We start from the raw sequence: 144179 nt of genomic DNA on the forward strand, positions 1-144179 counted from the left end.
AATATGATTTTTTTTTTTATTTCTGGGTGATGTGGTTTGGTCATATTTCTGAAATAAACATCCCTTCTAAATCTTTATTTATTTTTTAAAATGTTCCCTTACTGTTAACTCAATGAACAATAAATATAAAAAATTACATGTTATTAATATGCAAAATAGCAATATAAACTGCAAAACGAAATGTAAAATCTTAGTGATATACAGATAATTTTTTGTCAAATATTCTGAAATATGTTATTCTCCTACTTAGATTCTCAAAAATACTGCACATTCTCTGCACTGGCTACATGATATGCTGGCCAACCAGTCAGATGGGAATGGAGAGAGAGAGCGACTCTGAGAAAGAGAGCAGTAACTTCAGCTGCCTTGTTTTTATTGGCCGCTTTCAACCACACACGCTGCCCCAGATGAACAGGGGAATCAAAGTGATGCCCACAGAGTTTGTTACTCGATATGCTATGGATGGAAAGTTTACCTTTGTGGACCAGCGGTAAGGCATTCAAAGACCTTGTTTTTCTTTTCTTTTTTTATGAAGGTTGTCGACTACTCCAAAATAATTAATTCGATTTATTTAACTAGATTTAATTAACTAGATTTCATGATATTTTATTGTCCTATCTTCCTTAATGGGGCACGTGAAGTATTCAGATTTCCTAGAATATTTTGGATACATTTGTTTTTCAATTTATCAATGAAAATGAACAGAATATTTTGGATTTCAGTTGGTAATAAGAGCTGAAAGGTCAGCCTTTTCTGCTTTTCTTCTGTATAAAATTTTGAACTGCTTAATCTCTTCATTTGTACATTCAACCTTAATAAACATTTAAGGCAGATAGTTTGTCAGTGTACTTAATTTTATTAAAGTGTGTCTCATGAGTAGCTGCTTATATATCCCAAGTTTTTTGTATTGCCAGAAAAAGAAAGATGTTGAAGTCTTGAAGACTTTATCATATTTTAAGGCATTAATTGGGTTATATTGGTGGCTGGAAATTACCATTTAAGTATTGCTGTGATCACTTAAACTGTTCCAGAGAATTAAGAATGAGATTATCCTGTGCCACAAGGTGGCTTGCAGACAATGGGTTCACATATTCCATCAATACATTCAGCCGTTTTGAGTTTACTGTCGCTAGATAAATACTTAATTGTCATTCAATGACATAACTTTCAAGCAACATATCTTTTTTGTCGTTAGCCTTAATAAAAATAAAAAAAATCCAATATATGTTTTCTTAATAAAAGTTTTAATAAAATGTACTGACAGACATTTACTGTACTGTAGCTTTGGATTTACCACAGCTTCTAGATGACACACCTTAAGCAATCATCTCTAATTTGAGCAAAATAAATACACACATTTAACCTGTATCTTATTTTTTTTAAATTTGTCAACAATGTATTTTACAGGGTATTTCAAGTGAAGTAGGTTCATACACAAATTTTCAAACGTGTGTGTATCCTAGCAGCTCTGGAAAAGGTAGGCTGTACTTGCAGCTGGCACTTGTCGAGTTGTTACTTGGTTCAGCAAGGAAGTAAAGTAAGTGTGTGTGTGTGTGTGTGTGTGTCATTTGAAGGGATGTTGGTTAGAAATTGTTCTTAGTGGTTTTCTAGAATGTGTGATAATTACTCAATTTTAAAGTAATTCTGTAAAATTTGAAAATTCAGACCTTCCTACAGTAATTTATTAAATTAACCACTAAGGAAAAGGATACCCTTCCCTCTTGGACAAGTGTCTGTTTTTTTGTTTTTATTTTGTTTTATCAGCTGTCACCGCTCCCCCCCCCCCCCCCCCCCCACCAACACCAAAGAATATACTGGTATGGTTTCTACTGAAAATCCAGACATCCAACTAATGGATACATTGATTTGGAGGGCTATAATATATATGTTACAAGTCTTTGTTTTGATTTTTCTAAAGGGAATTCTGTTTTGCAGTGTTGCATTAGTAGTCACTGCAGAGTGACCAGAATCATTTTTTCTCACGGCAATGTATATATTTATATTGTCTCCTTTAATTGTACTCACAAATTCTTGTTTTCTTTTTTATTCTTTTCTTTTCTCCAAAACAGAGCAATCACTGTTCTAGGCTATCTGGCCCAAGAGCTACTCGGAGCTTCTTGTTATGAGTACTTCCATCAAGATGACCTTCTACATTTATCTAATAGACATAGGAAAGGTACAGCATACCCTATTGCTGGAACACCTACATATAGAATATATAAAGAGATTGTTAAAAGAATATAACAATGTTGCCGTATCTCGGTGTGTATCAGCAACTCCCTGTTTTTGCCACCTACAAAGTATGCTCACTTCATCATTCTGGACACTGTCTTGGTGATGTCTGATATAGAAGGTGAATACATCTTTGGAACACATGTAAGCAGTTCATTATGATGTCGCTTTAAGACTTACTTTAGCTGTCATCTGGTTGCAGTAGTGCGCACCTCAGAATTGACGAGTGTCCTCCAATAATGGTACATCATCATCACCTATGAACTCCCAATGGTTTCATTGGTCAGCAGTGCTTCACATAACGCTCAAGTGCTTTTGAGTTTTAGTAACTTCCAATGATTAGAAATGTAAAGAACATTTAACTTGTCTGCATTAACTGCTTGGAAGTGTTTTGTACATTAATTCTTTGTCCTGTCCATATTGTCCTAAGTTATAAATGGTAAAACTTTCTAAATTCCTGCAATATGTTGCACTGCATTTTCATAATATGCACAGTATATGACAATGTAGCAATGTGACAGGTTGGTTGGGGAACGCCATCCCTACATTTATATCTTGTTACTACGGGTGCATGCTTTTAGCTGAGGTTTTCACTGAATGCTTCACCTTTCTCTCTTTTTCTCCCTAGTTCTACAAAGTAAAGAGAAGATTGAGACAAATTGCTACAAATTTAAAACAAAATATGGCTCCTTTGTCACCTTGCGAAGTCAGTGGTTTAGTTTTATAAATCCCTGGACCAAAGAAGTAGAATATATAGTGTCTACAAATACAGTGATGCCGTAAGTATCTGTCAGACGCTGATATGTAAAGGTTCTTGGTCCCCGACACGTGTTTTTAATGTGCCCCTTGCCATTCTGTTCAATGGCATTCAGATAAACGGTAAAACAAGTGCAGGCACACCACTAACAGTCTGCAGCAAGCTACTGCAGGAAGAGTATACTTGAGTTGTGTGTGACAAACTCCAATGTTTTTGGGGGGGTTGGGGCTGGAGGTATTAAAGAGTTAGTAGCAAGGTTCTGAAAAAAAAATATAGCGTAATAAGTCGCCACGTGTTGCTACGACTGTTTATGTAATGTACAGACCTGTCAACTCTCCCGTGTTCACCAGGAGTCCTCTGTATTTAGGACCCTTCTTGCGGACATCTCCCAGGGCATATTTTCTCATGTATTCTACTGTTAAACCCCCCTTACGTCAGCAGACCGTTAATGTCTACAAAATTCATGGCCGATGTACGATTACTGTAATCCCTGTCTGTACTTGGCAGGGTTTAGGACCCAGGGGAGTCCTGTGGCAGGCATGCATTCAGTGCGCAAGGCAAGTTCACATACTTAGCCATGCACCTGCACACTCCGCTGCCCGCTCTCGATTTTGTTGACAGGTATGATATTTTATTTTACAAAAGCTCCCGTATTTTGAAAACTCAATGTTGACGGGTATGTAATGTCTCTAGAATTATTCTTTTCATTGTTAATATCCTGACAACTTTTTACACTTAACTTTAAAGTCTGTTTCAAAGCTCTTTTGAAAATGGCCGCTCTAATGCACTGGGGTTTGAGTTCTGTCTTCAAAATCACTGCAGGAAGAGCCATTTAAAAAAAAAAAAAAAAAAAAAAAAAAAAAAAAAACACGTAAGTGCACTAGAGCAGCCACTTTCAAAAGAGCTTTGAAACAGACTTTAAAGATATGTGTAAAACGTTGTCAGGACATTGAAAATTAATTTTTACATTGAAAATTAAAGTCGGAGGTACATTTTTTAAACAGTTGTATCAACACACATGCAACACTATTTTTCCGAACCCCGTTGTTTACTCGAAGATCCATCCATAAGATCTTTCAAACTTATATCTATTACTAGTGGATATTTCATGGTCTCATGAGGAAGAGTGGCAATTGTTGTGGTGAACAAAAGCCTTCTAACAATAAAGGCCATTGCACACTAGATCCAATCATTCATCCGATTTTAACATACATCTAAGAACAAAACGTTCACGTGCATTCCCTATTACACCTGGCACACTGAGTCCGTAATTGTCATATGACGGTGATGCGTCAATTTTGGAATAGAAACTAGTTTGATTTGATCCGGTTTGACGTGCGTTAAAAAAATACATTGACCAATGAAAAAAGATGAAACGTGACTTCTTGCAGTTCTCTGAGCAAAATGGAAAAACTAATTGTTGTCGCCAAACAAAAATTACTTTATGGTAAATCCAACAAAGATTACAAGGACTTTGGGAAGAAAAAGGAAAACATGGAAAGACATTTTCGTTGACTTGGGTGTGAAAGATATGTATCATAAAACACGAAATTATGAACTGATAGCATACATAAACACGTGGTTTTTGTGCAGTATAGGTTATTACAAGCATATACTTTTTATTTCAATTGTAGTCGAGGAAGTAAAGAAACAATGGCCTAACCTAGGAGGCACGTACATATCCGAGAAAGAAGCGTGACAGGGCAAGAGCGGCCAGGGCTTAACAGTCAGAAAAGAGGGGCCGTACAAGAGTGATGGAATTTCTAGCTTCATACACAGAGTGAAGGGCATTATGGTAAAGATTTTCGGTAGCTCATTGCTACCTTCCCAACTTTTAGATGTATTTAACACAGGTGCCAGTGCTTGAAATAAACTATTGGTAGTATGGTTTCTGATGCTATGACAATTGTATGCAGTTATCATTTTTTGTTATGTATTGTATAACAACATTATTGTAGATCTAGTAGAAACATAATAATTAGCAAATGTTTAACTTTCTTCGTGCACTAAAGAATAAAGTGGTTTATAATCAGTGTTCGCTGACCATTACGCTTATACTACATTTAACATCTTTTTGTGTTCAAAGTTATGCAAGAATTAAACAAATTGTATTTTTTTTTTTATTAAAATACTGAAACTAGGTGTATTTACTACAAAGCCTCCACTGCACACCAGTACTCTGAAGTACAATATTAGCGCATCTAGTGTGCGATGGACTGACACACAACTTTTTCGGATGACGGATGATGGCAGAACGGATCCAGTGAGCAAAGCCCTTAACCCTCCTGTTTTTTGTGTGTGTGTTTTTTTTTTTATTCTAAAGCAGTGGATATGGTAGTACCAGGGACTCGGCTGAAAGTTCATCACAGCAGAGTGATATTAAGTCATCTGAAGGTATGCCCGTGCTTAAAAAAACAAAACAAAAAAGAATATTAACAAGCTCTTTGCCGAGCTCTCTTTTCACTTACAAACATGTCTGTCATATATGCCTTGCCAAGTTAACAAATATAAATTAAACAAATGCTATATAGTTGTCTGCATTTGTTCCTCATTATTTTCCACGCCATTTTAGGCTCCAGTGGTACAGTGATTGGTGCTGGAAGTATAGGATCTCAGATTGCTAATGAACTGCTAGATTTCAATAGGTCAGTATATGGATGTGTATAAGGAAGTATAAGAAGACTGGGTCTGTATCACTCTTTACAGTATTTAAACAAAGAAGACCGGGTCTGTATCACTCTTTACAGTATTTAAACATTAAATGAAGATTTCAACATCAAAACGTGAATTTGTCTGTAATGACTTAATGATGGACTACTCCAGTATACAGTAAATCATTACACAATAATAAACATAATTGTAGCTTTCATATACAAGACAGAGACCTATGAAATTTGATACATGTTTAAAGTAATGTAAAAAAGAAAAGGTTGACTAATATCCTGCAGGTCTCTGTCTGCTTCAGTTAGCAATTTGATTTTGGAATAAGGTGAGATCTACATTTACTATTGCGCAGATGGAAACGAAACATTTGGAATACATATGACTGAATGTAGTCTTCTGTATTTTCATGCAGGATGTTAACAAGCCTTTATTTTGCAAACAACAGATCCCAGAAGGTAACTATTTTCAGGTATGCAGCTGGTTTTCTTTTTTCTTTCTAATATTTACTCTAGGTTGAACTCCTCTCCGTGTAGCACTGTTGGCTCCTTCACTCCTTTTCAAGTGAAATCCCATCTCACTTTAGCTCAAAGCAGTATTAACGTGAGTATTTTACCTTAATAGCGCACATCTCTACATTTTTAACAAAAATTGTCTTGCACTCCTAGAGACCAGACTGCAGTTTCTCACAGAGATAAACATCTGAATGTATCAGTCAACCTCTGGGGGTGCAATAGGGACTTGTTTGTCATTTCTGTTCCCTTTTTCATGTGCTGAACCTTTTATGTACAAATATGCTGTCTTTAGGTGCCAAATAGAGACGCTGCTGCCCCAGTACTCACTACAAAGCTCAGCCAAGAAAGTCAGGGAGCTTCGTTTCCAGTCAGTGAAGAACTGATGAGTAAGAGTTTTAAAACAGGAATTATTTTTTATTATTATTATTATTAATATTAATAATAATAATAATAATAATAATAATAATAATAATAATAATAATAATAATAAATAATAATAATAGTTTGTCATTTTAAAACTGTTGTCGAAGAATAAATTGGAAATTGGACAGTTGATTTAGAGGTGTGCAAGCAGTGCTAACAATTGGGGTACAAAAGCTTTGAGAATCTGTCCCTATGTATTTATCATGGTTTTTCAATGCCAGACTATTTCTATTACAGATGCCCATTCCCAGCTGGATCTCGACATGCTTGTGGGACCTAGCTTTGGTAACCTTGGCAACGATGAAGCTGCCATGGCTGTCATTATGAGCCTGTAGACAGAAGGTGAGCTGGGTGTAAGAGAGGGATTCAATGAAGCGCACTGGTCTCAATAATCCTTATTTTTCAAAGTTGATTTTAATCATTATCATTGTTACTTTCTATTTAGGTAGCATAAAGGGTTTAAATATGCAGCAGTGTGCTTCATAAGCAGAAAAGTCTTCATAAACTGTTTACATCTGTGCAGTGTGGGTGTGTCATGAAAAGAAACAATAGAGCACCCTTTTCCGAAATTGTTTATTTGAAGATAAAATATTGAAATAAAGCTGAGAATTCCACTTCTAAATATGTCTCACAAATATTAAAATAATTTTGTCAAAATCTAGGGTGTTTGTTAGGCCCATTTGGTAATTGTAATTTGACAGAGATGCTAAAGGGTTAAATAATTAGAGCAAACCACTTATATTTTTACTATTAACGGGTCAATTTTTTTTTTTTTTTTTTTACTATTTGCCCAACATGTTTGGATGTTTAGGGGATAAGTGATCCAACTGTGTGTTTTGTGTTCCAATGCCATATGACATCTTACTAAAGTTTAACAACACCTGTATTTACCTGTCTGTTTTCTTTAGCCAACAGTGATTTTAAGTTATCCGATCTAGAAAAAAAAAAAAAACATACATCTGATCACTATCCACTGACTAAAATCAATTTAAAGTTGTAACCAGTCAGGTTTAAAAGTGACACGCTATATAATTTGTAATCATAGCGCTGTATAATTATGCTGTGGAGTATGGAAGATGGTCCTGAGTGCAATTGATTTGAGTTTAATTCTTGACTTTTTTATTGGATAAGTATAATGTTCTTAATGAAAATAAATGATCTTCTAGTCCAAGCATTAGCCTGGCATAAGAATTGTTGTTATGTAGGTCTTCTGTAAGTCCTTAAATGAATCTGTCTCAGCATGCGCTATTGTAATCAAACTTCAATCATAATTTCTGATTTACACACACACACACACACACACACACACACACACACACAGTGCTTAACTGATCAGTTGATTCATTTTCTGTGTTTATCTTGTAAAATGTATTGGGTGAGGCCAATGTTCATTTGCACTGGGGTCAACAGGTTACTTTATGTGAGATTAACACAGCTCCTCTGTACTTCATTGGTTATTTTGTTCATAATGCAAAAGCATTTATGTTTACCCCGTGTACTGAAATCTTGTTGCTGCTACTGTGAGCACACTGACTTTGTGAATGAGGTGTTACATCTCCAAAGGCTACTCCTGTGTAAATATTTGAAATAAACATAGTTTCCTGTACACATGCAGTATCTTCGGGTGTCTCCATCAATACTGGCCATGATATTGCAAAGTTGACTTGGTTAGTGCCGAATTGAGGGGATTACTGATGAGCTATTTGTGAACATGTGAAGGATTAAAGGAATAAGTCTTCTATTCCCAATGTGTATGATGAGTGGATTGTATTATCCTACTGACTTGTAGAAGTTACCGTTGTACATTTCTTTATTTATTGGATTGGCAGAGGGTGTTGTGACACTTTTAGTCATGCGTGCAATAATAATGTTTGTGCTGGAATAATATATCCTGTCTAATCCCAGTCACTGTTGGGTGTGACCAATATACTTACTGGACCTTTTAAACTGTGGAGATTGAAATAGTATTTTAAAAACCCATCTGAAGCTGCCAGCTTATGCAACATCATGCCTCGTAGTATTATTGCTCATGTGATTGCATTTCCTTACCCTTACACAAAGCATTGCCCTGTTTGATGGCAACATCTTGAGCAATGTTTTACAGCTTAGCACTGTAAGGGGTCAACTACTATGTCTTTGCATAGGATGATCCTGGGATTTTAACTCCTTAATACCTTCTGCTTTTACAACTTTACAAGGTGAGTTAAGGGGAGGTGGCTCCTTTAAAGACTTGGAACAGTAATTGAAACTGCAATATCACTTTAGCCCACAAGGTGGAGATAGCAGTCTGTTGCTTTAAAGTACTTTATCATTAGTTAACTTTCATATATATATTTCTTCCGATATCTGTTTGAGATCATCAGTGCATTCTATTTGCAGATATGTAGGTAAGCAGTGGTGCTTGTTTCTCAGATATCAGTGCTTCTGGGGATAGTATCGGAGAACACTTCCATGGCTTCAAGACTGTTTGTTTGTTTGGGTCTGTATTAACATCTTGAACTGTATTAACCAGAAATGTGACAACAGCAACAGACTTCCTCATCACCGACTTGAATATTCGCTTAACTTGAAAGCCATGCAAAAGGGTTTTTTTGTACTGACTGATCTTGAGCACTACAGCCATCAATTTGCACATAAAACAAACAAAAACAAGTTTTTAGCTGTTCCCAGCAGCTGTTCGGTTGTATTTGCAACACTAACTAGATGCAAAAAAAAAAAGTCAGTATAACATAATCTGTCATCTTAACTGTAAGTGTACCCGACTAAATATATTATGTGTTCTGTCTGTTTGTTATATGTGATTAGGTTAATGCTCAGTGGTATATGTATAGTGTAAGTGATATATTTCTTGATTGTTTACTGGACAAGTCATGTGTAATGTCACCCCTTCCACATTCTGTATCTGTTCAATAAATGGAAATCTCCGTCTTGGCAATTTGCACGTGTTTTGCGCATTTACCTTGAAACTACAGTAGTAGATATGGGAATCTAGAGCAGAACCTGATCACTGATTCCATGTTGGGTTACCTGTCCAACTTTTTGTAATCTTGCATAACTCCTTCCTTCTGTAAACCAAATGGCTTTAACATTTTGACTGGTGTTATACAGAATTCCAGTACTTTAACTTCGTTTGAATTTTAATACTACATTGGCAAAACCTGTTTGCTCCTTGCCGTGTTTGTTTTACCTCTAAGCTCATTGATACAGGTGTCTGGTGTACTTCCTGTACCTTTGAGTTGATGCAAGATCCAAACAAGTGCATTCTGCGCACAGACAAATTTTCTGGTCCTTAATTTCATAATCATAATAGGACTCAAACAAGTTACTTATTTGTCACATAATTTTGTTACTTAAAACCTCATTTTTGTAATATGTTCATGTTAACTTGGCAAATGGTTGGGTCCATCTTTAAAAAAAGTTTAGACTAATGACTCGCAGTTAGAAGGAAGTTGCATCTTATGCTCAAACATCAGCATGATAACCAGTAAGTCACTCAATTCCAGCTTTCTGCATTTCCCAGGAGGCATATATATATATATATATATATGTATATATATATATATATATATATATATATATATATAGTGACGAGTCACTTACATTGTGGGGAAATAAACAAATTACTATACTTCACTCGCTAGTGAATCCAGAGCCACACTTCATCTGTACCCATTTAAAGGTAAGAATACTTAACCACTGAATATGAATCATGAGAGCATAAAGTGCAGATATAGACATTGCTTTCCTTGATGTCGTTGTATTAACCTTCTTATCCTTGAAAGTTAAAGTGAAATTATAGCTCTTAACGGAGACTGAATTTGCACTTGCTCATCTGTCAAACAATCCACTGCTTTTTCTCTTCTTTTTTTTTTTTTCAAAATAAACATTTGTAGAGCTCCTAATATAATCACAAGATGGAATGCTTCAGCTTTCCGTGTGGTACAAAAAGTCATTTTTATTACTCCCACTCCCGCTTACTCCAGCCAGGCACTAATTATTCTCTGGGGGCCCTTTCATGCACTTTGAGAGAGGTCAACACTGGTGCAAGTTGTATCCGTAGCCCATTGTCTCTGCAATCAGGAGAAGGCATTCCTCCACACTGACAAGCATGAGTGCAGCTCCTGTGACTCACATGCACAGCATGGTGCTACAGCAGCACAGTCCAACAGCACCTCAGCAACATACAAACAGACTAAAGTTTTACGGGTAGTATTTTTTTTTTTTTCCCCAGAAGGTGGCAGTGTATATTTTACTTGTACATAACCTTTTAAGATATTTTATTATTTGGTTGTTTTGAAATCTAGTTATTTAATTATTTACCTTCCTAGGCCAGAGGAATTTCAGTTTCAACTGTAGTTCATGGGAAGTTTTGAATTTTATCATAAACAAACAAGTCGGGATGCTGTTATTTGATTGTTAAACCACCTGTTCTGTTCCCAGAAAGGAGTGGGAGAAACTCTGGAGTGGAGCTCTTAACCACATGCATGAGAACATTGACATATGATAAGAAGAGGTGTGAGCTATCTGACCATAATGCTTCTTGTTGTTTGTTACCATTAGTTTGTACAGAATGACTAATCGTGTGGACTAACAATGTACAGTAGTCTGTAATTCATCCTTAAATAAAGTTCTGGTATGTTAGGCTTCTCCCAATGTTGTATGTTCTTTATCTCAAATATTATTTAATCTTGGGGAGCCAGGTGGAAAGCTGTCATTTTTTGTCACATGTCTAAAGACTTAAGAGGGATCTGACTCATTGGTGGTGGCTAGGTTTTTCTAGTGTGTTTGTATTTTTAAACAGTAAAAGCATTGGGCTGTTGTATTACAATGTATCACTGTTGTTGTGCCCATAATCGCCGTGAGTTGGACTTCAACTGAACCTATATGGCTTGGTGACAGGACAGCAGTTAAAGGTGTTTTGTATAATAAACAGAGTCTAGTTACATAAATGAAGTAGCTTGGGCATTACAGGGTTAAGATTTTAATTTGAGGGGTATTACATGTGTGGCAGGGTGAAAGCCGAATTGACGTGGGGAGGTGATGGCGATGTACTGTGTGCTATGTGTTGTTTGTGAGTTTTTGTAGAACTTTTAGCTTTGGTCCTTGTGCCGTTTTCTTAAATGTGTTTTGTTTAGTGTTTCTATCCTTGCATTTGTAAAATAAAAGTGCACTTTGCACTAAACTGCAGCTTCCTTGTTTGTGTTCTGAGTCTCTCTCCCTGCAAATGTTATCCGGACGGTGACGTTACCCTGTCACACATATCTCTTATGAAGTTATGCACAAGGATTCTTTTTTGTTTGGAATATATCAGATGCAACTCAATGTTTAATATAGAGTTACACTTTCCCTGAACCTGATTGTTTGTTTCAATGTTCTTCTGTGAATGTGAATAGACCTCTGTTTGCTCAAAGCTTTACAAGAATATGTACAAATCAATTCAGTGATATCAGAGTTCAGGCATGTTTCCTATGTGGTTTGAAAATAAGTGGGGGCAACAGCTGTAAACATTCATACTATCTTGTGACTAGTAATGGTAAATGTTTTTAAGACACTGACGGAAAGATGAGTTCTGGTGATGAATCTTCCTCCCGACGTGTGAGGGCTCTAAAGAACGAGAGGAGAAGTATCTGGAAGGGCTGGCCTGACAGTTCGTTTCCGGGTCAGGGAAGTGGGTCAGCCTGGAAAGAAGCGCGACTCTGTTGTAGACCATATTGATTTGAAAGGCTGCAACCGTTTACCTAGATATCAAGTGGGATTACATATAGGGGCCAGGGTAACGCTGATCTTTTCCTTCGTTTGGGAACGTGAGGAGAGAAGGACTGAGAGAGGAGCTCTCAGAGTGTATTACGTGTTGTGTGTTGTCTTTGTTTGTTTATAATCGTCTGTCTTTTTCGCACCACTAGACAGTTAACGCACACCTCCGGAGCTGTCGCCACGTAAAGCACTATCCGGAGCACCACTGCACAGAGCACCTGCACGTTTGAATATCACCCAGGACTGGTGACCGTGCCTTTGTTTGTGTGTGAGACTGTACTGTGTTCGCCATCCCCGCGCTTTACACATTGTTGTGTACGGCCGGGGATTTATTATTTGACGGTCGCCAGACCTGGAAACAGCACAAATAAACATTTGTTCACTGAATCACTGTTGTCTGTTCATCACTCCTGCATCGCATCACCGCTACACCTGTTCCCCTTACCAACCACTTTGCCACAGACACTCAACCCTTTTTAAAATAAAATATTCATTGTACACACCTTAGTGTTTTGAAATAGTACCATTACATTTTGTGTTAAAAGCAAGGGCTCCCAAGTGGCACATCCAATAAAGGCACTCTGCGTGGAGTGCAGGATGCACCCCATAGCCTGGAGGTCAGCCAGGGTGTCCTCGGCTCACCGCGCACCAGCAACCCCTTAGGGCCGGGCACCTGCGGGCTTGCCTGTAAGCTGCCCAGAGCTTCGTTGTCCTCCATCGTAATTTAACACATCTGCCGATGAATGATTTTTTTTATTGTACACAACACCTCATATTGGTTATACCAATGCTGATACTGGAAGCTTTTATTCATCAAACTGGACTTTGAGATCTCTAAATAAGGTAAATAAACTTGGTATCAGTGGGCACTTTTTAGACTGTTCTTGCATGTTTGTCCTGTGAAAATTGACTGCAGGGAGTAAAAGGTGCTTGGAATTATTCAAAGGTCAGGCACTTAGGTAGTTTGCTGTAACATCCTCACTATTTTTTTTTTTTTTTTTACATGTAGGAAGTCCTCATTATGAGTACTGAAGTCTTCCTTAGAGTACTGCATGTTTTAAAAGCCCTTTTTTAAACTTCACAATGAATCAAGTAAATAAGTGGTGGTGTTTATCTGTGGTGTGTGAAGACAGATTCCATTGACAACTTGGCTCTGGCTAAACCAACTTATGTGGGAAAAAATAACAGATTTTACCATAAAACATTATTTCTTTTAACAAATACGTAAGCGTAGTTTGAGTGCACTTCCGAAAAATAATTATGACCATATTGTATGGATTTGCATCAAACTTTAGACATAATACACTTTAATGGGAGAAACCAGGAAAGTCTATAAATGTATAAAATAAAATACATTTGCGTTATTTCTTAGAAAACATAATTAATGAAGCCGCAGGTCACTTGTTCAAAACAAGGCAAAAAGCAAGGCAGTTTTATATGACACTCATTTATGTTGCAGAATCCATTTAATAAATTAAAGATATTTTTCTTGTAATAATCTGTTATAGGAAGTGAAATTCCTATCTCCATTTATCAATGTCCAGTCTTGTGCTTTGCACAAACACCAGTGATAGTACAACTTGGTATCCAAGCACCTAGTGTAATTTGGAAAGGTCATGACAGGCTCTCCTGTATCACACAACTCATTTCTGTATTAAAGCAAATGATCAAAGCAACTCTAGATCAAAAAAGTGTCAATATACAGTATATCTGAATATCGCTTTACAGAAGTACACTATGATACCAAAAGCAAAACAATTGAAAAAACAGCGACCACAATTTCATGGGGAAAACTACAGGAAACACTACGATTATGTTCCCCTAACTAATAATATTATTTAGGTGATTTCCAAACACACCATCTTTCCACAAATGTAATTTTTCATGCTTGGACAAGTGTGACCAGCAAAATCCAAAAATGATTGTTTATATATATGCAAAGGTTGATGGCTGTTTTTTGGTAGTCTGGCTGAATCACCTTTTCAATTTGTAAATACAGATCACCAGGGTTCAGTGTTAGGCAGGGAGTTCACTGTAACCGATTTAAAATAAAAGGTTAGTTAGGAGTTAGTGGGGTTTTTTTTCCTTCATGCATCCGTCAGTATAAATAATTATTGTGATTTTGAAATCCGTTGTAGATTGCAACAAAAATGTTTTATTCAGTTCAGTACAGCAGTTGGGTATTCCATTTTCCCTCAGCACAGGTCATAATAGAATCAACCAGACAATACAATGTTGGTATTTAATGTAGCTTCTCTTAGATATCATGCCTTATTTCTTAACCTATCAGGACAGACCACGTGGTCCACTTTCTTCTTATTACCTGAAGTGATTGTAACATCAAAGTCTGTTTGGTGTGCCACTCATGAAACCCTGATGTTATAAAGATGAAGAAGGAAGGATATTGTTTAAACTTTTAAAGGTTTTAGCCCCCAAAGTGTTATCTCTGACAAAGCACACGGTCCCCTTTTAAATTGCCTTTTGGTGCACTTTAAAGCTTTCCCCTAACCATCTGTCTTTCTGCGCCAGTAATTAATATTAAACCCAAATTGTCTTTTAACCAACTAACTAAATGAAACCCAAATACTAACAATCAAAAACTAAAGAGTTAATCTTTTGAACTATAATTTCTTAAAGTGTAGGTTTCTCCAACAGTAACCTCACCTAATTCTTTACAGTCAGCACTTGGATAGGCATTACCCAGCTACACGTCAGTCGTGTTTTACCTCCCTTGTATTAAAAATAAATCCCTATTATTTATCTGTAAGGTATAGACCACGATGGGCGGTGTGGTTTCCAAGATAGATACCATGCCTGGAGTGGTGATAAGGCCCGAGGCGTCAGACTTTCAGGCACCGATTGTGTCGTAAGTGCGAGGACTGCCTGTACATTCTTTTTCGGAGACTAAAGAATGTGAAGTTATTAATTTCTGCTCATATATAGGATTTCAGACTATTGTAGGATACCAGCTGAGAAATCACTCTCTCTCAAAATAAAATATATAAAAATCCAAGATGACTTGTGTCTCGTGTGTGTGCGAGTATGTCTGTTTGTATTGACAGAAATTACCCTGGAAACAGAACCTGTTGGAAAACATGGATCGAGAATTGATTAGCAGTTTGCTACACATGTGGACTGGCAGAGCTATACTGGTGTTCTTTTCTGAAAAGAGACTAATATTGCAGATAGCAGACTGTTTGGTTCAAATTGCATGTACTGCTAACCATTGATAGAGACATTGCTTCTACAAGCTCTTTCCCAACATTGACTGCAAGCTAACGAGATAACAATGCTGTGGACTAGAAGGGAACAGGCTCTAAAGACTTCAGAGATCGAAAGAGATAATGCCACTAGGATCAAAGGGGGTCCCAAGAAGATAACAAAAGGCAGATGTATGGACCTTTTGTCTCCAGGAGTGTGAAGAATGCACTGAGTTCAGAGGTTGTCACACTAGACACACACACACAATAAATTAAATTACCTTTGCAGTTGGTTAAGTGTCAGAGAAAGGGGAGGTGGACCGTCTATACAGAAGGGTATTTAATGTCATGCAAACATTGTAATGTTGAGTTCTGTATGTCCTGTACCTGGGACCAGACTCCCTGCATATTTCAATAAACCTGGCAACTGATTGAAGAAAAGGACTCTGTGCATTTTCTTGAATCTACTTACCCATCATCTATTTTTTAAGTACTTCAGAACCCAAGAGCTAGGTTTTGATTTTTTGGAGTGCTCAGATAAGATCTAATACTTGATTAAGCTCATATTTTTGTGTGAGAGAAATATACTGGCAGCATGCAGTATTATGATTTCAACAAAAGGCGACTAGCCTAAAATAATTGTTATGGAAAATTGCATCAATGTAAAGGCAATAAAACTAAATATACAGCATTCAGGAACCCTGTGTACCGTGTGAACCCGTCAGCTAGTCTGGCAAGAAATCAATACTTTAATATACTGCATCCCCAGTCCAGAGCCAGAAGAGTGTTACTGTATATGTATATTATAACACAAATGGAGTGAACTGTATTGAATCACTTTAATACTTAGTACTGGCTTAATAGTATGCAGTGATAAAATGTATTGATAAGAATATATATTTTTTAAATGTGGCCTGTGTGTCTAATGCTCTTTTAGGACATCTACCATATATATTTTGATATCTGCAATATCTAGTCCCTGACTATACTGGAAATAACTGAACATGGGATAATAGGAATCAACTTGTATGGAAACCTTAAGCAAAATTTTAAAAATGTATGTTTTGCAGATAAAACAAAACAAAACAAAAAAAAAACAGAATGCTTAAATTCAAAACTGGTTTTAATGTATACATTCATTTGCAAGTTATATCTCATCATTGTATCCAACATTTTGAAAAAAAAAAAAAAAAAAAAAAGAGTTTAATACATCAACAGCATGAATTGTTAGAGAAATTACAGCTACTTCAACCTAAATTACAGGACAGCATTTGCCTTCAGTGCTATTATGCCATTAAAAAACAAACAAACAAAAAGACGTTTTTAATAGAACTGCAAGTAAAAAAAGGGACACATGTATTCAGCACAACTAGTATATCCTGGATGATGAACTTCAAAGTAAAATATAAGTCTTGATCTGGTCATCTAATGCCTGGTCAAACCTAAGGCTTTTTTTTCTCATTTTGCTATAATTACATTGTAAATTTTTCACATGCAAATTGGCATGCAGTAATTTAGTTTTAGTGCTTTTCTTATCATTACAAAAAAGTAAACATTGTATCAAAGAAATTTAGCGTGTAATAAATCTAGCCACCTCACATGATTCTAAGTGAAATACATAAACCCTTTCAAAACCAAAAGACACCTACCCAAAGCAATATGGTACACCTCACATCCAAAATAATGAGCCATTCTTCATTTGATTTCTCACAACAGCCTTATTTTCTATGCATAGATGTTATTAAAAAAAATAAACAAATAATTCTAATTTTCAACTACAGAAACTATCAAAACAGCAATTAAAAACATGAAAATTTAATTATTTATAAAAGGGTATTAAATGGCCAATACTTAAGGTGCAACTAATTTACTTTTTTTTCATTTTGAATTCATAGTATACATAAAAAATAGCCCAGTAATACTTGTATAGGCCTTCTCTAGCATTTCTCAATGTCCACAGTGGACTATTGTAATTGTGTTTTATTAGCATTTTTGTTTGGTACAAGAATTAGGTCAATTCAAGGAAAAGTAAACTTGAGCATTACAGGATTAAATTGCTATACACATTTAAAAGGTGTCATTTTAGAAGTGGGTGTATGTGTTGCTTTTCTAATTTCTAAATTTACTAAATGAAGCAAGAACACCTGTTACTACACTCATATGGCACCCCCAAGCTTCTTTTTCATTCCATTTCGTGTAATCTGGGAGACTGAAGTGAGCATGTGCATCATCCCAAACATGTAGTCTTGGAGACTGAAGTAAGCATGCTTATTGGCATGACCACAACACATTTAAAACATTGTTTAGGATCACAGTGAAGAGCCATTTTCATTTAAAGTGAGGAAGTGAAGGGGGAAGAAGTCTGACATCTCCCTGTCTAGAAACAGCAGCCACGTCATCATACCTGTACACATGTTGTGGACAACAAAAGCCTCGATCTTCATTCTACATGTATTTGGTTTTCTCATTGTCTAATGCCTTTTGGTTTATCCAATTATGTAAAACCAAGTGTGGCAAGGTACCCCTCCCCTATGTGTATTTTTGTGTTTTATGCTTTATGTTGTGTGTATGTATTGGTGCACAAAGAATGGTTTATGTAGCACAAGAGATTTAAAATGTATTTTTGTATTTAGGCACAGGGATTGCACAATCACTTCACAAGCAGATTAAAATGGGTATTTGTATGGGGGCACGGGAAGTGCAATTACTGAAGTGATTAGCAATCGAGTCTCAGCACGGCTGCATAAAAGAGTGAGTGCTTCACGCACACATGGTTGGGTGTTCTGTGAGTGAAGAACAGGAAAGTGAGAGGAGAAATAACAAAATAAAAAGATAACAATTGCTACTCGTAGTGGAAGTACGGTACTTGTTTCCTGTCTGTTTTGTTTGTCTATTTATTTTGGCCAACGTGCTGTTTTGTTTTGTGTCTTGTAAAAGTCTTTTGTAAAATCTTTTTGTTTAACAAAAGCTGAGTGCTGTAGTTTTTCAGTTTCACCCGCAGTTGCCTTGTGTATTTTGCATTTCCTGGCCTGAAGTCATCACCAGACATCCTGGTCACACCAAGGTAACTTTTTTTATTTGATTTATTTATTTGTATTTTTCCAAACACATCTGATCATTTGCTATTAGCAAACCTATATTATTTTGAATTTTAATTAAGCAATGCAGGTTTAATAAAATCAGAGCTGTTGGAAATTGCTTGCTGTATACAGCTATGGTCAAAAGTTCACCCTTTAGAATGAACTAAGTTTTTTTTTCTGAAAATAATGATTTGTTGAAGATGTGCTGCTTGCCGTGGGACGGATGGTTGGTTTTGAAAAGATCAAATCCGCCTCACGGATGAACAAAGCTATAGTTGTTTTCCTTAACCAAGAAAATCTGGTTAACAAAATTGTGGAAGAGGGATTTATGTTGAATGATTCTTTGGTAACCATAACACCATTATCTACTCTTACCAAAGTAATATTGTCAAATATTCCCTCTTTTATTAATAATTCATTGTTTGAAAGAGAGCTTTCAAGATATGGTAAAATAATGTCACTGATCAAAATGATTCCCCTTGGATGTAAAAACCCTGAAATTAAGCAAGTCATGTCTTTTGGGAGACAAGTATTTTTACTGCTTGATAACTCGGATAAAACTTTAAATGTAGCTTGGCGTTTTAATATGGAGGGCAGGGATTCTGTTTTTGCCAGCATGGAGGTTTTTAAATGTTTTTCTTGCAGGGAACAGGGGCACCGTAAAACGGACCTGCCCCAAGCTACAAACTGAAGCAGGGACAAGTAGTAGTGGCGGTGACGAGGAGGCGGCTGGGGTGGTTCACAGAGCGGAGGTGGAGGACCGCCGAGACCTGAGCCGCAGCTCCAGAGGAAGAGAACGGAGGAGCCGGATACCAGCGCGGCTGCAGCCGAACTGGGGGATGCAGCGCCGGCCAACGCAGACAAGGACGGTGTGTACACTGCAGTTGTAAAAAAAAAAAAAAAAAAAAAAAAAAACCACGAACATCTCCTGCTGCTGCCGATCCAGCGGCAGGCGAGGAGGAGTCTGTGTGGGGGCCCTTTATGGTCTTCATGACAGCGGTGTAGGGTATCAGGAGAAAGGTGGGCCTCAACCAGTGGTTCTCGTGTCTGAGGACCCAGTGCTGGAAGGGAGCGGTTTTGGGGGGATAGCCTCAGGGCTCAGGTAGGCTCTGTTGGCGTTTCCCCCCCAGTCCCCCCCCGTTAATATTAAGGAAATCGTCTATGAATGACTGACCAGAAAGAAAGGTTCAGACTTAAATATGTCAGCTCAGTTCGGAAAACGTTAGTCACATCTAAACATTTTAATGCTTTTTTTTTTTTTTTTTTTTTTTTTTTTTTTTTTTTAAGAAAACTTATTTTAACTTGTTTATTTTTTAATAATCTACTTTTATCTATGGAGAATTATTTTAGGCTCTTTTAACGTGAACGGGTGCAGGGATTTTAATAAAAAGAGCACAATTATTAGATTTTTTAAACAGCAAGCGTTCAAATGTGATTTTATTGCAGGATACACACTCAGACAGCAGTAATCAGTTTCACTGGCAGTCTGAGTGGAAGGGCAGTATAAGCAACGGTTTTAATTTTAGTGCTGGGGTTGCTGTTATATTTTCTCCAGGATTTGGGGCTGAGATTTTATCTATTGAGGAGATTGTTCAAGGTTGACTTTTAAAAGTACAGATAAAACACGCTGGGATTTTTACTGATTTTATTAATATTTATGCACCAAATGTTGGGGAGGAGAAGATTTTGTTTTTTTAAAAAGCTCAGTCAGGTACTCGGGTTGCAGTACGGCCAATTTCCTCATAGTGGGGAGAGATTTTAATTGTATTATTGATTTTAATAAAGATAGAAACCACGGGGAACCCCATCCACAATCTGTCAGGGAGCTGGCCACTGTATTAAATACTTTTGACCTGGTTGACATTTGGAGGATTTTTCATCCTATAAGTAGACAATATACAGGATCAAATGTAATCAATCAGCTGTCAGGGGCGCACCTGGATAGGTTCTATACTCCACAACAGCATATTAACAAATTCACTAAAAGTAGTACAGCACCCAGTAACTTTTCTGATCATCGTTTTGTTTCCATCATTGGTTTCACAACCAACCAAATCACATTCAAAATTATATTGGCACTTTAACAACAATCTGCTACAGGACAAAAACATCACTAATTTTAAATTATTTTGGAAAAATTGGCAAAATGAAAAAAAAACTAATTTTAGTAGTCTAAGACAGTGGTGGGATATAGGGAAAATTCAAATAAAACTTTTCTGTCAACAATACACACAAAATGTCACTAGGTCAGTGGATGCAGTGGTCAGTGAGCTGGAGAGAGATTGTTGAGTTTGAGAGCCAGCTGGCCAGTGAAAGCGATGAGGGGGCGTATCGGGGCCTGCAGGAGGAGGCAGATCCTGGGTAGCCTGCTGGAGAAGAAGGTGAAGGGCTTTCTGCTCAGAGCCCGCTTTACTGAACTTAAAGATATGGATGCCCCCACAGCCGCCTTCTTCGGCCTGGAGAGAAAGACAGCGGAGTGCAAGACAATGTGCTGTCTGAGGCTGCCTGGGGGGAGAGAGGTCTCCAGCCCTGCGGAGCTCAGGCGTGTTGCAGTGAGCTTCTACACTGATCTCTACAAGGCTGAGGGCTGTGACCCGGGAGAGATGGAGCTGCTTCTCCAGGGTCTCCCCAGCCTGGACAAGGAGGACAGCAGTGGATTGGACACTCCGCTGGCATTCCCAGAGCTCACTGCGGCTGTGGCACAGCTCTCCAAAGGGAAGGCTCCCGGACTGGATGGACGGCCTGCAGAATTCTATAAAAAGTTCTGGAGCTGTACCAGGTCCTGCAGGATTGTGTTCAGGATGGAGAGCTGACGCAGGACAGTGATAACACTGCTACCCAAGAAAGGAGACCTCTGTGACATCAAGAACTGGCGCCCTGTCTCCTTGCTGTGCTCTGATTACAAACTGCTTTACAAGGCTCTCGCTAATCTCCTAAAGCCCAACAATGGATCAGTGGTGCACACAGACCAGTCGTACTGTGTGCCCGAGAGATCGAATTTTGATAATTTGTTTTTATTAAGAGATCTTTTTAATGTATCCAAAGTTTATAATGTTGATTTTGGTTTAATTTCGCTTGGCAGTACCAGCTGTGCCCAGTGCAACCCCTATCAAGCTCTCCGCATATGCTGATGATCTCAGCGTGTTTGTCACAACTGACCGAGACATCGCTGTGCTGGAGTCATGCATTAGAATGTATGAAAAGGCAACCTCAGCACGAGTAAACTGGGCAAAAAGTGAAGCTTTTCTTGTTGGCAGCTGGGAGGGTTTAGGCTGCAGGCTGCCCAGAAGCTGTTGTACATCCCACAGCTGAGCTGGAGAGATCTGGCATTTTGTTTATTGCAGAAGGCAGAGAAGCTGAGTTTTGATATATTATATATATATAAAAATATATATATATATATATATATATATATATATATATATATACATATCTCCTGATTGTTTTAGTGATGCAGGGTTGGAGGGTTTTTATAAGAATCTGTTAAATGCTTGGAGACTTTTAAAGATCACAAGGTCAGAAGAATGACAGAGCATACAGAGGGTTTTTGAAGAGCCTCTGTTTTTAACCCCATTTTCAAACGTGAGGTTTTTAGCTCTGCTTTTTTATCCACTTTGTTTCTTAAAGCCGGCTTTACTAAACTGGGGCATTTGATTGATTTTAAGCTTTTTAGTTGGAAAGCCAGCAGGGTTTTACCCTCTGCACTGAATATTAGATCAGAGCTTTTCCTGGAGAAGGTGCTGAGTGATCTCCAGGCATCCCTCTGTCTGGCACTTTCCTAGTTTCTGAGCAGGTTTCTGGAGGAGCACGTGGCCCCAGAGCAGGAACCCCTTTCCCCGCAGTGCTGGTTTCCCCTTCAGTGACAGAGGAGGTGGAGGAGGAAGAGCAGGTTGGAAAACTGCTGTCACTTAGGAAGGTCACAGAGGTGGCTTTCCACACAATTGAGAAAAAGACTATGAAATCTGTGTGAAAACCAGACATTTTAATAAGTTGAAAGACTTGGTGGACACTAAGCGGAGGGCTCACCTTTGTGGCCCTGTTGATGAAGTTCCCTTCTGGAGGGTGCTGTATAAGCTTCCCATGCCCAAGCGCTCGAGACGTGCAGTGGAGAATGCTGCATGGCATTATAGCCACAAATAGATATCCGAGTGGAGCGGGGGTCAGTGTCCAGTGCCCTGTCTATCCATTGGAGGAGACCGTTTTCCACCCGTTTGTGGATTGCCCTCGGCTGCAGCCCTTTTTGTTTTTAGAGAACCTGCTGGCTTCCCTGGGGGTTATTTTTACTAAAGTTTTTTGTTTTTAGTGTAAAGTATAATTTTGCACAGAGAGATGGGTGCTTATTGGTTAACACTGTCCTTGGTCAGGTGGAATTAGCTATTTTAAAATCCCAAAAAATTAAAGTTTTAGCCACTGGTTTTATCAGTCCTATTAGTATTTTTAGGATCCTGATGGTCTCCAGGTTCAAGATGGTGCACGACCTAGACAGTTTTGAGAGACGTTGGTGAATTGGGGAGGGGCAGCTTGACCTGCTCATGTGAGAAACACTCTGAAAGACTGAGATCCCACTGAACTGGATTTTATTTTTTATTTATTTATTTATTTTAAATGGAACGAGAAATGTTGGATCGTTTTGTGTTTTGACCAGTGTATTTTTTTTTTTTGTTTTGGTTTCTTTTTTAAAGTGTGACATTATTTAGTTTTTATTTTGTATTCTATTTTATAGAAAAAAGGGATTTTAAAAGTCAAAGTCTCTCTCTCTCTGTCTCTCTCTCTAAATGGGATTATTCCTCGAACGCTCCCAACAAAATCAAATGGCTTAGGTCCAGAACCAAACTCCATCAACACAGACAAATCTTGTTTTGGGACAGCGAGTATAAATCAATTAAATGCAGTCCTGTTAACCTCTGTAATTAGTGTTGATTAAAAGTCCATCTGTTCATGGTTCTCTGCAGTCGTCTTTTATTAATCCGTCTTTGACTGAGTGGCTCGCATTGTTTTGTTGTTGATAAAAACGCCCTTCTTATACCCAGCCTTCAAGAAAATGAGAGAAGAACATTGTCTTACATTATAATTTAACCTAGGCGTTTAAGTAATTATGACCCAGGTTAGAATAGCTCTTTAGACTTGTTAATGTAATTTATAGCTCCTCAGAATCCAAAAAAGTTTATAATATATATATATATATATATATATATATATATATATATATATATATATTACACACACACACATATTTTGTTGTTTCTAGAACCTTAGGCTTTGCAAGTTTATACAATTATATCTCACTCAGCATTTTTATATTAACATTTTAACCAAGGCCTTACTTTTTTGTAGGCACTATGTAGCTCATTGTGTTTCCACATTGTGTGAAGGAGAATGGATGCAGATTGTCCAGCTTTTGTTGGTACATCACTGAAAAGAGAGTATTTGTAGTTGAATGTAAAAAACACAACATACCCTTCTCACCATCCTCTGCTTTCCTCAAGGTCAATGGATGCACAATATAATATGATGTATGAGACAACCCCTACATACGTCTGTATTATATGGAGCCCTCACTGAGTCTAACACAGTAAAAATATAATGAATAAACAGAAGAAATCCTATTTAAAATGTCATCTTGCACTTTTTAGGCACAGAAGTCAGGAAGCCATTCCAGAATTTTAACTAAACTCAAAACTCCAGAAAACCAGTCAACATAGGCAGGTACTATAGTTACATTACGAGTTTGGAAAATATAATCCCTGTAGTGTTCAAATAACTACCTGTCTATTTGGTCACTGTTAATTAACCTGTTAAACCCCCAGACTCCCACAGGCAATTTCCGCCTGGAGGGCTATGGCCTTAAATAAATCAGATTATCTTCCAAAGTATAGACAGCACAGGCATGGTTCAGGGCTTGAATTCAAGGTAACCACCTGACCATTAGGATTAAAACCTCAGATTTGATATAAGTCTTACTCAGTACCACACTGGAAGGAGAGATCCAGAAAAAAAAAAAAACAAGAAACGCTTTTCATTTGTTTATATTCTATTTTCATTTTTTCACCTTGTAGCACATGAAAAGAGCCAGATTTTTTTCTAACACTTCCCCAACATGTCTACTACATTGGATAAAAAATTGAAACTGATTGAATAAAGGGATCAAATTCTACATGAGTTTTTACAAAGCTAGGCCCAAGGGTCCCCAAACCTCTCCAAAAATAATTAGTGTAAATCTTTATGGCCAGTAATACACTAGTTTCTTGAGCAAGTTCTAAAAGGGAGGTTACCTTCTGGCACCTCACATGCTATACATTGCCACATGAATTAGATTTTGTAATCCTCTTTTTTACTTATTTATCCATATTTCATTCAAAAGGCGGCCTTTTTGGAGAGCTTTGGGGTGCCCGAAAAGTATCCATGTCAAATACTCTCAATTCATATGCCACAACTATCAGGCACATTGCTCTCACATAACTGTGTATGTGCAGGAGAATGTTGCTACTGAGATTTTTTTGTAGCTCTGAATTTTCAGTACCTGACTATTTTCGTTACTCACTTGCTTGAAAGTATGTAAATGTCAAGAAGCAAAATAATGAGATTATTATTATTTTTTTTTTCAAAATAAAGTGGTTACACTCATTCAAGCACTGCTGACAGGTGAACATATGTTAGTTATTGGCTGAAGGCGTCTGTTAAATGTCTGCAATAATAATAATAAAACGAAGAAGATTGCAGACACCTTTGCTGCTCTAAATCAGGCTGCCAGACTGAAAACACCTCAGTTCCTTTCATCTTTACTTTGATTGACATGTGGCAGACAAAGGAACTGAGTAAGTGATTGTTGGAGCAGGCAGACAGCTTATCTTGAAAGGCTAAGGAACCTACACTACCTAGGTGACGAACCTAGGTGAGTAAAATCACTCCTTGTAATCAAGGAAATATAAAAAAGAAGTTTGCTAAACACTCCCATGCAATAATTTAAATCAATGAACATCAATGAGAAAATAATAAAGACGGCCAGGAAGCAACAATTACGTCTTCCCAGCAACAGCGAGTGGAAGCGACAGCGAGTGGGAGAAGTACAGGTGTGGAAAAGTACAGAGCAGTTTAGAAGCAGTAAGGAGAAATTGCATCTTGAATTGCTTTAATCAGAAAACAGAGGACATTGGGGAAACACAGCAGCAGCTCAAAGTCAAACAGCCGCGTGTGTTTTTCTGATAACAAACAAGCTGAAACTCGGAGCAGCTGATTCAAATTCAGCGCCGTTCTGAGACACGGGCGAGGGGAGGAGCCAACAGCACAGCAGAACAACGCAGTTAAACGAGGCAGTCTTCCCAGCGACAGCGAGTGGGAGAAGTACAGGCGTGGAAAAGTACAGAGCAGTTTAGAAGCAGTTTGAAAGCAGGTTGACGGCTGCAGAAGAAACTAAACTTAAAAAAAAAAAACCCCTCAACATGGTCTTCAAGCCAGTAATCTGTGACACCTGCTTGATGTGGGAAATCCGAGAAAACCCAGAGGAGCTAAACCAAGTGTGCGTAAAGTGCCGCGCGATCCAGGATTTGCATAAACTAGTAAGTATGCTAGAAATGGAGCTGGAAGAAGTGAGTCAGTAACAGGATCTTGAGGAACTGGCACACCCACAATTCATGGAAGTCTGCATCACCCCTAACAGACTGAAAGCCACCAAGGAGATAGAAGGTCAGAACAGCTGGGTTCAGGTAGGAAGAAGCAGGGAAAAAAAGAAACTTCGTCAAACACAACCACCAGAAATCAAAACAACCAACAAATTTGAGTCACTTCAGAATTTTGATGAGCAGAACCAACAACAAGAGAATGAAAGGAACAACATCCAGGACCCCATTGACAGTGGTGACCAGACAGCAAAAAGAAGGGAGGTCATGATTGTTGGGGACTCCATATTGAGAAACACAGCAAGTTCAATTCGCAGTTTGGACCCCCTTACTACAACAGTGTGCTGCCTTCCGGGAGCCTCGGTCAAGCACATCACTGAGAACGTGGACAGGCTCCTAGAACGAACAGGAGACGACCCGGTAGTAGTCGTCCACATCGGTACAAACAACATTGGAAGAGACAGACCAAAATCCCTGCAAAACAAATTCAGAGAGCTAGGAAGGAAATTAAAAGAGAAAACCAAAACTGTGGTATTTTCTGGTATACTACCGGCACCTTGCAAAGGACCATATGGACAGCTGGAAATAATTAATCAAAACGCATGGCTGAAGATGTGGTGCACACAGGAAGGCTTCACCTATCTTGATCATTGGACCACATTCTACAACGAGGACTATCTGTATAGACGGGATGGACTGCACTTAAATAACAAGGGAACCAGTCTACTTGGAGAAAAGATCCTCGAGCAGGTTCAGAAGCATTTAAACTAGAAAGGAAGGGGGGAGAAATCAACAAAAAAAACAGAAGGGAGACCGCATCAAAACAAGAACAACAACTCAGGTAAGACAACCATTAAATGTATTTATCTAAATGCTAGAAGTATCAGAAACAAAATTCTAGAACTTGAAGCTACTGCACTAACAAGTAACTATGATGTGATAGGTGTTACTGAAACTTGGTTGTCTGAGAGTGATGGGGACGAATATAATATTTGTGGGTATACACTGTATAGGAAAGACAGGCAGGACAGAAGAGGAGGAGGGGTAGCGCTATACATAAGAAACAGTCTTGAAGCCCAGGTGTTAAACCTGGACAAAGAAAATAAAACCGAATCAATATGGGTCAGAATAACGGACAAAAATTCAAAGGGCATAATAATAGGAGCATGCTATAGACCGCCAGATTCAGACGGTGAGCACAATAATCTGTTATACAATGACATTAGAAATGCGTGTAGCAAAGGAGAAGCCATACTAATGGGGGATTTCAACTTCCCCCAAATAAAATGGGAAAACCCGGTGGGTAGCACGAAGGATGAAATAGAAATGGTGGAAATGACAAATGACTGCTTCCTAACACAATTTGTCAAGGCACCGACTAGAGGGGAGGCATGCCTTGATTTAGTCTTTTCAAATAACGAAGATAGAATAACTAAAACAGAGGTCAGAGAACCACTGGCAAACTCAGACCACAACATGGTCTCATTTGAAGTGTTTTTTAAAACCCCAAAAGTAATGACTAAAGCTAAGGTTTACAATTTTAGAAAAGCAAACTATGAAGGTATGAAACAGAGACTAACAGAAGTAGATTGGAGTAAAATAGAGAAAACACCCACAGAAGAAGGATGGTTGTTCTTCAAAAATGTAGTACTAGAGGCGCAAAACAATTACATTCCTAAAGTAGACAAATCTAAATGTAAAACTAAATTGCCAAAATGGTTTAATAGATCAATTAAAAAAAATATTCAGCGAAAAAAGGCACTTTACAGAGCATTAAAAAAGGACCAAAAAGAAAGTACGCAAAAAGAGTACACGGAACTGCAAACGCAAGTCAAAAAGGAAGTTAGAAAGGCCAAGAGAGAAATAGAAATGAACATTGCTAAGGGAGCTAAAACCAATTCCAAAATGTTTTTTCCAATATTACAACAGCAAGAGAACATTCAAAGAGGAGATTAAATGTTTAAGAGATACAAATGGCAAAATCATAGATGAAGAAAAAAAAATAGCAAATATATTAAATGATTACTTTTCACAAGTTTTTACAAAGGAAGATACTGACAACATGCCCCACATGTCATCCAGTTCCTATCCAGTTTTAAATAACTTTAGCATAACTGAGGCAGAAGTGTTAAAGGGACTAGGAGCTCTTAAAATAAACAAATCCCCTGGGCCGGATGAGATCCTCCCAGTAGTACTCAAAGAAATGAAAGAAGTAATTTACAAACCGCTAACCAAGATCATGCAGCAGTCTACCGACAAACTGGAAAATTGCAAACGTAATACCGATCCACAAAAAGGGAAACAAAACTGAACCAGGTAACTACAGACCAGTAAGCCTGACTTCTATTATATGCAAACTTATGGAAACTATAATAAGATCCAAAATGGAAAATTACCTATATGGTAACAGGGTCCTGGGAGACAGTCAACATGGTTTTAGGAAAGGGAGATCGTGTCTAACTAACTTGCTTGATTTTTTTGAGGATGCAACATAGATAATGGATAATTGCAAAGCATATGACATGGTTTATTTAGATTTCCAGAAAGCTTTTGACAAAGTCCCGCACAAAAGATTAATTCTCAAACTGAACGCAGTTGGGATTCAAGGAAACACATGTACATGGATTAGGGAGTGGTTAACATGTAGAAAACAGAAAGTACTGATTAGAGGAAAAACCTCAGAATGGAGTGTGGTAACCAGTGGTGTACCACAGGGATCAGTATTAGGTCCTCTGCTATTCCTAATCTACATTAATGATTTAGATTCTGGTATAGTAAGCAAACTTGTTAAATTTGCAGACGACACAAAAGTAGGAGGAGTGGCAAACACTGTTGCAGCAGCAAAGGTCATTCAAAATGATCTAGACAAGATTCAGAACTGGGCAGACACATGGCAAATGACATTTAATAGAGAAAAGTGTAAGGTACTGCACGCAGGAAATAAAAATGTACATTATAAATATCATACGGGAGATACTGAAATTGGAGAAGGAATCTATGAAAAAGACCTAGGGGTTTTTGTTGACTCAGAAATGTGTTCATCTAGACAATGTGGGGAAGCTATAAAAAAGGCTAACAAGATGCTCGGATACATTGTGAAAAGTGTTGAATTTAAATCAAGGGAAGTAATGTTAAAACTGTACAATGCACTAGTAAGACCTCATCTTGAATATTGTGTTCAGTTCTGGTCACCTCGCTATAAAAAAAAATATTGCTGCTCTAGAAAGAGTGCAAAGAAGAGCGACCAGAATTATTCCGGGCTTAAAAGGCATGTCATATGCAGACAGGCTAAAAGAATTGAATCTGTTCAGTCTTGAACAAAGAAGACTACGTGGCGACCTAATTCAAGCATTAAAAATTCTAAAAGGTATTGACAGTGTCGACCCAAGGGACTTTTTCAGCCTGAAAAAAGAAACAAGGACCAGGGGTCACAAATGGAGATTAGACAAAGGGGCATTCAGAACAGAATAGGAGGCACTTTTTACACAGAGAATTGTGAGGGTCTGGAATCAACTCCCCAGTAATGTTGTTGAAGCTGACACCCTGGGATCCTTCAAGAAGCTGCTTGATTAGATTTTGGGATCAATAAGCTACTAACAACCAAACGAGCAAGATGGGCCGAATGGCCTCCTCTCGTTTGTAAACTTTCTTATGTTCTTATGTTCTTGCAACTTGTATTGCATCGTAAAGATCAGGGACCATATACAGCAGCACAGCACAGATGAGACATGGTGTTGCTCTTTACTATGCAATAAAAATTGTTACAAAAAATATTATTTCTGTGTCCCTTGAGAGTCAAATGGTTGCATTTTCTAATAACACTTACAGTATTATCCATCTCCAACTTTCACTATAATCCATCTCCTCCAAAACTTAAAGACTGAATCGACTTCTTTTGGGATGCTTTGGAACACTGCTCACCATTTCGTTCGATTTTATAAATTTTACAAATTGAAAAATGATCAGAAAACAGTAAGAAACCTTGATCCTAAGTGTGTAATACTGCGCTCTCGCTTGCAAATATGTGTCTTGTTTACATACGCACATCTATTACTCTTCAATGGATTAGGCTACAAAGTCAAGGTATGATTGGACAGCTTGTGACCTCCCCTACAACATGATCATGCAGATTTCACCATCAACAGATACATGTAAGGCCACAGTAGCGAAACACACAGCTAGTCGATGTGAGTTGTTTTTGAACCGTGAGGTAGTAGACACATTGCGAAGGGAATATCTCAGCGGTAAAATGACGAATTCAAATAATTCCTTCACTGTTTGACAGTAGGAAAACAACATTTTTGATAGAGTCATTTTGTTTGCTGTTTTGCTTTTGTAATAATATTACAGATGATTTTTTAAATATAATGTGTAATTGCAGTACCATGTTCTGCCTGCGGAACAGGGGGGCGTAAGAGGTTAAATTAAAACGGATCCTCAGAAATGAAAGGCTGTGCACTATAACCATGTTGAGCAAGTTTAGTTGAGTTCAGAGGGCCTCACCTGTCACTGGTGCTGATGTTGATGATTTTTCTCAGCCCCTCATTATTTAGAATGGTGCGGGCATTCTTGGCGTCACTCTGTACCAAGTTGTTGAGAACATAACACACAGAAACAGTCATCTCTGCAAGTACTTGGGGATCTCTGGCAGAATCTGGGAGGACTGAAACCAGATCAGGCAGTACTTGGTTGGCTTATTAAAAAAAAAAAAAAAAAAACAAAAAAAAAAAGGATTAGTGTTCTGTTTAACCCAAAGCCCTTTAATGCATTCCTAGCAGCAAGAGAAAAACACTTTTCTAAATACCTATTTGTATAGATCCCCTTTCACACTGGCATGATCTACCCGGGTCAGAACATACCCGGGCAGGTCCCATTCAGGAGTCGGCTAAGCAATTTCCCACTGCTTTTGATAAAGCAGGGTTGGTCTGGGTGACAGACCCAAGTACACAATACGCGTATCAATGCCCCGGAAGCAGCTTGTTACTGACGCTTCCATCCAAGCTTCTCTGAATTGAACCATCAGCCCCAATGTTCATTAGAGCAAATGTTTCTTCAGCTTTGCTGCAGTTTGGCTCATGGTGACAGGGCTGGCGTCGGGTTGGATGCAAGGGATTCAACAGCACCACGGCCCAACCCTGAGTCCATTTCTTTTTTTTTTTTTCTGAACCCACTTTAATGACTAGAGGTTAAACAAATATATAGGTGTCATCTACTCCACTGTAAGGTAGTATTGATGGACTGTCAATCAAAACACAAATTCGCAAATCACAGCTGACGTATTGTCTATCTGGAGGCGGGACACAGAGCGAGCGTGCTGGCAATAGGTCAGTGTTAAGGTCATGTGATTGCTCTGCTGGGAGTCGAAGATATGGTACTAAAGGTGTAATTCTGAGAGCCCGAACAGAACTGGACAATCTGATTTGGCAAAACGATTCCACCTTCCTGCCGTGGAACGAGCTGTGCTTGTTCAGTCTGCTCGAGGAGTTCCAGGTGCAGCTCCAGCCAAAAGTTTTGCACCACCTCCATTTTTTATTTTTGGATTGAGACAAAAAAAAAATAGATCATCATCATATAGATGTTTTATTTAACATCATATAAATCAAAGAAACTACAGAACGATATTGCAAAAGTCTACTGGAAGCCATAATAATAGTACAGTATTTCATGTTGGACTTTGGAATGTTACATTTAACTGTTGTCAGTTTTTCATTAAACATGGAAAACTACAAAGTGGTATGTAATTCAATATGTTAATGTAACATTATTCAGCAGGCTTCATTGATGAAGCAAAATGATTTAAGTTATATAGGGAGATGCAAAACTTTTGGCCATAGCTGTACTGCTTGTATATATGACCCATAATATTAATGTTATAGTTTACTACATATTGTATAAATAAATACTGATTGGAACTTAGTCTGAAAAAAAAAAAAAAAAAAAAAAAAAAATCAAAAAATCACCACAATGCACAAATAGCATCCCCAAATCGCTGTCAGCCATAGAACCAAAATGGAAAAAAACACATTCGCGACAAGGCTAAAACCTGTTCCACTAACACTGAACAAGCTGAACGTGTCTGAGTCGGTTCGCCTCACGCTATTCCGCCTTAAACTGTTGGTAAAAATGTAGTACTTTGTGTCTGAGCTATTTTTGACTTTTTTTTTTTTTTTTTTACTGTTAGATTTGTGGCTATAACTCTTTAATATAAAGGTTATACGTACATGTTACACATAAAATTTATGCGCACCACCAGGCTTCCATAAAAAAGTGAAATAGTCTGAAACTAACCCTGTAAAATACAGATAACAAATCACAGAAAAAGATGCTTTATAGAAAAAATAAAAAAATTGGATAATAAAATAAAGTTATGGCCATATATACAGTGGCTCTCAAAAGGATTCACCCCCCTTGGATATTTCCACATTTTATTGTGTTTTAACATGGAATCAAAATGGATTTAATTTTTTAAAATTTAAAGTTTTTGCCACTGATCAACACAAAAAAGACCATAATGTCAAAGTGAAAAATAAAATTTACAAATTATTCTAAATTACAAATATAAAACAGAAAATAATTGATTGCATAAGTATTCACCCCCTTTGCTATGACACACCTAAATAAGCTCTGGTGCAACCAATTGAGAAGAGCACTAGTCAGGGAGGCCACCTAAAGGCCCACGGCAACTCTACAGGAGTTACAGTCTTCCACGGCTGACCTGGGAGACACTGCATACGGCAACAATAACCCAGGTGCTTCATAAGATAGGCCTTTATGGGAGAGTGGCAAAAAGAAAGCCATTGTTGAAAAAAACTCACATCAAATCTTGGCTAGAGTTTGCCAGAAGGCATGTGGGAGACTCTGAGACAAAGTGTAAGAAGATTCTATGGTCTGATGAGACCAAACTAGAGCTTTTTGGCCTCAATGCTAAGCGCTATGTTTGATACAAGCCTAACACCGCACATCATCTTGAGAACACCATCCCTACCGTGAAGCATGGTGGTGGCAGCATCATGCTATGGGGATGCTTCTCTGCATCTGGACCTGGAAAGCTCATGAAGATAGAGGGCAAATGGAGCAAAGTACAGAGAAATCCTGGAGGAAAACCTGAAGTCTGCAAGAGACCTGGGACTTGGGAGAAGATTAATCTTTCAGACGGACAATGACCCTTGTGGAAAAGTCCAAAGGGGGGGGGGGGGGGGGGGGGGGGGGGTAATACTTTTGAGAGCCACTGTACAAAAGAGACCAAAAAAAAAAGAGACTAATTGAAAATGTGCAAAAAAAAATATAAAAGCACATTCAAATTATTTGTCCCAGGCACCCTGATCATGTGCCACAAGATGGGCTGTTCACTGTGGCTTGAATGGCCAGCAAGGTGGCGACCATGGCAACACAAACATAAACAGCTCTGGTCTCATGCATCTAATCCACAAACATGAAAAACAAATACATATTTAATTGGAAAATAGGTCCTTGTGCCTTCGATATCGCCATTTCCAAAGCAGGGCTGTCTCTCACAGTGCCAGAGTAAAAACAGTTAAAGGGCCAGGTCACTGGCAGGATATTTCACAATGAGCGGACCTTAAAGTGTTAAAACAATTACATGCGTTTTGGGATATTAATTTGTTAAGTGCGTTTATCAAATTATGTTTTTGCTTATGAGTTGTAACAAATGCATTTGTACTGTGGCCTAAGTTTTGAGATGCAGACAAAACATGCAGGTGTTCTTTATAGAAACACTTTCATACAAACTTTTGTACTTGATAACATGCATTTAAAAATCCAATTGATGCCTATGATTTAATCAATTTCATTAATCTTGTTACAGGATTGATTTATTAAAATGTTTCTGACCAATTTTGCTGCTGATGTAGGGGAGGCAATAAACCCCAGCACCAGCACTGCATGCTGTGTCTCAAGCAAAAAAATATGGCTAAATAGAATAAACAGAAATGTCCTTGAGAATGTGAAACCTTCATGCAGGTGTGGTGACTTCCTCCTCCAGTGGTCCTGCTTGCAGAGGAAAGGCTGACAATGGGGTGGCATGCTACGGCAGTGGAAATGGTGCTAAGTGGCAACGCTGGCAGCGGCAATGCTAACAGTGGTAAGGCTGACTCCTCCAGCATAGGCTGTCCTGGCAGCGGCAATGCTGCCAATAGCAATACTAACAGCGGCCATGCCTGGTCTCATGCAGTGGTGTGGCATATTTTGCAGAGGCCATAGCAAATTCCTGGGGGGCAGCAGCAAACAACCCCCAGGAGGTGACAAACAGGCATCCCGGGGTGATGGCAAGGGTGGTGGTGCTGGCAGTGGCAAGGCTTCCCTCATTGCGGGACACTCCAGCAGTCCAACTATTGCGGGTGTAGGTGGTCTCATCATCTCTCCCCCCTTCTCTATAGCAGACAGCTCCCTTCTCTTGAGCTACGGCCCCAGAATTTCCGGAAGCTGGATTCAACAAAGCCCCGGGTGCTAACTTGAAAGTATCTCCGTGGCGGTGACGTGCAGCCATCCCCAGGTGATGCCAAGCGGGCCTCTGAAGGTGACACCGCATGGGCCTCCCTGGGTGTTGCAGGCTCGGCAGCCCTAGGCGATGCAGGCTTTGCAGGAGTTGATCATTTAGAAGCGATGATGGGAGCTGATCATCAAGAGGTAGCTTCAGCTCCTCTGGTGGTGGTGGTGGGAGCAACAAAGTAGTCACCCCCCTGGCGGTGGAGACAGCAGTTGCAGGTGATCTCCCTCTAGCGGTGGAGGAGGGAGCAGCAGATACTCCCTCTAGCGGTAGAGGCGCCAGCAGCAGGTAGTCTCCCTCTAGAGGTGGAGGCGGGAGCAGCAGGAAGTCTATCTCTGGAGTGAGATCTGGTGCGGCTCTCCCTCGGTCACTGGAGACCGGTGCAGTTCTCCCTCAGTCACTGCAGAGTGGTGCGGCTCTGCCTCGGTCACTGGAGACTTGGGCTTCCCTTTTTTGGGCTCTGGACACACGGGCTTCCCCCTTCTGGGCGCTGGATGCTCGGGCTCCCCCCTTCTGGGTTGGCCACGGGAATGGACGCTCGTGTTCTTAATTCCCAGAGGTGGGATAGCTTGCTCCCCCTTCTGACAGTAGAGGGGACAGCATGCAGCTAGATGCCCAAGCATTCCTCAGTCCTGGCACCATGCTTGAGCATCCATCAACATGGAGAGGACCTCCAGGTTGCCATTCCAGTTCTCCAGGTTGTTCTCTAGGTTCGGCTGATCCTCATGGGTGTACCAGTCGATCACCAGGCAGCTCTCTTCCTGCTGTGCTGGAGACAGTGGGGCTTCTCCCAGTGTTTCTTTCTCCTCCTCCTGTAGGAGGTGGCTGTTGGCCACAAAGTGCCTACCCCCGTAGATGTGGCACAACTGCGGTGGTTCTGGAGCTGGCACTGGCTTCCTGAATTGACTTCAGGAATAGCTGCTCCCCCCCTTCTTCCTTCTTTGGGTTGGTCCCTGTGACTTCAGGTAGAGCCACTCCTCTGTTGTCTCCATCTCATCCCAATTGAAGGCCTTCATGAAGCAGGGGTCTTCCCAGGCGCATGCATCCAGGAGGTGTCCATGCTGCAAGCATGCAAGGCACCACAGAGCCCCTTAGGCTTCCAACTGCCACTGATGCTCACACCACCGCCCCATGTACTCTCCCCTCTTTCATTTTCAAAGACACAAAATCCAGAAAAAGAAAAAAAATGTGTACCCACAGTACCATCTCTCTACTGGCCTGTAACTGTAGTGCTGTATCCCTGGTCTGAGTCTCTGTGGAGGTGCTGCTTATCCAATGCAGGACAGCATATATGACGGGTAGCTTTATGGATGACATTAGACCAGGAAATTAATGAAAATCAACAGCAGACTGGGGTATGAATGCACTGTTTGCCCGTTCTAATTGTAAATAAAAAGATTTAACAAAATAGAAACACTTTACAAAACAAAGCGGCATGTGGGCCAAAACAAAAACAGGCAAAACACAAAATAAAACATGCATGAGTAGCAATTGCTTATATTTGTTTCTATTTCTTACTGTCTCACTTTCTCATTCTACCTCTGAACACTCTACCCTTGACCATCCAAAGCTGCAGGTTTATATAAATCAATCAATCTGGAGATGGTCACATGCTGCAAAAACAAAACAATAATACACAAATTAAACAATAAGTTTTAAATACAACGATTGCAGAATAATACAAAACATAATATGCACAGGGGCGGGGAGTACCCCATCACACTCCTGTACTACTGGACCAGCAGAAGATGACAGCAGTTTGTGGTTGAGTGGTGGAACTCCATTTGCTTCTTTCTCACATCTTGCTAGTAGGATACCTTCTTTAAAGAAAGGTGGAAGGGTAAACCAGAAGACACCAGTAATTGCAAAAGATTAAAAGATAGAATATACATTTATAGTGTTAAGACAATAATTACAGTACACTACAGTATTAATATCATTAACCGGACTGCACCGGTTGTCTGTGCTTTGAAATGTGCCATAGTAGAAACATCTGCTTTCAAAATGGTAACTTTTAGATACTTGGGTTCACTTGATGCAATACTTTTCTAACAAGGTTTTCCACCCTCTCAGTATGTCACAACGTTAGGTCAGGAGAAAATACAGAGAACTAGGTTAGCCACATCAGTAAGGTTGCAATGTGTTAGTTAAATTTCTGTAGTTGTTTTGTATATAAAAGCTTTGGTGCTCAGTATTAAGTATCCAACCTGGGTTAGATCAGATAGAGTCTTTGTTAGAAGTAAGAGCTTGCTCCATAAAAACCAGGTATATAGGATCAAGCTTCTTTTTGTATAGTTGGCAATAGAAACCATGGCAAATGTTACCACAATCACCCATAAACTGTCAACATAAGAATTAAAATATGAAAGCATATAAGGAAGCGATGAAACCCATGACTGCAATAAACTAGCCTAGCTAATGATTAATCACATACAAGTAGAAAACACACACTGTACTGTAAATTCTCCTGCATTTCCCGTACCAATATTTGCTTTAATAATAGTCTGAATTGGATGAAGTGGTTGTACCACTTTGTCTAGGGGGTAGGGCAGTAAAGGATTCCAGATTTTTTTTTTAAATATACTGTATATCATCTGAACAAGGTCAACTAGCATTTCATGTTTTGTTCATAAAGTTGAAAGCATTGTAATAACTTACCCATCTCCTTATGCAGCTCAGGATAGCGTGACATGTTCCTCAGCAGAGAACTGGCTGTCTTCTTCACTCCAGGTTCATTCAAATGAAGCATCCTTCTAATGTGCTGGAGACCATTTTCCCTTTGTACAATGGTCTGTGCAATCGAGAATGATATCTGCATAAAATAAATGATACACCACAAATGATACACTGCAGAAAATCAGATGACTGACGTTTATCCTATGTTGGACCAGGCCTGACATTACGATTTCCCGTTTTTAGGTATGATTAGAACTGCGGCGGTACTGGTGTTAATCTATGTGTGTGTTCAGATTGAGGTAATCCAAAGTCTTTAATATGACCTCCCATCTTTCAACACACTGAGGACTCTCGCTACTGAGTGAGTTTAGACTGGCTTCCAAAAACTGACAGTATAAACAAATATAGCTTTTATACTGCAGCTATGGAAAATGTATTACGCTAGGCAACATTTCAGAAGCAACCTTTAAAGTTTGAGTGTATGCTTGGAACTAATTTACTTACCACCCCATTTCCAGCAGTGAGGTTCTGGAGAGCTCCCATTGATGCCTCCTGGGTGTAACTTCTGGTGCTCTTAGCTATTAGAGAGAGGTACATTCTCACAGTGATTGGGCTCCACAGCCACTCCACACTGTGCGGGTTACTCTTTTCTTCTGGAAAAGAGACCCTGTGGTCATCTTTCTAAATACAAAACAAATAAAAATCATTGTTCAAAATCAAAGTTTTAGGTTGCTAATCTGTAATTTGATATTATTTTAGATGGCTCATTTAACGTCACTTGATAAGCAGGTTTGAGTGTAATTTAGAAAAGTCCTGTATTAACCAACCTGTTTGATATTCCTGCTTTGAGTGGTAAAACAGCCTGGTGTTTTGCCTTGTGGGGAGGCGTCCCGCCTTGTGCCAGCAAGATCCTTGAAGTATCTTCCAGGCAGCTCAGATTCCAGCTGGTAGGAAACATTGTGAAGGATACACACACAGTTCTCTGTAGCCTGAAAAAAGAATATTATGACGACAATGAAACAGAAAGCTGCTGTTTATTAATTTGTTTTTGCATTCCTATCAAGAGTTCTTGGTTGTACATGCACAGGTGTATGTCTTGAACCTTAACTCTTTGCGGTCCAATGTCGGACCGGGTCCGACATTACAATTTTCCCTTTCCAGTCCAATGTCGATCCCATCAAAAAAGACATAAAGCACAGGTCTCTAGTCATTTTTTCTCCGGAAAAAGCAGAGAAAATCTTTCAATGGCCATGTGAGACCGATAGGAGCCAAATGAAACCGAAAAAAAGGGCGTATCTCATAGCTCCATGCACTACAGAAATAAAACAGACATAAAACAAAGGAGGTAGCTGCTTCTGCATCCAGGGCTCAAAGAATATCACAGACATTTGCAGAGCTTTTTGAGATGTTATAGTAATACAATAATCACTTTGATCACATTATTGAGGAGTTTGGTGATAAAACAAGTGATCAGGAGAGAATTTACCAGTATGCACATCTATAAAGAGCTATGTGAAAAATACAGCGAACAAGGGATTGGGCTTGGCTGTAGATACAATACTGAGTGTCCTTTTGCAATTCAAATCCTTTTAAACCTGTTTTACTCTGAAATTTTTTTTTTAAACAGTGCAATTGGCAAGCGCTGAATAAATGGACTGCAAAGGGTTAAGGTTTAAAAAAAATGTATAGTGTGTAGAATAAACATGTATTTTAATCCTTGTAATGATGTTGCAACTATATAAAAAATTGCAAATCTATCTGCGATGCATTTGGTTTCACATCATTAAGGGCAAAATAAACAAATAGCTGTTTATTCTCAACTATCCCATTGAAGCTGGTCTATATATTGTAAAATAAAACTTAATTAATAATGAAACCATGTACTACATTTCAAATAACTTTGCTTCACTGATGTAAATTAAACAATACTCTAGCCAAAAATGCTTTTAAATGAAACTGAAATATGTTACCTTATCATCTGCTTTATAGTCAGCAATGGTACCCCGAACATAATGCACAAGTGAGTCAATCAACAATTCACATTCCCTCATAGCTTTTCGTCCCTCTAAGCCAGCTGAACTCAAGTTTCTGGAGGTGAAAAAAATTTTAAGTTTCACCAGATAGTAAAATACAATTTCAGCACAACCATTTAAGATTTATCATATGCAAAATAGAATATAAAAAAGTGACCATGCCATTTTAGGCACTTAAAGGTAACAGAATTGATTAAATCTCTAGGAGTGAGGAATAAGATCAAGGCAAAATCTTAAACCACAACTGTGCAAAACACTTGTTAATTCAAGGAGAAATTAATTACCTATCCAGTTTCGCTAAAATAAAACCTATTTTTAAATAGTTACACATCAGGAAAAAGTCTATAACTTAAAATAAATGCATAGATGAATAAACAAATACATAAATAAATGTATGACTCGTAATCTTGGTTCCAAGAACTGACTGGGGGCTAAAATAAAACCTGTTCATTAAACATTTGTGACATTTATTCCATTTCGCATGTTTAGCAACCACACCTGCAGATAAAGCTTTGTGTGATAATTGGGCTTTCTGACAAGTTGTCCTATAGACAAACAGTTCAGAAAAGATCAAACAGAGCCACCTTTCTTTTAGAGAAAGGGCCAAAGGTAAATTTGAGAACATAAAATATGGTTAAGAGACTCTTAAATCTCAGAAAATGTTGAATGCATTACACATCAAACTACATTACACATCAAACTACATTGTTTTTAGACAGTAATATAGTATTATATTTGGAATATATGATATAAGTGTATATGTTGCTGGTGCTATGCAATGACTCGCCAGTATTTTACAGCAATGCCCTTTTGAGATGTTATCCGAGTCTGTTTCCTGTATATACAAAAACAGCTACATAACTACAGTAAAAAATATTTTTATGGTATAAAAAACTTTGTCAGGATATGTATTACCAATCAGTGAAATTAAGAACATTAAAGCTGAGAAGTGCTTTTTACAAGTAGTAAGATGTGTGATTTCACCCCAAGCAAACACATTATTCAGCCTAATAGAGAGCCTCAGGCATCTAAAAAAGAGCTACAGCCTCTTAAGTTTTTGCAGAACTGAACTTGTTACAATAAGCTGAATAAAAGCTGTATAAAGTTCAGTGAGCTATAATTTACATCACTTATCACGATTTGTCTTTTTTAAATCATAACCATTGTGCCAAGAAGTAAAGATCTCCATTATTTCCCTGTTTCTACCAATTATTCAAGCTTGGGAGTTTTTTAAATTTGACAAGTACATTCCTGTTTCTTGCATCGATAATGCTTTCAAGCGGTGACTTAAATGCATATGTATTATTGTGACAGAAATACTATGATTCTTGGTTGTAAATCTCCCTCCCGACCTGTGAGGACACTAAGCAGCGAGAAGAGAGTTGCTTGGACGGGCTGTTCTGACGGTTCTTTCCCAGGGTTCAAGGGAATTCCGCCAGCCTGGAAGGGGGAAAGACTCAGTTGCAATAACGCGTTGACCCGGAATGGAAACGACATGGCAGCCGCAGACTGGAGAGGCAGTTGCACTCGTTTACCATGGGATCATGTGTGACAGCATAAAAGGGGATAGAGAATCGTAATCTGTTCCTTCGCTTTGGTTTGGTTTAATGTGAGTAGAACCGAGAAGGACAGTAAAAGTAAACGCAGAAAGTAAATTGTGAGTGGTGGGTTTTGTTTGTTTGTAATTGACTTGCACTAATTGTCACAAATATAAACTTATATCACCCACCGCAAGAACTACTGCACGCACCCAGGACTGGAACCGTGATTGTATTTTTGTGGGGCGGATATTGTTTATTATTTGGGACCGTCTGCTCTTGTTAAACACCCCGTCCTGTACACATTGCTGTGTATTGCCAGGGAATTGTTTGGTCGCCAGACCTGAAATCTCCAAAATTAAACATTTCCAAACCAGATTACAATTATCGGTCTGCTTTTTTCACGCACTGTATCACCCCTGCACCTGCTCCCACTCAGCCACTTTGTCACAATTATGCATTGATGGGTTTAATTAATACCCCCATAATTCAGAATTTAAAGAGTCACTTTAGGAAATAAGCACTACGCTACATAAAAAGCACACAATTTTATATTTTTCTTCTTGTTTTGGACTAGTCATATTCTAACAATTTCATTTTCACATACAGTATTACACGATTACAACTTGTTGGGAGTGTTAATTAAAAGTTGTATACTGATCACTGCATTTTAACACAATACACCATTTAATATTTGAGTTGTTCTTTAGTGGAATGTGACTAATTGAGTGATTCTACCAACTGCCACTGAAATGTTGCTACTGGAACTACAGGAACTTACCGCAGACAGCCGGTAGCGTTGTAGAAGAGATCTGGATCCGATAGCAGATCTGCCTTTGGATAGTCTCCATCTGACCAACCAGAGCAGGGAACAACGACAGTGTCTGTGACCGGATGGAGAGCCTCCCTGATGAGTATATCTTTTAGACTGTCAATAGAGGACAGGTTCCAGAGCAAACCTGAGAAAAATCCAAACAAGCCAGATGAGTGACACACACTTAAAATGTCCAAATACCTCAAACCCATGGGCTTACTAAAATATCTCTTAGTTTTACCGATTTATTTATGAAGGATGCTTTTGTAAAAAAAGTTTTAGGTCATTGCCATTATTTTTTTTTTCAACACCTTATGAATTACACATGTTTTAGGATAAAATCTGGCTACAAAAAAGTGGCAGAACAAGTGACCGAACAGTTACTGATAAGTATCCAAACTACAGTAGAACTGCTTGTGATGGACAACATATACAGTAGTACTTAAGCGTTATATGCTTTAACTTCGCAAGTAACTTTTTTTTTTTTTTTTAATTAAAAACTATTTTAGAGCTGTAAGGCCAATTAAAAAAGGGTTATTTTTGGTTGAAGAAAATTGAGGTTCACAACAGGCTAGTACTAATAGCATTGAAAAAAGACCAAAAACATGGTTAGTATGCAATGGTGCAAACCTGCCACTGGGCAAACGGCAAGTACGAGTTTCTGAGAGTATGACAACTGGGGATATATGGAGGAAGCTGTTTTTCTGTCCATTTGTTACACTTTTAGTATACCACGAGAATTGCTTATCCAATTGTAATTAAGCTTGGTAAGGACATTTTTGGCACAGGTTATTCACCGCAATAAAATGGCAATACAAGAGGGTCTGTTTGTCCATATACCATTTTTATTTTTACATAACATGGATGCACATCATGCTTTTTAATGATACAGTAATAACAGCCAGAGATATGTGTTAGTCACATACTTCAACGATAAACTCCTATTTTACATTCCAGACCATCTGGGAAATACCTACAGTAACACAACAATGGAAATAAACACGTTTCCAAATAAATCTAGTAGAATACCAACTGAATAAAGTTGTTTTGCTCACAATCTGGTAACCTTGATAATGCATGAGGCAAGGAGGTGAAAGGGGGGAGTCGGGGGCTTTTTGCTGAAGCTGCTATGTGTGGTGTAGGACATTTCGGATAAATTTCATTATCAACTATCTTTAAATAGAGGATTACTCAGTTCAATAGTGCAGTGTTATCATTCCTGTGAAGAACAGTTCACTCCTACCGCTACATTCCTGTGTCAATGGGAAAAGTTGCAGACCCCCTGGTTACTCCTGGAAACAAATCTGTCTTTTAATGGCCCCAAAGGGATCCAAGGAAATAAATTATTTTGAGGCAAAGCCCTGTATCTTCAAATCCTTTGTGTGTATAAATTGTCAGCAGTCTTACGTGTATTACTGAGCTGTTGACAGTTAAACAGTGAGAAGTTGGTGAATTAGAGGTTGAAATACAAGAGACAGGGACACATTTTTGTATTACACTTTTCCTGGTATTACACCAATTCCTGCACCCCTAAATATTATTCCTAATTATTTGGACACACTGTTATATGAGGAGGAGGTTATATGTCAGCAAAACTTGCAAAGAAAATGTACAAAATGAAATTTACTGGTTGCAGAAGTATTCAGCCCCTTAAGTCAGTCCTTGGTAGAAGCACCTTTTGCAGCAATTACTGCTATGAGTCTTTTTGGATAGGTCTCTACTAGCTTTGCACATTAGGATGGTGAAATTTTTGCCCATTCTTGACGGAACAATTGCTCCAATTCTGATTTGTTGGGGATTGCCATAAATTTTCGATTGGATTCAAGTCAGGACTTTGACTGGGCCAATCAATAACATGAATCCTCTTCTTGTTCAACCACTCCAGTGTGGCTTTAGCTTTGTGCTTTGGGTCATTGTCCTGCTGAAATGTGAATTTCCTCCCCAGTTTCAGAGTCTTGATTGACTCAAACAGGTTTTCCTCAAGGATTCGTCTGTACTTTGCACCATCCATTCTCCCATCTATCCTGACAAGCTTCCCGTCCCTGCTGAAGAGAAGCATCCCCATAACATGATTCTGCCACCACCATGCTTGACAGTTGAGATGGTGTTGACCGGGTGACGTGCAGTGTTGGGCTTGTGCCAGACTTAGCACTTGGAATTTAGACTGAAAAATTAAATTTTTGTCTCGTCTTACCACAAAACCTTTTTCCCACATGTCTGTAGTATCATCTACATGCTTTTTCGAAAACTCCACACATGCTTTAAGATGAGGCTTTGAGTAATGGCTTCTTTATTGCCCCTCGTCCATACAGGCCAGCTTTGTGTAGGGGCACGTGTATTGTTGATGTGTGAACACTGACTCCCATCTCAAACACAGAACTTTACAGATCTCTCAAGGTCATTGCTGGCTTTAGTTCGAATTAGTTTCCTGCTTGCCCAGCTGCTCAGTTTGAGATGGGTAGTGTCTGGGTGGTATGATGCATCTTCCACTTCTTAATGATGGACTTCACTGTGCTGAGAGGGATAATCAGCGTATTTGAAATTTCCTTGTACTCTTCTCCTGCTCTGTGCCTCTCTACCACTTTATCCCTCACTTGTTTCAAAAGCTCCTTGGTCTTCATGGTTGCTTTGTTGGATCACTATGTGAGCTGCTGCTTGAAAGTCTTTATATTCCTGAGGGAAATTATCTACAAACCACTAGTTTTGTGACCTTTCAAACAAATAATTTGCACCCGAGCTGATGCAACTGAGACTAATTTATTTTTCCTCTGTAAATCTTACTTAGTTCTATTCTATATGCATTTTTTTGTTTGTGTAGATTCTACATGAAAAGTCTAATTTGAAAGCGTCGTGGAGTACACTCAGCTGCCAACAAAATGTGAAAACTTTGCAGGGGGGTGAATACTTCTGCAAACATGCATGCTTGCATGTATATACACACACACACACACACACACACACACACACACACACACACACACACATGGTGGTTTGCAGAAGTATTCACCCCCCCTGAAAAGTGAGAAAAACACACACATATCATTAATGAAAACTGCACAAGTCAAAGTTCATGGCTTGACATGACATCTGACCTCAGACAGAGGCACCTAAGCAGGAAGGAATTTAAGTTTAGGAAAATACATGCATTACTACCAGTAAATGCTTTCTCGATTTGAAAAACTGCTTATCTAGTCTTACCATGTCACCAGGGATGCATTTAAACAATCCAGTACACAGCAGCTTCGACTCACACATACAATCCATGTGAGAATAACTTAAAAAATATTTCTGCTAGTGCCTTCTTCAGTGTAGGAGAGAACTAAATACAACACTAGATTAAACATATATCTGCTTTAAATAAACCCATTTCTCTCAAGTATTTTTAATAAATCAGAAAACGGCAATGTTTTTTTCTGCAATCAAAGGAAACCCTCGATTCTCACGTCTGTATGTTGTTAGAATCATATTAAATCAGACAGATTGCATCACTTACCAGTGAGCTGTTTTTTGGTCTCCACGTCCCGGGTTTTTTTGAGGAGTCTCAGCACAACAGGAATGCCATTCTGCTCCTTCACCTCCATCTTGTTGTCGCTGTCCTCGAAGACAATGTTGCGAAGAGCTCCGCTGGCTGCACGCTGAAGCTCGACACTGTCACTCTCCAGAGCCTTGATCAGTTTGGGAATCCCATGCATGAAGTACACCTAGAAAAAGAAAGGTACCGATATGAACAGGAGGCTGAGTAGAAACCAGTGACTACACACACTGTACAACAAAATAGCCAGGCTCCTAGGTTACATCTGCAAGGCGGCCCTCTTACTCAGAGTGGAGGTTTCTAAACTTACAATTGTACTAGAGTGTGCTCGCCCTTTGCAACGCTATAGGTCAGGAGTCATAGTTAAGAGAACGTGCCATTTGTGTTCCACCTTATAACAAGACTACTAGCGTTTGTGTAATGGCATTATGGGGCAAATGGGAGCCATGACCGTACCGCCTTATAACCTGTTCTGCATATGAAGGACCGTCTTATAAAGGGGGAGCACTGTATTAGGTTAATGCAACTATACCTAATATCTTACCAATATTTTTTTAAAACTTGTAATTCAATCTGGAAGGTTAAAAATGGAACGTGATCCAGAAGGCAAACACTGAAGGTAAACAAGTTTGGGGTTAAATGTTTTTTAAGGAGGTTGGTTATCTTTCCTCTAATAGCTAATTTGAACACTTACCCTGTGCTGTGCATTAATATATATCCATCACAGTCCCTAAATTATTTAATTGAACCAAATAAACTTACTATCTAAACCAGGTCTTTAGCAGTTCATTTGGAATGGAAAGGCCCTTGAGGATTAGTGCTGTGCTCTTTCAGTCTATGGGACAGAAACTTGAAGTTAGAAATAGATAAGCCCAACTTGGGAGATTAAGATGAGACCAATCATAACAACTTATTTAAATTGCAAGCCCCCTAAAAAAAAAAGTAAGTCGTGACATTTCTGTGAAGTGCCACGGAAGCAGCTTGCGGTTGCTAAAGAAATAGAACTTCCTCTTTCTAGCTAGTAGTCAGTAACTTTTCATTCCTTATAAGGGCCACCTGTCCTTCAGAAAGAAAGAGGAAGTGTGTTCACAAACAGCTACCAATAATACATTATTATTATATTATAACTAAGTCTTATAAACCTGAACATGGAAACCCTAAACAGTCATAGAGTAGCAACATTAAAGTGGCCTATCAAATTATACAATAACAACACATCAGATAACAAATATCATAACTACTTATATTTAACTTATTTCTTTAGCAAGAAGTTTTGTTCCTCCTGGCACCATGACAATCTCTGTTTTGTCACGTAGGCTTCTTGCAGTTACTTCAGAGCATGACTATATATGGACATTTCCGGTCTACCTTATACCCCCTTTACTTAGCAATAACAGGATGCAGGTGAAGGTTAAAAAGGGAAGAGAAATGTCTAGACTTATATTGAACAATTCTTAAACTTAAAAAGATATAAGCTTCAAACTCATTATTATATTGATATAATCCCTTTTTAACTCACACAGGCTAAACACATGAACAAACAGCTCAGAGGTTAGTACATAAATTGCATGGGATGTAATTTTCCCACCACAAGTTCAAATGATTGTTCACCGCAGTTATTTGATATTTTCTTGTACAGTTAGAGTTCATTTCATCAAAATAGAACAGTTTAAAGTGAAACATATTCAAAGCAATTTAAAGTGAAAGGGCATTAGCTACAGGAAAGAGAGAGAAACAATACAATTGTTTGGCTTACCATTCTCTTTGAGTCTACGTTTACAAAGCACTGATGTTGAATGAAGGCTGCAGCAGTGACCTGCCATTCGGAGTTGCTGGTAGTCAGGTAGGAAATAGCCTTGTCTAGAGTCATCTCAATTGTCTCCCCCCTAGCTGCTCTGTAAGAGAAAGTGCACTAAAAAATTAAACCATAGCTGTCATGCCTTTGTGTGGAGTTCTGTGCAATACATCACTATAAGGCAGGGATGGGAGTGTTGTTGCAGGTCAGTGCAACATAGAATCTGGAATTTAACTAATATTTTTTTTTTTTTTGTATTGTAGAATTGTTTTACTGTATAATTTAATGAATGTCTAAAGTCTAAATGCATCAGATACACCAGAGCGTACCCATTAACCTGTCCCCAAGCAAACATCCTTAGTGATTATCTAGTAATGATTTAACTAGATTAATACTTTGTGTGCATTACAAATAATAATAACAAAGGCAAACAAACCAAAAAAATACAAACAAAACGTAAACCTACTCAATTTGTGCTCCAGAAAAACTTGCTTGTGTCTGACGTTCAATAGCTCCTGCATTTGACAATACAGCTACAGTCGTACCCCCCTTTGACTGCCTGACGTTGCCATCTATTTGCATGCTGCACAAAGGAGGCTGGGAGGCACGTGCCGCATTCCTTTGAAACATTTCTTCCCTCTGAACTCTACCCATGCTTAAATTGCGGTTCTGCGTCTGGACTGGAGTCCGAACTTGAGTCTGCCCCATGGCTGCTGCTGACTTTCTTGCATCCAGGACGTTGATCAAGCTTCGGCTTGTTCCAAGCCGCTGGAATTGTATGGTGTTTGGGCTGGAGCAGAGGTTATCCAAAAAGACAGCATCATCTGCTCGGCCTTGGTTCCAGACTTGCTGACGTCTGTTGCTGTAACAACGGCCCCGTCCAGATGTGTTATACCTATTGAAATTTAAGATTTCCGAACGGGTGTATCTAGTAGGCATACTAGTAGATTTTGTGCTTAATCCCTGGATAATGGGAGTTTGGACCGCAGGCAGGGTGTGCAGTCCCTTGTGAAACATTTCATAATTGTAGCTTGTTTGGGCTCGGGATCGAGGCATCTCTGGGCTCGACACTGGTGAAATCTCGACCCGCATTGATGGGCGCTTCATACTGTCATTCCTCACATACGTTCCAGAGAAAGACTTCCCCAGGGTGCCATACTCATTCTCATAGCTCAAAGTATTATAAAACTGAAAATAAAATATATTTAAGAAAAAAAAGGATTACAATAGGATAGGGATGAAAGCTATAGAATCTAAGCTCAACTGTATGCACAGTTGTATTTGACAGTGTTATACTTTGCTTCCAAAAGCAATTTATATAAAGCTGCTTATATAATTAAGTTTGATAGTTACTGCATCTGACTGCTATGGCAACCTTGGCTACCCTACCAGACACATTCATTATTTCACAGCTTGCAACATCCTTTCTTAAAGATTAAAAAAGAGCCCAGGGAAATTGAATCAAATCAATGTAACAACTGAGCGAAACATGTGGCACCTACTTTGTCAAATACAATGCCTGTGTTGGTAATTTAAAAGATGCAAAATGCTTTGCACCAAAGGACAGGGTGATCTCGAGCGCGGTTCTAAATTAGATCGCATCAGGTAGTGCAGTTTGTCAGAAATGTGGACGTGGGCATGGGCTCCATACTTGCAAGGTTGCAAACACAGTGCATGGTGGGATACTATTGTATTAAGTACCACAGTTCATTGGGCTGCTAGGAACTGTAACCAAACTATTTTAATAGTATGTATGCATCAAGCCTGGCTAAACATGAAACAGTTCTTTAGTTTGAGCGCTTTGAGCTGGATTAATTAATTTTTGAGTAAGGTTCTCAAGACCAGTTATGTAGTGCAGACATGGCCTTTGTCTAAAGTACCCCAGTTCTCGTTGTCCTTTAATATGAATGTGGAGCTAGAATTTATTTTTAGCCAACCATACTGAGGGCTCATTCAAAGTCACTTTATTGTGTTTATTTATTTATTTATTTAATTTATTTATTTACTATTACATTTGTTTGTAGTAGTAATTGTGGAAACATTAACATTTTATAATATTAAGCAACTCGCTTGGCAAAGTTCATAAAGTATCGGATGATAAACAAACTAGACAAATTGGGTTAGATAAAAAACAGCATATTACTCTCAGACAGTGGTAGAAGTCTGCACCTTAATTACTAAAACTGTTCTCAAACACGGTAATGATTAATGTTTAAAAATAAGTCACTGAGTACACAACTCTTGATCTATCTATCGCCCACAGGCAGCCTAGCAGTTGTTCTACACCAACATTCAAATCAAACATTCTATTCACCCCTCTCTAACCATGAGACATAAGATCACTTTGTAAATGCATTACACAGTTATAATGCAAGATTTAATCTAGGTTCTAGCACCTATAAACATAATAAATTCACTCTTTTGATAAACAGTCTGTTCAGAAATGTCCCCTCTACCCCATTTCATAACTCATTAAAATATTGTATTGCAAGACAAAGCACGTTTCATTATACATTGACAGGGGATTTTTTTTTTTTTTTTTTTTTTAAATTGCCTGCCCCCCCAAAATAAATAAATAAATAAATAAATACATACATACATACATACATACATACATACATGAATAAATATTTGTTTTTTAGCCAAATCGGTCACACCATTGCATGCCTGCTATTATGGAAAACATCTGTGATGATGTGCAACATTTTTACAGTACATGCCCAGATAAAACTCTGAAGGAGGCAGAAAGTGGATTCTGAGTGTTCACGTTCTATTCTAACATATTCGAAATGACTGTAATGCCATTCTGAAGAGGGGGGTTAGAAAAAGCCTATTTTAAACCTTACAAGCTAGGCTATTAACATTAGTAGACCATATGGGCTGCATAATAAATGCATTATTTATAAGAGAGTAACCGGCTATACTTTGATATCAAAAAGAAATGTAAAAGTACCATAGCCTTCATATTACACAAGTTAAAAATCCATTGGATTATCAAAGTGGTTAATTACTTAGTGCCATTTGTTTTTTTGAAACTGCATGCAACTTCTTCCCTCACCTTGCTTGCACTGTAGGGTTCCTGATGTGCTGTGCTCATAGAGTCATATCTCTGAACTTGCTCTGGGATGCTGTTGGACAGGTGCAAACTACCTGAAAAAAAAAAAAAAAAAAAAAACACACACACATATTATCACATACATATTTAATATATTATGTACATGAAAACAAACCAAAAGAAAAACTATTTTTCGTCAGAACTGCTTGACGAACTTAATTTTGTACATATATTAAATATATATTATATTTATGTATAATATTGATCTAATAATATAACAATAAAATATTGATAATATCATACATACACACACACACACACACAGATATATAATATATATATATATATATATATATATATATATATATATATATATATATATTACCCTATATAATATATATATATACATATATATATATATATATATATATATATATATATATATATTATATATATATATATATATAGATATATATATATATATAATATTTTTTTGTGGAAAAAGAGTATTATGTTAACATATTCTCATTTTGTTGATCATTAATGAACATTTCTGTACTGCGGGTGTTGTCAAGGGATTGAAAACAAGACATTTTGTGATTGAACTGAACGTGGTGGTCTCAAGGAGTTGAATGGGTCAAAGTTAAAGTATATTTCTCTAGAGGAATATCACTTTTTGATGCCACTACTGTGGTATTATGCCTTTTTTTTTCTTTTTACGAATGGTTTAGGGTGCAAATATAGCCTTCATCCATGTATTTTTTATATATAATATACACTATATATATATATATATATATATATATATATATATATATATATATATATATATATATATATATTATATATATATATATATCTATATATATTATATACACACACACATATATATATATACATACACACACACACACACACATTATATATATACACACAACACACACACACACACACACACATTATATATACCAGTCTTTCACATTGATGTTGGGTGACTTTATGCCACTCCTGGCGCAAAAATTCAAGTAGCTTGGCTTTGTTTGATGGCTTGTGACCATCCATCTTCCTCTTGATCACATTCCAGAGGTTTTCAATGGGGTTCAGGTCTGGAGATTGGGCTGGCCATGACAGGGTCTTGATCTGGTGGTCCTCCATCCACACCTTGATTGACCTGGCTGTGTGGCATGGAGCATTGTCCTGCTGGAAAAACCAATCCTCAGAGTTGGGGAACATTGTCAGAGCAGAAGGAAGCAAGTTTTCTTCCAGGACAACCTTGTACTTGGCTTGATTCATGCGTCCTTCACAAAGACAAATCTGCCCGATTCCAGCCTTGCTGAAGCACCCCCAGATCATCACCGATCCTCCACCACATTTCACAGTGGGTGCAAGACACTGTGGCTTGTAGGCCTCTCCAGGTCTCCATCTAACCATTAGACGACCAGGTGTTGGGCAAAGCTGAAAATTGGACTCATCAGAGAAGATGACCTTACTCCAGTCCTCTACGGTCCAATCCTTATGGTCTTTTGCAAACCTCAGCCTGGCTCTTCTTTGCTTCTCATTGATGAAGGGCTTTTTTCTAGCTTTGCACGACTTCAGCCCTGCCTCTAGGAGCTTGTTTCGAACCGTCCTCGCCGTGCACTTCACCCCAGCTGCCGTTTGCCATTCTTTCTGTAGGTCACTTGATGTCATCCTACGGTTGCTGAGTGACATTCGAATGAGTTGGCGGTCATCCCGGTCAGTGGAGAGTCGTTTTCGCCCTCTGCCGGTCTGTAGCTTTGTTGTCCCCAATGTGTGCTGCTTGACCTTGTTCTTATGAACTGCCATCTTTGAAATTTTAAGGATGGAAGCAACCCGACGCTCACTGTATCCCTCTGCCAGTAAAGCCAGAATTGAACCCTTCTTTTCCTCACTCAAAACTTTCCTTTTCAACTCTTTGGGCATGGTCAATAGTTATTTTTTGATTCCAATTACTTTTGAGGTACTACTAGCACTGTTTTGCCATCCAGCTGGTCCTATTGCAAGAGGATAGTGATGACCACAGGAGTGGTTTTTATACTTTTCCTCGTTAAATAAGATTTGGTTCAGGTGATCCCCTAATCAGTACCTCATTCAGTAGAATGAGGTGTGCCTGTGTTGGAATTCAACAGACACTGGAATGGAATGGCTGCCATACATGTAGAGATGCTGATTTAAGAAAAATTTGCAGTGGTCTCTTAATTTTTTCCAGAGCTGTGTGTGTGTGTGTGTGTGTGTGTGTAATTATATATATATATAATATATATATATATATTATATATATATATAATATATATTATACACCACACATACAAAATATATATATGACACACACACTCAATAAATAAACAACAAACATTCTATGGGTAAAAGCCTTGCTCTGTTCCTGTGGAAATTGGATTCAGGTATTATTATTATTATTATTAGAATATTATGTAGGGAGAAATGTGGGCGAGCAGGGTAGCCTGCTGTAGTTTGAAAATAGTGTACGAAACATTTTGACTGGAAAATTTTTATATAATTAAGCTTCGCTCCATTTGTAGCCAGCCATATGGATCAGAATTGCTGAAGCTACATTCTGTCAGAAACTTGTTTTAGCAAATAATACGTGGATAGTACACAGCAGTTTCAGAATGTTGGTATTTTTTAATACATTTTTTTTCTATTTGTATTTGTGTAATGCTATGTCTGGGTTTCTGTTTTCTTTCCCTTGCTTTTTTATTGTATTTTTTTTTTTTTTTTTGGTGCCAAATGGGGCAGGCTGCACTTGCAGTGATTCAAACCAAACGAAAAACTTTGTAGAAACTCAGTTGAAGATAGTTGCACGATATCAGTAGTCATGCAAAGCCAAATTGGAACATTTCAATATACCCGCCTGTATTTTAATATAAATTAGGTTGTTTGCATTTGAAAAACTACATGGAAACCAAAATGACCTGAAAAGGTACTACCAAAATATCATGAGAAAAAGGAGAAACTTAGTTTTACATGGAAACCCCACCAATGTTAACAATTATACATATGATGTCTGACTTACTGTATGGGACACTCTATAATGTAAAGAGTAAAATTAAATTAAATTAAATAAAACACACATGAAAGCACTTGTGCTGAACAGCAAATTAAATATTAAAGTTGAGGGTGATGAACAGCAAGCCACACATGCATAAACAAGATAAGATTTACTGATCTCTCTATTTTTGGAACTTACTGTATACAAAATATCAACTGGAAGAAAACAAAAGGTTGTATTTTATAAACAAAAAAACACATTATAACAAAAGATAACATACATTTTTAAATCGGGGAGAGAACATCAGTACTGATAAAGCATTTTTACCTTTAGTTGCCAGTGCAGCAGAACTAGAATATCTATTTTATTGCTTTGAAGACCAATCCAGAATCTATGCTGACTTACCTTCCAAATTACTGACAACCAGACTCTGAAACAGACACTCAAATGTCAACAACAAATCATTAACTGTTGGGTTAGGGTTAGGCGCAGAGGTTTTTTTTTTTTAACTTTAGGGAAGTACTTCTTGTTAAATTATTATATGGTTTGCTAAATTCATACGACTGCATACTGTAATTGCTATGCATTTGTGCAGATTGGTCAGAGCAGTTGTTTACAAATAAACAGGTTAACTAGGCTAAATGTTGTCTTGACAGTGTCACATTGTCCCTAATGGTAAAGCCAAGTTGACAAACAAACATTTAAAACTGCTGAAAGAGGAATTTGCAGTGGGCTTTCCAACGCCAAACATTCAAAATAATGTGTTGGCTAAGCAGTGCTTTTATTTTGGGAAGCGCCAGACAAGGACATTTGATATCTCCGCACAAGGAAATGATTTTAGCAGGCACAAGAGACTGAAAAAATGAAATAGTCATAAAACAATTCTGAAAACACTGCTGTAATCGTCGATATTAAGTTTACCAAGGTTCACAGACATTCCATAAGTTGAACCACCGAGCTTAAACAAAAACTACCCCTCAAAAAGGCAGACCACTATCACAATCTAAGAAAGATTAAGCTACACAATACGGCAGGCTGCTAAATCAGGTACTCAGGTTGCTAAACCAATATTCATTTTTAACAACAACAAATACATAGATTAAACACAAAAAAAAACACAACACACGCATGAAGCACAAAGATTATTTTGGGGATTTTTTATGAAAGAGCACCCCAGTCCTGTTTAAAACAATATAAAAGCACCTGCAGTTTATTATAGCATTGTTTGAACCTTGTTAATTTAAAATAACTACATACTTGACAGTTTATTCTATTCTCATAAAGAGTTTTGTGTGTATACTATATCCCAGATGTATTTCATATCTGGATCTATATCCTATCTATACATATTTTTCAATTTTGTACCACATTTGCAAGAATTTATCCTCTTTCCTTGAGATGTGATGTTCACTGGAAGGTTTTAAATGTTCTCTGCTTAACTACATTTAAAAAGGTGGGTACAAGTACAGTGCAAATTAAAAGAATTATAGCAAGCCCTGAAATTCCCATGAGTGCTGTTCCACTCAATTCAGTTTTCAGAGGGCAAAAAACCCCCCAAAAAACACTAAGATTTAAGCCATTATGCTAAGGTTGTATTTCTGTAGTTACTCTACTTTGTGTTTTAAAACTGACATCAAATTAAAGGATGAAATGACTGGCAAAAATCCAACTTCATAACTTTGAGTTATGCAAAGTTCTACCTCTGAAATCTCAACTAAAACAAGGCCAATGAATACAATGAAAAGCATGGCCTGTATAGGTCAACAGACATGCACTCAGCCGCTTCCATGATAAACAACGTGTCTTCTAAACAGAACACTGTGCCCTGAAGCTAAACTCAACTGACACAGATCCTGTCTTGAAAATCACCATGTCTATAACTATTCCCACATGTTTAGCAACTGTCTGAAACACTACCAAACTAGCCATTTGCAAACCTGGCTGCTAGACAATTCACTAGGAAGAAACAAATAGCCATAGCTTTGTACATTTTCAATTGGAATTGAATTTCAAGTTTGTGCCTGCACGTTAGTTATCAGGTCACAATGGTCTTATTAATATCTTTTGTGGGTTAATTACAACAATTTACGAATTGCTTAATACAATTTATATTGTGTAATTGCCAAAACTTGTACATAATAGTTTGTCAACATGATAATAGTTTTAGATATTGTATGTATTTTATGTTTCACTCACAGTGCAATCCATTATACACACAATTCTTAAACTACAGAATGCTTCTATAATTAAAGTAACAAAGGAAGGGTGTGGCTGCACTGGAAAGAGCCACCATGTGTCCAAGGAGCAGAGGACTCAAAAATGCCAGGTTTTCCCACACTTATGTCTCTGGTTGCAGAAGAGTGAGTGTACCTGGATTACGGTGTTGAAATCAATTTGAAAAAGCTACACAATACATAAATGAGATGCATTTACTGGGGATTCTGTGAAATTTTGTATGTGTAATACAAAGACACTTAATTCATTATTGGTCTTCTACTGAACATAATCTTCAGTTTAGGGACTATATCTAGGTGAGTGTAGTAGAAATTACTTAATTAGAGAGAACACCAGTTTACCTCAATTAACTGCAGCTACCTTATCTGGAGTGTCACCAACAGTTAATTATACATGTGGAAACTGTTTTTAAATCATTAGTTTTAAATCGCCCTATAAATGGTAAAAAAAAAAAATATATATAAGGTTTAATTAATTGTGTACAACTAATGTAATGTATATGATAATCTGCCTGTGTGGGAAATTCTACATTGGTGACACTGAACATAGCTTAAAAAAGCAAAACAAAGAAGATCAGAGGAGCACAGACTGTGTCTGAATTATTATTATTATTATTATTTTATTTATTTATTTATTTTTTTTACAGCAGGGCATGTCATATCTCCACTTCTAGATATATGGGGACCCCTAAACATTAAATTTGACCCAGAGGGAGAGGGAGTGTGTGGCAAAGTGTTTGAAAGTGTGCAGGTACAGGTGATTAAAACAGACAGACAATCGTAATCCAGGTGAAAAAGGTTTGTTTTATTATTATTTATTTTTTTTTTTTTATTTTTTTTTAAGTCCAGTGCCTGACAACAAAACAAACAGTAAATAATATAATGGAAATAATTAATACAGTGGTGTGTATTACTTACTTTATAATCCCTGTATTGCCCCACAAATAATAATCCTGTTTTTATTATACACCCACACAAAACACATACAAGTCCGTTAGTGCGTGAATTAATGCTAGCGGTGCAAATACAGTTTTATTTGTGACATAAGGTACAGTGTTGTCCAGTTTCGCGCTGGCCACTGGCTGTGTTAACTTTCAGGTAACGTACAAGACAAGACGAGAATTACAAACAAACAAAAACACAACACTCACGATTTCTGGCAACAATACACTTTTTACAGTGTATTTTACTCACTAGAAACTAAATGCGAAAGAACAGACTACGATTCTCCGTCACCCTGATATGCTGTCACACATGACCCCTTGGTAAACAAATGCAGCTGCCTTCACAATCTGTGGCTGCTACATTCTTTCCTTTCCAGGTAAATATGTTCTTGCAACAGAGTCTAGCCTTTTTTCAGTCTAACCGACTTCCCGACTGGGGAAAGAACTGTCAAGCCAGCCCGCCTAAAAAAAATAAATAAATAAAAACCTCTGCCCTCGCTTAGTACCCTCACAGGTCAGGAGGGAAATTTACAACCAAGGTTCACTGTATTTCTGTCACGGGGTGGTATTAATTGGAATGGGCAACTTCGCAAACTTTTTTGGATTCACAATGGTCAAAGCTTAAAACCAAAAGGTTTAAATGAAGACTTTAGCCTGCAGGGTTTTTTTTTTTTTTGTGATAACCATGTTACTCTCTCTAATACAACTGAATGTTCTGTAATGACTGACTGGCTAATCTATCTTTAACAGTTTATCTTTGGACTGGCTGATTGCTTGTTTGCTCGTTGTGGAAATGGAAACAGGTTTGACTGTGTTTTGACTGCTTGTGCATTGGTGAAGGCAGTGCTGGGCCAAAGCGCGTAAGATTTTTAACGTGCTTAACCAATAAATCATTTTTTCATACAAGAGTTGAGGGGTTTCCTTCCCTTTTTTTTGATGTTACTTTTGAGCCCTAGACATCAGTTTTTTGCAGTATTGTACCAGTTCAGAACGAACAGGAGACGACCCGGTAGTAGTCGTCCACATCGGTCCAAACAACATTGGAAGAGACAGACCAAAATCCCTGCAAAACAAATTCAGAGAGCTAGGAAGGAAATTAAAAGAGAAAACCAAAACTGTGGTATTTTCTGGTATACTACCGGCATCTTGCAAAGGATCATATGGACAGCTGGGAATAATTAATCAAAACGCATGGCTGAAGACGTGGTGCACACGGGAAGGCTTCACCTATCTTGATCATTGGACCACATTCTACAACGAGGACTATCTGTATAGACGGGACGGACTGCACTTTAATAACAAGGGAACCAGTCTACTTGGATAAAAGATCCTCGAGCAAGTTCAGAAGCATTTAAACTAGAAAGGAAGGGGGGAGAAATCAACAAAAAAAACAGAAGGGAGACCGCATCAAAACAAGAACAACAACTCAGGTAAGACAACCATTAAATGTATTTATCTAAATGCTAGAAGTATCAGAAACAAAATTCTAGAACTTGAAGCTACTGCACTAACAAGTAACTATGATGTGACAGGTGTTACTGAAACGTGGTTGTCTGAGAGGGATGGGGACGAATATAATATTTGTGGGTATACACTGTATAGGAAAGACAGGCAGGACAGAAGAGGAGGAGGGGTAGCGCTATACATAAGAAACAGTCTTGAAGCCCAGGTGTTAAACCTGGACAAAGAAAATAAAACCGAATCAATATGGGTCAGAATAACGGACAAAAATTCAAAGGGCATAACAATAGGAGCATGCTATAGACCGCCAGATTCAGACGGTGAGCACAATAATCTGTTATACAATGACATTAGAAATGCGTGTAGCAAAGGAGAAGCCATACTAATGGGGGATTTCAACTTCCCCCAAATAAAATGGGAAAACCCGGTGGGTAGCACGAAGGATGAAATAGAAATGGTGGAAATGACAAATGACTGCTTCCTAACACAATTTGTCAAGGCACCGACTAGAGGGGAGGCATGCCTTGATTTAGTCTTTTCAAATAACGAAGATAGAATAACTAAAACAGAGGTCAGAGAACCACTGGCAAACTCAGACCACAACATGGTCTCATTTGAAGTGTTTTTTAAAACCCCAAAAGTAATGACTAATGCTAAGGTTTACAATTTTAGAAAAGCAAACTATGAAGGTATGAAACAGAGACTAACAGAAATAGATTGGAGTAAAATAGAGAAAACACCCACAGAAGAAGGATGGTTGTTCTTCAAAAATGTAGTACTAGAGGCGCAAAACAATTACATCCCTAAAGTAGACAAATCTAAATGTAAAACTAAATTGCCAAAATGGTTTAATAGATCAATTAAAAAAAATATTCAGCGAAAAAAGGCACTTTACAGAGCATTAAAAAAGGACCAAAAAGAAAGTACGCAGAAAGAGTACACGGAACTGCAAACGCAAGTCAAAAAGGAAGTTAGAAAGGCCAAGAGAGAAATAGAAATGAACATTGCTAAGGGAGCTAAAACCAATTCCAAAATGTTTTTTCCAATATTACAACAGCAAGAGAACATTCAAAGAGGAGATTAAATGTTTAAGAGATACAAATGGCAAAATCATAGATGAAGAAAAAAATAGCAAATATATTAAATGATTACTTTTCACAAGTTTTTACAAAGGAAGATACTGACAACATGCCCCACATGTCATCCAGTTCCTATCCAGTTTTAAATAACTTTAGCATAACTGAGGCAGAAGTGTTAAAGGGACTAGGAGCTCTTAAAATAAACAAATCCCCTGGGCCGGATGAGATCCTCCCAGTAGTACTCAAAGAAATGAAAGAAGTAATTTACAAACCGCTAACCAAGATCATGCAGCAGTCTACCGACAAACTGGAAAATTGCAAACGTAATAACGATCCACAAAAAGGGAAACAAAACTGAACCAGGTAACTACAGACCAGTAAGCCTGACTTCTATTATATGCAAACTTATGGAAACTATAATAAGATCCAAAATGGAAAATTACCTATATGGTAACAGGGTCCTGGGAGACAGTCAACATGGTTTTAGGAAAGGGAGATCGTGTCTAACTAACTTGCTTGATTTTTTTGAGGATGCAACATCGATAATGGATAATTGCAAAGCATATGACATGGTTTATTTAGATTTCCAGAAAGCTTTTGACAAAGTCCCGCACAAAAGATTAATTCTCAAACTGAACGCAGTTGGGATTCAAGGAAACACATGTACATGGATTAGGGAGTGGTTAACATGTAGAAAACAGAAAGTACTTATTAGAGGAAAAACCAATATTAGGTCCTCTGCTATTCTTAATCTACATTAATGATTTAGATTCTGGTATAGTAAGCAAACTTGTTAAATTTGCAGACAACACAAAAGTAGGAGGAGTGGCAAACACTGTTGCAGCAGCAAAGGTCATTCAAAATGATCTAGACAAGATTCAGAACTGGGCAGACACATGGCAAATGACATTTAATAGAGAAAAGTGTAAGGTACTGCACGCAGGAAATAAAAATGTACATTATAAATATCATATGGGAGATACTGAAATTGGAGAAGGAATCTATGAAAAAGACCTAGGAGTTTTTGTTGACTCAGAAATGTCTTCATCTAGACAATGTGGGGAAGCTATAAAAAAGGCTAACAAGATGCTCGGATACATTGTGAAAAGTGTTGAATTTAAATCAAGGGAAGTAATGTTAAAACTGTACAATGCACTAGTAAGACCTCATCTTGAATATTCGTGTGCAGTTCTGGTCACCTCGCTATAAAAAAGATATTGCTGCTCTAGAAAGAGTGCAAAGAAGAGCGACCAGAATTATTCCGGGCTTAAAAGGCATGTCATATGCAGACGGGCTAAAATAATTGAATCTGTTCAGTCTTGAACAAAGAAGACTACATGGCGACCTAATTCAAGCATTCAAAATTCTAAAAGGTATTGACAGTGTCGACCCAAGGGACTTTTTCAGCCTGAAAAAAGAAACAAGGACCAGGGGTCACAAATGGAGATTAGACAAAGGGGCATTTAGTACAAAAAATAGGAGGCACTTTTTTACACAGAGAATTGTGAGGGTCTGGAATCAACTCCCCAGTAATGTTGTTGAAGCTGACACCCTGGGATCCTTCAAGAAGCTGCTTGATGAGATTTTGGGATCAATAAGCTACTAACAACCAAACGAGCAAGATGGGCCGAATGGCCTCCTCTCGTTTGTAAACTTTCTTATGTTCTTATATGTCTGTTCAGGCAAAAGTTTGCACAGAAAGACGAACCTGTACAGCTATGGCCAAAAGTTTTGCATCACCTAGAATTTTAGGATTAATAGTAAAACAAATAAAAACACTGTATTAACATAATTTAGATATTTCATTTAACATAATTTAAATAAAAAAATTCTGACATGATATCACATCATTTAAATCAAAGAAATTGCAACATGATATCACAAGTCTACAAGAAGCCATAATAGTACAATTAGTATTTGAGATTAGATTTCGAAATGTCACATTTTTCAATTTTTCCATGAAGTATATGGAAAGCCACAAAGCGGTATGTAACTGTGTTAACGTAACATAATTCAGCAGGTTTCATTTGACTTTATGAAGCAACATTAGTTAAATTATAAAAAGGGTGATGCAACACTTTTGGCCATAGCTGTAGTGTGCAGTGTCATCTTCAAGTTAGGAGGAATTAAATGTCCCTGTTTTAAACTCCACTGAAAAATAATATCTTTCCACAATTATGACAAGATCAATAATACTGGCACAGTGGCTTTAATACATAGCTTGTGTTGATAAGTAGGGATGAAACAACAGTAAATTTCCACGATACGAATATTGGAGAGCCCACTCTTTCATGATACACCAATTAGCACTATAGTAGCGGTGGTTTTTCAATTACTTTTTTTTTTAACTGAATAAAAAGAAGAAAATAACAAGTTATGTCTTTTTCTCTGTGGGATATGGTCAGCAATACAAGGAAGCTACAGATTTTAAAAAAAAGAGCAAGATTCTAGCAAGAATGAAAAAACTTACAAGCACTCAGGTAGAAGAAGAAAAGTCTTCATTAAATTGTCATTATATTACCAGCATTAATAGTTGCAAAAAAATTATACCTTTAAGTCTGTCAAAATGGGACTGGAAGCTTTTCCCTCCTGCTTTATTTACACACCTTATTTATTTAAATTTACCTAGAAACAGTACATAATTAAAAAATATGAAGTATCTGTATTTCTTTCAATACATTTAAAGTACTTACTTTACGCACATACTGCTAACTATTCTCAATTCTTTTTCAAATAGTCTGCAAAATAAATAAATAATTTTATACCATACAACCTGTAAGTATGGAATAGAGCGGCACGGGCATGATGTTCTTTATGCATATTCATTTTTTTATTCCTTTTTTTGTCGTTATTTCATTTATAATTTCGGAAAACACATTTCAATACTGTTATCGACATTACCCAAGGCATAATAGCCTGTAACATGTACATTTTAATGGATGTATTGAAATTATATACCGACAATTGAGGGTGGAACAGGGGACAGTATAGGGAAGGTGCCGAAAGGGGGGGGACGGGACGGGACAGTGTATTAAAGTGACCTTGCTTGTTTACTGCTGACATTTTTTAACTCCACTGGGTGCTAAGTACGGAAGGGCATGTTCCCGCTTTTGTTGTTGTGCTTTTGCCACATTCTGCGGATTGGATGTACATCCCATCGTACTGCATTTCCCTGCTACATATTTTTTTTGTAGTGAAAGTACACACTAGGGCTGTCAGTTAAGCCTAAAAATAGCAATCGATTAATTGGGCACAAAAAATATAATAGTTCTAGTAAATATCGATGATTGCACCACACGTTTTTGGTGCATTCCTTTCCCTACGATGTTATTATTTTAATAGCATTGCAGTGAAGTAAAAGCTTGTGCACAACAACTGAATGCGAGGGGTAATTACGCCTTGGTAGCGTCAAGAGAAAACAAACAAACCAAAAAAAACCTCACTGCATTTGCAAGAAACCTAGCAATTTTAACATACTACAGGAGTGTTACTAAAATATTTATTTCAAACAGATTACAGTACTTTGGAATGTAAGCTATATAAACTAGACACAAGGGTTTATTTTATTTTATTTTTTTAAATTCAGCGTCAGCTAGCATCACGCATTGCATCTTGTTAATACTGTACCACCTAACCTTCACTATCTGTGAAACAATGCAAAAATCCCAGCCTAAAACATCATCATCATCATAATAATAATAATAATAATAAATTGATTTGCTTACCACAAACTACATACCTGCTGATCTTACTCCAAAATTGCATTTAGCATCACTGATCATTTATTTATTTATTTATTTATTTTGAACGTTATTGAATATTGTTAAATATTCATTATATAACAGTTCATTTTGAAACTCCAAAGCAGAGCAAACACAATATTTCAATATGCACAATTTATTTACAGACTGTCAGGAATATAAGCCTGTCGTCCTGCTCTGGATACAAGGTTGCGCGTTTTTCTTTTTGTTTTTTGTTTTTTTGCACAGTGAATACACAGAGCGGCGAACTAACAAAGAATTTTCAAACCTGATTCGCTGGTAGGATGGGACTAGTAAATCAGATGCTAGTTAACACGAGCAGGAAAAGAACAACACACTGCTTGTCTGTGGCAGAAATACTGTAAATAGCAAGGCAGGGCGTTCAGCACAGTTTTGTTGACAAACTTAAATAATGTTGTTAACTATGCGCATTACAGAAATATAATTATTGAATAGATTATGCAGTATTTATATCCATGTATATAATGAGGAATGGAATCTATCGAATTTTTTTTTTATTTTATTTTTTTTTTTACTTAATCGTACCAGCCCTATTTGGAGGGAAAAGCATCTGTTCTGCTTCCAGCCACATTTAGTGAGTATGTGACTATCGTTTTCTACAATTATCGAATAATTAAAAAATGTTAACGATACGACTATCATGAATATTCGTCATCATGATATATAGTAGTATCGAAAAATCGTTTCATCCCTATTAATAAGTATAGTGTGTGTAAGCCTTGCACCTCAAGACAGCATTGCATACACCTGTAGGCTATTTAACCAACCACAGTGCAGAAATAGCACAGGCAGTGGTAATGTATGTTCCTAGCTTATGACCATGCTTTAAGCCTGCCTTGGAGGGACCAACTTGTAGGTGGCGAGAGGACAGTTCAGTCTTAAATAATAATACCAATTCCTGGCTACTGTTTCTGAAAAATGCACAGGGACGATTATACCAAGTTTTGCATCAGCTAAAATTTTAGGATTGAAAAAACCCTACATGAACATAATTTATATATTGTATTTAACATCATGCAATCAAAGAAACTACAAAATGATAGTACAGTATTTTATGATTTTGAAATGTCACATTTTTCAATTTTTGGAAGTTTTTCGTTAAGTAGCCAATATAGAAGAAGAGTATTTATAATGTGGCAAACCGTGATTCCTGCAAGCAGGGGTTTCTCACAGATGGAGGTGGGACGCGATCTTGGGACCTCCCGCTCTGTAGCATAGTGCTGATACTGCTGTACAAGACAGCTGGGCTCCTTTGCGGGAGCTAGTATCAGGCTTACGTCTTCATATTTAATTGCGTCACCTACCAGCCCTGACCCCTACCCCCGTACACTCTACACTCTCCCTTGCCAGACTCAAGTCTGCCCTCAGACTTGCTCACCAGGATACAGGCTTCCAAGTGCACTCTGGGGTACCTGCATCCCACTTCTCACACCAACGTGACGAACCGCAGTTCCCGCAGGCAGGGGTTTCTCAAGGGTGGTGTGACACGAACCTGGAACCCTCCCGCTCTGTAGCATAGTGCCGATACCGCTGTGCAAGTGAGCCAGCTCTTTTCTACAGTGGTATTGTCGCTATGCTTCAGAGCGGGCAATCCCAGTATAGTACGCTCAAAACACATGCAAAAAACACCCTGGGGAGTGTTTTCAACTTACATTCAAAACACTCTACTAGTCACTTTCAAAACACCCTCATGCGCAAAACACTCTACAGTACATTAAGTTCAAAGCATTTATGTAGATTTTTACAGTTATGTTATTACACTTATATTTTGCCAAACTTTTTTTTTTAGCTAAAGCTAACTGAATTAAGACAGAAAAAATTACTTGAAACTGTAACTACAAATATACTGTACATCAAAATACAGAGTTGAAATACAAAGAAAAAAAAAATACCAAAAAATTAACTATATACACATTAAAAAAAAAAAAAAAAAAAAAAACACAGTACTACATCCAGAAATGCACACACACAATAAATTGTAATCTATGGCTAACAGATTACTTTATTTCAAGCATACTGGTTTAAGTTATTTTGCTTCAAAAACAATCATTCTGGAGGGATTACAAAGTTTCTCTGTTTTGAATAAGCTATCTCGTTTAATACAACTGTTTTTAATGAAAAAAAAAACCTTAATATTAGAGCAAATACCAGTTGTTATTAACACACTGAAGTGTAACTCCTGTACATATTGACAGAACGTGTTTATTCCACCTGTTTTATTTCTGTGTACTTTGTTTGTACATTAGTTGGCCATCTGTAATGAAAAAACACTTATTTCCGAAAATTAGCCTTTCCTCCACTGTTCCCTCTAAGTGTACCTGGGTATTTCTCGTTTGATAAATAACTGAATATTTCTTGAAAGTTTGCTTTTTTTTTTTTAACAAGTCTACCCATCGTGTTGAAACTCTACAAGAGATTGGATTGCCCACAATATCAACAACAAAGCTGAGGCAGAATTACATTATTTTATGTATACTTTTATTCAAATACAGAATGACATTCATGTTTAGTCTCGTTTAGACACATTTCGATTAGCAGATTTCGATGTGTCTGCAAAGACGTACAAATCGCATGTTTAGAATATATATATATATATATATATATATATATATATTATATATATATATATATGCGACTGTTTCTGGCTTACGTAGTAGTGTTCTGGTCTTGAAAAGGAGTGTTTTAAACGTGAATTCAAAGCAGCAGTGTGTTTTGACCGTACGCTAATTACACTAGTGTTATTAGCTTATATTCAAAACACTCTAGTGTGCTTATACTGTGCAGTGTTTTGGGCGTCCTATACCGGATTTGCCTCCCACCTCTGCCCGTGAGCGGCCCTGCCTGCTCGAGATGCGGTTCGGTACAATATTTACTGTTCCACTATTAAACTGTAACTACAATGAATGTGTTAGCTGTTATTAAAAGTACATTTCTATTAAAAGGGCACCATTCCAAAATAATAAAGCAAAATACAAATGTCAGAACAAAAAATAATTGGATATCTGGAAAACAGGAGATTAGCTCGAAAAAGATCGGTGTGGAGAAAGCAATTAACATTTTGATCTACAAAGTTAAAAGGTTCCCCATTTGCTAGTTGTAGAAGCACATATTACTCTGGTACGCACCTATAATAATTAATATTATTATTATAATTATTATTATTATTATTATTATTATATTATTATTATTAATTTGCTATATTCTTTTGCACTCTAGCGAGTTATGACAGTGAGTGACAGAAGGTGTGCAGTTATTGTTGACAAGACCTGCAACGAGCAAGGTGCTTGCAATCAGTTGACGCTAAACAAAACAAACCATGGAACAAACTCCAAAATATGTCCAAAAGTAATCTTCGACAATTACTCTTACTTATTCATTTATTTTTGTAGTTGTTTTTTTTTTTTTTTTTTAATTTTTTTTTTATTTATTATTTTTTTTTTTTTTTTTAATGTATTTATTTTATTTCGCATTAGTTTTAACCCTTTCGTGGCTTTACCCATTCACAACCGAAAGAAAAACAGCACGTAAATGTTTACATTACAAATACATAACACTTACCATCTGGCATACCCCGTTTGCTTTTTGTAGCCAGTGTGCGTTGTACTTGTTGCTGCACCCTGAAACTCTTTTCATTAATTTGCCTGTTGGATAGTTTTATATTTTTCTCAGGTGGCAAAGCCAAACTGGTGTCATCAGACAAATGAAATCCGTCCGATGGTAGGGCAGTCTTTATAAAACCATCTGAATTGGATTCTGTGGTTCCCATGTCTGTATTCAGTTGAAAATTCAAACTTTACAGGCAAGAATTAGCCAAAATGTTGTTTTTAAATCAAGTCACTTGCAATTTCCAGTAAGCCAATAACAAATGTAAAATGATATTTCACAAACCCTACTTGAACGTCGGTGCTGTGAAGTCCTTGAGCTTTTATCTTTTTCTGAAAGCCATCTCCCCACCAATTCGTTAGAGCTTGGGAGGTGGGGCTGGGTGTGGCCTAACAGTTTCAAACTCACCTTTACAATTCACGTCACAAAGAGGTGTTGGTGACCTGTTATATACGTACGTTGTAGCGATTATAAAATTAACATACTATAGTTGTATTTCCTGTATGCTGCAGACCATGCGTTTCTGCACAGTTAAGCCTTATGGTGATATACAGATAAATACTGTACGTGGTAGAATACAATAATTTGGTATGTAAGTTTATTATTGTTGTAATTTGTATTATTATTACAAATAACCTGCTCTGGTGTCCCTGTGATTTATTATCTGCTATGATAATTTATAACCAAACGAGACACGTTAAAAACAGCCTTCAAAAAGAACTGCATAATTTTAATTTTACAATTAGAATCAAGAGTATAAAAAAGTATTTAATAAATTAACTATACAGTATACAGTTACTTGCTAGCCTTCTATCTATAAATATGGAGCCTGTCCTTATACAGTTTGATAATGTATGATTTGCAAAATAGGCATCAGTATAGTTTGTTTTGTAACGTTGTTGTGACAGTAAACGTAGTATTTAATAAAATAGACACTTTATTTATTTATTTATTTCTTATCAAGTTCTTAGAAGCAGTCAGTTGATGGCAACAATGATAGTCTACGGTAGGTGACGCATTTCTTACTTTTGGATGGAATTTTGTCAAAAGACAAATATTTTCTACGTTTTCTTTAAATATCCGGAGGGCAGCGTGTATTAACATATATCTTCAAAGGATCATTTGGAAGTATTTTACTGTGTTTCTGTGTTTTTTATTTTTTATTTTAAAATTATTTTTGTATTATTATTAATACGATTTTCACGACAATGGGTGATACAGTTTTGCTATAGTATGTTAATAAATGTGTATGTTCCAATTTCCCATTTAATTTTAACCCAGCTGACTGAGTCTATAACCCAATGCTGGGAAGCCACAATGGTAGCACAGCGCATTTTGCATTTTGTAAATGTCAAGAGTTCCACCTGTTGATGTCAATGTGTTGGGGGTAAGACGTATCCAAACCAAAGTATTACACACACACACACACACACACACACACACACACACACACACACACACACACACACACACACTAAATGTGTTAACATCGACTGTAAATAGTTGTTTGATCTAAATCCGACTAATATATTTGAACTAAAGAAGATTATAATACAGCTGCTTGTAACTTAGCTGAAAATTGTATTACTTTAAAAACATGACAAGTGGGTGTGTGTGTTTTAAAATATTTAAAATAAAAATAAAATCATAAAAAAGTGAACTCTGTAGGCTACTTAATTCTGCAACATCGTCTTATTTGATAAACTGGTAGAATTAAGAACGTTTTACTTTGACTTTAAACAACACAATACAATATGCAACAACACCGCCACTCATCGTACTGTATTATAGCATATAGTGCCCTCTGGTGGATAAGCAGTGTAAAACTGATCCCTTAAAAAAGGGCATATTCACTGAGTATTTTATAACTACCAATAGGATCTGCATACATTTCTGCGGGTGGAGTTGAGTGACGTCACGCAGCAGCCCTCAAAGAACGCGCATCTCTGCAATTATATCCAGAACTGCAGATCTGTGCAGAACTGCGCAAATGTGCACTACTTCAGGACAACAGAAGCGTGATGTATTGAGCTGCATGTGGCTTATGTTGTGATGATACAATTTGGCGACTTCTTTCTCTGAAAATCCCTGTTGTCAGCAGTGAAAGTCGCTAGTCGCTTTGACAATATTTTTGTCGCTAGAGAAACACAAAAGTCGCTGGATCTAGTGACAAAATCGCTAAATTGGCAATACTGGTTGTGTGTGACTGCACACAGTCCAAATCGTATTGCCTGTGCTTTTCTGTACTGCTCTCCTATGCCTAACCGCAGACACTCGAGCTTGTGTAACCACCTTGGCGTATGCTACGCGCTACCCTGGGTTGTGTGACTCCATGCAATTAAGGCTAAGCGCCTGCCCAATACCCTCAATGCTAGTGCCCTTAGAGCCTCAGTGCTTTGATGTCCTTGGTGCTTAGACACTCCGTGCCTCAGTGCCCTCGATGCTTCAGGGTCCCTAGTGCCCTTAGTGCATGCACCCTTTGTGCTCACCACCCTTAGTACTTCGGCGCCCTCACTGCATCAGAGCCTCAGTGCCTCATGATTCTGTGCCCTCGGTGCTTAAAGACGCTCTGTGCCTCAGTGCCCTCGTGCCCCTAGTGCCCTCAGTGCTCACTGCCCTCTGCTTTGGCACCCTCAGTGCATCAGAGCCTCGGTGCCTGTGTGCTTTCACACCCTTGGTGCTTAGATGGTCCGTGCCTTGATGCTTTACAGCCCTTGGTGCCTCAGAGTCTCGGTGCTTCAGCGTCCTCAGTGCTTAGATGCTCAGTGCCTCTGTGCTTCAGCGCCCCAGCACATTGATAACCATCTGCCTCTGGTGCCCTCGGTGCTTCGGCTCCCTCAGGCCTCACAGTCTCTGTGCACACAGTGCTCTTGTTGCTTTGGCACCTCATCGTGCCTTGGTGCTCCAGAGTGTGGATGCCCTTGGTGCTCATTGCTCCTCAGTGCTTTGGTACCCTTGGGGTCACGGTGCACGATTCCTTTATTCCCAGACGTTCCTTGGTGCTTCTGTGCCTTTTGGAGCCTTGGTGCCCTCGCTCCCTCTGTGCTTCGGCGCCTTGGTGCCTTAGCGGATACCAGCATTCGGTGTCCTCTGTGCTTTTGCACCCTTGGTGCCTGAGGGCTCCAATGTTAGTCACCCTTGGCGCTTCGGTGTCCTTGTTGCTTCGGCGCCTTCATACCCCAGTGCTACACTGGTTAACACCCTCCAGTGTTTTCAATGCCCTCGGGGCCATAGACAACAAGCATGGCTAAATTCCATGCTTGCACATCCTTCAAAGTGAAACTTCCTTCAGAGGACAAGCACCTCTGCATCCGGTGCCTCCTCTGCCCTTGGAGATATTGGTGATATTGGAGACATTCCGTGATATTTGTGCAGCGTTCCAGCCAAGGGTTCTACACAGGAGATTCAATAAGTTTACAGGCACAAGATTCCCTGCTAGCTCGACTGAGCTGTCTGCGGCGCTGGGAGCCCCAGCCTCCACCTCCTCTGTCTGTCCCTGAGCCCCTTGCAGAGCCTTCTCTGCACTCAGGCTCCGTACCCACTCTGAGTCACCTACACAGTGCTAAGTGGGACAAGCACTCGAGACATGGACAGGACATCAAGGACTTCAAATCCTAGAGTATTTGGCCAGGCAGGAGGCTCGAACCCCTGCTCTGGCCCCGGCTCTGCCGATAACACCTGCTACTGAGCTGACCCCTCCATCTCCAGTGGTTACACAGGAGGTTTTACAGCCAGACATTATTATGGCTGAGGAGGACCAGAAAGCGGCCTCCTGGGAAGGTGGCTCCTTCCATTAGGAGAGAGAGGCTGGCATCCACCCGTGACACACACAGTGACTCGGACGGTCCAGATCCCCACTGCTCCGTGTGGCGACCTGAAGCACCACCTTCAGGCTTCCGCGACAGCAAATAGCCAGGCCCACACACAACGATGGAAGGGCACTGGTCGTGTGATCCCTGTGCAACAGCGCTCCCAGAGGCAGTTCCAACGCAGCCCCCGCAGCGGGCTCCATCCCAGCCTCAGCAGCCATGTACTGTGGCTAGCTGGGATAAAATGCTCAGTGAATACCTGACCTGTGGCAGGCATATCCTAAAAGTATTGTTGGTGGTCGTCTTCCCTTCCAGGGAACCAGGGTTACATCCGTACCCTAACGGTTTTGTGCATCTCTCATTTTGAGTTTGTTGTACTATCAAGCTTTTGTTTTTAACACTGTGCGAGAGCCAATTTGAGTAACTCTACCACTTTGAAGGTTAAAGTCAGAGCTTAAGGGTGGTTTTATATGTAGCAAAAGCTTGAGAGCATAATTGATTGTTGTGGGATCAGAAAATGGTACACACTATTTGCAAAACTGACCGGTCTTATGTGAACATGCAGTATGCAATGATTATTTCCATATATAGGGTACTCATCTGCATAAAGAATTTATTAAAACAGTATATTGGACTCTTCCTATAAGCCAACACTTTACTAGTTGAAATGTTTAGCTAGGCTTGAGGTTAACCCGTGCAAGTTGATCTGTGAAAAAGAAGCCTATTAAAACCTCCAAGCAATGTCTTTGCACATTTCTATGTCCTGCTCAAAACCAATCAGGTTTCAAATTAACCACATTCATGTTTGTATATACGTAACCAAAATGTACTTTTTTGCTTGTTTGGAAACATGTCATTTCCTACAGTCAAGTGAGATTAAGGGAATGTCAGGCCGGTTTATTACTTAATATCAGACAGAATTGTTCTATAGAAGGATTTCAATTGGAGCTGACATACGTTATTAATTATTTCTGAAGGGCATTTAGTGCATGAGGTGTCTAAATTGGTTTGTTTTGACACAGTGACCTCAGGAAAGGATAATTGTAGCTGGATAACACAGTGGTGTTAAATACATCGCTGGTCTGCTAAATGCTGTGGATAAATAAGGTAGCGGCCTCTGCATTCCTGACCCTGTTGTGCATGCATTTAGCTGGTAATACCTTATGGTCTAGCAGTATCTCATCTCTGCTGCCTTTTAATAAATGTCTCCTTTTGTTCTATTATTGCCAGTACCCTTTGTCATTTAACTTTTCAATATTACTACACTTTCCTAAAAAAAGCAAGCAAAATAAAACATGTAAACTAAACCTACAAGTAAAATAATACATAAAATAAACAAACTGTAGGAAACCCCATTCCTCTTACCCTTTAAGATCCATTAGACCAGGGCTTCTCAAACTTGGTCCTGGGGACCCCCTGTGACTGCTGGTTTTCATTCCAACCAAGCTCTCAATTACTTAACTAGACCCTTAATTAAACTGATAATTTGCTTAATTAGACCTTTCTACTTGTTTTCAGCTCTTAAACAGCTGCAAAGTTCAAGTTACTTATCAAATGTTATAACTAACTGAAATATGCAATTGTTCAAGAGCTGAAAACAAGTAAAAAGGTCTAATTAAGCAAATTATCAGTTCAATTAAGGGTCTAGTTAAGTAATTGAGAGCTCGGTTGGAAGGAAAACCAGCAGCCATGGAGGGTCCCCAGGACCAAGTTTGAGAAGCCCTGCATTAAACTGTGGTGACAAGACTGGCCTTATTTTGGGTTCATGCCCCTATAAAAATGTGCCCCAGAGACTGAAACTTGATTTTTCAGTGCTTTCTTTGCACACTTATTACAATATATAAATCAAACAAAACAAAAATTGCACCAAGCTCTTCCAAGCACTTACTAAACGTATGCAGGCCCCTGACAACAGTTAAGCTGTTTACCTGACATGCATAACATCTAAACACTTTCACACAAACACACATAAACCAAACGTAGGTTTAACCTTTAAACACAGTACCATTTTCAATGAATATAACACACAGTCAGGCTCGTCACACAGCAGGAGCCTTGCACACACTGGCTGCTCTCCTTTTATACCTGGCAGCTGGCCTCAATTTACAACTGCTAAAACAATAAAACAATTAACAAATAATAATTAAATAAAACAATAACATAATTAAATCAACTAAACAATTACATTAAACAAAAACAATTAGCTTTGCAGGGAGGTTTTTCACCCTGTCACTAAACAAATTTGTACACTTGACTGTTAATTAGCTAGGTGGACCAGGAAAGGGTTTACCCCAAAGACCCATTCAAAACATTTCAGCTAATGCCCTTGAAAAACACTCTATACAAGCAATACATTTCTTATTTTGTCATATGTTGCAAATGATGAGGGAAAATAAACTATATAAACATGTATAATTCATTCACATAATCACCAACTCTGCTTTAAATAAGTATGGCATTTGTAAGGTAATTAAAATATATTACCATGGGCTCCCGAATGGTGCCTCCAGTAAAAGGCACTCCAGCCGGAGTGTAGGATGCGCCCTATATCTTGGAGATCTCGGGTTTGAATCCAAGCTATTCCACTGCCGATCGTGGAAGGGAGTTCCCAGGGAGCGGCGCACAATCATCCAACCAGGGTAGGTGATAGGTCCAAGAGTATATAGCTGCAGAGCGAAGGCTCCCACAGCGTAGCTCCCACGTGCGCAACTCGTAATTTTACGTAGTGCTTCATTCACCTTCAACACCCCTACCACGCAACTATAATGCCCCATGAACCTTAGGTTTAAAGTTTTGGTTATTGTTATTAAATAAATTTTGTGTTAGTACCTAAATTTTCACTCTTATCATGTGATCTGGCTGTAGCATATAATGATGACGTCTTTTACGAGTTGCGCATGCAGCACTACCCTATGTGAGCTACCCCATGTGAGTTACGCTGTGGGAGCCTTCGTTCTCCAGCAGTACTCCTCTCGCTAGGTCGGGAGGGGAGTCCTTGGTGAAAAAAAAATGGATTGCTGACGGCACTCGTTTCGGAGGACGCGAATGCTCGTCTTCGTCTCCCTCGAGAATGCATAATAATTGGATATTCTAAATTAGGAGGAAATTGGAAAATGAATGAAAATAATTGTAAAAAAAACCCAAAACATATTACCATGTTGGAAATAAGAAGAAGAAAAAAAGAGCATTTGTTTTCTGTTTGCCCTTGAAAATTGAACTTTGACCTATTCCACAGTCTCATCATTGGCTGAATATTACAATTACAGTTGCAGACAAAAGTATTGGCACCCTATGCTTAACCACAATTCAACTTAACAGATTAAGGACAAGCATTTAGTAAACTTCAACTCATTTTTAATAAAACAAAAAGCAAAATGTACAATTTCTAGTAATTTAACAAAATAATCTTGATTAAAAATAAATAACTTATTTAATTTAAAGTTTTTGTTCAAGACAAAAATATTGGCACCCCTGCTTTAGTATTTTGTGTTCTCTCCTTTTGCTATTATTATGAATTTCAGACTTCTATGGTAATTCTTAGCCAGAATGTTACATCTTGTTGGGGGAATCTGGGCACATTATCTTGCATATTTCCTTCAGCTCAGTCAGATTGGATACACAATGTTTGGCTACAGCTTTTTTAAGATCACCCCAAGGCATTTCTATTGGATTGAGATCTGGTGATTGTAAAAACCATTCCAGAAGGTTTATTTTTGTTTTCTTCAAGAATTCCAGGATTGATTTAGTCGTATGCTTTGGGTCATTGTCGTGTTGGAAGATAAACTGTCTACCACTCGACCTACGACAGATCTTCAAATCACATGAATGTCTCCAGTCTCTGAACTGCTAAAACACCCTCTTATCATGACTAAACCACCTCCATGTTTAACTGTAGGTGCAAGGTTTTCTTCATTGAAAGCATTCCCTTTTTTTCTCCAACTCTGTTTTAATCTCATTGGACCAGAGAATTTTGTTAAAAGATTCCTATTCATATTTCTTAGCAAATTTTAGATGGTTTGATTTATTAATTTTCTTTAAAAGTGGTTTGCAGTGAGGTTTACATGCTTACAACCAACTCTTCTGTGTTCTGTTGCCTTTTGTTCCGTTCTTTCATGCACTATTATGCCTGATGCTTCTAAATCTTTCTTTAAGCCCTTGTGCTGTTAATCTTAGATTTTTTTGAAGATGATTCTCGTACCTGTTGTGCCCGTAATTTTCTTTGGATGTCCACTTCTTTCAAGCTTTTCAGTTGAATTTATTCTGTGGTAATTTATTCTTTGATATTCCATATTTCTTTGATACTGTTCTGTAGTAATTTCCTTTGTTGTAGTTTTCTGTGAGTGTTTTTCTCAAATGTTAATCAAACTCCTTTGTCTTAACCATCACCTCCTGTGTTGCCAAAACGTTCTTCAACAGAAGTTTTAAATAATTACCTCTTTTTATTGATTTAAAATACAGCTTGGGTACCTTGTAATGGTTTTCAATCAATGAATATATTTAAAAAAATCATTCTATAATTTTTGGTTCAAATTATGATCCATTAATAACCAATCAAGGAGTCTATATTGGTGCTCATAATAGTCTTTCAATTCATCAAAGACTGCCCCAGTGATTTCTTTGGCATGCAAAATAATCTCTCTCTCTCTCTCTCTCTCTCTCTCTCTCTCTCTCTCTCTCTCTCTCTCTCTCTCTCGCTGCGTTTTACTCTAAATAAACAACATTATCTTTAAGACAATTACATTTGCAATGCATGTAGTATACTTACTCTCAGCAGATTATGTTCCTTAAACCTAATTCTTTAAAACCACTTAACTCTATCAAAGTGATATTAGATGTGCCTAGGATAATCTACAGGTTGATATATAAAGTGTGATTCAATGAGCCTCAGCTGCACAACATCTCCCTGGCTGAGAATTCCATGTGTTGTTGAAGCAGGGTAGAAAATGGGTCAAGCAGCGACGCTACCACAGAGAAAAGGCACCTATATCATGGAGCTTCATGAATGGTATAGGTAATGTTATGCTTTTATTAACATTGTGTTTTTATGTTGGCATAACATTTATAATTTACTGTTTAGATGGAAAAGTCTTGGGAGTCAGATCCCGAATAGGGGTTAGCAGTTGGTATGGAAGGATAATACATTCTGCTGTATTGGAAAGCCTGCAGCACAGGTCAACTGCTCCGAAGATGTACTGGATATTGGAGCTGCTAGCAGCTTGTGTCAGAAAAATATAAATTATGTATAAGTTCCCTTTTAAGTTAAATTAAGAGTGCATTAAAAAAATATGGGTTCAGTTACTTCATCTAGGTGAAAGGTGTTCAGTATATCCACACTGCACTAACTAGAATCCTAAACAATGATGGCTGTAGCAGCTGTCTAATTGGCAATACAGGACAAGGAACTAACCTCATTTCTGTTCTACACACACCACACAAACAAACAATTCCCAGATCTATTTCTCATGTCAAGATAAAAATGAAGAACAATATAAAATATTGGGCATGCAATATCATTTTTCTTATGCTTTAGTGTTTTTTTTTTAAAATTATTATTATTACTTGGTTATAATAACTTTATTTGGCAGTTTTGCTAAATACAGGGGGAGGAACATATCAGTAAAAGTCTATTCCAGTTTACAAAGTTGGACGCCTGTACTCTTTAATGGGTAAGATTAAGCTTTGGTTTTGATACACCAGCTAACCTAAAATCTTCTCTGGATCCACTGATTTGCTTACTATTTAGGTCAGTGCTTACCTCATCTGAATAAGTCTAAAATGTACTGTATAAGTACAGTAGAACCTGCAATGACCTTATTGTTTTGTTCCAGGAATTTTACATAAAAAAAATAAAGACAAATTCCTATCTTGAAAGCCAGAGGTGCTTGTATTAGAATTTTAATATTATGATAATTTGTATGGTTTATAGTACTGGTACAATGAAGTCTTCTGAGATTAAAAAAAAAAAAACAATTCTACTATAAATAGACTACAAAGTATGCAATATACTTGAGACAAATAATTTTGTGTGTAAAGCTGCAGCCCATGGTAATGTATATTTCACTAAGGAATGTGAGCGAAAGCAGTCAGCAGTTATCTTGGCTCTAGTCTCATTGTGACCCAAAAGTTAGGTTAGGAAAAACTTTTTTGAATTTAAATATTTGAAACTAAATGTATTGAAATAATCCACTACAATGCTAAAAGTCCTAGTCATAGACTTAAATCGTTAGTAATTCATTGCCATCTGTAGCTGATGGACGATATCTTAACTACCGCTAAGTAAAATTTAAAAGAAAGAACAGGTCAGGGCCAATGAAAAGCTGTTGTGATTAGTGAGTAGCAATGTCTGAACAATTCACATAAACATTTGTCTGAGTCAATCCTAAATAAATAAACATCAGAAAACCATGCAGAATGTCATAGAAATGTTAATGTTTTAACAACAGTCCTATAAAACCATTTTGTTAGTCTAGACAGGTGTTCTGTATGTCTGAGGCAGTGTTGGACTATGGAGATGATGGGCATTGTGTGCTGCTGTCTGGGAGTGCCATCCTTTTAACCTGCTATTCAAGAGGAATGTTCTTGAACACTGGAGAGGTCTTTTTCTAAGTTAAACAGGCAGTCGAACACGTAGAATCCTTTGGTCTGTTATTTCGATTCTTTCTGCAGTCATTGTCTGTTAACAAGATTTATTTTGCAGCTCTATGCAATGATAGAAAGAGTAAAACTCCTGAATTATTGCTTTTCCTTTTGTAATTAGGAAATCTGTCATGTCTGCTGCGTTCACAGATTTTTACGTACTCTTTTTTATTCATTCTGCATACACTCATAACTTGGGGGAGACGTTAGGAGGACAGAGATGTTATAAACTCCTAGTGGTTTATGTTCGAGCACTGGGTGAGCTTGTATGTATGTCCATATAACCTCTATTTAATCAAGAAAAACATTCAAGACCTGAAGTTTTACAAATCAGAGCAGTGCTCCTTGCTTTATTAAAATGCTTTTAATATTGGAAAGGTAGTTTGCGCATACCACCAAAATCCATAAACATGCAATAACAATTAACGTTTCTAAGTTAGTTGCAAATTCAGCATCAACACTTCAATTAGCATGATACTTCTCCGTGCATCAGTGCAGCCACCGGGCCAGCTATACACACGCCAATGACCTAATACACTTATATGTATTTGTGCAGCCACTGAGCCAGCTATACACGCGGTCTAAAAAGCACCCACTTCTATATTTCGGTTCATTCAACATAACACTCTCTCAAAAACTAAAACATAGTTTCAATACCTTATAGCAATGCAACCAATACATGTGAGATATAATATTGTAGATAATATGCTTACCTCTTATTATAAGGAAAAGTAGCGTGAACAAAGGAATCAGAATTGTCTTGTGGAGATCTGCAAATGATGGACCACTTCACTCTGCCAAGCTGAGTCTTGATTGTGGTACCTCATTGTAAAAGATATGAGGTTTTATAGATTTTGGTCTCCATTGAAATACATGGAGAGACTTTATCAAATCCAATCATTAATTTGGTTAGACACTTCTTATCTTTCTTTGGCACGCAACAACCTAAAATTTTAGAGCCATATTCCAACAACTTTTTAAAATATAACACCTGTTCCAAACACTTGACCATGATCTCACTCACTCATTTCTCGACCCCTCCTCTATCTAAAAAGTTAGGTGAAACATAGTTCACAAGACCCTTGCTATTCCTTTATTTTATATGTGTATACAAAGAGAATAATGTTATTTTAAATAAATGTTGTTTAAAATATATATAATACTATTAGTTATAATTATATTGATTATATACCTGGTTTCTAAGTACATATTCCCTCATATCATTCTATTCTTCAAATTAGTTTTCCTTTTCTCTTTACAGGCGTGTGCTTAGCAGATATTATAGGGAACTTCCATCTTATGTTTTTCTAATATAGAGTTTCTCTTCATGAATAATCTATTTGTTTTTTATTTAAGTGTAAGACTATAATGTCTCTGTCCTATGAGTTTCTTAACAGCATGAACTCAGCTGAACTGCAGATGACCTATTTTTTTCAGCGGCTCACAAACCAGATAAAACCGGTTCACTAGTGGCACACCAATCTTCCTAATTTCCAGCGATAATTAATGTCTTTTACCAATGTTCCCCCTTCTTCTAGGATGAGAAGATAATTTCCTTCATTAAATTTTAACCTTGACGCTATAATCTTTTTGATAAAAGAATTCTCGCTTTGCGTGCCAACTATGCCTCCCTTTACCAGGCACGGCTTTCTCTAAAAAACAGGCTGTAGAAGGGTGGTGGGTAATTCACTGACACAGGAGACAGACAGGTGAATTTGGCAACACCACACAGGTGCCCAGTTTTATTTCGGGTTGCTATTTTTTCTTTTGTCCCGCAGATGGCGCTGTGGGTCCGTGATCTGATTTACCAACGATGCTAAACAGAACCACGGGCATACCAAGCGATGGTACACAATACCAACGCCCTTGTAGGTGCTTCGAAACAATAATTCAAAACAGAAGGCACAAAGAAACAAGGAAAATAAAACAGTAACAAAACTACAAAGAAAAGGTGCTGCACGTGACAGCTATATCCCAGTCGCCGCGTCCTACACTGCTGGCTAACTAGCCTGCTCTTTTACAATGCTTCGGGGTCTGCCCAAGGGTTCCCCACTCTCACTGTCTCGCTGTGAGACTCTTTCTTTTTTTCCCAGCTGATTCCCGGTCCTGGACCAGCGCTTCCGCACTCTCGGCGCGTTTTAACAGGGCAGACCTGAGGAAACAGCGGAGCATTATTTTATAGGGCCAACAATCTCCCAAGACTCGCCTCTCAGCCATTCAGAGAGGGGGAAAGTCCACACACCCACTTTCCCACCTCCCCGTGTCACTGCCATGACTCACAGGCGGTTGTTGGACGACTGCCGCCCTCTTCCTGCAGCCCTGTGAACACACCAGCAGAGTCACCTTTTTGGGAAAAAAGTTCACATAAAGTTTACCTTCTCAAAACCTATCCTCTACTTTTAAAATTATTTTTCATTATTTGTTTAATCTTTTTATTTTATATTTCAAACAACATCTCTTTATGCTTTATCATCTTTTTAACTCACCAAACAGTTTACTCCCTATAGAACACGATTATTAACTATTTTAAATGCGAACCTATCTTGATGAGAAACTATTTCATGCATATTATCGTAACAGGCAGTGTTAAGCATATGGTCTTACACGCACAAATTGTTTATAGTAAAAAGCAAGCATATTATATAAACCCTATTTCAACATTTTCAACATTTCCTTAGGCTAAAAGGGTGCTTAGCATTCAATTCTGGGAATCAAGCCTATCTTGATAAGGAACTGCCTAAAAACTGGCCACTTGTATCAAACTATACCAGTTTCTACTGCATGATTTTATTTAAAGAGAACACATAAGTTTCACAATTACTAATTAAAACAGCATTAAGCGTTACTTTTGATTACACACTTACATAATTTTCCAGACTAAAGATTATACAAACATTACAAAGGATTATAACACATATTATTGCATTAATACATTTCATTTTTAAATCATCCAGTCCATTTCCAGGGTTTCAGCTCGCTCCCAGCAGGACTCCACTTCGGTCTCAGGTTCAGCTCGGGTTGGCTCAGCGAACACGACAATAGGCCCTTGAATCCATCATCTTGCATCACAGGTGTGAGTCGCCATGGCCTTGACTTTGTACCTACAAGACCCTTGTACACGCTTAGCAGGGACACCTTCCTCACATTCTAATTTTCCCAGATGTGCCCATTTCACTAAGTGACCCTTTCACAACTCATGCATTCAATCCTCTTAATATCTTTTTGGGTTTACATTTAAATGAGAGAAAGAAACTCCTACAGAATCATTGCATTCAAACAAGATTCTACAGTGTTTAGCCAAATGACTGCGTGCCGGACAAAGTCTGGGCCCAGTCGATGATGCCTTGCTTTGGCACATATTACATGCACAATTAACAAGAGGATTATGTTTTAATTTATGTGTCAGGGTTACTTCTGCACCATGTACAGTTGTTCTGGATCTGTACACATTGTTACTGTACATTTCTTTCTGCTCACACAAGGTCACTTTGCGAGGTATGCCTTCCATCCAGAATACTGAAGAACGCCAAAACTCACTGTTATACATATTTTCTGGTATCCAATTACTGTTCTGCCTCAAATCATCAGTTGGCAGACACAATACAACTGAATCTGAATCAGTTGATGAACCATGAGCCTTAGCCACTGAAATTCTCCATATAAAAGGATTCAATGTTTTACTGACCAGCCTAGCTGATTCAACGTTATTTGCGACAAATCAACTTCTCTGGACAAAAATTATTTGGTGTAAATTAATTTGCTGTTTACATGACCTTTGTCAATGCATGGCGCTAGAGACTTATTTCTAGCGTAATATCTCTTGTGTTTCCTATATTTTCCTTTAGTTATTCTCTAATTGAACCATAAAAAATACCACTTTTTCTATTAGGCAGTACACAGCACAGTTAGCAAATAATCTAACCAGATAACTATAAAGCAGAAGTTTTCAGAATACCCCCCCCCACACACACACACACACACCTTGCTATAGCCTTTGTCTAAAGAAAAATGAAGAGGTTATTAGATTAAGCAATAAAAAAAGTGAAGGTGCATAGTGGTATGAATACAGCAGACGTTCATATAACATCACTCAGTAACAAAATTATTGGCTTTTTGACACATGCATTTTTCATAATCTTTAATATTAATTTCAACTTGGGTACAGCCTGTGCTCCTTGAGAATACATCTGTAATTAGACCCATGTGGAGAACATTGTACTCATAGGTTTGAATTGAATTTGAGGTATAATTTTGAATGAATGGCTTTTAACAAGCTCTCTCATGAGCTGCACCTGGCATGTAGGCACACAAAATGTGCACGTACAATATAGCCTATACAAATATGTTTTATATAAATATATATAAAAAACATCTCAAATCTTTTTGCTCCATATTTTTAATAGCTCATTTATTTCTGAAATAAAAAAAATACAAACTACAAAAACTACTAGCTCTGTGACAGGGCAGAAACCCTGCATGTGCGACTCATGTATTTGTTCTGTGTGTTCGGGTTTTGTAAATTAAAGTTTGTTGAAATGTTTAAGTTTGTACTAGATATGGCAGGGCTGAGGTTAAAATCCCAGCCCTAATTAGAAAAGTGTGGAATGTGGCCAGGTGTTAATTGATTTATTGATTGTCAATTAACCCCTGGCCATGTGCTTTAAAAGTGGAGCCAGCGCCTTTGTTTAGAAGGGAGTTAGTTTAGGAGAAGGGCTAAGAAGTGGCTTGTGCTTTCTGCACAGAGATATCCGTAGGCAGATCAAATGTATCAGATTTTGGTTTGGTTTGACAGTTTTGATCAATATTGATACAGTATGGTGATACTAACCGAGTTGGTGAAAAACACTTAGCCTTAGAACCTTAAAATGAAAATATTGTTTATTATTTCACTTTACAGAAAGTTTATCAATGAGTGCCCTAGTGGACTGATTACGCTCCATGAATTTCAAAGGCACTTCTGTGATGGTACAGTGGGCAACGAGTCTTCAGAATATGCCGAGCAGATATTCAGAACTCTGGACAATAATGGGGTAGGCAGCGGGTTTTGTAATTTAGAGCATTGGGCAAAGCAGGGGAAAGTGGAGGGAATTGTGGACACCTTGCATTTTGCAGGAACCTAATTGCATATGCATTATAATATATATTATTTAAAGAAATAATTCATGATAAGTTCCAATTTAATGTATCACACTTATTTCTTATGACGGCCTTATTCAAATTCCTTATTCATGTGATTGACCATTTACTGGAAAGACCCTTACAACAGATAACTACAATAATTTTGCAGTTCACCATATTTTCCCTTTGCTTATATTATGCATTTAGAGAGCATTACCAAGCACTTTTAACAAGCTACCCCATCTGTATTTCTATGACTAAATTAGTGCTTTATCATTAATACTTTCTTTATGAGTTTGCTTCATAGTTTCTTTACTATGGTAGACTTTTAGCAAACTTTTACAAGGGGTGTAGAGTCTTAAAATGTTTATTCTGAGTAGTCTATGACATCAGAAGACATTTACTCCATTGCTATTGGCTACATGCCTTCCAAAATGTATTGTAAAATCTAAGCATTCTGAGTAATTTTGACTGTGTCATTAGCCTTTTCTTCAGAAATGACACATACTTAGAGAAACATGGAGGAACTGTTTATGGATAATCCTCACAGTGGAACACTTTTTGTTTTTGTACATGTTAATATTTGACCCCTTCTGTTTTGCACAGGACGGGATTGTTGATTTCCGAGAGTATGTGACTGCTATAAGTATGCTGATTCAAGGCTCCCCTGAAGAGAAGCTGCGATGGTCCTTCAAGTTGTGTGACAAGGATAAAGACGGCGCTATTACGCGATCAGAAATGTTAGAAATTATGCAAGTATGTTTTGTTTTATTACGTTTATCAACAAGCAAAATAAGTGATCTTCTTCATTAGTAAAAAAATAAATAAATAAATAAATCCTACCAACACAATTCTGCTTATTTTAATGTTCTGCTCTAGATCTCATTAAGCTTCCTACAATTGTCTTTTACTTCTGCCTAAACCACAGATAATACTTTTACTTTTAGATACACTGTTAGGGTTTCCAAGATCACATGCAGATAGGTTCAGTCAAATAAGGCTAGGAGGTGATCCAAATAGTTTTAAAAACAGTTTCTTTTCAGTTTTTCTTACAAGTTTTTTTTTGTTTCAGATGAGGCCTGTTTAAGAGTATGAATGTATAAATAAAGCAAAACATCTGTTCATTTTGATGCATTATAATTGATTTTTTATTTATGTTGAATATGGCCCAACATGTATGGAATTAGTTAATACATTTTATTTATAATTTAGTAAATAACTATGTACTTCCTTTTATTTCACAAACAAATATTTTGTGTGTCTGTGTTTGTGGAATCCAGTTTCATCCTAAAAAGTTCCAAGCTGTTGAGAATGGTGGATGTCGATACTGTTGGTAGTCTAAAATATGAAATTATTGAAACCATGTGTAACATTTGTAAAAGATGGAACAGTAATGCAATTTTTGAAGGAAAACAAGAATTTCATGAATAAAGTTAGGTTTCATTAGTGTTTATCCCAGTAGGTGGCACCAGACATACTTTTTTCCATTGAATTCTTTTGTGTAACAATGCAACTGTGGCTGTATAAAGCCACATGGTGATCAGAGATTTACCAGGCACTTTTTTAAAGTACAGTATTACACACAGTAAAGTACAGTATTTACATTAAGAACAGTATTACACACAGTATTAATACTGTAAGAAATTCCATAAGCATCTGTGTATTTACACACAGCTTACTGTTTGCACACACTGCTTTGAGGCAGTATTGATTCTCCTGATGTTTTTCATGTGCTCTTCAGGCTATATATAAAATGAGTCTGGCTGCTTCTCTAACAAAAGCAAACCCTTTAACTGTGGAGGAATGCACAAACAAGATATTCAGCAGACTGGACAAAGACAAAAATGGTAAGAAGGTGTCTTAAGGAAGGATGCTAGCTTTAAAAAATTGCCATGCAGCAAATTCACTGGGTCCCTTTGTTTTGTTTTGTGCAATGTTGTGTTATTACACCAATTTTAGAAATAGAAGACATTGCTTCAAATAATAATTTGGGGTGTGGGGTAGATTTTTGCTTGCTTTATAACATTAAAACATTAGTTTGTTTTACATTTTTCAAAAAATGGGTGTAAACCTAGCATGGTGGTAAAGGCTTTATGAATATGACCTAATGTGTCATAAACATTCTGTAGTATTCATAAGAATAGTATACAGTAACCCAGTATTATTTATAATTCTGTGGATTTTTCTTTTTTATATGGGAAGGTGATGTGCAGGTAATATATAAATGAAGCTTTGAGAAATGCAATCATAAAAGTGGGTTTGAGAGTATTTTTTCTCTTAGCTGATAAAAGCCTGAGGTGGGCTCTTGGTGGCTGGCATTGCTCCAAGGTGGCTCTGTAAACCAGGTCTGGCACTTGCAAAACACAGCATATGTTATTTCTGCCCTTCACAGTGATAAGTGTATTACAGCCTCTCTGATACCTGCACATGTTCAGTGAATTGTAATTGCACTTTTGATGCTGAGTAATACATGCATGGAAACTTGAAATGTTCTTCCCAAGGGCTAACAAGGGGCGATTTTTGATGAGCAGAGTGGCCTCTTCTTGTTCCCAACATTTCCATCACATTTAAAGTCTAGATAAATTGTGATGAAGGCACAGAAAATGAAAGCATGGTAAACATGACAAATCACTGTAAATGCAGTAGAATCATTGTACATGTTAAACTGCAACACTTCCATGCAGATTCAAGTGTCATTGCTTAAAAACTATTCTCCACTTTTCTCTTTCTGTAGCCGTTATCAGCCTAGAAGAGTTTATCGAAGGAGCTTTAGATAACGACTGGATACGTGAAATGCTCGAGTGTGACCCCAACACAGTCAAAGTGGAAATGCCTCAGAAAACCTCTCCTGTCTAGCAAGCTGCCTACCTCTGCATGACTCAACACCATTAAGGAACCCAACCTGTAGGGAATTATACAGCTCCTTAGCAACAAGCTATTTATTGCACAGTAGTTGTGGTGATTTGAAAAATTTAAAGAGACACTGCCTGTGTAGCACTGTAAAAATAGCATTATGCATTTTTCAATGACTTACTGTTTTTTTGAGAATTACAGGTCGTAGTTCATACACTGGCTTGAACTGTGCCACTATTAAATGCAACATTCCTTCATTTCTGATTGGAGGAACTGCACTGTTTTCATGTTTGTTATTAAAATGTTCAATAGTTCGTATCATGTGGAATTTTGTATTCTGTTAAATTAAAAAAGCTTACTCATTCTGTCCATCTGTCTGCATCCTATATAAAACATAATGCAATAAAATGAGTTAAATTTGACCTTATTTTATTATCTTCATACTATCCTTCAAAACATAATCCCAGTTTTCAAAGACGGACTGATCCCACTGAAATCTAGGTTCAAATATAAACTCACTCTTTAAATCTTCAACACTCTAATGCTCGTTTTGTATATTATATGTGATATAGTATAATACTTTCCCATCTCCATAACCTCAAAAGCAAAAATAATGGTATATACAATACGCTAGATTCACAATGCTACATTATTATCTTTAAATTGTTATTTAGTATAATGTCCTGTGGACAAAATTTTCACTGATGTAAAAACAGATTTTTGGATTAACCATAGTTCATAATGCATGTGTAAGTGCAACCACAGATGCACAGTATGATGCAAACTGTATTTAATGTACAGTACCAAAGTGTTAATCATGTAAGTCTTATCCAGAATATTCAAGATCTCGTCCCCAAATATACTGTATTAAAAGTGTTAAGGAAAATGCTGGTAAGGTCTTGTTTTATTCTGAACGTTTTAATCCCTATAGTAATTTTTTTGACATTAATAAACAATATACATTTCCTTTCTGCAAACAACAGTCAAGCAAAATCCTGTTTGATGCTTGCTTAATGCTTATACACACTGCAGCCAAACCAATAAGCCATTTCTATTTAGAGCAGGATTATAGAGTGTATCACATTTCATGTATGTGCACTAACCTGAACCCTCTGGTTTATGTCACCTTTTGTTTGTTGTCACAAGATCAATTGGAAACGGCATAGTCTATTAACAAATTATTGTCCACGTCAGTGCAATGATATATAATGCAATGGTATAAGCTATTAAGAGAATGTCACTACAGTGGTAATGTTTTCATATTTTTTACAAACCAATATAACACCAGAACACACTGATTATTTATGTAGGTGCCATGGTACCATTTGTGCTATTGAAGAATACCGTGCAACATTTCTTCAAACTCCATTGTCTTGCTTTTGCTGTGGACAGCCAATGCTGTTATGCAAGGGGTTTGTTGCACTGGTTCCATTAGTTTTCTGATGGTATCTCACTTGTATTGTCTAAGTTGATGGGAACATATTTCTACACCCTTAATGATCCCATAACGATCAAAATACCAAACATTCCATTCAAAGACACACAGCAGAAAACAGTACTGTAAAAAACCCGTTATCTCTTACACTGTCCAATGTGTAAATTTCTACTTCCTGACAATGTAGTTCTAACTGACTACCAACACATTCAAATGAAAAGAAACATTAATTTGAAAAAAAAAGACTCTACTTTGCTTGTGTTTTTATAATATGTACTGTACTATGTATACATAGTTGACACATGAGTGCTTTGTTGCTAACACCAGTAGCTGAAAGCGATTAAATTCAACACTGCTGCTATAGATCCACTGCAAAAATGACATAAAACAATCTAAGGATCTCCAGTAGATATCATTTTGTTAAACTGGGCCTCGGGGGAGCAAAGTTATTGGTTGTGTAAGTTTAGATCTTGCTCTGAAGTGCAGGGTATGTGAAATGAGCATAACAATCTACTTCAAGTAATGTGGCAAACCAAATAAGCAGCGCAATTCTGTGCTAGCTAGGTGATGGATTTGTTTAGTTCCTTATTGCTGAGGTGATCAGCACTGGAAGATAGGATCACTCAGAAACTGGTACTGATCTGTTCGTTGTTAAAGGGGCTTGTTTTGTCAATGGTAAGTTTTCTAGGAGATTTAGCGCCTGTTTATTCAGTATTGGGATTGGTTAAGAGGTAAATAAAAAATAGAGTCAGGTTAAGTCTCTGTAAGACCTTTTGGAAAGACTGTGAGTAAGAACAGTATAGCCAGAGCATGTTAACAGTTTGACTGGTTTGTACTTTACATATTAAAAAAAAAAAAAAAAAAAAAAAAACCCAATGAGTTCTTAATCATTTACTATGGAAGTCTCACTTTTTTTTTAAACATGTTTGAATGTTCTGGGCTGCGATTGTGATATCAGTTAACAGGGTCTTGCTCTGATGAGGTAGTATTAGTATTGCATGAAGGAGTTTGATACATTGACACATGAAACTTGTAGCTCTCTGGCTACATTTTAAACCCCAGAAAACCACACTTGCTCTTGTTACATATAAAAGTATTTTCCTTTAAACAACTGCAACAAAAATCAATGATTGATTATATGAATGGTTGGTACCACTCTGTTGTTACGCTGTATATGTGATTACATAGCAATTACACTGTAGATATACAACCACGTGTGTAAATACAGTTTAATTATCAAAGATCTAGCAAGTGCAAAGATATTTGATTTTCTAATTTCTCCTGTCTTGACTCAAACAGAATTAAAGTAAACAGTTGAACACCCTCGCTTAGTATTGATATTCATAGCTAGTACGAAGAAACCATAGGAGCTTTCTTCCCAGGTCTATGTACAGTATATACAAATCGAACTGGCTTGTGTACAAATGCATCCATTCATCAAAGTGACAATGGGGGAGTTTCCATGTTCTAATTTTACTCAAGACATTGTGCTTGAGCAAAATGAAAAATGGCCCTATATATTTCAGGTTTATTTTCGGCCACAAATCTGATCCTCTCGTGCTGTTCTCTGAAACGTGCACGTGCAGCGCCACTTCACCTGTAAATAACCACACATGGAAACTACCCCACTGACACTTTAGCACAGTAAGTTATTGAGGCAAGCACATTCTCCCTTCCAACAGATGGCGCTACAGGATACAGAATCGATGGCCACTTTGTACTCCACTTAACATAAACAAGGAGATAGAAAAGGTAAGCAGGGTGTTCTGCCACTGTTATCAGTAAATGCCTGTAAATGCAGGTAAAAGGGAACTAGTTTTATTAACACATTCTAACTATATGAGTATGTTTATTGAATTATTAATAGGTGTGATTAGTTTGCTGAACAACTGGATTCATTATGTCATTATGTGTAACCTGCTGAAACAACTTACTATCAATCAGAAGTTTACTATATATATATATATATATATATATATATATATATATATATATATATATATATATATATATATATATATAGTACCAGTCAAAAGTTTGAGTACACCTGCTTGAAACCAAGTTTTTCTTGTTTATCTATGGTTTTAACTGTATAAACTTGTCTATAAACGCTTAATATTTCATTATATGATAAGTGTAATTATATAAGTTGATAATCATAAGGGAATTGCATTCATAAATTTCATTTTTAAATGAAAATGTAAAACTTGTCAATTACAATTTCAATGATCACACAAAGCAAGGGGATTTCAGTCTGAAGCCCAAGTCAGTTAAAAGTCTGAAATGTGTATAAAACTGTGTTAGAACACTGGCCTAAGTATAAAAGTGTCTTTGTTAGATGTTCTCGGACTTAACTAGCATGTTACCTAATTAAACTTTTGTCACCAATTATTGTTAACAGGTGAGGGTCCTTGATTACTATAAATATAGGTAGCATAGGCACAAGTTCATCATTCCTGAATGGCAGAAAATGGCAAAATACGCTCAGTTAAGCAAAGAAAAAAGACAGTCTGTAATTACTTTTAAGAAATGAAGGTCAATCTTTAAGACAAATCGCAAGAACTTTGCAAGTGTCTGTAACTGCTATAGCCAAGACCATCAAACGATTTGAAGAAACTGGCACTCATGCAGACCAAACAAGGTCAGGAAGGCCAAGGTTGACCTCAGAATCAGAGAACAAGTTCATTCGAGTCACAAGTCTGCGAAACCGGCAATTAACTGCCCCTGAAATACAAGCTCAGCTAAATGCTAATAGAAATACAGATGTTTCAACATCAACTGTTCAGAGGAGATTGCGTGAAGCTGGCCTAACTGGAAGAATTGCTGCAAATAAACCATTGTTAAGAGTGCAGAATAAGAGGGAGAGACTTGCCTGGGCCAAAAAACACAAAAACTGGACATTTGAGGAGTGGAAGTCAGTCTTATGGACCGATGAGTCAAAATTTGAAATATCTGGGTCCAACCGCCGAGTATTTGTAAGACGCAGAGAGGATGAGCGCATGAGTTCTGAATGTGTGGTTCCCACTGTCAAGCATGGAGGAGGCAGTGTCATGGTCTGGGGTTGCTTTGATGGTGACAGAGTTGGTGATCTTTACCAAGTCCATGGCAAGCTCAACCAGCATGGCTATCATAGCATACTTCAGAGGCATGCCATTCCATCAAGAGTACGGCTAGTTGGGCAGTCCTTCATTCTTCAGCAAGAGCTGGAAGAGCTGGAAGACATGTCGGGTGATTTCCTGCTAAAACTTGTTAACCGAATTCCTCGTGTTTGTGTGGCTATTATTAAGGCAAAGGGTGGCTATTTTGAGGAATCCAAGATTTAGAGCCAATTTTCAGTTTTCTTGAACATTGCTTTGATACTCCTTATGTTTTGTTTTGTATATTGTAACGTGTTTTCGTTTTCAAGTATTTACAGAAACATATACGACGTAAAACATTGTCAATTATGAAAAACCCTAGTTTCCAGCAAGTGTACTCAAACTTTTGACTGGTGCTGTGTATATATATATATATATATATATATATATATATATATATATATATATATATATATATACACACACACACACACACACATGGGACAAAGCAAATAAGTTGATGAGATTACCTGCTTGGATGCATTCACAATGCTCTTAAGCCAAATTAAACTTTTACAACACAAACAGCAGAATTAATCTTTGTAATGCTTTACATGCCAAGCTAATGCATATAGTTTAATGGAATGTATTTCATCCTGGTATGAAAAATGTATTATATCCATGGAATGTGGGAGCTCAACAATTGTAAAACATTTCAGCCAGTTTAATTATTTTGGTGGCTCGAAGAGATGCATTCTGTCAGTGTCCACAAAGTAATATGTATATCATTAATGTTTGAAAGAATTTGATTTTATTAGTATCATTCAAACCAGCCACTAATAGTACTGTATAAATGTACTGCAAGATCTGCCAAACACTATGTTGCAACTATAAACCAGACAACTGGTAGTTCCATTGATTAAATCTCTGAAAGACCACTCCTAATTAGCGCCAATCAAGCCACTTCAGAACCACTAATAATGGCATAACTCATATTCATTCTATAACATGCATTAATGTCTTGGTGCCTGTGACAGGATGACGTGTGGTGACGTTAGGCAAGATGCAGGAACCACAACACACACACAGGCAGTACTGCAGTGAAAAAGACGTGGCGTGAGCCGTTTTTATTTAAGTACAAAAATAAAATAAAAAGTTCAAACAGAAAACACTGCTCACAGAGCTAAATAAAATAATAAACAAAACAAGTCACGAACACAATAACAACCCTTAAGGTCTAACTGGCTACAGGTGACCATCTCCCGATTAGCAACAAATTAATTTGGGAGATGCCCACCTTCTGCACAAGGTTTTTTTTTTTAATTACACCTGGCAGAGGACGAGCTGCCTACCTCACCTCTGCAGAACACGTTTAAAATAAAAACAAAACGATAACAAACAAATACAATAAATAAATACAAAAAACAATGCCCATGGCTTTAGCCATCATTTAAATACATAACAAATCATAATAAACAAACACAAATACAAAACAGGGGCGGAGGGGGAGACCCTGTTCTAAAAATAAATAAACAAATAAATGTACAGGGCTCCTCGCCCTGTTACAGTGCCCTCTTGTCAAACTGTGAATGAATTACCTAGGTCTCCAGTCTAGCCACAACATTTATAGATTCATTGCTATGGATTTTGTCGGACATTACAGTAGATGTATTATCTACTGAACAACCACAAGAGGAATGGGGAACAATGAAGTTTTCCTATACGACTCCTGGGAAATACCTAATTAGCTGTTTGTAGGTGAAAACAATTACTAACCCAAAAGACAACTACATGGCAGACTTTTCAACAGTACCTAAAATGCAAAGCTGCTGTTTGGTAATTGAACTAAAGATCCCCATCTGGTAGCAGCCCCCTGCTTCACCACATGTAACTGAATTTACCAGATACGTTTTCAGTATGAAACTTGACACATTGCCAAAATGAAAACATTACAAAGTTAGTAGGGGTATACCCTCCCTGAGCATTAATACAATCCTGGCAGTGTAGACCTCATCAGCCTCTGGATAGACTGCTGTGGGATGTTTCACACATGTTGTCTTCCGTCAGGCTTGTCAAGAGTAAAACGGCATTAATCAGTGAATAAAACAATCCATCGCTCTCTGCCGCCACCTCAGATGTTCTCTGGTCCACAGAAGATAGTGATTTCATCTCAGCTGTCAACATGTTACCCATGAATGGCCTCTGAGCACGTAAATCATTTTCATGCAGACGCAAAGCTACAGTCATTCTGCAGATGCGCTGGTTATTTCTTCCTGGAATTTCTCGTGCTGTAGCCACTGCAGTCTGAAAACAATTACGCAGATGGATCAGTTGGATGTGACGGTCCTGGGCCGGTGTGGTGACCCTCTGCCTTCCAAGACATGGCCTGTCTCTCACAGAACCGGTTTCCTGGTTTCTCTGGACTAGTCTGTTGATGGTTGAAGCAGAACATCTCATTCTCCGGGCAACTCCTCTCACAGACAGGCCGTCTTCAATCATGTCAATAGCAATCTTCATTACTTAAGCGGGGCATGGTCGTATCTTATTAAAATCATGTCTTTTCGAATGGCTGTTTATACAGATTCTTAATCAACTCATTTTGGCAATTTTAACTCAACTCAAATACCAAACACAGAGCACCTGCTGTTTTTATGAAATCACATGACTTGAGCTCAGTATTTTTTTATCCCAAGGAACAATATTACTCAAACAATCAACAAACCTATCTGCTCACTATTTAATATGTAAATAACATTATGTATCTGCCCAATAAGCTATTGATATAAAACTTAGACTGTTGCATTTTCATTGTTCGTCAGTATATTATAAAAAACAAAAATGCAGCTGGAGAAACTTGTGCCAGTAAAATTATTGTTCAGATTGTTCTTGCTCAGATTGTAGTGATGTCACATCTTGCTTTTCTATTTCTGCAATTTTGGTAATATTTTCTCAATAGTACCAGGTATGTTCTCCAGGTATTTATTTTATTTTTTTTAACATTAATATTGGGTGTGGTGTTCTAAGCATGAGGTGACATCTGCACACAAGACAAGAGGCACAGGTTTTTTGGCAAATACTACACTGTGATTGGTTAATTTCTGATATGTGACTTACAATAGATTCAAAATAGAAAAGCTTCAGACCCTCGATTTATGATTAAATTGCATTGGATCAGACAGGTTTAACCTTGTCAGGCATTTTAGAGACTGATTTTGTAGCATCTTAACTACTGTATAGTGTACAGGATCTGAGTACATACAGGGCTGGACTTTGTCCTCCATTGGGGCTGGTAGCTCTCTTGCATCTCATGTCCAGCTCCAGGGTAGCTGTTGTGGGGAGTAGCTGGGTTGAGGAAACATAATTATGGAGAGAATGATGGTAAAATAACTTGAAAAATAGGACCCTTCTGGCATACATGCATTGTAAAAAAAATCTAACTTGCTCCACAAATGCCCCATTTGAAATATCCCATGCCCCTGAATAAGTTATTTTATTTAGGCAATTGAACTTTAGATCCTGGTAATTAAGTTTTACTTTTTATTATAGATGAAAATGTATCTAATTGAATTTGATGTCACTGGACCACATTTGGCCAAAGAACATTCCATCACAAATCTTTGAAGCAGCAGCATAACTAATTACAAAGAACCACCGATAATGAAAGTGACAGCGTTAAAGTTTTTTTAAACTATTTCACAAATGGGTGTAAATAAAGTATAATAATACTGGAAAGAGTATCAAAGTGCAGGCTATTGCATGTGTGACAAATATCTGTAGTTCAGAATTAAACAATTTTCAATAGCTTTTAACATGTAAAGTAGTCAGCTACTGTAAATTATAAACTGATATTGAGATATGCCTTAGTTATTGTCATGCTGAATACCTCATATCATATTTAGATGACAGGTGGTACAGCATAAGGAGGCACATTCTAATTTGTTAGAATTTTAAGTAAAGAGACCTTTTGTTAGCAAGTAGATTGACTGCTTTAATTTATGCTGATTATACATTTTGATTTTTTCATATTTCCTTTTTTTTGGGCTTTATAATGGAAGTAATTTTCATTTGTAAGAAATAACGCATTTGCTTACTTACTTATTTGGTTACTGGTTACCCTCTGGTGTGCCTGATGTACGGAGAGTTCAGATCTAATTCTAAGAGCTCTATTCAGGCCACAAAAAAGTTGGCCAGAATTGGACTTTACTGTCTGTATTTAATAACTGAAAGAGAGTAAGATACAAAGTGAATATAAACAACGCAAATGACACAATAGCTAAGATAACTCTAATAAGTGTATCTTTAACTGTTATTTTAACCAATGACTTCATTTATTTAGGTCAGTCATGCAGCTGCCTTTGAACATGTTGCATGCTTGAACTTTTTTGATGACCAGTCCAAAGCTCCTACCATTCCTCTTAGGATAAAATGTCCAAAGGCTGGTTTTGATGAGTTGTCACCATCTTCAAAGCGAAGTATGTATCTATCCATATTATTATGTTAAATGCATGCCAAAAACACATTTCTAAAAAAAAAAAAAAAAAAAAAAAAATCTTTATTAAAAACTATATTCTTTATTGAATACGCTGCAGGTGAATCTGCAGGTTCACATTATACTAAGCTTAAAGGGTGAATGCTGGTTAGACCTACAGTGGAAATTGACAAGACAGGAATAAAAAATGGATAGTCATTTAGAACATACAAGATTCTCAGAAGATTATGCTAACTGTAATTTAAAAAGTGTAAACTCTTTTTTTAGCCTCAATAGACAATTCGATTTTTAATGATTTTTCAATACCTCAAAATTAATTGTGGCCAAGTTAATACCAATTGTTCACACCAGTTTTTTTAATTTTATTTGACATGTTACATATATAGAAATAATTGTGCACACAATGGCTTCTATTTTTCTATGTATAGTACTTAGAGGATGAGCCTTTTTCCAGTTCATTTAAAATCCTAAAGCTTTTTACTTCAAATATTTATTAGCACAATGATATGAAAGGAAAAATACAGATTACTATTATACAATTACAACTGAACAAGAAACAACTCAAAAAGCACAAGTCCCTAAGTTAAATCAGAATTGGACTTTACTGTCTGTATTTTTCACTTCTAAAAATAAATTGTATTAATGAAGATAATAATAATAATAATAATAATAATAATAATAATAATAATAATAATAATAATAATAATAATAATAATAATGACCTTTGAGAATCCAACACTGAGTCCCATCCTTTACTTCTGACAATTTGTAACTATCAGGTGTATCACAAAATATCACGTTTAGTTTGCTTCAGTCAATAAGCTACAACTTGGGTATCAAAATCATGACATTTATTACAGGCTAAATGTACAATGTTGGTTGAGCAATCATCCAACAAATACTGCAATCAGTGCTTTCATTTGCAATAAAGGTAAGCTAAATCAGATTTAATTTGCCTGTGAATTAAACAAGAGAGCTGGTAGCTTTTCCGCACTGTAAAGCCTACAATGATTTGCTCCACTCAGTAGGATAGAGGTGTTTTAGCAAATTCAACAGGGCATATAGTTCCTTCAATGGGTTTCCAGGGCTCTGTCATATACATTGATGTGTCTCTTGTAGGCAACTAAGGTTAAAGGATGCTGCCTATTTAAATTATCTGAATTTATAAGTGCAGTTAACTATAATTAAACCAGTGGGCTTTCATAGGTGGGATGGGAGTATTGCATGTATTTCACATCCATGGTTATATATCTGAACTAAACTAAAAAATGAAATTAGAATGAACATTTAAAAATGTATGTTAAAACCAGTGATTACTAATTTACTGTAGCTGCAAACAAAAAAAAAAAAAAAATATCGACAAGTATGCCTAGTTGTAATTTTCCAGTCTTGGCAGTCACCAATGCAGGCTATCTATTCTGGGACAAGAAGATATTTAATAAGCAAATAAACAAGGTAAAACAGAAAGTATATGCCATACCTCCACATTAATAATGTTATCAAACTAGAAAAAAAACACTTAGATGTTGTTACTGTATTGTATGTGGCAGTTAAGTTGTTGTTTAGATTTTCTCTTGGTAGTCTATCTTAAGAAAGTGTCTTGGTCCTCAGTGTCTTACTGTAAGGCACTGTTGCACAGACTATGGAGTAAGGTATGTGATCAGAAGCTTGCAAGTCATGCTGAGTTGCTGATCTTGGCTGAAGGCCCAAAGGAGATCTTGATTGGCCATTCCCACAGTCAAGAAAGGGGAAATTATCAAATGAAAAAAATAGGAACAAACTCTGTGCCTCAAAATTGTTCTATCAGTAGTTTGGTTATTTTAAATTGAACGGTACATCTATTTATGAAAACAATTCTTTACAATTACAAAATGTCACCCTGTCACTTTCTTATTTTATATTATGTCATACTAAAGCGATCGAGTTTCAGGGTCCATTACTTTGCAGTAAGGTTATGCACATTTTAACGATCACACATTTTAAAACATGTTTTTTGTGTGTGTAAAGAGGTTGTTTGTGTAAGTGATTTCTTATAGTTCTGCCTTGGAATTCAGACTGAGTTCTTTAAAATATATTATTAGAATACAATAAATGTATAATGTGAAACTAACATTTTTGCAGGATGCTCCTGAGTTGCTGGATGTTACAAACACTTTTTTTTTTTTTTTAAGCAGTCACTTAAGACCAAACTTGGATGTAAGGGACTGTGTCAGGTCTGTTAATTAAGATAAAGAAGAGGTAAAGAAATGTGACTCCTAACTATGTGCATCTCTATAATCATCTTTCAAATATCTGTACTAAAAAAAACAAAAACATAAATTAATCCACATGTTTTGATAACTAGCTCTCATATGATTTTTTTATTTCATCTGCCTCTCAGTTATGAAATCACAACTGTTATTTGATTTTTTTTTTTTTAAAGAACACCAACATCGAAGAGAATAAGCCAAAGCAATTAAAATATGTTGTGGGGAAGTAACAGAGGATATGCTCTTCTAATTAAAAGCTTTGGCTTTTCCCCAGGCAGGATTGTTTTCGAAATGTAACGCAAGTTGATTAAAGCAAAAAATAATTAAACCTGTTTTTTAGTTTCATGAATTAAAGAAACTAACAAACTATTTTTTTTTTTTTTTCAATAAAAGTTTGTAAATAGACAGTGGAGTGCTGTCTTCTTTGTTTTATGCAAAATTCTGTTGTTGATTAAGGTTGGCAGGTTTTCACTGAGAGAGTAATGTTGTTAAAGCTCATTATATAACATGTATTTACCCTTTGCTTTTACTGTCATTGCTAATTGTATGTGAAGTTATCTTCACTAAATTATAATTCTTGTTGTTCAATTTGCAATCTTCATTTTCTGTTCCAGGTATCACATCCTGGTGACTTAAAAAGCCAGCAGCTAAAAGGAAAAGTGTGGCCTCATTAGAGCTGTCAGCATCATGTCTAACTTCCAAGTATATCTGGTATACCAGGATGTACCCATTCACCTTTACTTATGTAGGTGTATATAACATGCATATGTAAGACATACTAGGATGTGATGACTTAAACAGAAATGGAGAATTATACAACTCTCAATAGTATGTGTTTCATTTAGAGTAAGCTAAAAGGATATTCCTGAATCATGGACAATTTTACATATTGTAGTGATATCTAGGTAGGCGCATCACACAGGGCGAGGCGGTGCACACACAGGCGGAGGGCGGGAGCAAACACGGGACCACTAGCACTAAAGCATAGCACTGATACCACTGTACAAAAGAGCCGGCTCCTTTGCAAGGAGCATATAACGGACTTATGTTTTTGTGTGTGATTACGTCACCTACCAGCGTTGCTGCTGCCTTCCCCCTTGCACACTACAATATCTATTTGCTTGAGATGATCATTTGCTATGTTCTTTTTTTTCAGATGCATTTAAAAAGAAAATGGTGACTAAAGAAGAACAAAAATATTCAGAACATAGAGGTATATTCAACTATTGAGATAAAATATCTAATTTATAATGGTGTCCTGGTACAGACAGCAGCAATCCAATGGGGAGGAACTATGGCAGGTTATATAAACTGTGAACTGCGTACAGCTGGACATACCGAGTAAAGCTGTGGTTGCAAAAGTCTGTGATCCTGCCTGCATTGTGTATTTTCATCAAATGGAGCATAGAAAAAGCGACTGAAAGACTTCACTTACTGTCTTGTCCTGCAATCCCTCATTCTTTCCTCGTGATACCAGCGTGTTATTTATTGCATAAGTATTAGACTATTTTTGAAGAGGAAACAGTGGAACCTTTAATATGCAATCAAACATTTTAAATGTTAAACATGAAAAGGTAGCAACAAATGTATTTTAGGCCAAATACAAATGGCTGTCAGTGGACTTAAAACATGAGATTACAAATAGAAATGTTAATGCCAGTGATTGTTTAATGTTTTAGTGGCCAGCTGCAAGTGTCACATTCCAACCTGTATTTAAAAATTAAGTTTTAATGAAAGGCACCAAGCCAAAATGCATGTAAAAGCTCCAGATGATACAGTTCACAGGAAAATAGTATTCAAAGACATGTCAATTTATATGCCCATGACAAATCTGTGTATGCAGTTTTAAGTAGTGACACTGCTGATAATACAGTGTCCATCCTTCCTGTTTGCTGCTGGTGGACACCTTCTATGAGCAGTAGGGTGTAAAATTACCCCAATAAATGAGCAAATAGGCATGCACTCCTTTTACCCCGATCTCTACCCATGGCATAATCAGTGAGCTGAGCTACAATAATTGCATGAACCAGAATAACTCATCATCAGCAGCAGCAGAGTGTGAACAGAAATCTGGATACAAATAGAACATCTGAGACTCATTCAGAAACCAAATCCCTTTTAAGAAAAATAATTCCTTCTTTTTCTAATCCAAACAATGTGGTTAAGTGAAAGTGCAGATAACAGAAATGACTGAACAGGATTGACCTTTTTCATTCACAAAAGCCAATGGCTGGTGTCTCTTCATTATATTTATTTTTTATTTGAATTATTTAGAGATCTGTTCTACCTATATCTATAAAATATTTGACTTTTTTTTACCTGCTATATAACATTTGCCCTGCATATGGACCACATCTGGTGCTTGTAATTTAGGTTAACATGCAAGGTGAGGGACCAGGCATTGTCTGCAGTCAGGAACTGTGCCAGCAACCATAATAGCTTTCCCTCAGAGCTCTGTGAGTGTACCTCAATGCAGACCCAAACACCCCCTTGCCATTCTTCCTGGGTCTCTCTCAATTATACACTCACAGTAGTGACAAATTAAATGTAGGTTTTGTACTGTATATTGTAGCAAATCATCAGATCAAGGCAAATCTGTGACCACCAATCTAATTTCAGATATGACCTCAGCAGTAATTAAACCTAGGCATACAGAGGTGAAGGACTTTGAAGTCTAAGGATTTGGCCCACTATTTCACCTAGCCCTACTCTGCTGTAAAACTGTACCTGTGCACACCTACTGTAAAATACATATGTGAGTAATACTTTAAGAAATATGTAATTGTCATTGTCTAAAGGTAATGAGCTCTTCCAGTCTATGGGACATTGATACTGATTTGGATCTTACTGACAAAGAGGACCAGAGCAAGGATGAGGTGACAGATCAGGATAAACAGAGGTAGGATTTGCTTGTTTCGAATTAAAACTTCATTGTTTTCATGAAACATTTTTATATCTATGAAATAAACTACGTAGAAAATGCATACTTCATCAAGACAAACAGAAAACCCCTGTCTGCAGGTGAACATGTTATTAATCCAATCATGTTGAATGTAAAAGAGGGTTCCAGATCTAGCACTTACTAAGGATGTGCTGGGTAATGGGTATAAACCAGTATTCATAATAAATATAGTTACTTGAGTAATACAGTACACGAGAACAAAGATAATTACTCATACACCTTTATTATGCAGCCTTAATTGGTTTTACAGTAACCCACTCTGGTGGTAAATATACACATTATGGCCAAACCAGTGCCATAAATGCAGTTGTACACTTTTGACTTCAGAGTAATATCCAAATACAAGCACAAGTAGAAGTTTGACAGTTTAGAGTAGAGGTCTGCTTGGGCCTAAATTTAAAACAAGATCCGAACCCAACCCGACCAAACAAAAGTTGAACCCCACCTGAGCCCGAGACCTTTGAAATATTTGCATACCCGACCCAACCCGACCATCTCCACAAATATATTCCTAGCATAAGCTACTGCAACTAAGTACCTTCAGTGTAGAGTATTCTTGGTTTCCAGTTAAAACATAAATTAAGAAAAATCACTCTCAATTAATCATATTTCATTTACTTCCTTTCTTAGTAATCCAACACTGCATGATTTAAAAGAAGACAACAACAGGCTTCGTCAAAACTTTGTTACCATAAACAGCCACACAGAAGATGCTCTTGCTAATTCATTTTGGACAAGTCTATATTATATCAAACTGCTAAATTAACATTCAACAACAAATATTACACCACAATTATGGCTTTTAAAACATCTACAGGACAAATACATCACTTTTCAATGTGCCGCTGCAGAGATGAATTTCCTGTCTGTTTGTTGTCATATTTCAGTAATAATTTGCAAGATTTGCATTGTTCAAAGCCACATGGACTTTTATTATCGCTGAATACAACAATGTTGTAATTTTTCCAAACAGTGGATTCAGACGTACCCTTTCCAGCAATGGGACGTTTCTTCCACTACTACACATTCTCCTGTTGATAGTTTTTTTCTTTATATCGTGATTGCTGTGCAGGTATAATTCATGATATAAAGCGGGCCATGATATAAACCGAGTTTCACATTTGCCTAGTGCACATTAAGAGTGCTAGAAAAAAAAAAGAGGTGATTTTGGGCTCCTGACACAACAAGGTTAGACCAAAAAAAAAAAAAAAAAAAAAAAAAGCATTAAGTAAATACAAAACAGCACTACTGAATTATACTGACAACAAACCGATATCGGATTTAAGTTTTTGTCAAACTAACTAACTAATTCAGTTAGTCTGCAATTGTTTGCAAAGATTTGTTGTCCACACATCACTGGCGTAGCCAGGAATTCTTTGCCAAGGGGGCAAAAATACCAACAGAATCATTGTATTTTTCAGACAGTGCTGAGTGTAATTTTCTATTTAATCTGATTCAGTTTTTTCTGCATATCGACCCATATTTCTTATAGAAATGTAATAAATCAAAATGCATGTCCCGGTAACTTCTTAAATAGCTAAATATATATATTTTTTTCCTATCTTACATAATATATTTTGTAATCTTAATTTTTTCTCAAAACGTACAGATTGAAAACTATAATTAATGGTTAAATAAAGCATAACAGTTTTTTTTTTTTTTTTTTACTGTATTTGAGTGTGGCAATGTCAAATAACGCCACGCTTAGATTAGAAAACCCGACTGTATTTATCAACTACTCAGGACAGTTTCAATAGTTGGAGGGGCAAAACGCCCACATTAATTATGTATTATATTAATTAATTATGTTTTTGTTCCTGGGTGGTAAGTGTTATTTCCTAATTGCTTATGCCTCAAAAGTATAGAAAATGGCTATTATTCCCCACAAACTTTGCTTTTGTAACCAGGACAGTGATATTTCAAAATATCGCTATTTCCAATGGGAAAACAGGCAAATGTGTTTCTTTTCATTCACATAAAGTCAGAAAAAAACAACATATGAATCCAATTTAACATGTATTTATACTAAAGTAATACAAAAATGACTACAAAAGATTTAGAAGTGAGTAGTTTTTCGAGATTTACGATTATACTGTAAATTTACAGTATAATTGTATTGTGGGACTTGTGTTGGGTAGCAAGGCTCTAGTTTAGAGTACAAGTACGGTCTGCACAAGTCTAGTCCTTCTAATTTCCCTGCAAATAAATAAAATAGCCCAATGTAACAAGAAAAAACAGACAACAATGTGGTGACATAAACTTTAGTATATACATGTAAGTCTATGTATAAATACCTTTAATAAAAATATAAATATTCAAACGGTTGTGATGCAATAATGTTTCAATGATTAACCAACAACTTATTTTTTCATGATTTTCCATTAGATTAATTTTTTTATTAGGAAAGTTCTCCTGCTGATACTTTTTTTAAAAACTGAACTTCAATTAGACACCATTTTCACATTATGACACCTTGAACTTACACATGAAGCAACCTGTCTAGATAAATCAGCTCTTCAAAGTTTTTCCCTTTCATTTCCTTAGAGAACAAATTATTTATAGCTACAAATTAATATAAAAAAACTACCTTAAGAGCAGATGAGACCAGATGAGAACTAAGTTACACAATCCATAAAGTTATCTGTTTAATACTTGGATTTAAGGCTTTACAGTTTATGTCTTCCACTATAAATGTAATTACCCTTTCAGAGACCTGAACAAAAAAGAAAATGGAGGCAGTTCAAACAGGGGGACAAGAAAAGGAGAACTGACAGCAAATGCCTTGAGAGAGGAAGAAGATGAACTCACCTGGAAGAAAGCAAAAGCAAAAGTAAACACAAGGGACAATTAGTGAAATTCACAAAAACCTTAACATATGTGTTTAGGGTGTTTTCCTTGCTGTGTTTGTTGCATGGTTTTGTTGTCATTCCCTTAATTCATGAAAGCCATTAGTTAATGTCCTAGTGTTTCACATTATTGATTGTGGGGGGAAAAGTATGCAATAGAGTACTAACATGACAAGAGATTCCCAGCTATCTTATACTTGTCTGTCTCTCTACAGTACATGTTGATTTACACTTTCCACGTACATAGAGATAGTTGTTTATTAATATACTAAACCGTTGGATATTTCTATGACTTTATTTAGAGTTCAACTGCTTATAATTTGCTTATAATCAGCATTGATGCTCATTCTCTGTCAACATGTGAGAACTCTATCACTCTTATTTTTAACTGAAGAGATGGTTTACAGAAGGAAATACATTTCATAACAATACCATTCTATTTACCCTTAAGGAACAAAAATATATTAAAATATATTGAGAAATATAATGTAATGTATTGATTGATATATTTCAGTATATGGAAGATTACAAAATGTATGATAGAATATATGCAAATACATTTTCATTATATTGTACAATATATAAATCATACTCTAATATTTATTTATTTTTTTGACAGGAATACTTTTAAAGTAGTTAGTAGTTATACAAATGCAAAAAAAAAAAAACAACAAACATTCAAGAATATAAAAAAACCTTATGACTTGTATGTCAATATATTTACAAAATATATTTTGATTCCATAAGCGTAAGCAAAAACTAAATAAATCCTTTGCTCATTTTTTTTTATCAATATGACTGCATACATATCTAAGAGAAAAATGGTGAGATTTCAAATACAAAGGTAGATGGTTAGAAAGAGATGAAAGATAAATACCAAGTGAATTAGCTTGAGAAACTAAAAGAGAATGCTAGGGAATAAGGAGATACATATTTAAGAGCAAAATGATTCATTATAATTAGTGCTTTAATTTTTCATGAGATATTTCAGATTAAACAATGTATTAAAACTGAAAATTTATCATTTTATCTACAGTTATACAACAAATGTCCCTACATATTTAAATGCCTACCTGAAAAACAGTAAATACTAAATTGTAGAATATTTTGTTTTTACATCAACATTTTCACCCACATATAAGTGAATTCAACAGATGTAATCAAGACACATCAGACCCATTTGAATAGTCCACATGAGGTCCGTAGGTGATCATAAACAGACTGAATAATGTTCAGCGAGACAGGCTGCACCCTGTACAATTAAATTTCATTTCAAATAATTATAAAAATGTGTTCTACTCAATCCAGAGACAATTATTATTAAACTTGTTTTACATATTTTGGACACATTAATTATTATATACTGATGTCAGTTATTACAAATACCTAGTGCATTTATTAAATATTAATTCCAAACATAACCCCATACATTTCATGCAGGCCTGGAGTAAAAAAAAGCTGAAAATATCAGAATTCTATCTTTTGTAGTTTTTAAGATATTCTCATTTTTGTAAAATAAATGCTGTATAGCTTACTTGCGGGAGTGTCGCTGACGTCACAGAGACTGGCAGAGTTTTTTTTCTCTTTTTTCTCTCTTTTTTCTTCTCTTTCTAGCAGCGTCCCCTGGAGAGCTTTTTCCCGAAGGTGTTTCTGACAAAGTTGTATATTGGGGTTATATAGACCATTATAAAGCATGTCTTTAAAGTGACATACACCCTGGGACTCCTGAGTGACGCATCCAGTAAAGAAGCTCCATGTGGAGTGCAGGATGCACCCTATAGTCTGGACATCACCAGTTGGAGTCCAGGATATTCTTTTGCCAACCGAGGACGGGAGCTCCCAGGGGACGGCGCACAATTGGCCCGGGGGTAGGGAGGGCTAGGTCGGCCAGGGTTTACCTGCGACCCCTGCGGTCTAGCCGGGCGCCAGCGTGCTTGCCTGTAAGCTGCCCAGGGCTGTGTTCACCTCCGACGCTGTAGCTCTGGGTGGCTGCATGGTGAGTCTGCAGTATATAAACAATTGGCCACCACTAAATTAAAAAAAAAAAGTGACATACACCCCAAAATATATATTTTTAAAGGATTGCTCTGAAATTGGGCATGCTACACTCAGGCTGCTACTCAGATCACAAAGCACTTCAGCATTCAAAGGCATCAGTGCAGATTTTGACCAATTCATTTTATATCCCGATAGTGCACTGAAATTATCAAAAAGGGAAAGCAAATATTTTTAACAAATAATAGTACAGCATAAAGTGAGATGTAGTGTTGCGTTTTCTTGATATTAATAGGGGTAAAAGTAAATTGACAGAGTGCTTGTGCTTGGGGCTCCAGTGAAAGAGCAAACAACAGCAGAGAGAGGGTAGCCCTGACGAGTACCCATAGAGATATCAAACTGCAGAGAGCATTTAGTGTCTGTAAGAACCATAGCCAATGGACTAGAGTGTAGTCTCCTGTTGACGACGGTGGGAGCAGCGTGTAGTCTCCTGGCGATGAAGGTGGGAGCAGAGTGTAGTCTCCCTCTGTTGCAGGGGATAGGTGAGGCTCTCCCTCACTTGCAGGGGTAGGTGATGGAGGCAGATGCAGCTCCTCCTCCTCTCCTCCGGGTGGTGACGGTGGGGAAAGTCATACCAGCAGGCATTCACCCTCTGCTGGTGGAGACGGGAACGGCAAGGGCTCCTCCCACGTCAGTGGAGGTGGAACCAGTAGGCATTCTTCGTCTGCTGCTGAAGACCTCAGTCTGTTCACCTTCCTCTCCTGGGCCTCTAGGCGCTCTGTCTCCGGCCACTGGTGGAAGAGGGCAGCCAGCCACTCCATACCCGTAGCGCTTGCAAAGGAGGCACCATCCCGCCTGGCTCTCCCAAGCCTCCACAAATGCATCCAGGTCCTCGTCCCGAATTTCCCTGGATGTAGTCATCTCAAACTAGAGCACCTGCTCTGGCTGCTGGGGAGATTGCTGCTTTCTCTGGCCACTTTTTCCCATTTTTCTTTTCTTCCAAACAAAACAAAAACACCCCTTTTGCGAAAAAAATAAATTCACCCGCTGTATTTCTGGTCTGACACTTGGAGGCGATGTTGTCCTGCTTCTGACACCATATGTGAACAAGATGGCTTTGCGGGGGTGACGTCAGACCAGAAACACACTCCACAACAAGGGCTGGAGGATGAAAACTGAGACGCTGTGGTGGTCAGTATATTTATTAATAATCAAACAAAAGAAACGTAAAAAAAGGGCGGGTTGGCCAAACAAACAAATATTTCTAAATATCGTGCTGGTTTTAGAATCAGCACCTTCAGCAATGTTTACCTCAAGTCTCCACTCCACTCATCACTGAACTCCTCTCAACCTCTGAGTGCAGACAACTGTAGTCTTTTATAATTTGTGACCAAGGGATTAAACTAGCTGTTAATTATTGAATTATCCCTCGGTCACATTCTGCACGGGTTTTCATACCTGCATTTAAAATAATCACAAAATAAGAATGGCGGACGGCATCTTGCTCGTCCACGATGCAAATAATAATTAATACTCTAAATCATAATATACAAAAGGGGCAGAACACTCCACCACAATGATCTAGTCATCAGTATAGCAATTTCTGTATGCCTAAAATGGCCGCCTCCGTGAGTACGGCAAAATGGCCGCCACCATGTCCCATCCGCCTGACAACCGTGGCAATCCTCAGACATACAGTGGGACTGTGGCTGCCCTGAATGCAGCGTACTGGCGGCCACACTGTTTACATTTGCGGCAATGCCATTCCTTGCTTTCTACACTCCATTGTAAAGCAAAGAATATCTAAAACATATTTAATTGACTCCTGATCTCTGTTCAAGCCAACGTATAAACTGTATTATCCATAGCAGTCTATATTCCACCATCACTCGAGAATTCATCACTCGAAAGACATGGCAATTTAAGGTTCTGGAAAAACCACTCACAATTGTGCCTGTTATATGGGATATCATAACTGTCTAATTTGGAATAGAAAATTCAGTATTTATTAGAAGTGGAACAAGCAACAATGAAATCAGGAGAAGCATTTACGGTATGTCTAGTTATTGTATTATTCCACTGTCTCAGGCTTTTTTTTCCCATCGGTTCCGATCGCCACTGTTTTGTGCACAGAGCTGAGAATGAACCTGCAATGCTATAGACAGAGGGGAACCTATGACTCAGAGAAACATGTTTTTCGAGCACTCAAAGAATGTAGACAGGTAGCCACTTGATCACAGGACTGATTGTATTGAAAAGGACAGGCAGGATTATAGGCTATATTTGATACATAAATATGTACTGAAATAACAGGTTAAAATGACCGGTTTTGGCACTTCTAAGTAAACATGTTTATAATTATCAATTTCTTGTGAATATGCGGCTCAAACACCGTCAGTGTATACATATATTTAGGAAAAGTCACGAACGGGCATGCAGATTACACTTAGGAATCTAGAGTCATTTTAATTTTAAAACCCAAAATAGTCAAATTGACCAGCTTGGCGCTTCTAGTGTTAAATACATGCTTTATAATGGGCTCTATAATCCCAATATACAACTCTGTCAAAAAGACCTTCGGGGAAACGCCCACCAGGGGACGCTGTTACAAGAGAGTGAAAACCTCTGCCCATCTCAGTGCTGTCAACAACACTTACACAAGAACTGCACTTACACTTAAACAGCATTTATTTTACAAAATGGTAATATCTTAAAAACTACCTATATCAGCTTTTGTTCTCCACACCTCCTTGAAATGCATATTTCTATAATTATTTTGCCAAAAAAATGAAATTTAATTGTACATGTTGCAGTCTGTCTTGTTGAACACCATTCAATGCGTTGATGATCACCGACAGACCCCATGTGTGGCTCATGGGGGACCACATAGATTCAAATGGGTTTGATGTGTCTTGATTACGGCTATTGAATGCACTGATTACAGTCAAATTGGGTGCCATTTTAAAGGCATTCTATTTTCATCATCAGTGAATTATCAAACAAAATAAAAACATAAATAAAAGTAAAAATAACCACTGCCACATGAAATGTCTGCCTTTTGTACTGGACAGAGCGATCTTTAGAAGAAATGTTTAAAATCATTGACGCAGCTGGTGTTTTTTTAGTTGAAGACATTTTAAAATGCATTGTGTTCAATCATTTTCCAGAAGCAAACTAAACCGGTTTCCAGGTTCCTAAATGCAGTGTAACAGGTAGTGTGTCAATAAGGCAAACATTTACTGTATTTGTTTTTAAGTCACAGAAATGTGTATATTTACACTATTCTTTTCAGAAGTTTTCACTAGTAACTACATATTACATGGCAATGGGTACATTTCACATAAATTGTGAAATCTGTGATAAGTGAAAAAAAATACAGCCTTAATTACCTTGTTGTCACTTACTGGTAATTAAAAAAAATCCTTTTAGATAGGCAATGCAAATGTAGATATGAAGGACAGTCAATGTCAATGACCATTTTTATTTACTCAGTCACATATACTTAGTGACATGCTACTTTTGTAGGTATATGTTTGCATATGTTTGCCATTTTTATCAAATTATTTATTTTTGACATAGGCCCCAAATATTTATTACAAAACCATCCCTACCTCTCATAGAGCTAGTGTATATTCCAAACAACATTTTAAAATCCTGTAAAACTAAAACAGAACATTGAAATAACTTTCCTAACATTTTATCACACAGATTGACAAGTTATTTGGATCTCAACCTGTTGGAAGTGCTGGAGTCAGGTATTCAACTATATACAATGTACCCTTTACTATTAAAAGATATCATGTCAGACAATAAACATAATTTACAAATGTATTTATAATCATGACTACAAAAAAAGAAAGATGAGAAATGTTTTCATGTTGAAAATAGCTGAAAGAAAATTAGTTTTAGATACATAATATAATTGTCATTGACATTTTTTCTGTTTTATTTCTATTGCTTTACATGGGAGGGAAATAGTGTCCTCATACAAGGTCATCATGCATTTGTGTCTTCCTTATGTCTCCATATAAAGATTAGTAGAGGTTTTTATTTTTTTTTAAATCTGTTCCCAGATGAGGTCGCCATGTATGAAAGGGTTAATTAAAGTTGGATACAATTTAACAACTCAAAAGTTTTACAACTTACTGTTGTTAGGTCCTACTTAATATGCCCAGATGTGCTTCTACAACATGTAAGTAACTGTACTTTGAGCCAGGATTGTTTCCATAACGCTGTTGTCCGTTTTGAAATTAGATTAATGGTATTATTCAAATTTAGCTAAACTATTATTTGTCAATTGTAATGTAAATGCTTGAAGATACAATATTATCTACAGGCCACGAATGCCACTAACATAGTGAAAGATTAGTATTGTTTGTTGTTTGTTATTTTTGTAGAGCACTGATATCTGAGGGACATTTTCAGAGAAAAACATGCAGGGCAATGGAAAGTGAAATCTCGGTGAGTTAAAAACTCAACAAATCTGGGCTGAGAATGATGCCATGTGCAAATCTACAGGTTTGATATTGCAACATGATGAAATAGAGATCAACAGGATGGTTTCATGATGTATTGGAGAGGGTTGACATTCACAATTTATATGTTTTTGTAATTTTAATTAAGGATTCAATGTACAGTAATTCCCATCCAGTCCATTACATAAACACAAAACAATCTACTCAATTCAAGATGACAATTTAGCCATCAAAGAATCCCCCTTGTATGGAACATTCAACTGTTGCTTCTAATTGAGCTTTTTAAAGACATGCCCAGTTGATTTTTTGCCTCAGGATAGCAACTGTATCTCATATACTTGGAAATAAAATCATCTGCCAATGAACCTTTTTAATATTCTGAAGGATTTTCAGCTTACCTTAATGAATAGTAATAACTTCAGAACTTACTAATAATTTCTTGACATTTTCCCTAACTAGGCTAACTTACAGTCTAATATGGGAATTTAAACTGTAGGGCTATAAACAGACACGGTTTGGCTTGAATAGATGTGTCTATAAATAATTAATTTAAAATATCCCTGCATTGGTTAATTATTTTTCAACTTCTTCCTGGCCACCAGTTAAAGATTGACACATGCAAACCCATTCAACGGTAACCCTATTGGTATGTTTACAGTGGCTATCTTTACAATGACTTGACACTGTGACAGGTCAGCGTCACGGCCAAGCTGTTATCTATAGGGAGAGAGACTAAGACTCAGAAAGCTGCAGTTTAGCGCTAATACGCACATTTATTTACAAATACATTGAACAGATACAAACAAAAACACATTAGTAATAATAAAGGCACAAGAGCCAAACTAAAACGTCTGCAAAACAACACAGGACACGAAACACACCACACAGACCTCCACACCAACGTTAACTCTACTAATTCGAATTACCAGTTACATTTTCTATAAACCTGGATGGCTACATTCTTATGAAGTGTGCTATATGAAATATCAACATAGACCCTTCTTAATTACCATAAAATGACCCACTGGCGACATTTAGAAGTGTGTTGTAAACCCTTGTCAAAAATAAAAAAGGACAGGGTTTATTTCTCAGGAATAATAGCATGCCAATCATATTGTTCTACCTCTATTTCCATTCTAAATGTACCCTCTCTTTGTCCTTCATGTGGCATCTGTAAGTAGGAATCAAACTGAATTTTTGGCAAACGGTAGTACTGTCGGTGGATTACGTTTTTTCTTTTTGCAACAGCTACCAACGCCCCCCAAGGATAAATAAAATACTTATATTAATAATATTATAATAAAATGCTTCAAGTGCTTTGATTTTAAACACAGTGTTATGGTCCATGTTTTTTTTTTTTTTTTTTTTTTTAATTATAATTCCCTTGATGTTGGAAGTCCTCAAATACCAATGATGTATAGTGAGGAGAACTTAGGGCACAATATGTCCTACATTAATTCGCAATATGTGCTGGGGTAACTGGTTCAAAATATACAAGGCACTATTACCCTTCTGCAATGAAATCCAAAACACCTCAACCAAAGATTAAAAAATGTCTTAAACTACTATGGTCTACGACCTCTGATGCAATCTAAATGTGATTTATTCAGATAAACCTACTAGTCTAATATATTGTAATAACTGTCTCTTGTATATCTATCTAACTGATATAACCAGATGGCAATCATTTATTCCACTACGTGTTTCACTTATTGATGCCCTGTCTCACACCAGTCCAATGCTGTAATGGTAAAAGTTCATCTAAGGTCTGAAATTCACTTCCTTGGAAACCAGCTGAAAAAAGCAAACACCCCCTGAGAAATAACTGTGCTTTTAAAGAGAGCTGTCAGAAACTATCTTTGTGATCTGTTACATTGGACTGCCTAGATTTGTGTTTGGGGATTGTTTTTCAGGTTGTCAAAAGTCATTCTTTCTGTATAAGTTTATTTTCAAAGAAGTTGATTATAGGAAATGGATTAAACTTACACAAATGTAGGAATTACTAATAAAGAGAAACACATTTATTCTATACATGACAAATAAATAGATGACAAATTAATTATAAAATACATGTGCTATACTGGATGTAGTGATTAGCTGAAATTTTAATTAGAGATAAAAACAAAATTGTCATGTGCTGGTCTTCACATAGTTTTTAAATCTCTTTTACCAAAAAACTCTGATTCCATTATAAATCAGTGTAATACTGTTTCCTGTTATTTACATTTAAGTCCCATCTCATTTTTGTCAATATTTAATGTACTTGGTGGAACTGAATTTGAACAATTAACATTTTACATTTCATATTTGTTAATTTGACTGTAATCTGGCATGAAATGGTTTCTGTTTATGTATATTTTACAATTAACTGTCAGTGATTTCAGCAACAAGTTATATTGTAAAACCCTTTATAGTTTGCTATTCATCTGCTTGTTTTTGTATATCGCTATCTTTAATATTTAACTGAGTAACAGTATCTCATTATATAGTCATGCTCCATCTTCAATTTCCAAAATCCTACTTGAAACAAACAAAAAAAAAAAAAAAAAAAAATCAGAATTACTGGAATCTTTGGATGGCAAAAGAAAAGTAGATTTATATTGCAAATAGAATACTGTTAACCAAGAGGAAGTAATTTGCTTTAACATATGTTTCATAATAATTAAAAAAGAAACAAACAAACAAAAAAAAAACCCATATGCAACATGAAACACACAGCAGTCACTAAAGTTTTATTTTTTAATTTAAAAAAATGTTGTTTCTATAATCTGTGGTTCCAGATTGTAAAATACTGCAGATACAGTACTTGTATTGTTTTCTTTTAACAGAATCCACCCCCCAACACAAGACAGAATGCTGTGTTTCTACACAAGGCACCAGTGTCTCTGAGGCCTGTTACAATTCCACTGCCCAATGGAACAAGTCAAAATTGCTTTAGCAGTTCTGATGTTCTGCCTCATCTTAACCTCAGCTACAAAGAAGCCAGTGGAAGAGACTCCAGACACAGTGTTCATCAACATGACCTCGCTAATCAACAGAAACCTGTTCTTCAGCCTGGTCAAGACAATTATTTGAATGCTCTTCTCTCCTACAATGCTTCAATAACACTGAATGTACAGCAGATCTTTAACTCCTGTTAATGATGTAGTTTACTGGCTGCTTCATGGTTCGGTCAGTGTTATAATAAAGTAGACCACATTTTGGAAGCAGTATTTTTATTTATTTATTTATTTATTTGTATTCATGCACTATTAAATTAAGTTTATTCAGTGTTAGCGGTGCGATTTGCTTCTCTGGCTTCAAGAAGAAGAGAGTGCCCATTTCCAATTTATACGCAAACCTGCAGCTTGCATACTATAAACTTTCAATAAAAAAAAAAAAAAAAAAAAACATCTTATTAAATGGAAAGCTGAAGCTGAAAGTTTTTGAGTTAAAAAAAGTTGATTAGTCTTTTACATCTGTAATGAATGACCCCTGCTGGCTGGGTAGGCACATTGTATGTGTGCATAAAGACACTGACTACAAACTAACTATGGGGGATTCCCTTTAGCAAAACTGTAGCTCACACCCGATGTGTAGTTCTCAATTGCTGAGTTCAGAGGATGGAAAATATAATAATAATAATAATAATAATAATAATAATAATAATAATAATAATAATAATAATAATAAATACAGCCTTACAACCTGTTAGTTGCTGTATGTAGAGAGATGGCTACCGATGAGTGTGCCCTGAAATACACTGAGGGGCAGGGATGTGGCAGGGAGGAGGTACCTCACAGGGAAAAAGGTCACCCACAGTATAATGGACCGGTAAAGGTGGTCCATATGTGTAAGTATACATTTTCCACCAGAAAAGAGTAAGAATGAGCTGATGTAAGTTTCTGTAATATGGTTTAAAACTAAAAACCTGTAATTGAGAAGTGTAACCCATTGTAGGTAAAAACATTACTTTACATTTTGTCTGACTGAGGCAACGTTTTCTTTGTATTTATTATTATTATTATTATTATTATTATTATTATTATTATTATTATTATTATTATTATTATTTTTATTATTATTATTATTATTATTTATAAGTTCTAAACAATAAAAGTGCACTGACCGTTGCTAAAATATATTTATTTGTTTCCTTACCGTTTAAAGCATTTTGACACAAAGTATTTTTTAATACAGTACTTTTTGTGTACACTTTTACTCTTCGATAATCAGAAAGCCAAGCCCTTGATATATGATTCTGGAGATTAAACATCTTAGGCTGTTTTCATTTAAAAGTCTAGCTTCCAGTAAATAGTGCTGGAATGAAGCTTCATTAGACAAGGCTACATGCAGGGTCAGAAACCGACGTCTGCTGGAAATTAGGAAGAAGAAAATAAGAACTTTAACAGAAAATTCATCTCCTTGACGAATCCCTTAATTGGGATGCAGCCTCACATCTGTTGCGTTTTCTCCTTCTTCTGAACAATTTATGGTAATGGACCCACTATATACATCAAGGCAAATGGTGTGAAAGTATTTCTTTATTTTTGAGATTCTAATGCAAGTTGATCTTCATCATGGCCTATTAATATAATTCCCAGATGTGACTGTGGCACAGGATTTTACTCTGATGATTTGTAAAAGTAAAGTATTGTAAAAAAATAATAATTGTACAGTCGTGTTTTTTATTTAAAACCTGTAGACTTAATTTGCACGGCATATCTTAGAAAATTGATTGGAAATATATGGGGGGGGGGGGGGGGGGGGGGGGGGGGGGGGGGGGGGGGGAATGCACGGGAAGCCATACAATTTGAAATTATTTAAAGGGGAAAAACTATTGAATTATGTGCTTTGGAATGGCAGTGGCACCTATTTAAATTCCCTATATAATATTACATGACCTAAATATATATATATATATATATATATATATATATATATATATATATATATATATATATATATATATATATATATATATAGGGTTTCAATAGTAAGGCACTTCTTCATATTAAGACTGAGTGCAACCGTACCACTTTGAATTCTGTTCTCATCCCAGTTATCAAAAGCTAAGCAAGGTGGAGAATGGGCATGCACAGTAGTTGAAGGGATGACCCAGTAAAACCATTGCAGTAAGTAGTGTTGCTGGCTCAGTACGGGCAACATTTACCTGTGAGACAGGTTTTGGCTAATGACAAATGGCTGGCACTTTAAAATGATCTCCGTTTTTCTAATAGTTACATTATTATTTATATAATTCTTTAATGTGTGTTGTTTCTGCTTTGAATATTATTTGAACAGCTAACTACTCTCTTTTAAAACAGATCCCTCAAGGCTCACCGTGGGGAAGTGAGGTGGGGAAGCATATCAGTGCTGAACACCTGTGTGCACAATGCTTAAACAGTGGGCTTCAGTGAACAGTGAAAGAAATTGAATGTGTTTCCCCACAATAAGCCTTGAGGAGTCTTTTCAATGCATGCCGGAAATAGTTTGTGGTTAGTTAATAGGGAGATAAACAGAAACAGCAATAAAGAATCATACAGAATACACAGGATATTAAACAGATAGGATATTACATATTAGGATAATGTAGATGATATAAAGCATTCCTTTAAAGACCAAGGACCATTTGCATAAAATATGGCGGTAATTTTTGGTCATTAAAACTACTGCTTGGTTATGTTACTGGCCAGTAATAGGTTTAGATATGATTTACCATCACAGATTGTTACCAAGAGATTTTATCTATCCAGTTGTCAGAGGTATACAAATGCTGTGTCCCCTACTGAAGACATCAATGGCATACACCGTCTGTTTACACCGTCATGCTATGGCTACAGGACATGTCTGGAGACAGGCAGGTTGTCCGAAATATCGAGATGTCAGGTTTAAAAATAATAATAATTGCACACACAGATTCTGAATGGGAGTGAGAGGTTAGGTTAGGGGCAGTATAGGTGAATAATTGTGCTCCTATTAAATCAATACCTGCTATGAATCACATCAGAGTAATCCAAAGGGAATGAGAGGATAATTTTCCAATATATCTCCCTCCTCTAGATGTGCAGCCCACACAAGCACACCAAAGACTGGCATTTTCTCCATTTAGTGCAATGAATAGGCTACATACATGATGAATGTGTGTTTCCAAACAGTAAGTATCACCCAATGAAATACTGTCATGTTAAACACTTTTGCTGGTATGATAAAGGAGACGGTAAGTTTAACCTTCAGATGTTGTACATGCTTTCTTTTCCAACTTCCTGAAAACTTTTCCATGCTGTGTTTTTCTATTCTTTCATTTTCACATTTCAGAGAGACCTGCCTCCTTGTTGGGTCTTGAGCCATTCCTTTGTGCTTTTTCAAATTACATCCTGGGCATCAAAGTGCTACTTAACATTAGCACTGACTGGATTTGGTTAGTTGATGTTTTAAAACTTCTAGGGACCTATTTAGCAAACATGTGCGCAGCCACTATCACTAGGACATAAATGACAGTGTTAGCTAACCGCTGCAATAGCGCACGAAAATGTGATTCAGCAGTTGAGTCTCATGCGTGGGCTAACGCACATCAGATAGTGAATAATGCGCCCAGCCAATCAAAGCACAGTGGGGGGAGTAAGGTTACAACCAATAAGGATTCAACATTCCCTTTAAGAGAATCTGTTTATCTGTGATAGCTAACAGAGGGTATTTTGAAACCAAAAAAAAGAAGCAAGACAAAAGATCAAACATTTTTAAAATGTCCAGCAGTCTAAGTGAAGAGGATGACCAAGTCCCTCAAAGTTGCAATTCTTTTTAGCAGCCTGGAGGGGAAGAGTGAATATGACATTTAAAAAATGATCTATAAGCAAAATTAAGTTACACACATTTTTATACAACAATAACTAAGTTAGAAATTTCTCTTTTATTGGTCCATATGAGTACCGGTTATGTGAACCCCCATCTATAAGACTTTGTCTGGCCTGCCTGGCACTTGCAGCATCTACAGCCTACAACACTGGGGCTTCAAGTTCAGCATCTGTTTCCCCTCAAACCCTGTAATCTTTCCTCTGTAAGTTTACCCTCCATTATCGACAGCTATGCTGTGTAAAACACAAGAAGCCAGGACGATATTGCTAACCTTCTGAGGAGTGTACTGTAGTGTTCCCCCAGAGATATCCCAACACTAGAATCACATTTTGAGGATTCCAAAATGTCACAGTTGCCTGAAGCAGTTGAAAAAGTACGGAAAGTTATTTCTAGTGATCTGGGAACATAGGAAACAGCACCGCCAGCTCGGATACATCTTGCAGGCATTGATATAAGTTATATGGAAGCAATTCTAGCTCTTTAAACCATGGTCCTGTTTGCTATGTTTACATTAAAGATACTGTACAGTAGGCCAATTTCAAAGACAGATAAAAAAAAAAACCTGACCTGGCTATCACAGGTTGACAAGAAAACAGGCCAAATGAAGTCTTGCTTGTCAGTGGACCTCTCCTTTTTAAAAATGTTCAGACATTCAGGTGTTATCATAAAAACTGTAGCAAATCTTTCTGAAACTGAACCCTTATAAAACCCATTCAAATGAAAAAAGAAAAAATATTTGGTTTTGGGTTTTGGACAACCAACTGCACCTGAAAGATGGGAAAAACACCAGTTGAGTTCCCAAGATTGAAGACAAAAATGAAGGCAAAGCTGTCCAGCTGTCTAAGATCCTGTCAAGAGTGAGAACATTTGTGGATCTGGGACAAAAGCTGAGCAACTTTACTTTATTGCTTTTTTATGACTAAGGGGTTTCTGTCAATTTAAATGCTGCCACTTGACATTGCTTATATAAAACATGTCAATTCAATTACAATAGCTGGGCTGTCATGGTGCAGAGAAGTTGTACAGGGTGTTCTGTAATCCTAATGCATTTTTTCTATTATCCATCACTTTGACCATGTCATGGCAGATTCTTTCTATTAGTTGGTTTAGTTTGAATAATGCAAACAGGAATAATGGCACCCCTTTGAACAGTGTCATTAGCCTTTTAGGCCAATCTGCAAGTTGCCTTTATTTCAATTTGTTTAAGAGCTATTAGAGGAAAGGAAAATTTGCATTGGAGAAAAATATGATTATGCTCCTATAGTATTCCAAGTAGAAAACATTTACCTGCAATGGAGGTGAGATGGAGGTTATACATAGATATCTACCAGGTCCAGCTGGTGTGCTAACTCACATATTCTTATGTCTTGATGTATAAATGAAAGGTGACATTTTATTGTTTTTGTAATATTATTTGTGGTTTAAATATGACATGAAACTGTCCCTAAACAACTAATTAACTAACCACCTGGCAATTGATTCCACCTTGTACAGATGTTTGAGTCATGTAAATCTGAGCAGAGAAGCATTCCAATTTTGGGCAACCTTACTGCTTTCAGCTTCAATAGGGTTAAGGTTAGGGTTAGGGAAAATAACCTGCTTCAGTTCTGATATAGCAGAAAAAGTGCATAATGCCCTGACTCTACTTGAAAGCTTGTTGCTGCAGATAGAGAGGACCTTGCTTACACCAACCACGGCAAATATCTTACCCTCTGATCAAAAAATCCCTCTGCTGCTCATTGATCCCAGCATGTCTATGTAATTTGAAAGTCGTCTCATGTCCATCAAGCCTGGTGTACTCTTATTAAGGCCATTGCACACAGCTGGAATAATGACAGGCAATGACGACAGGTAATCGCAACGCAAATATAGAAACAATACTTTTGAACATGCCTGTCGCGTGCTGCCAGCGTCAACGCCTGTCGATGACGATTCAACAACAAAAAATATAAAACATGTCTATTTCTTGGCTGCATCCCTGCATAAGAGCATGCAAGTTTCTTCTCCTATGGACCCGACAGTAGTCAGCTAAGTAAACTCCGTTGTTCGGGTACCTTTAAACAACTTTTATTGCTATACATTACAGCATATAAGGAACATAATAAAAAATAATTTTAGATCAATATGATGTAGAGTAGCTCTTTACAGATTTCGGCTCATTTTGAAATATTGGTGGAATATATTGTGAGAGGTTGGTTGGCTGAGTCAGGTGGTGGTGGTGGTGGTGGGACAGGCAAAAATACTCAGGAGGCTTGTATGGTTTCCCCGCAGCAGGGTTTTTATTTGTCTGGCCGAAGGTGGCCGCCAACCAATATTCCAACAACAAAAGGAAAAAAAAAAATGAACAACGAGAAAATAAAATAAATAGTCAAAATAAGTCCTCACCAGTATCAACAATGATAAAGGAGGAGACGAAAATAAAAAGGTAAAAATTAACAAAAGTCCGGCACACACACTAAAGCAATAATTATAAATAAGGAACAATATTTCCACTGGCGCTCCTGCGATGGCCTCTAGGGGGCTCCCAGTCCTGGGCAGGTTTTAGTGCCGTGCTTCCGGTCGTTCTTCTGGATAGTAGATTGGATAGCCGTCTCTGGTCTCTGTGAACACAACACCTTTTGACAAGCCAATAAACTACACAGCGCGTCACCTTGTACTGTTACCCCAAGACTGAGAGAGCGAGCGCAGCTCATACCGTCCCTTAAATACTGCCCGACCCCAACCTTGGCCTCGGCCCCGGTCGCCGCTGTACCCAATCGGCGTACATAGTAACCCTGACTGGGGTATGTGGCGCGGCGGCCGCGGACTTCCACGTTCGGACTGGGCAGGTGATCTTTCTGGAGTTCCCGGGCGGCTCGACCTTTGCTTTTCCCCCGGTCTCGTCCCGTTTTGCGCAACGCCACCAGCGATCAGGAGGATCGACCACAGCTCCGACCCGTTGCACCCCCGTCACACTATTATCATCCAGTTTAAGTTCCTGAACCAAACGATGGTATTCAACAAGGTATTCTCTTCAAAATGTTTCGATTTAGCACCACAAACAAAAAAAAGTTATCTCTCAAGTATACGAGCTGCCGCCATTTTGGTTGAATGATCGTCCTGGCAACTCCTAAAGCGTTGTCAACTGGCATTGCCATGTATGTGCGCACTTCCTGTAGTTGTGCAAATTCTTGCAGATGTTTGCATGGTGTAACACACAGCTCCAGCCGCTTTTAAAAGTAACTGGAGAGATGATCCAGGGGTTTACGTGTTAATCTCAATAAAACTACCCTTGGTATAATAATGAATTACATTACTTGTTAACTTTGCTTACGCTAGTAATAAACATTTGCACATTATTTGCAGTATATAATAGTGGTATTGTATTTAATGTATTAAATACATTTTGTAAATACAAAGGTATTTTGACTGATCAACATTAAAACATTGTGGTTATTTACTACTCCTTGTTGGAGTAGGTTTTTACAGGTTTATATAAAACACCAATGGTTAAGCAGCTAAGTAAAATGCTAACAGTGCTGAGTGATCAATAGCAGCAGTTTATTCCCACACGTTGGCCCCAGTTAATAAACTAATTCCAACTGCTTTAAGCAACAATCATTAAAAAAAAAAAAAGGCAAAAAACAAATAAACTCAAAACCATAATAAAACTAATTCGTGTTTTTAAATAATACACCAAACTCAAATACCTCATATCAACATAAACAAAAAAAAGTGTTTTAACTGTGCAAATACTTCACTCGAAAAACAATAAAGGAAAGGGGCAATATGTAGGCAATTAACCCGTATAGTTAACAATGGTTCTAGCTCTTGGTAATGTCTCTTTAATTTACTCACAACACAAACATACAATACATAGGACAAAATTACCATACAGACCGGTGAACTCCTGACCCGGTCACAGTAGATCTTCTAACAAAATAGCTAAACTCAATTAGTAAGTTTTACCTCAATTTTAACTGCCATTCACCAAAAACTCAAGTCAAAACTCACCCAACTAGCCCCTTCCAATGGACCTATTTTACTCTGGTTGGTGAAAATACTTTAAACATACCAATTCTGTGTCAGCTACACTCAGGCAGCTTTGCTCTCTTTCTGGTTCAGGAGATTACCTTTAACAATCACAGGGCCCCATTCTCTTTGCACGCCATTTACAGAATGCAAGGACATTTAAATATAGCGGGTGAAAAAGGAAGGGATAAATGATTGGATGGGCCGGGAACGTGATGGCCAATGACATGCATTGCATAGTTTCACCATGGCAACCTCAGCTCCGGAGTCAGGAAGTCAGAACACAACCAAGGGAACTATGTGGAGTATGTAAAACAGAAACAACAATCAATACAGGTAACGCAACTGGTAAGAAACCTTTAAGAAATAAACTATAACAACATAAACCAACCTAAATCCATACATTGTAAAAAGGACAGTCCAAAGCACCTTGGACCATTGATCCATAGTCCAATTACTGTGCTCTTGTGTATATTTTAGCCTTTTAGTCTTGATCTCCTTTCTTAACAGAGGTATTCTTACTGCAACACATCCTTTAAGTCCTGATTTCAAGAGTGACCTTCGTACTGTTAACTTGATGGGCAACGGCACCTGTGCCTTCTTCCAGTTCTGTTGTCAATTGAACGTTTGTCTTCTTTCTATTCCTTAAGGATATTATGTTAGACAGCTTTGTTAGACAGCTTCTTGGCTTTGTCAATTACAGATGCTGTTTCTCTGTACTTGTTGATTATACTTTGTATACCACACATTGAAAATCAAGTGATGCCAGCTATTTCACTCAATGTTTTTCCTTTTATGCAAGTCAAGGCTGTTATAATAGTAGAAAACACTAGTGGAGGCTTTGAGTAAATTGTTGATACTCATAATGCATCAGAGTAGAAAAATGCAACATGTCTAAGACTTTTACACAGCAGTGTATATCATAAAGTTAAAAAACCTAGTAAAGAGCTAAAGGGGTATAAATTGAATTTTCTCTGAGTTAAAACTACATACCGCAGCCTATTTGTACCAAAATATATTTTTGTTTATTGTACAGTACCAGATAATGTATTTTATTTTGCGAAAACAATAACATATTATTATTATTATTATTATTATTATTATTATTATTAATCTGTTCTGACTGGAAAATGCCATCAGAGGTAGACTATGGGCCTGATTCCCCAATGTGAGCAAATTATTCATGTAATACTGTCACAAAGATGGCTGTAGTGAGTGACGTCAGACCAGAAACAGGAACCAACACAGAATAGACAGACAGACGTGTATTTTTGGTGAAGCTGAGTGCTTGCTTGCGCTTAGCATTTAATGATTACACAACCAGGAAACAAAAGGTTGCAAGACAAACAAAACACAGGATACGGCACTTTAGCCAAAATAAATATACAAACAAAACGGACTACACAGACAAACACAGTGAGATGGTATTTCTATAACTATTATTATTATTAATTCTCTCCTCTCCACACCCGTTCTCCACTCACCAAACACACAACCCTGAGTGAGTGAAAACATGTTGCTTTTATGCAGCTGTACCGAGACTCGATTGCTAATCAATCATTCAACTGGACGTGAATTAATAAAGTGCAATTCCCCGTGCTCGCATATTATTACATTTTACCTGCAATCCTTGTGCCTAAATACAAATATACATTTTAAACCACTCTAGTTACACAGACCCATTTATATCCCGTGTACCAATGACTATACACCAACATTAAACACACTACACGTAACATACAACACAAATAAATAGCCCAGGGGCGGGGCACTTTTCCACAAATACATTTACTTTGCCACCAATTTGCCCATAGTGGAAAGTATAGGGCTTCATCTGCCCACTCATCTGTATTTGAAGGTACTGGAAAATTAAATGTATAGCATCTGTTCACACTGACATACTGATAGTTGTGTTGCTGATCTATAACTAGCATCGCATTGCTATGAATACAGGCATTGTCTCTAAATGGCAAAATCCAGAACACTTGACAAGTAAAGCATGTTAAAAGAAACCGGTTCAGAGTAGTACAGTCTGCAACGGAAACAAGATTGAACAATAATGAATTTGGCCTTTAAATAAATAGCCTCATATGACCTCAGCAGAAAAAAAGCACCCTTTCCTAAAAGTCAGAAATTTAAAAAAACCTGCAAAAAGAACATTTTCATAGAAGTACATTCTAGTCTGAGTAAATCATATTATAGATTAGAGGTGTCCATGCCTGCATGTGATTCTCTAGGCTTGACTCTCCTGGGATTTCTGGAGGTCCACATTTGATCGACAAAAATGAAACACAGGTTTTATATACATTTTTTTCTTGGGAAGTGGTAGGAGCCAAATCACTGTGTGTGTGCTAGTGTTTCCTAACAAGGGACGAGCCTGGATTTGCCAAAGAGGCTTTTCTCGTTCTCAAATTTCTAGGACATTGTCCACATTGACCTTTGATATAATTTGTAAGAAAATGACTCTGGGGAATCCAGGTCTCTTCATGATTTGCAATGACAACTCATTAAAAGAAGATCTGAGTGTCAGATTTAGAAAGTTGTGGATTGTTATGTGAACCTAAATAATTCCAGCATTTTTGTGTAATTAGCTAATCCTTCATGGGTTGTTTCCACACTGCTTAACACTGATTTGTTATTGAAATAATTTTTCCTTTGACTTAATGCAACCATTTTTTTTCTCCCCCCCCCCCTCCCTCCCTTCAAATTTATTTGTAGAATCTTAGAGGCATGATCCCAAGTGATCTAAGCTGCAGTTACTGAGTGATGCACCCAACGCTCATTTTAAACTAGTAATGGAATGCTAAAGGCAAAACTAATATTGCAAGGCACACTGAAGAGTAGTAGGAAAAGAACCTGTCAACAAACAAAATGAGTGCAGATCTTATTTAAAGGTTAAACTTCCTAGAACAATAATTTCCACAAAACTGTCTTTAAAAACTTGTTTGTCTAAGTCATCTCCATGGAGTCTTCACAGGCGTTTCTCATGTCTGCCAATGGGAATCACTTCAGTTAACTACTTCAACTTACAATACAAGTTTAAGTGTAAAAATAAAACAATAATGTTACTTTCCTGGCAAGAGTCTTGTTTTTCTTTAAAAAAAAAATATAGAGGCCTATTCAATTGATCAAATATCTTTCTCATTTGTTGTATTATTTATTGTGCAAAATCTCTGCATAATCAGTATTTATAGATATAAACCTGTAGTTATTTATTTTTAAACTGTTCTAAAAGCACTTGTCTTTTGTGTACCTATTCAAATTAGGTTATTCCCAAAAAGTGTTCCACCCACATAATTTGAATTGAATATATTTCAACACAAAAAAAGTTCCAGGCAGCGTTCTAGTGTGTGGTTAGGGAACAAATTGAATTATTAATTATGTTTTCCACTTTAACCTTCATTACAATAATCCTTTAGTCTGGAATTGTGAATTAGGAACAAAGTCCCCTGCTGTCCATTTTAATTAAATCAATTATGCTTGTGTTGAATGTGAAAATGGTCCTGTACAGTGGTTCACATTTCCCTGAGCATTAATTACATAGTTGCTCCTTTAATTTGGTTTAATCTGCAGCCTGACACCTGCATCAACACACTTACAGTGGAAATTCCTCTTTTTTTAGGTGTAGCACAGGTACAGAAAAAGCTGCTGATGTGTCACCATAACTATCCACGTTCAAATAAAAATGCTCATGCCAATAAGAATAATTAATAACTAGGCCTTTTGCTGTATTTCCAATTAACTTTTGGATGTGGACAACCTATACATTTTTCTGAAAGTCAATGTATTTCATACAGCACTGGTTACATTAAACACCTTGTGCCAGTCATCATCTCTCTGAAGTCTAGATCACTGTGATTTTGTGATATCCAGCGGGGTCTAAATTGAGATCACTATTTCACTTGTGATCTACAGTAGGACTGATCAAGACGAATTTGAATAAGATCCCCACAGGTAAATAACTTTTAAATTTGAGTATTGCGTTTTCTAGCTCCCTGTTTCCTACAGTTTTACTCTAAATGTATTCTTATAACAAAATCATAACAAATAAAACAAAGGTCATTCATATATATCAGCTATACAGTAATACAGTAATACTAGCTTGGTGGGTAGGCGACTTGTTAAAGCAATCGTCTAAATCAGGAATTCTTAAATCCGGTCCTGGGGACCCCCTGTGTCTTCTGGTTTTCATTCCAACTGAGCTCTCAATCACTTAACTAAACGCTTATTTTAACTAATAATTTGTTAAACTAGACCTTTTTAATTGTTTACAGCTCTAAACAGTTGCAGAGTTCAAGTTACTTATAAAATAAAAGAAAAATGCTATGATCTATGTTGTCAAAAGCAGCAGTTAGGTCAAGGAGGACAAGGACAGAAGGAACTTCAGCATCAGCATTAAGCAGGAGATCATTTACAATCCGGAGCAGAGGAGTTTCAGTACTGTGATGCAGCCGGAACCCAGACTGCAGAAATTCAAGCAGATTGCTATCTGTGAGATGTTTCGTCAGCTGGCTGGCTACAGCCCTTTCTTGAGTTTTGGAGAGAAAAGGAAGATTGGATATGGAACGGAAGGTGGTTAAGACAGTCGGGACAAGGGAGGGTTTTTTGTGCATTGGTGTTACACGGGCAGTCTTGAAGGCAGCTGGAACCAGGCCTGAGACAAGGGACAGGTTGAGAGTGTACATAATAGAAGGAGCAAGTTCAGAAGCACAGACAGATAAGATTTGTTGGCCAAGGGTCCAAGGGGCATGTGGCAGTAGTTGATTTCAACAATAGGCTGGAGATATTAGTAATGGAGAGAGGAGAGAAGGAAGAAAGCAGGAGGGGCAATCGGAGTGGAGTCAAGGTGGTCAAGTTCTATACTGGGTTTGTGGCAGGAGAGCGTAGAATAAATGGTGTCGATTTTGTTATGAAAGAAAGATGAGAAATCATGGCAGGTAAGAGAGGAGGATGAATGGGAGGTGGATTTATTGGTGGCTGGATGCAGGATTTGATCAATGGTTTTGAAGAGAATATTTGGTTCATCGTGTCCCATAGATATGATTTCTGAGAAATACTTCACCCTGGCAGCAGTGAGCATGGTTTGTCAAAGAGCGAGTAACCATTTGGGGTGGATAGATGTAGTGAATGCCTATCATTTACAGAGTGCCAGGTTTCTGCTAGACGGAGAAGACCAAGATTAGAATCATAAGTTTGTTGTGAAGCAGAGATTTGTTAGTTAGAGAACAGCAATTAAGGAAGGAGAATTCACAGTTTGTTAGCAGGCAGTACAGGGGGAGAGGGAGTTAGCAGCAGTATCTAAAGCAACTACTTACCAGTGTTTATTCTAGGAGGGGAGAAAGATGGAGCACGCTGTGTCCAGGGGATCCAGATGTTTGGTATCAGAGTAGGAATGAGGCCTCTAGTAGCCATTGGGAGAGATTTTGGAAAGGTCCTCTCTCCAACTGTCCTCGGTCTGACTGCCACAGCTCTGACTGCCACAGCTCAGACTGCCCTTGAATGCGTGGCCATTAGATGGTTGACGCTGAGAACGGCTGGCGTTCTAAGACACTGTTTGCCAATTTATACTATCTAGTAGGCCAAGAACCGTATACTTAACACAATTTTCTAATCAACCTCACAATTCAACACAGCCCGGCATAGTAAGGAAAACTAAATTAAAATTTTTTAGTGCAGGCTGCTTACCTTAGAAAGCAATGATTTTAACTATCAAATTAACTGTAATTCACTTACCTATTTAAAATAGCAAATAGCAGCACAGATGTCAGCCATAGAAGCACACGTGGCTTCAGTTACAATCCCAAACTGAATACATGCAGAGTTTGGGTACCAATTTATGCTTAATCCGAACAAACTCACACACAAGGCCACTATTAACCACTTCAACACCATGACGTACGCACGTATGTCAAATGAAAACCCACTTACAGTACCATGCCATATATGCGTACGTCAAGTTTCCCATTCAATTCTATGATCGGTTTCTCTATCATAATGTGCAAAGGGAGTGAAGTTGATTCGGAGGATCATTATAATTTAACACAGGTGGAGGCCACTTAACTTGGTGTGTGATTTTGAAGGCAATTGGTTATACCTAAGCTAATTTAGGATTGCTATTACAAGGGGGGTGGACACTTATCCAACCAAGTTATTTTAGTTTTTATTTTTTATTAATTTTCTACAAATTTCTAGAATATTTTTTTCACTTGGAAGTTATGGGGCAGGATGTGTAGATAAATGAAAAAAAAAAAATATTTGAATGCATTTTAATTCCAGGCTATGGCAACGAAAGGTGAACATTTTGAAAGGCGGTGTAGACTTTCTATAGGCACTGTACAGTGGCTTGCGAAAGTATTGACCCCCTTGGCATTTTTCCTATTTTGTTGCCTTACAACCTGGAATTAAAATGGATTTTTATTTGGATTTCATGTAATGGACATACACAAAATATTCCAAATTAGTGAAGTGAAATGAAAAAAAGAACTTGTTTAAAAATTCTAAAAAATAAATAACGGAAAAGTGGTCTGTGCATATGTATTCACCCCCTTTGCTATTAAGCCTCTAAATAAGAGCTGGTGCAACCAATTACCTTCAGAAGTCACATAGTTAAATAAAGTCCACCTGTGTGCAATCTAAGTGTCACATGATCTGTCACATGATCTCAGTATATATACACCTGTTCTGAAAGGCCCCAGAGTCTGCAACACCACTAAGCAAGGGGCACCACCAAGCAAGCGGTACCATGAAGACCAAGGAGCTCTCCAAACAGGTCAGGGACAAAGTTGTGGAGAAGTACAGATCAGGGTTGGGTTATAAAAAATTATTCGAAACTTTGAACATCCCACGGAGCACCATTAAAGCCACTATTAAAAAACGGAAAGAATATGGCACCACAACAAACCTGGCAAGAGAGGGCCGCCCACCAAAACTCACGGACCAGGCAAGGAGGGCATTAATCAGAGAGGCAACAAAGAGACCAAAGATAACCCTAAAGGAGCTGCAAAGCTCCACGGCGGAGATTGGAGTATCTGTCCATAGGACCACTTTAAGCCGTACACTCCACAGAGCTGGGCTTTACGGAAGAGTGGCCAGAAAAAACCATTGCTTAAAGAAAAAAATAAGCAAACATGTTTGGTGTTCGCCAAAAGGCATGTGGGAGACACCCCAAACATATGGCAGAAGGTACTCTGGTCAGATGAGACTAAAATTGAGCTTTTTGGACATCAGGGAAAACACTATATCTGGCGCAAACCCAACACCTCTCATCACCCCGAGAACACCATGTGAAGCATGGTGGTGGCAGCATCATGCTGTGGGGATGTTTTTCATCGGCAGGGACTGGGAAACTGGTCAGAATTGAAGGAATGATGGATGGCGCTAAATACAAGGAAATTCTTGAGGGAAACCTGTTTCAGTCTTCCAGAGATTTGAGACTGGGATGGAGGTTCACCTTCCAGCAGGACAATGACCCTAAGCATACTGCTAAAGCAACACTCGAGTGGTTTAAGGGGAAACATTTAAATGTCTTGGAATGGCCTAGTCAAATCCCAGACCTCAATCCAATTGAGAATCTGTGGTATGACTTAAAGATTGCTGTACACCAGTGGAACCCATCCAACTTGAAGGAGCTGGAGCAGTTTTGCCTTGAAGAATGGGCAAAAATCCCAGTGGCTAGATGTGCCAAGCTTATAGATACATACCCCAAGAGACTTGCAGCTGCAAAAGGTGGCTCTACAAAGTATTGACTTTGGGGGGGGGGGGGGGGGATTCTTATGCACGCTCAAGTTTTCTGTTTTTTTGTCTTATTTCTTGTTTGTTTCACAATAAAAAAATATTTTGCATCTTCAAAGTAGTAGGCATGTTGTGTAAATCAAATGATACAAACCCCCCAAAAATCCATTTTAATTCCAGGTTGTAAGGCAACAAAATAAGAAAAATGCCAAGGGGGGTCAATACTTTCGCAAGCCGCTGTACACAAGCACTTAGAATTACTGTTTGTTTTATTTCGTACTGCACATAACAAACAACAATATACAAAACAACGAAACATAGCAATGGTAATAGTTTTTTTCCCATGTTTCCCTGAATTTTTGCACATACTACCCCACAATCTAAATGTCACTGAATATAGGACACTGTCAAGTTTTGTGATTACAACATTTAATGAATTGAGCTTGAAGTTGTGGCAAACACAGCAGACACAAGTATTTTGTGGCTGGCAGCCATCTTGACTCAGCTGTGGAGGAACAGCCTGGGACCAAGTTGGTTGCCTTTGCACATTGATTAAATTGGTTTGTTTAATTGTTTAATTGCTTAATTAGAAAAGTGTGAAATGTGGCCAGGTGGTAATTACACTATTGATTAGCAATTAACCCCTGGCCACATTCTATAAAAGAACAATGAAATGTCTGTTTGCTGGGGTGGTTCAGTGAAGGCTATTGCCAAAGGGGAACAGGGGAACAGGGGAACAGGGGAACAGGGGAACAGGGGCTGTTTTGACAGATTTTATTTTAAGTAGTTAGAAGTTTTTGGTTTAAAAGCTTTTGTTTTGTTCCGTGTTTGTTTGTAAATAAGTGTGTGAGAGCGCTGAGCTGCAGTTCTGAGTCTGGGATGACTATTTCAAGGGTGTAGACCAGCTTTGATTGGGGGATGCCTTGACACACAGTAAATAATTGGATAAAGAGGGCCTCACCACCACTCTTAATTGTTCACTGGAATGTGTTTGTTTTAATGAAACCATTCAAAGCGATGATTTGGTTTCTTAAAGATGAGTAATAAGTTTTCCCTTAATATTTTAACAACTTGTTAAATGATTTGTCTACAATTACATGCCTTATTGTATGCTTTTTTCTCAAACCATTTATATTTTAACAATAAAATATGTCTGAAGCAGTTACACCTTGGTTTTTTATCTGGTCAGATGTGTCAACTCTATTGATATTGTCGCAGTCCTAGTAGGTGAAGCCCTAACATAACTGTGACAGATTTTAAGGTCAATTGGCCCCACTGGTCCCTGTAGTTCGGGAGATTTCAGGCAGGAATCCATGGCCAGCTGGAGGTGTTTGAGTGGTCTGTGGTTTGTTTGGTTTTAGTGCTCAGGTGCAGGGAGTGTTTCACGACCGAATGCTATTAGCGGTTGGGTTGTGACATTTGTCATTAAGGGGTAGCTATAGAAGAAGATAAATTGCAGAGCCCAGTGGCAGTTAGATAAATTGCACAGCCCACCCCACATCACCTTTCCATTCACATGATTGGCTACTGTAGCGATTTTTTGACAATTTTAATTGGCTCATATTAAATAATAAAATTAATATTCAAATTGCACTAGCAGGCATGGACACCTGACTTTGTTTCTAAGTGGGAGGAGCCAAGATAAAGAAGTGCCGAGCATAGCGAGGCAATTATTTTTGTTTGCTAAGAAGCTCTGGGAAACCTAATTTTTACTGTTCAATCTTTTACAGGTTATTATTTTTGTAATAGTAAACCCACAAAATTGGGCAGGTGTTTCAACATAAAATGTAGAATATTTACTAACTGAGCATTTATTAAGTGTGGGGGCATGTGCCCCTTCTGTCTCATGGGTTAAGCGCTATGCTAGCAGGGCTACATCTACATGTAGTGGGCTCTAATCTGGTCAAACACATTTTGTCAAAACTTTGGTCAGAGAGTAATTAGTTAGAAATTATATTTTCTAGTATAAAAGTGAATTAATTTTCATTATAGTATTTGTATTCAGCCTTCTTTACCACTATGCCAATCGGTTTGGAGGATTTGTTTTAAAATATTTAATCTCTAACTTAAATATTCTTGGAATTGATTTAGCCACCTAGGGGAGGGGAAAAATTCCTTGGAAGTAACATTTACCACAGAGCCATCAATAAAGGTGTAAATGCAGAATCTGGTTAGATTTTCATTTGCATTTAAGGCTGCATTTGGTAAACCACACCTCCTGAAGAATTATCAAGTTGTCTGCAAACAGTAAGCATTTCATATGTATTGTACTCCCACCCCCATGAAAATCATTCACTATGACTGAATTAATTAATAAAATGTATGTTGTCATTAATTTGCTTGCATCTACTGTACAGTTTTTTGTTGTTTTGTTTTGTTTTGTTTTTATTTGTAATATTCCTTGCTAATCCTCCTAAGTGAAATCTACTGCTGCTGGGCCAAATGATAAATGGCTTGACATTCTGGAAACTGACCTAATATAAGCTGCACAAATCCAGTGATTGGTACATAGATGTCTAGTGAGATGAATAGACACAAGAATGGGAAAATAAAAAAATCTAAATAAAAATGATAAAATTATTGATGTCAGTATTGCCAAACCATAATTGGTCATGCATCGAACCTGGTAGCGTCTTGCATTCTTAGATTAGTTTTCTGGTGATAAGCTCTGCCCTTTTGGAAGACAGAGTGGGTGCAATTAGCAGTTATGGATCAGCAAAGGGTGTTCATTTAGTTTGATTTATCAGTTTGTGAGAAGGGAGTTTGATATGTAGCTTGAAAGGTCAATATAAAGATTGCAGGGTAAAAAATGTATAGAACCATATGGATATTTGTGGTTCCAAGTTTAGGAGATGTGTTCAGAATTGATGAAAACCATACTTTACATGATTTGGAGATTGTTTGTGCAGTACATTAGCAGAATAAACCCTGGATATATTCATTTAAAATACATGACCCATTTCGTATGCCATATTGCTATTTGGTCTTTCTTTATAACATTATATCAGAATCATTATACCAACAGCAAGTAATTTCCTAATGTACAGTTGATGGACTAACCGAATGATGTGGCTAGCAATCGGTGTGCTTAATACAAACAAACAGAAACATGTGTTGACCATGAAGGTAGTTTGTTTTCTTGTGTAGAACAGGCAGGTAATACATTTTCAAAAATAGATTGTGATAATCACGAGCAAGCTAATCTTCAGGAATGCAATGAATAATGAATAAGCCATGGCATGTACACTAAATTGAACCTGCTGGCATTCTGCTCGTCTCCATGAGCTGGCAAACCTTAATTAATGAGCAATATGACTTTGAGTTTAATTTCCAAAGGCGTCTGACCCTTTAAATCATGGATGATTTTCACGTACTGTAATGCCTTGAAATTAGTACATTTCCCAAGACTCAACACATAATTAAAACAGATTGAAAACTTTCGGCTTTCAACACTGATTATTGCTGTCTTTTAAAGAGCGTTGTTTCTTGTGCTGAAGATCTTTTTGCTCTTTGCTTTTTCATATACTTTATTTGGGATTGTCACAAAGATGGCCACAGTGGGTGACGACAGACCAGAAACAGGAACTGACTCAGAACACAGGTTTTGGAATGGTGAAGGCGCTGATGCGCAGTTTAATAATGAAACAGACAGAAAATAAAAAGGGTTGTAACAAAAATAGCACACGGCACTGGTAGCCAAAATAAAAAGACAAAACGAACTATACTGACAAAACACGGTGAGCAGATTTAACTACTTATTATTTTTACAATTATTACCTCTGTCTCCTATCCCATTCTCCACTCACCGAACACACAACCCTGAGTGAGTGAAAACATGCTGCTTTTATGCCACTGTACCGAGACTCGATTGCTAATCAATCATTCAATTGGAGTCGTGGTACAACTGCACGTGAATTAATAAAGTGCAATTCCCAGTGCTCACATATTACTTTTTACTTGCACGTGAAGTGCTGTACAATCCCGTGCCTAAATACAATTATACATTTTTAAACAGACGTGAAACACAGACCCGTTTATATCCTGTGTACCAATGCCTATACACCAACATTTAACAACCACATGCAACATATACAGAAAATACGCACAGGGGCGGGCACTTTGTCACAGGGATAAACAGGATTTCAAGTATAACTGCACCATAGTGTAGATATCTGAATATTTATACTTGACATATTAAATACAAGCAAGAGATCTGCAGAAGAAAAAGGGACAAGGATTCTGTGATAAAGCTAAATTAGCTCAGCTGAAGCATATTGCTTGTCATTAATCTTAACACATTTATTCTGGCTAGACTGCAAGCAGCAGATTAGTCTTTGGTTGAAATGCAGTTGTCGCAGGATTACCTGTGTAAATACCTGGAAGAAGTGTTAACTAGTGCTTTCTTTTTGTTTTGTATTAAATGAGAATGTGCGAAGGATAAATACATATTTGTATAGATCATACATTTAAGAATACAACCAAATTAGAAAACATTACTATTAAGGATGTCTTGCATGAAATACAAATATTGTAAAATATTTACACATTAAAACATTCTATATATCTTAGATTGTAACCCTTGCTGAAGGCTATAACATCAGGTAGTGGATCATACAATCCGACAAGGAGGTATACATGAGGAGAAGGCGAGCCGGTCAACGAATGTCAAGGTTCATGGTGGAACCTACAGCAAGAGGGCATCACTATAGAACATTATTTTGGTGTTTTGTAATGATTTGTAGTGTACCCTTCCATTGAGACATGTTTGAGTGTACCACACAATGTACATACATATTGAGAAAAAGCTAATTTTATCAAAAAATATTACCATCGTTTTAATAGCATAATGTCCTCATTTACATATTAATGAGGGAGGATAATGTGTGGAATGCATCCAGGTTTGCCAAATTTTACAGCAGGTTTATAGCCCAAAGCTCCCTAAAAATCAGCCCAAAACCAGCCCAATCACCACTTAAGAAAAGGGGGTGGGGAGATGTGGTTATACAATATTGCACGGACAGCTTGTGGTGACGTCAGACCAGGAAGGGAGACACACTGCGAGGTATGCCGTTGCACCTCTTAATTATAAATAAAATATTTAAACAAACAAAACACTGCTTTGGCAGGGAAGGCAAACAACCCTTCCCTGCCGACCTAAAACACACATGCCCCTCAAACAATAACACAAAACATAAAATACGCACAGGGGAGGGGTGTACCCTGTCAGACATGTAAACAATTTAACTGGAAGTTCACTCACAAGGGGGTTTGATCTGACATTACCATTTTAGGACTAGAGTTCTATTTCCTGAAGCATATCCATAGATTAATTTGATACTGGCTCAGCAGCTGTTTAGTGAAGTCGATTATTCTTGCTGTTATTGCATTTTTGGCAGGCAAGATGAGTTAGCTTGCTTCGTGTTTAAGCGTGATTCCGAGAGCCGCATCCTGTGGTGACAAGTTTTTTTTGGGGGGTCTTTTTTCATCATAAATTAGAAAAATGCTTAGTTTCAGAACATTTCTCAGTGTTGAAGTACAGTCTCTTAAGGTCACAAACAGCAAGCGTAACACCCAATTGAATATTTTTCTTCATGGTTTTGATTTATTTCAAGATAGGCTTGAGAAATAAGATAAGGAAATGAGTCTTGTTGTTGTACATCTAGTTCAGCAGCTGTGCAGATTAGCAGTGTTCTGCACATGATGCATATCTAAAGTGCAGTTTTAATGCATCAAATTGTTCAATGATTCTTTTGACATAATCTACAACGACTAACCAATGAGTGGAGAAATCCTCTCCAGTGGTCAGACCATTTCAAGCATATTATATAACTCCTTGTATTCTGTTTGGTGCTTTGAGGAGTGTGCAAACCATTTATAGGTTTATTTAATAATGAAATCAAGATTACTGGGAAGGTGTTGGTTTGTGCGCTACAATGTCAAGTGAATGGCAAATGCAGTGCACAAGCTGAAGATTCAGATTGACTCCTTCTGCACAGGAATCTAGCACAGTCTCTCACAAGGTTGTCGATTTTCAGCCCATTCTCTTCCCGAAACATTAGTATTGCTTCTGCTATGTCATTTGCATTGGCTTGTGGTAGTTCTAGTATACCCAGAAATGTGCTAATTAACGTTTAAGAGTACCACTGAAATATTTAACGCAAATGCAGATAATCTTTTGAACTGAAATGTTTCATACAAATACAGAGGACATGGCATGCCCAAGCCAGTCAGTAGCTGCTGCTTAAACTGTGGAGCTACAACTGAAGTGATTACCACTGTCCACTTTGTTCTGTGAATTTTAAAAGAGCCAAACTCTTCATGTAATATTTCTCCTAAATCGACTGCTTTTATAGATATGTTACAGGCTTTATTTGTTGCAATTCGTATTTCTCTGTGCTTCTGGTAGTATGTTATCGTAAATCCTAAAGCTGCTAGAGTGAAAGATGTTATGTCTCTCTTAGAAAGTGCACAGTGGGCCCATTACCTGTTGGTCATAGCATGGGCTTTCAAATCTTGTAAGTGAGCACAAACGTGTATGTTGCAATATTTACAGTGCACTTTTGTTTCATCGCCACTTATGGCAGCAATGTTTTAAATAAAGGATTGGCCTCCCACTCTTTTCAGTGTGTTTTTTTGCATTGTAACCATGTATTAATTTTTCAGTTGCAACATTTTCTTTTCTTTAATTAGCCCAGTATCGTTGAACCTTAACCGAGCAAACTACACTTTCCACAGCATAAACTTATGTAATTTTCACTCAGGGTTTCATGCTTAGCAATGGTATCATAGTTACATCTGTTGGCTGCTTGGATAACAGCAAATTGACTAAAGAACAGGTCATAGGTTGTTTAAGATGGATTGATGCCCAACATTTTTTTTTTATTCATGTACTCCAGAGACCTCATGGGACTAAAAACAAGACCAAAAAATCACCACCCACACAAAACAATTGTTTCCCTCCCAGTCTACCACTTTATCCCTGACTTGTTTCGAAAGATCCTTGGTCTTCATGGTTGCTTTGTTGGATGACTATGTGAGTTGCAGCTTGAAAGTCTTTATACAGTGCCTGAAAATTCTAGATAAGTATTCACCCCCTTTGCTATGGCACTCCTAAATAAGCTCAGTTGCAACCAATTGCCTTCAGAATTCACACAGTAACTTAAATGGAGTCCATCTGTATGCAATAAAAGTGGTTCACATGATTTCAGATTAAACACACTTGTCTATGTAAGGTCCCACATTTGGGTAGTGCATTCAAAGCAAAGATACTACCACGAAGACCAAGGAGCTTTCAAAACAACTCCAGGATAAAGTTATGGAAAGGCACAGATCAGGGGAGGAGTATAAAAAGATTTAAAGGCATTGAATATCACTTGGAGCACAGTCAAGTCGATCATTAAGAAGTGGAAGGTATAAGGCACCACCCAGAATCTGCTTAGAGCAGGCTGTCGTCCCAAACTGAGCAGTCGGATAAGAAGGGCATTGGTCAGAGAAGCCATCAAGAGGCCAATGACAACTCTGAGACCTCAGCGTTCCATGGCTGAGATGGGAGAAACTGTCCATGTGTCAACAATAGCTGAGGTACTCCACAAATATGGCCTGATGGAAGAGTGGAAAGAAGGAAGCCACTTCTGAAAAAAGCCCATGTAAAATCCTGCTTGGAATTTGCAAAAAGACATGTGGGAGACTCTGAAAAGATGTGGCAAAAGATTGTGGTCTGATGAAACAAAAATTGAACTATTTGGCCTAAATGCAAAGCATTATGTCTGGCGTAAACCCAACACAGCACATCACCCAGGTAACACCATCCCTTCTGTGAAGCATGGTGGTGGCATCATCATGCTGTGGGGATGCTTTTCATCGGCAGGGACTGGGAAGCTTGTCAGGTTTGAGAGCAAAATAGATGGAGCTAAATACAGGCAAATCCTTGAGGAAAACCTGCTTCTGTCTGCAAAAGACCTAAGACTGGGACAGAGATTCACCTTTCAGCGCGACAGTGACTCCAAGCACACAACCAAAGCGACAGTGGAGTGGCATAAAAACGATAAAGTGAATGTTCTAGAATGGCCCAGTCAAAGCCCGGACTTGAATTCGATTGAGAGTCTGTGGCAAGACTTGAAGATTGCTGTCCACCAACGATCCCCATCCAACTTGACAGAGCTTGAACAATTTTGCCAAGAAGAATGGGAGAATATTGCATGATCCAGATGTGCAAACCTCGTAGAGACTTACTCCAAAAGACTCACAGCTGTAATTGCTGCCAAAGGTGGTTCTACCAAGTATTGACTTGGGGGGGTGAATACTTATCTAACTGTCACAAAGACGGCCGAGTGGTGACGTCAGAACCAGGAAATGAATATACAGAGACAGGACGGAAGAGGTGAAATGATGAAGACGCTTGCTTGCGCCGGTTTATTGAAAATAAAAGGTTTAAACAAACAGCAGACAGGATGCGGCACTTTATGCCAAAATAAATAGACAAACAAAAACGGACTAACACTTAACAAACGGTGAGCAGATCGACACACTAACAAACACGGTGAGTTTAAACAAACAAGTATCATGCTGGTCCCACCAGCACGCAATAGCAATTGATATTAAACTCCTACTTGGTTTCTCCTCCTCTCTCTCCCATTCCCTACTCACTGAACAACCAACAACCCCGAGTGAGTAAAACATGCATCTATATATACTATTGTGCTGGGATTCAATTACCAATTAATTGTTCACTTGAATCCCAGCACATGAATTAATTATGTGCAACCTCGTGCTCACATATTCAATACTTTAAATGTATGTTAAGTGATGTACAATCCCGTGCCTAAATACAATTATACATTTTTAAACACACGTGAAACACAGACCCGTTTATATCCCGTGTACCAATACCTATACACCAACATTTAACACACCACACGCAACATATAACAGAAAATACATACAGGGGTGGGCACTTTGTCACACTAACCAAAACATTTCAGTTTTTATTTTTCATTAACTGCTTAACAATAAAAATTCTCTTGCCTCTTCAAAGCATCAAGATTTCAGGTTGTAACGCAACAAACTGTGAAAACGTCCAAATGGAGGTGAATACTTACTATAGGCACTGTATACCTGAAATTATTACAAGTTAAACCACATTGAGTACACACAGGCTGAAACCATTTCACTAATTTTGTGACCTTTCAAAGAAACCATTTGCACCTGAACTGATTTAGGGCTGCAGTACCAAAGGGTTTAAATACTTATGCAACAGATGAATCTGTTTTTTTGTAAATTTTACTTATTTATATTCTATATGCATTTTTTTACGTTATCAATGTGGAGTAGTTTGTGTAGATTCTACATGTAACCTCTAATTTGAAAGCGTCGTGGAGTACACTCAGATGCCAACAAAATGTGAAAACTTTGCAGGGGGTGAATACTTCTGCAAACCACTATATATAGGTAACCATTTACAATAGCCATAACATAACACATTTCTGGAAGCTTGAAGTCCAGTGACATTTGCAATGTACTAGAAAAATACATTTAAGCTACATTTTAGATATATCCAAGGACATCTCTTATGAGATTTATATTATGACATATGGTTTATAATAAATACTGGTTCACTTGGCTTTGGCTTTTGTTTTTTAACCATGTTTACAAAGTAACTAATGAAACTACTTTATACGTTGCATAATATTAAATCTATTGTGGAATCCTGGTATAATTGTCAAAAAAAAAAAAAAAGAAGCCTGATCCTCAAAGCAGTTTTAGCTCATCCATTGCTAATGCTGAGAAAATATGATGTTATAATGTTATGACTGCAAATGTAGTAATGTGCATGAATAGCTGTTTTCTTTTTATAAGGTTTACTTTTAACTTAAGCTTCTGCTTTGTACAGAATCTGCTTTTATCTCCTTCCTTACCTCAGTTAGTGCTTTGTGGATGTGTACTGTGTTTTTTTTTTTGTTTTTTTTAATGCTTGTCTGTATATTCGGTTATCTCACCTCTAACTTTCGATCAGTAGAAACGCCAGCTGAATTGCATGAATGCCTGTCAGCCCCTCAGGCCTTCCAAATAGGAAACAGACAGAAGGGGGAAAAAGGACTTAATCTACAGCAAGACTTAATTTTAGATAAACTGCTCAGGGAATTTATTTAATTGTGTGCTGGCTTTTGCCTGGTCTTGATTTGGCTTTTGTTGGAGTTGGATGTTGCTGTAACTGTTACTGTAATTAAACTACATGTTAAATGGATGAAATACAGTTCATTTGTACAAGGTTCTGGCTATTTTATTTAATGATCTAAAGTGGATCTACATATTGGCCTCTTTATCATTAAAGAGGAAAAATCAGTGCAGGTCAGAAATATATTCTACAAACCTCCTTGACAATCATAAACATTTACATTGATCTAAACGGACAGAGAGCCATGTAGATTTAAATAGAAAATGACTATTTCTGTCATATTGATGTAGTTCCTCTACCTTTCTCCATGGAGATATACATTCTCTGTGTAGGATAATTTGGAAATCTGAGCTATGGGTATAGATCCTCCTTATTCCAAAGTTCTTTTAATTCAATGATACATTTAAAGACATGATGCCAATGATGTTGAAGATGAACATTCAATTAAAATATAACATCTTAGATAGAATTTAGCTGCCACTTTTAAACGTATAAACATTTTATTACTAATACTCATTTAGAAAATTCATGGACTATATTTGCATATAGATATTTGTATTGTAATAGCACTGTTAAATACAAAAGGGATTTAAAACTTGGCCAGAATGGTTCAAGTACCATTTTATAGTTCCATATCCCCTTCAGATTAATTATTTTTGAATGCAGAGAAAAAAAAAAACCCATAAGTGAAAAGGCTCTAGTTCTGGCATATACATTTTTACAGATTTTGTACTCTGAGCTTGTATATTGAATAGCATGGTGTGACAGGGTCTTCCTCATGTCACGGGTGTGGGTAGCCGCTGTTCAAGCATACACAGAGACAACTGGGGTGAAGTTGAAAATGCCAGCACAGGCGCACAGGTTATAATAACAAACAGACAGAAAATGAAAGTAAAATAAAGGTGGTCATGTGACATTACCAGTGATGGTAACTCACATGACCACCTTTATTTTACTTTCGTCTTATATATATGGTGTCGGAAGTGGATTCCGCTGCATCCTGCAGAAGCAAGGCTAGATGGCTAAGGAGAGACAGAAGGGGCAAACCCCTGAATTTTTTTTTTGGGGGGGGGGGCAAGGGCAGACCGCAGGTAACCCTGAGGGGCTGCTGAAGGAGATGGATGGAGCCGCGGTCCTTGTAAAGGCACTGGAATGGAGCTGAGAGATCCTGCCCGAATGCTAGAGAGGCCAAGGAGGGTCCGTCCCCAAGAGCTGCAGAAGGAGGAGTTCCGATCCTGGAAGCTGGCGAGGGTGGAGGAGAGACTGCCTGCCCGGAAGCCAGCGGGAGGAACTGCCTGCCCAGCGTCAGCGAAGGAGCCTGTCGTTTGTGGGGGATCGTCTCAGAAGGAGGCGGGGCAATCTTCCGGAGAGGAGCCCCGTGAAGGGACACTGGGTTTAGGGGGTAAGCGGGGTTGAATGGGCACCCCATTATAGAAGCCCTGGGGGTTAATTGTTGGTGTGTTAATTGTTAATATTATGGAGCTAACATTAGAGCCTGGTGTCTGGTATTATGGTATGGAGGTTGTGCCTGGCTCCAATGTTCCCTCCCACCCACCCTTGTGATTTTTGCGAATGGACCCCTATGGGTTCCATTCTGAGCAGGAGGATATGTGGCAAGGTGTAAGCCCCGCACATGGGGAAATATGTAGTTTATTGTATGTTTTTGGGTTCATTGTTAACATATTGATGCTGGGGACGATTACCCATCTGCGTGGAGCAGCGGCTGAAAGCAATCAGCTGTTCCAGAAGGCGGGTGGGTGTGTCTCAGTGGAGCGTCAGTATAAAAGCATGGCGATAGCTGTGATCGGGGCTGCTGCAAGGCCTGCCATTTTCGTGGCACCTTTGATTTATAGTTTGTGGTATTGTTTTATTTTGCACTTTTTGTACAGCTTGATGTACTAGTCCTCTGTGCGTTGCCATCGCTGGTAACGTCACATGACCACCTTCATTTTACTTTTGTTTGTTATTGGTTTGTTAATAAATCCTGTGAGCCTGTGCCAGCGTTTCAACACCACGTCCGTCTCTCTGTGTGCTTGAACTGGGTCTGCCCACATGCGTGACACGAGGAAGACCCTGTCATACATGGAAATAGACAAAAGAGACAAACTTGAAAATATATACAGCACCAACCAGGCCTGCGTTTTATTTTTTAAATTATTTTAAACACCAGCATCTCTGCTGTTTCAGGATATTTTGTTTTGGCTATGACCATCTATAATTCTTCAGACAATTCCACTCATGTTATATATAAATGGAATTGACAGCTTGTAATGTGTTGGCAGGTCACATGAAAACTGTCTTTAAGGCATCACTGTTTTACTGCCAGCATTCTCAGTTAAATCTTTATCTTGCATGACATGTTTTCAAGGTTGTGATAAAAGAAAACAAAAAAAAAAAACTATTTTTAAAGGTTTCTCATTCTATTTGACCATTTAGGTCAATTGTTTTACTAGCTTTCTACGGCCTTCACTGAAATCAATTCCCCCCTACTGTTTGAGCTATCCTTGACTTTCCACATCCCCTTATAAAAGTTTACCACTGTAAATGTGGCTGGTCATTTTTGCAGTTTTCTTCATGCTTTTCCCATAAATTATATATGTATTTACCATAGCTTAATATCATCTGCCAGGTTTTAATATGCTTTCCGCTCTCTAGACTTTACAATGCTTAGCCATGCTTTCACTATGATTTTACTAAAGGAAATGTTTATAATGGAAGGGATGTATGCCTTTTTGGGATCTGAAGTGGAGGTATGAATTTTGTTTCTTTTCCATCAATTTTAAGATCAACCCCCCCACCCCCCAATCCTTTTTGCTGGTAGGTTTATTCAAGGTCAAATTCTTGAGCTCTCTTTTTTTTCCCCACAATGTGCCGCTTCTTTAAAATTAATCCCTCACAATCCTCAAAATAACATTTGTTTAAAAAGCCCTTAGAATGGAATATACTAAAAAATATAGGCCTGTGGCAGAGTTTCCCGCCCTTTTGTTTATTTATTTGTATATGATTTATATGTGTATATGACGGCGAAAGCTGATATTATTTTGTATTTGCTTTATTGTTTGGCAAGGATGAGCGAGGTGCCGTCCACCATGTTGTTTGTTCTTGTTTTATATTGTAACTATTGTAACACAAAGGCCCCATGAGTAAGATGGAAGATGGATTTACCATTGAATTTTATACAATACATGTTAGCTCAAATTTGACCAATACCCTTCAAGGCTTTTAATGAGAAGGAGATGGCTACTGTAGATGTCAAGATTCCTGAAAACTGCACTCGTCACTTTAATTGCAGAAAAAAAAAAAAAAAAAAAAATAAAATATATATATATATATATATATATATATATATATATATATATATATATATATATAGATAAATGCTTCAGTTACTCTGGATCCAACATATTTAAATAAACCAGATACTGTGGATATTGGTAAAATAAACTAGTGCTAAATTATGCAACATAATTGTAATAATTACAACAGCTATCATTCAGCTTTGATAAAGAAATTGAATGGATACAATGATGTGGAAGGGTTCAGCACAAGTGACCAGGCAAAACAACAGGAAATCAGGCAGCCATTGAAATAGTAATGCTACCAAGCAGTTTTATGTAACAAATAACATCAGTACACGGTCCCATTTTTGAATCAATGCACAGGATCTCACAAGCCAGACACAGCCTTTTAGATGCACACAGTTGCATCATTGAAACCAAATTGAATAAGGCCCACATTATACTCCACATTGTCATATGGAAACAAAAGCTAAAATGAACCTGTTCCTGGGTTCAGATCACACACACACACACACATTTAACATGATTAAACACTTGTATAGTAATAAAGTTAACACATTTAAATATATAAAAAATATATTTATGTAGTTGGTGGAATAATACACATTTAATACACAATGCATCAAGTGGAAACAAGTACAGGTGCATTTTATAATGAAAACAATAAATTACAAAAATATACACAATTTATAAGTGAGGGGTTTTCACCCTCATTAACATAGCAGTCACCTCCTAGAACAAACATAGAGGGCTGTATAATTAAGGGAAATCGTATGACTTCCATTTGGAACCCCAAAGAAAAGATATCCTTCACCTCCCCCTTAAGTCCCAAAGTTCTTTTCGCTTTCGGAAATGGTAGCCCTTTCGGGGCCAGCACAGCATTGCAATGATGAAGCACTCTAAACAGCCTCCCAGCTTATCCAACACTCCAACAATCAGCAACGTGGTGTCTGTTACGGACTGGGTGATCAAAACAGGACCCAACCTCCCATCCTCAGTGGACTGTGATGGCTGGAAGTCCACAAATTTTGTAGGCTCAGCCAGCTGTGAGATAGCTGGTTCTGGTCCAGTCAATGCAACAACTCCTCCTCCATTGTAGGACCACACCTGTCCAGTTCTCCATTCATGAAATGATGACATCCCACTCATGCTTCAACTCCAGGGGGAAAAATGTTGCTGCCTCCCAAAAGCGATGACTGATCCCCTTCTGGCTGCTGGTACGGCAGCTCCTTAGACCAGTCTTCCTCCTCGAACTCTGTATCTTGATATGAACAGATGGCTCCCATAATGCCTGATCTCGATACATAAAAGAATGTCACAGTTCTATGTTTGTATGTAGCTTGTGACACTGACAGTTTGCAAACCATTTAAATTTCATTACCAGCTTTGCATAAAAGCAAACACAATTAAACCTCAGTAGGTAAAAAGCATTCAGAATGCAGCAGAGCTTCAATTATTTAACATGTAGAGCTGTCAGCTAATGTGAGCTATTAAAAGTATTTAAACAGTACTATTTTTCATTAACTATTTTTCTTGTTGCAATACCAAGCAGAATTCAACCGCTTTGCTAAATGCTACACATTTCAACTGAAATCAGTATTAAATACAATACGATATTAAATTACCCATCTAATTCCAGACATTAGTAGTTTACATGGCGAATGATGGCAGAGAACATCTGCATTAAATCAGAACATTTTTAGCTGCTCCCAGTGATAATATTCCTAGAACTACATTCCCTTTACTGTCTCACATTTATATTTTTATTTATTTATTTATTTATTTTTTTGCAATGGGCAGAAACTGTGCTGTACATTGTTTTATAAAGGTTTGTTAGTGTGATGTATCGGTGTCATGTTATTTTAATTACTGACATTTATATTTGGAGTGGAGAGTTAAGAGTTTTTTTTATTATATCTCTTTAAAGACATGTAGTTTTAACTTCCTGTAGTATAAATACAAATGTGCTTGTTGGAAGAATGTAGTTATTCAAAAATAAATAATTAAATAGACACAATTACAGTACCTTGCTGATCTATGAAAAGAAAGGTGTTTGCCAATTATATTGAAGGATATGGTTGCTAACCTTTGAGGTTTGGTTGTCATAGTGATTTGCTTCTATTGTTATTACCTATCACCATCAGTATGGCTTTAAATGAGAGAATAAAGTATTAATATTAATATGGTATGAACAGACACAGATACCATAACTTGAAATGCTACTGTGTAATAGAATAAGGTTGAGAACATCCTGCAAGTAGGTCAAAAGTGAGCAAGCCCTACCTGTGCTTGTTCCTATCATCCACTATTATGATAAACCAAAAATGACTCCCAGTTTAAAATGCAAAATTGTGCAAATTTTGTTAAGTGATTAAGTGTGTGACTAGGGAATAACGCCATGCTGTTCTGTATAACACAACCGAGCCTTACTGAACCGTCAGTAGCCATTGGTACATGATGCTATTTTCATTAGGATTATGTTGGAAACAATAGAACAATCAGATTTTGTATTTTGGGTTGCAATAATAGAAACTGTCTTGTTTTGGTCAATTTGGCCAACTGTGAACCCACTGCAAAGCTAAGGTGATTTTATTGATTTAGTGATGCACAAGAAGCTGTGCTAAGATATGTTAGCTACATTGTTGTTCAATGATGCACTCATGAAGAGCCTGACATGGTTTATTATTGTTATTGAATGTGAGATGTTCAGATTCTCTACAATCCTAAATGTAATTCATTTCTTTTGGGGCACACACATGGGCTGATCACTTGCACAATTAACTGTCACTGTTTGACAAAGGAAATAACATGCTGCACTAAAGGGGTTAAATGTCCAATAATGCAGTCAGGTTCCACTAGTATGTGTAAAATATGTGATTATTAAACTGTATTTAATATAGGAATAGACTAAAAACAGTAGAAGATATGCTATGAATTATTTCATTAATCAATTTAAAGTTGTTGGTTTCTGAGCAATGAACTGTGAAAGCTTACTCTGCCTTTCAAAATGGTTCTTGGGAATGTCCCAAGGATTGCACTAAGATAAAACCCCTTGAGATGCAACATATTGTTTACAAGGATAATTCTAATATACTAAAACATCACCTGTAGACTGTAACTTGTAACTGTTAGCTGTTATGTTTTCCCCTTCTGTTTTCTGTATTGCAATTGAAGAGGGGAAAGTTTATGTTCTCTACTCTTGCTGTCTGTACTGTACTGTGTTGATTGAATTCTTCTGTGCTTTGTGTTGGCCTTTCAATTACATACAAGATGATGGAACCCCTGAAGTTGTGACCCTTGGTGTGTAAAAGTGCAAAGGGGTTTTCTGTGTTCCTTGCTCTTTAATCTTAATAATTTCAAATTTATGATTTACACATTTTTCATTCTAAAGCATATAACTGACAAGAAAACATACAGATTTTAGGAATGAAGTACAAATGTTTGTTTTATCAAGAGTAAATCTGGACACATGCAATAAAATCATATAATATTGTTTCTTATAGTACTCAAGTCATTAAAAGCATCCAGACATTTAAACGATGACTTTAGAGCATGATAGACACTAACTTATTGTGTGCTGTTTCGACTAGAGAGAGAGAGAAGGGTTGGGTTTATTGCAGCTTATAACGATTCTGTTACAAGTCTGTTAATCGTAGGATATAAACTCTCTTCCTCACCTAATAAATAGCACAAGGCCCTCTCAATACTTAAATTGCCTCTTCTTGAGTGCACTCTTTGCAGTGGTGTAACTTGGGTTTCTGTAGCTGGGGCATGCATGAAGATTATTCTATCTGAAATAATAAAATATGTCATGTCACTTGGCCTATCGACCATACAATGCCATGTAGTAGTGTGACAGAAATATAAT

The 144179-nt window shown here is 37.4% G+C and overlaps 3 protein-coding genes across 3 annotated transcripts in view; 2 read left to right on the top strand and 1 right to left on the bottom strand.

The window, feature by feature from the left end:
* Nucleotides 1-8154, top strand: part of LOC121319683 (aryl hydrocarbon receptor nuclear translocator-like protein 2) — a 17250-nt gene extending 9096 nt beyond the window's left edge. The window contains 9 exon segments of the mRNA XM_041257366.1: nucleotides 251-271; nucleotides 274-490; nucleotides 2070-2176; nucleotides 2861-3011; nucleotides 5313-5383; nucleotides 5562-5634; nucleotides 6166-6253; nucleotides 6458-6551; nucleotides 6826-8154. Coding sequence (XP_041113300.1) covers nucleotides 251-271; nucleotides 274-490; nucleotides 2070-2176; nucleotides 2861-3011; nucleotides 5313-5383; nucleotides 5562-5634; nucleotides 6166-6253; nucleotides 6458-6551; nucleotides 6826-6923 — 920 coding nt within the window. The 3' untranslated portion in view covers nucleotides 6924-8154.
* Nucleotides 8155-22034: 13880 nt separating this feature from the next.
* LOC121319686 (plakophilin-2-like) lies at nucleotides 22035-66994 on the bottom strand. The gene is made up of 13 exons (XM_041257367.1): nucleotides 66274-66994; nucleotides 50191-50282; nucleotides 47599-48320; nucleotides 47094-47232; nucleotides 45299-45506; nucleotides 41773-41950; nucleotides 39391-39508; nucleotides 38248-38409; nucleotides 37925-38101; nucleotides 37403-37556; nucleotides 30742-30931; nucleotides 23947-24034; nucleotides 22035-23653 (listed from the first exon to the last, which is right to left on the bottom strand). Exons 1-13 carry the CDS (start codon nucleotides 66479-66481, stop codon nucleotides 23585-23587), a joined length of 2505 nt encoding a protein of 834 aa, XP_041113301.1. The 5' UTR covers nucleotides 66482-66994; the 3' UTR covers nucleotides 22035-23584.
* Nucleotides 66995-75070: 8076 nt separating this feature from the next.
* Nucleotides 75071-84948, top strand: si:ch211-245j22.3 (uncharacterized protein LOC563798 homolog). The gene is made up of 5 exons (XM_041256297.1): nucleotides 75071-75138; nucleotides 81661-81793; nucleotides 82488-82637; nucleotides 83623-83728; nucleotides 84616-84948. Exons 1-5 carry the CDS (start codon nucleotides 75071-75073, stop codon nucleotides 84735-84737), a joined length of 579 nt encoding a protein of 192 aa, XP_041112231.1. The 3' UTR covers nucleotides 84738-84948.
* Nucleotides 84949-144179: the final 59231 nt, after the last annotated feature.

The sequence above is a fragment of the Polyodon spathula genome, chromosome 8, assembly GCF_017654505.1.
Source record: "Polyodon spathula isolate WHYD16114869_AA chromosome 8, ASM1765450v1, whole genome shotgun sequence".
NCBI classification, from domain to species: Eukaryota; Metazoa; Chordata; class Actinopteri; order Acipenseriformes; family Polyodontidae; genus Polyodon; species Polyodon spathula.

Excerpts from the sequence above, each read along its gene's own strand:
- LOC121319686 (XM_041257367.1), bottom strand. The coding sequence starts at position 66,481 with ATGGGAACCACAGAATCCAATTCAGATGGTTTTATAAAGACTGCCCTA. Across the intron at positions 38,410-39,390 it reads ACTATAAAGCAGATGATAAG|GCTACAGAGAACTGTGTGTG; the intron begins GTAACATATTTC and ends TTCTTTTTTCAG. Across the intron at positions 38,102-38,247 it reads AAAGCAGGAATATCAAACAG|AAAGATGACCACAGGGTCTC; the intron begins GTTGGTTAATAC and ends TTTTGTATTTAG.
- si:ch211-245j22.3 (XM_041256297.1), top strand. The coding sequence starts at position 75,071 with ATGGGTCAAGCAGCGACGCTACCACAGAGAAAAGGCACCTATATCATG. Across the intron at positions 75,139-81,660 it reads GAGCTTCATGAATGGTATAG|AAAGTTTATCAATGAGTGCC; the intron begins GTAATGTTATGC and ends TTCACTTTACAG. Across the intron at positions 83,729-84,615 it reads ACTGGACAAAGACAAAAATG|CCGTTATCAGCCTAGAAGAG; the intron begins GTAAGAAGGTGT and ends CTCTTTCTGTAG.